Source organism: Chelonia mydas, chromosome 20 (genome assembly GCF_015237465.2).
Source record: "Chelonia mydas isolate rCheMyd1 chromosome 20, rCheMyd1.pri.v2, whole genome shotgun sequence".
Taxonomy (NCBI): domain Eukaryota; kingdom Metazoa; phylum Chordata; order Testudines; family Cheloniidae; genus Chelonia; species Chelonia mydas.
The window spans coordinates 2,158,395-2,260,905 of record NC_051260.2 but is presented as its reverse complement, the minus strand read 5'-3'; the positions used below and the strand labels follow the sequence as shown (position 1 = coordinate 2,260,905).

The following is a 102,511-nucleotide window of genomic DNA, read 5'->3' as shown; positions in this document are numbered from 1 at the left end:
GGGCAGTTGAGCAGGGCCAGCCGCAATATAGACACACCCGCAAGGGCCAGGCCAGTGTCTGACCCAGAGTGACCTTCCAGAGATGGAGCCGAATTCAGAAGTGGGGAGGAAGTCGCTGTTGTTCCATTCACGTCAAGGGGGTTGTATGAGTTTGGAGTCTAGAATGCGGAATTGGTCCTGGTAACAGCACGGGAACTCGTCTCGAAGGAGAGCGCTCTGGGGAGGCGAGGTGAGGCCTTTCCAGGTACCACCTGCCTCTGGCTCAGCTACACGCAGAACGACATTCCCAGGACCTCAGCTGGAATCCCAGGGGACTCCATCGGGGAGAAAGGTTCATCTCCCAGAGCCTCCCTCCCCTCTGGGGCTCCTGTTCCGATTCTAGCTCCCTGCTTTCAGCAGAGGTCAGAGATGCACCCTGGTCTGGTCTGGTCTCTATTCAGAGCCGCTCCGGGAACGGAGACCTGTTTCGCGGGTGTGGAATGGAGCGGGAAGGGAAGAGGATGGAATTCACACTAGTCTGGCTCAGCGACCCTCCAGGCTGAGAGGGCTGGCGGGATCTAGTCTGAATATCCAGGCCCTGGTGAACCGGTGTCCATATTACAGATATACCCCTTGCAGTTGGACCCCTGCTGGCAACCTGAGAAGAGAGGCTGAAGACTGATGAGGCCGTGGTGACCAAATTTCCCTCTTCGCCCTAGAGATGGCCCTGCATGGCTGGGTTGGACTGAGCAGTAAAGCAATTAGGCCCTGTTCTCATTTACTCTCCAGCCCCTTTAAGATGCTCTGACAGCGTCAAGAGATCTTAAAATAGGCAGAAATGCCCACCACCCCGATAATTGCTCCGGCCTTAAAGGACCTCCAGCTTGTGGAGAGATGGCATAAAGGTTCTGGAGCTGCCCCTGCTCCTAGCGGAGGGGGTGGATTGGGGCATGGTTGGAGAATGCAGTTACAGCTATTCTCGAATACCCAGAGGCCACAAGGATCAGTGGGATGTAGAGCACTAGTTAGAGCAGCCCCAAGGCTGCTGTAACTTACACTGTGTGCCAGTTAGGACTCTGCAGGACCCCACAATACCAGGAGCTCATAAGGGAGTTATAGGCTCTCTCCCACAAACCTCCTTCCTCTTCAGGAATGAAGTAACAGAATCAGCTGCTGTGAATCAGGCTGTACCGGTTATCGGGACTCACGTCCAGGGCCATCAATCTGGCATCTTTCCCCAGCATGTTGCCTTTCTCAGGTTCAGCTGTTTCAATTCCTTCCTCCCCCAAAGATGGTCCTCTCCCCTTCCCCCTTTTAAATTGTAGCTGTAACAGACACAGCCCCCGTCTTTCCCTGGCAGCCTCAAATCAACAACAAAATAGAAATACGGCTGTGAGCAAGGTTACTCGAGTGCCATTCAAGGCAGACATTAATTGTTTGTCATGACGTCTCCGTATCTGTGAGCTATTATGGTGCAGCTCTTAGGCTGGCAAGCAGCAAGGCTGGGGTAACAATAACCAAGGCACAATGAGAAAGAAGTGACAAAGGATTCTTTGCTTTTCAACTTGGCAACTGTTCGTTCCAATGTGCGTATGCATGCAGACGCGCTCCCTTTCTGCTCTCACGGGGAAGTGTCTGAACCCGGGGCTTGTCATGCAGGGGAACTGACCAACAGAACCAGAGCAGAACAATGATTCCCAAATAATTCCGCCCACTAGTCAGTTTCCCTGCGGACAAGTCCTTAGCGGAGCTGGTTGGAACAGTGTCCATGGAATGGTTTCTCATGGAAACACGCTGTTTCGAAGCTGAAACATTTGCAGAGCTGGATCATTTTGATCGGAAGGCTTCTGAGGTCCACTCATCAGTCGCTTCCAAAGAGAGACCCCTGAACTGAAAACCCAAACGTCTCGATCCAAAGAAGGGTATTTTGAGGCAATTCCATTTAGCAGGGGAAGGGGGGAGGGAGGGACTTTTGAAAGGTTTTGGTTTCGCTCCAACACAAAATGAAAAAAAATTAAACCCTCAGAACTTCTCACAAACTGGAATCATCATTCTCCAGCCAGCTTTAGTCTTGTAACTAAGACACTGTGCTGGGGACTCTGCCAGCCTTGGGCAAGCCAGAGTCTCTCTGTGCCTCATTATCCCTGTTACAGACGGGGGAAACCATTTCCCTCTGGCACGGTGGGTTGGGAGGATTGTGCCATGTTTGTGAGGTGTTCCTGAGGATGGGGAGATCTTTGGGCTCCAGAAGTCATGACGTTTGACCAGGAAGAGGCCTGGGGCATTAAATTACTCATGTTTATTTATAACAGACCTTCAGCCATTACAGTACAAAACTTACAGTAGTATATCTCCATTACACAAATATTTACTTACAATATATTACAGATACAAAAAGCTTTTGCGGTAAGAGTTCTGTTGAAAAGCGAGTCTAACCTCACAAAAAAGGGAAAAAAACCTGAAGACAACAGCAAATCCATTAACGATATACAAATGAAAAGTCATTAGAAAGGAAGGAGGAGTTGTTGGCGCTGGAAGAGGGTTGGGGTATTGCACATCATATTTTTTGTTGTTCATACATCTGATTAAAAATATATATATATATATATTTACACAAGTAAAGCGACCTGGAGTTTTACAAAATTCCTACATTTGTTTTAGACTCTTTTTACAGGTAAAAGAAAAAAGATGCGGAAAAAAAGGTGTTTATAAAGTTCAGAACTTCCCTTTCCCTTTGTTTAAAAAACACCCCCCCCCCCCCCGAATATTGTGTTGGTTTTACCTTTTGAAGAGGGAAATGGGAGGCATGGGGGCGGCGGTTGTGGGGCTCTTCATACTTATTCACAGTCTACTGGGGATAACAGTCAGGTTGAGCTTAACTGAATTTCGTACTAAATCAACAATAGGACAGTGCAGCGGTTGTGGTCCGAAAGTGACTATAAAACGGACATTTTCATTTAGCTCCTTGGCTGTCAGGAAAGCTGAGCAGATCTGATCTGGGCAAAGGAGCTTTTACTTCTGTGAGCCCTGCAGGAGCCAACTGAGCACCCGAAGGGTGATTATGTCCTGCCATGTGCATCAACGGTCAGCAGCGCTGGTCCACCTGTGGACTTTAGAGGCTGGAGGTAGAACTAAGCCAGCCGGTTTTTCAGACTGAGTGGGAGATGGTTGGTGGCACAGAAGTTGCCTTTGCAAGTCAAAAGGTGGATTTTTCAAAGTGAATCGGAAAGAGCACACAGAGTAGCAATAATGTCACTTTTACAAGTCTGCTTTTCAGACCACAACCGTGCTTTAAAAATCCCCCAAATGGCAGCCAACCCGGGCACCGGCTTTCCATGATGGAGTTTACCAAATGACAGTCAGAAAAGGAGACCCACGTCTCGCTTTCCGCTTCGTTTCCAGTTTTGCTCAGAGAAGACCGCTTTACATGATGTTTGTTTCCTTCTCTCTCTGCCGGCTCAGCTGCAGACAAGCGGCAGGGAAAGTGCATCATTTCCGCGTGAGAACTGACAGTTTGGGCCTCCGTTGGAGAACACTTCTCAAAAATTGCACACAATCGATCCATTTTGCCTTTTATTGCTACCTTGTGGAAAACCAGCAGTTCCTTGCCAATTTAACAAGTGCTATCCCTAACATCCAGAAAGTCTTAAAGGCATAGCACAGCCCTGTGTAAATTGCCGCAAGGGGCCTGCCTGGTTTTCGTATTCATGGCGTACCTAGATGGAGATTTCTGCAGTCAGATCATACGGCAAGAGAAATTATTTCTGAGCATATTTATGAAAAGGGATTGAACTCCAGATCCTGGTATTTTGAGGACTGGACCAGTGCTGAAAAAGAACTGCTAAGGCAGTGACTTTGAAAAGGTTGGCTCTCTAATCACTAGGCCTAGAACTGAATGCTCTGAAGTAACGGAATCACGTCATTCTGATTAACATCTTGCTTCTCACTTCAGTTCTGTTCAAAGCAGATGCTAGCCCAAGAACCACTAGAGTTTAAAACCCCCATCGGCAGCTCAGGAATCCCACCTCTTGAGAGGTATAAAGTATGAGGTCAACATGTTCAAACGAGGATGACATCAGCCTCCTAAATCTACACGTCAGCGCCTGAATAAGTAGCTTTATGTTCAAAGGTGCTAGCATCTACAGATCTCTTGGTCTTCAACAGCAGCTGTGGGTGCTCTCCAATTCCAAATAAAAGAAATACAAAAATAATCAGACCACTTATTTTAGAAGCTTAAGGATTGGGGTTTTCACAGATGCTTGAGGAAATGAAGTGCCCAATTCCCAGTGAAAGTCAATGAGAATTGGGTGCCTTTTGAAAAATCCCAGTCCAAATGTGGAGGTCAGTGCTCAATTTTAGGCAAAATTTTAGTCTCAATCTAACTTTGGTCACTCTCCAGAATGACTGATACAATCAGGCTTTATTTCGCACTTCAGCTGGAAGATGGTAATCAGAATGCTAGGATTTTATGGTCTGTTTTCTTGTGGTCTGCCAGGGCTCAATATGCTTTGGTGGAAACTAGTACAAAATGCTTTCTGAGCCACCAGCACTAGCTCTGGAGAAGAGACCAGAAAGGAATAAGTGAGTTTGCACCACAACGGTTATATTTATAAACTGGAAAGGGGAGGGGGGGGTGGAGAATGTCTTCTAGGGAACTTTCCTAACCTCCTCGAATGAATTCGAAACATCGCATCAGACATGACAGGCCCTTCTGCCCAAGCCGGTCTGTGCCGTCAACGGGCTTCTGCAAACAAAAACGGCTCCGCGGTTTCGTTTCACATCTGGATACACAAACACCGTCAACAGAAATGCAAGAAGAAGAAAATAAAGAGCAACGAGAGTTGCAACTTGTGAGGTGGTTCTGTTTGTTTTAGTAGAAAAAGAACAAGCCTTTGGTTTAAACCTCAAGGGAGCAGTTTGTTGGGCTGCTGTTGAGTGATTATTTTTATGCATCGTGGGCCTTGGTATAAAGCAGGGTTCCCTCCTCTCACGCCCCTAAGTTATGGCCACTGGAACACAGTCAGGCTCTGGGGTCCCCCCCACGCCGCGACTCATCTGTTTCCGATGGGCAGCGTTATCCAAGACAGAGCAGTGGGGTTAATCGACACTGTGGCCTACTGACCAATTTATGGCAGGGAAGGGGAATGCACAGTCCCCTACCCCTTTTGTGCACTGTGGCCTGGTGTAACTCTTACGCCTCTTCCAAGTGCAAGTACCATCAGGATCCCAGTTGCAGGGGAGGTGGAGGTTTTTTTCCCTATAAAAATAAAATCGTGGGTGCTGCATGTTTCTCTGCCTCCTCTCTGGAGCAGGTGAAAGCCCGGCCATTGGCTACCAACCGCCCATCATTGCATCCCTCCCGCTCTTTGTCCGTAGACTGAACGGACTGTTTTCAAATCCCTCTCACGGGGATCACAGCTAGTTCTAGGATTCTGGGGACCTCCCCCTCATTATTTTGGGGCTCTCCGCTGCCATGATTTCCTGCTCATCCTCTTACTCTGGGACGCGACAGCAGAACCCACAGTCCCACAGATCCTGCTGGTTTTGCACGTCCCAGAAGCTAGCAGTCACCTTTCCCCATTTCTTGGATGTTTCCCTACAGTAACTGAGCAAGATCCTGGACAATTCCCTCGCTCAGGAGGCTTGAGCACGTACCAGTAGTTAGCAGCCTGCTGGAGCAGACGCAACTCTCAACAGAAGCCACTTCTCTGATGCAGCAAATCAATCTCCCCCCCCCCCCCCAACACTTAACATCACTCTAAAGACACAATCTGCCTACGCACAAGTGCTAGAGACACAACTTCCACATCCCTCTGCTGTGCCACGCAGCATCACAACTACTTGTGGACAAAACAACCCCAAACCAACTCAAGAACAAGCTTTCGCATTGAAAGTGCAGCTCTTTAGGGCCTATGCAACTGACCCAATTCCTCTGTGCAAATAAGAGCCAGATACGCACTCCCTGGGAAGCTACGGAATCAGATGGCAAAGTGCCCAACGGCGACCCCTGGGGAAAGCTGCCGAAAAGGAAGAAACTTCAACCACGCAGCACAGAATGAAGCGACGGGATTAGGGTTCCTAGGGGCTGACCCGTTTAGCGACCGACCTTCCTTCCCTGGATACTGTCCCCAGCCTGTCCCTGACAACAGTTCACTAGGTGACACCACCAAAGTCCTCCTGGGATCAGGTCCAGGTCTCCAGTGCTCAGCAGACGGAGGGGTCATTGCTATGCTTGCTAAAGGAAGCAAAGTGCTTTGGGGGAGCGGGAGTCAGTGACAGGTGCCCAATCCAGGACGGAGGCCTACACCTGTTTCGTACTCACACTTACAAGGCTATTCAAGACACAGGTGTGACAAGGAGGAAGTAATTCAGCCAGTTTCTCCTCAGCTCTCCGGGAGTGGAGTGGGCTGAACACGCCAGCAGATCCCAGCAGGGGAGAACAAAGCCGCCACTCAAAGACGCTTGCTATCCTCCCGGCTAACGTACTTTCATCTCATCACAGGCACAGCTGGATCCCACCCAGACCGTCCAAGTCTTTACCCTCCTACCTCTGATCTGAGACCGAGTTTGTACTTAAAAGCCACGAGCGTCGCAGCCCTGCAAACGTCCTGCTCAGCTCCACCTTCCTTCAAACAGGTGGCACTGTGACGGCTGCCTACAGGAGACTTCACCACAAAGCTGTCAAACAGCCACCTTGGGGACAGAGGGATCTCGGGGGCACTATTCTGCGTTCCAGGCAGTTTCATGCCACAGAGATACCACCCATTAAAGCTTGGGGCACGGTCACCCTACGGACACCCCTTGTGGCTAGCTCGTGGCTTTCCTGGCCAGGGGAGTTCTCTTGACTTTAGCACTGACTCTGAGATTCTTGTCACCCGACAGTGGCCAGGGCTGAAACTGAAAAGAGTCAGAAGGAAGGGGCGGGGGCGAGAGGCTTAAACCGTAAGACGCGTGTGCGTGTTACGTCGACGTGTGCTTGAGGTTTACGTGCTCCTCTCGGCAGAGAGAGAAGTAGATCAAGTCTCTGACAAAAATTCAAAGAGCTTTAGGGAGAGAGTTATAAAGAAATAAAAAGCTTAATAAATAACTAAGGGAGGACCAGGAAAAGCACAAAGAATGTAAAAAATCCGTTAACAATATTTAAATAACTCCGTTTATAAAAAGGCAAATCGTTAAGAGCTCCCCTCGTGATTTTTTTTTTAAATATTTTGTAGCCAAAGTCAGTGCAAAGGAGTATAAAAGAAAAACAGGTCCATGCCCAATGGGAGGGGGCGGAGCTAGAGCCAGGGGGAGGAGTCATGGGGAGATCAGGGCGAAGGGGCAGGATTGAGTTAGCCTACACTTTGTGCTCGCCCCGCACTATATGGGAGGAGAATTCGTACCGATCCTGGCTGTGGTAGCCACAGATGTTGCACTCGAAAGGGTCTCTGAAGCCATGGCAGCCCATGTGGATGGTGAACATCACGTGGTCCAGGAAGAGGATCCGACAGTGCTCGCACTTGAAGGCTTTCACCTGCTCCCCCTCCTCGTTCACCACACGCAGGATGTCTTTGGCTGAGCTGGGTGTTGCTCGGGCAGCGGGGGTGCCCTCCTGCAGCTTGGGGTCCTCTTTGGCATAGGCTGGGCTCTGCCGACTGCTGGTGCAGTTCCCCACCGGCAGCTGCGAGGTCCTCTCTTCGTGGTTGCTCTCAGTGTCTGTGGAATCCTGGCAGCCGTTGCTGGGTGACACGCCCTGGTCGCGCCCCCGGTACACAATCTGCGCCCCCTCAGGAATGTCCTCGTGGCCTTCAGCGGCTTCTCGGCTCCCCGGGATTTCCAGCCGGCCCGGGATGGGCTGGATCTGGGTGTAGACGGAGCTGATCACAGGTGTGATCTCCGAGATGCAGTTTGTGGAGGGGAGGCGGAGGGGGCGCAGGTGCTCGGCCCCCACAAACGACAGCGAGCTGCCGTAACTGGGGTCGATGGGGTGGTGGGCGGCCACCAGCTCCACATCCTTCTCAAAGCTGGAGTTCACATCGAAGGGGAGGTCGGAGAGGTTGAATCGCATCTGCTTCTCCCCTGGGGGCAAGGAGCAAGGGGTCAGAACCCAGGGCAAGCCCCACACGCTCCGCAGAGGGTCTTCGTCTAGAGACGAGCTCCGCTTTGCACGGCTCAGCCTGTGATCCCTTCACACTGCAACCCACGCGGGCCTGGGCCTTGGCAGCGACTAGTGCTCCTCCCTCTGGATCAGTACCAACCCTACTGCCCCAGGATGGGGCCGGGGGAGCTGCGTGTGGAGGGGTGGCTCAGCAGGGGGTGCTCTCCCCTTTTACAGTAGGATCAGCACACACGCTGACTGCAGTGTCTTGGCATGGTCCAGTGCTGCTGGGGGCACAGGCTTCCCAGTGAAGGTCCCTGGTCAGCCCTTGGAATTACACCCCCTCCTCCCAAATGCCCCCGGCGGTTTCGAATGGAGGAACGGTTCTACGCTGCCCCCTTCAGAATACCGCTGTGGTCCCAGTGCAGAACAGGTGCCATGCTCCCCCACCCCCGAGGGGGCTGCATTTTGGGGGGAGGGGGGCGGAAGGATCCTTGTCTGTACAGGACTTTGGGCTCCTGCAGGATGAAAGGCGCTGGGTAAGGTCAGTGGCATTTGTACGTACAGGGCCGTAGCTCATTCAGAGGGGGCCCCGTAGAAGCGGTCAGTTCCTACACGTAGGGCCAAGGAACTGCTGCCAACCCACCCTCACCTCTCCCTCTGCTCTTCCCGGGAAGCAAAGGGGAGCCCCTTACCCACAAATTTCTGAGGTGTGGAGCGTTTCCGTTTGGTGAGGCTGTTCGCCAGCCGGTCGATAAACGTCGGCCGATCGGACGAGGGGTGAAGCAGAGAATCCGGCACCATCTCCAGGTCTCGCATCTCATCGCCTGCCAAGACAAGGGAAACCCACTCAGCCAATACCCGATGCGGGAGGGGTGAACAGGACCGGGGAGGTCGCTTCCACTCCCCAAGCTGAAGGCAGGGCAGGTGAAGAGTGGGGCACACGGTCACACCTCTCCTTTTATCCACTGCCTCTGGCTCAGTCTGCAAGCCAAATGATTACCTACTTCTTTCACGGACCAGTCCTCCGACGGCACCACCGGCCACCCCACCACACGCTCCTTTGCCTGAGCAGCCCGCCCCGCTTGGCCGTGGCTGTGCGGCACCGTAACCGCTCTGGGGAAGGGACTCTCTCCCCGTCGGTGCTTTAAGCAGCCCCGGCAGCAACGGTGCTAGAGAAGGGCTTTGTGGCAGGAGAGGCGTCTCCACCCCTGCCGGCAATCTGTCTCTCTCACCGCTGCTGGCGAGGGTGCTTTTGCCATTGCTACTCGGGGGCTGAGATGAGCCAGTTAAAGCGTTACTTACTGACTATCGCCCTCACCTGACTGGCATGGCACTTGGTTCTACAACTCCCCCCTTGCCCGCAGGGAGACCCACTCCCAAGCAGGGCTTTCTGGGCGAAGAGCCAGAGCCCTGCTACTGCCAGCCGAGTGTACGTGGACAGTGCTCCGACAGCACGGGTGGCTGCAGGCTGTTGGGGAAGAAAGGGCATGTGCTGCTCCTCAACTTGCCTTCCCTGCCTGGCCTCCCCAGAGTGCCGGGTCCCAATTTGGCATCTGACTGACACTTGGTGTTGTGTTTAATTTGGATTGTAAAGGCCTCAGCAGAGCCCTGCCCTTCCCGTGGCTGTGAAGTACCACCTATGTCTCTGGCAGCCTAGAAACAATAACGATGGTGCGGAAAATTGGAACTACAAAGAGGCTGATAGAATCTCAGACAAACTGGCCTTTTAGCTAACATTCAGTGCAGCATCAGATCTGCCCTCTCTCCAGGGGATTACCCTGCCCTGGCTGGGGAGAGCCATGGAGCAGGTCCTGGAGGTCTGCAAAAAGAAAGCTTCACCATAAGCTGGCTGCCCCCCTTCGACAGCCCGTCAGCCAGGTTAGACTTTGCTAGCAGGGCGGGTCTTTATGATCTTTAGGGTTGATTTTTCCTTTGAACCAAGGTGCAGATGTTGAAACTAGCCCGCTCTTACGAGCTGAGCACAAGTTTCAGTTCCACAGAGCTGACGAAGATGCACAGAAAAGCGTGTGAGATACACACCCACAATGCCAGGCCTGTCCCGTGGGGCAGGTTGGCGTACGGGGAACTGGTGTGCAAAGGAACATGGGCACAGATTCCATTTTGGCCCAACGTGGTCTGGATGCAGAATGATCTCCTGACCACGGAGGTGCCATTCTGGGAACTGGAGGTGCTTTACATGCTGCTGGAGGTTGTTAGATTTCAGAGCACAGTTAGTTTGGTGTGGATCAGTTTGGAGATTTTCCATTCGTTCGCAAGACTCCTGCTTTGTAAGGTTCAATTCTTTGCTTACTGAGCATCTGCTGTAACAGAGCCCAGGAACGGCCAAACTGGGTCAGAGCAATGGTCTGTCTAGCCCAGCGTCCTGTCTTCCAACAGTGGCCAATGCCAGGTGCCTCAGAGGGAATGAGCAGACCAGGGTAATCATCGAGTGATCCATCCCCTGACGCAAAGAGAGGCTAGAGCATGGTTATGCATAGTAAAGTTCTGTTTGTTACTGGGAAATGCTTTAAGGTGTTTTCTCCTAATAGAATTATTTATAAAAGGATGTAAGGTTATGCTCCAAACGATCAACTTCACCAAACGACAGGCTCTGGGCAAGGGGATGTTCATAACGAGGGAATACTTTGCACTTACTTGGGCTGCAATATTAAGAATTTGTGCACACATAGCCCCGTCTATCCCAGGGTCTCCAGAGCATTTTGATTTAAATAAACCTCAATTAATTACGCCCTCCCGCTTCCAAGAGCCATTATCCCATTTCACCAGTGGAGAAAAAGAAATGGGAGGTGACGTGTCCCAGTGGTTCCTAATCTAGAGCCAGCCGTGGAGCTGGGAACAGAACCCCGGAGTCCACACTGCCCATTTTCTACTCTAACCGCTAGGCCACATGCCCTTCTGCAGCCAGGAAGAGAAGCGAGAGGTGCTGACTCTCTCCCCTGCTCTAAGCACGAGACGTCCCAGCCGGGGTCCGGGACTCGCCAGCCACCGGACGACGTACTGACCTGGCTGGCCGGCCAGCGGCCGCGGCTCCGTGTTCAGACTCTGCAGATAGCTGTGGCAGCGCTCCTTGTGCTCCTCCAGCGTGCCCTGTTGCTTGTAGCTCCGGCCGCAGTAGTTGCATTTGTAGGGCTTGCCGACTGTGGGGGAGGAGACTGGAAAAAATGAAAAAACAGATCCGGGCCATCAAAACAGACGTGACACAGAAACCCAGGTGTTACCCGGAAGCCGTCACAGCTACGTGCGGGCCAGCCGCGTGCTGCAGCAACTCAGACGGGTTAAGGGCGTACCACGGCTGGGCCCGAGGCAGACAGACGCAGAGCGGGCGGATTTGCCGAGGAGTGGAGACTGCTGTGCCAGGCCACTGAGCAATCGAAGCACCTCTTGGCGTTTGACGCCACGGCACGTCTGAGCTGGGCACCGAATCGGTCAGGCCCTTCCTGCAGACTCCAAACGGACCCTTCACATATTCCTCCTCCTCTACATTTTAGTCCGTAACAGCTTTTATAAAATAACTCTACGAAGTTTATCCAATGCACCAGTTAGTGTCTCACGTATGTGTCAGATTTAAAATGATGCTGTTTTGAACCAAGAGCTGATGAGATGTTTCCTCCAAAATAAACGAACACGCCAGTATGCCTGGCCTAGCCCTCGTAGGAGGCAGGCAAGCTCGATCCCTTCTTTACAGATCAGGTCCAACACAGCTAAGATGTCTCACTGAAGACTGCAGCAATCCAAGAAGAGTCAGGACCTCGAACCCAGGCCACACACCTGGCTCTAAGCATTGGGCGAACGGCCTTTCCAGAGCCAGGATCAGAACCCAGGAGTCCTGCCCCCCAAGCTCCTGATCTAACCAGGCTCTTTCACATCATCCCAAACACAATGTTACTGAATATGTTGCAGTGGCTCTCACTTCCCTTTGTTGAAGGTTTCTCTCCTCCCAAGCAGTCTTCACCCAGCAACAAGGCGTCAGACGCTCCTGGATTTTGAAAGGGGAGGGGAAGGTTTGAGCTTGTGGAGTGCTGATTCAGGACACCAGCCTCCTCTGACCCGCCCTTTACTGGTGCACGCTTTGTTCTCTAACAGCTGCCCAGCCACACTGTCCTGCCCCTCTCGCATAAGTGTAGCTGGTCTGCAGGATTGGACCCTGGAAGCCAGGGCAATATTTAAAAATGCTGCTGGAGCCCTGCTGGAAATCCCCAATGCTTCGTTACATCTCTCAGCACACCCGCGCCGGGCCTGCTGCAGCTCACTGCAGAACGGTCGGCCGTTTTTGACTGGTGACTGATTGCTGCCGAGAGCCTGTGGGCTCCAAAAGCACTGGTAAGAGAAGTGCTTAGGGATGGGTCCAGGGCAACACTCTCACCTCTGCTAATTTTCCCATTGATGGCTGATGGTTATCTCAGGTTTGGCACTCGGTTCTGCTCCATGAGGGTCGACAGACACAGCAGAGCCACTAAACGTTTTGGGCCACACTAGCCGGGCATACGGCAGGTTGCACTGATGAATTAGTATGGAACTTTTAGCTGAGTACTTCAAGAGGCAGACAGATTTGCAGATATAATCGTGACAGCCATCCTAGATACCCCAACCCCTGAGCAGCTGTTGCAGTCTGTGCTGAGGACGGGGAAGCACTTTTGCATTGTTTTAAGACAACTTGCTGTATTATGATGAATCCTGGTGCCGGGGAGCAGGCAAGGATGGAGCTGCGTTTTGCTAGGCACTGTACAAACAGAGCAGGGGATGGTTCTTGCCCGGAAGAACTTCGTCGACACAGGCAGGACAAAGGGGGATATAAACCCAAGCAGAGCAATCCATGGGATGGCGGCAAACGTCACATGAGCTCCATTTGGGGAGGGGGCGTTCGGCAGGCAGGGATACGCTCAATGGAACGAAAAGGGAAGGGAGAAGGGGGCAGCTCGTGGGAGGAGAGGGGAAGATGGGCCAGAGGTGGAGTTTGTGGACGTGAATCCTGCAGGCGAATGTAATACGCCTTCTGCGACTCATTCACTCTTAGCAGCAACGCTCACAATCTTTTATCTCCATACGCGTGGGGCACGGGCCCCGAGCTGCTCGTTCCTCTCAGCCGAGAGATCGCAAGTGTTTGATGTCAGAGGAGTCTGGAAGCTGCCCAGATCCTGCACTGCTGGTGTAGTGGCCACAGAAGCTATTTATTATGTCCCGCCAGAGGATGATTTTGGCCCCCTACTGCCCGGGAGGGAGCAGCTCCGCAAAGAGCAGGCCTCACCAGGCTGACATGTCTTTTCCTACGAAGACGTTCTAGGGAGCGTGGAACTTCCCTGAAACCCTTCAAAGGCCTTTTACACGAGTTCTAGGTAAGCGGTAACCATCACAACGCTCGACACGCCTGACAAGCCCTGTGCTCTGAAGCAGAGGGGCTGAGCGTACCACCACGGCAGCTAACGGTACTTTGGACCAGACGCCCACTAAGCATGTTAGTGACAAGCTGCCTCCCTGGGTCATAGGTGAAAAAAACCCAAAGGCCCCGAGGTTTTGCAGCAAGTCAGCAGCGGAGCTAGGAACAGAACTCGGGAGGCCTGACTCCCAGGCCTCCTGCTCTAACCACTAAGCCATGCTTTGACCTTTGCCGAACGCTCGGCAGGAAAGGGAAGCCGGTTCCCGAGACGAGGGGGCGCAAACAGGGCACCGCGAAGGAACTGGAATGTGCCATTACCGCCGATGGTGAGATGCACCACAGGGAAGAGTGTGGTCTGATGGGTACAGCGAGGGGCTGCAAGTAAGGATTCCTGGGTTCCCTTTTAGACTGGAGCTAGAGTAGTATTCTGCTTTGCAGTCGACTTCTCTGAAATTGTGAAGTGCGCGCGGGGGCGGCGGGGGGATTCCTAGGTTTTTAGCCAACTACCAGAGTAATATTCGGATACCGGCCCCATTTGCGAGACTCAAACACCTTGCCAGAGTTCTCTGAACCATTCAGAGGAAGTGCCTGCGTGGAACGAAACTGTCATTCATCAGATATGGTGGCACCTGCGTCACGAACGCACCACCTTGGGGTCTGAGGCTCCGGTGGAGTTTTTCCCTCACTGAAACCGCCATGCTCAGACCTGCCCGAACCAGACTTATTGAGTCACGTTACAAAAAACGGTTATTTGTTTTGCAACGTGTGGTTTAACCTTTAACTACTCTGATTTTTCAAGAAAAAAATGCTTGCCCCCCATCCGCTCACGCAGCTTTACTATGTCAAGTTTTGCACTCTCATAAAAATCACTTCCTATATATAAAGCTTCTTTCACTGGAGGACCTCAAGGGTGCTTCGCACACCTTAGGTAAGCCTCAAGCTTCTGGGACCAGGGCCAGTATGGTTACCCCCACCTTACAGAAGGTGGAAACTGAAGCACAGAGCTAGGAAGTGAGGTCAGAGAGTCAGTCAGTAACCACATCCTAGGTCAGCACTTGGTAAATTTAAAAATTCTAGCCAGAGACCTGAGCTCATCTCAGGCCCTTCCCCACTCCTTATGAAATACTCCACACTGCAGACAGGGCCCCAGGACGTGAGTTACTAGTCAAATCTTTCTCACCTTCAGTTGCATGTTAGTTCCAAGGTGCCTAGGTGGGCAAGAACGAAAATTTAGACAGAACAGAAAAGCTGATCCCCTTGTGGGAGTTTATTGCTGTGGAAGTCAACTACATTCGAACTGCGTTCGTGACGCAGACGCCACTGACTCTGATGAGCGACACATTCATTCCACCCATGCACTTCCTATGAATGGTTCAGAGAACTCTGGCAAAGCGTTTCAGATTCTAGTAACTGAGGCCAGAATCAGGGTATTACTCTGTTAGCTGGCAAAAAACACAGGACCCCAAGCTCCGCCCACCCACACCTCCACTTCACAATCTCAGAGTAGAAGCCTGCAAAGCAGTCTACAATGTAATGTAATTGTAACTAAATTATAAAATTTGCAGATGACACCACACTGGGAGGGCTGCATGCATTTTGGAGGACAGGTTTAAAATTCAAAATGGCCTTGACAGATTGGAGAATTGGTCTGAATTCAACAAGACGCAATTCAATAGAGACAAGTGTCAAGGACTTCAATTTGGAAGGAAAAATCAAATGCACAAACTACAAATGGGGGAATGACTAGCTAGGTGGTCGGGCTGCTGAAAAGGATCTGAGGGCTCTAGTGGACCAGGAACTGAATAGGAGTCAACAAGGCAATGGACTTGCAAAAGAGGCTAATATGATTCTGGGGTGTTTTAACAGGAGTGCTGTATGTAAGCCACAGGAGCTAACTGTCCTGCTCTGCTCAGTACTCGTGAGGTCCCAGCTGCCTCCAGTTCTGGGCACCGCACTTTAGGAAAGATGTTGACAAACTAGAAAGAGTCGAGAGGAGAGCAACAAAAACCTCTACCAAAAACCTGCCCTGAGGAAAGGTTACAAATCCCGGGCAGGTTTAGTCTGGAGAACAGACGACTGAAAGGGGACCTGAGAACAGCCTTCCAATACATGAATGGCTGTTACAAAGAGGACGGGGATCGATTGTTCTGCAAGTCCATTGAAGGCAGGACAAGCAATGGGCTTAATCTGCAGCTAGGGAGACATCAGGAAAACCTTTCTAACTCTAAGGGGAGTTAAACTCTGGAATAGGTTTCCATTGTCGGAAGCTTTTAAAAGCAAGTTGGACAAACACCTGGCGGGGCTGGTCTAGGTTTACCTGGTCCTGCCACAGTGCAGAGACTGGACTTGCTGACCGCTCTAGGTCCCTGCCAGCCCCGCATTTCTACGATTCGACACTTGAAATGGAGAAAGGTACGAGTCACACACAGGACACTGCAGGAAATGCCTGGCTTTGGATTCTAATAGAGGGAAGTTATGTGCAACTGTCGGGCTCAGTCCCTTTCCAGGAAGGCAGGACAGCCCCCTTTCTGTGGCTGAGAAATCCACACACTGACGAGACTTTTTCTTAATAATTAGGTGTTCTAAAGATTCATGTTGTTTCTAAACCAGACCAGGGCCTGTCCTATTTCCATGCCTGATACAAGAAGAACTAAGGCTCTAAGGGACTCTTCCTGTGCCACGAGTGCAGCCCTGCAACTGCACCAGCTGGCCTCTGAAGCACAGGAAGGAGACCTGGGTTTGAATCCTGCCTTCACGACAAGAACGTCACGAGGGACTCTGCTACTGCCAATCTGTTTGCCGTGGAAAGTGCATGGGTGGCAGGACAAAACCCTAACATCAATGGATAGTCTCAGGGGAGACATGAAGTGGCCACCCTCTCCAACTTGAATGGCTGATCTGTCTAGCATCTAACTGGGGATGTTTGGCGAGTCTTTGCTTAGGAGGAGGCACGGCCTAGAACAGGGATGGACCCTTTGCCTTGCTTCTATCTGCATGTTGCCAGAGAACAGCCAGGGCAACCGGCTCCTTTTCACACGCGTCATGTTCACGTTAAGGAGAAGAGATGAGAGCCTTGATTATTATGTAATTGTCCACTAGGGGATTCCCTGAACCAAGTGGCCCTGGCCACTGCTGGAGACAGGGTACCAGTTTAAACAAGGACCACAGGTCTGCTCCTGTATGGCAATTCCTGTGCTCCACTCTCTTGCCAAAATACTGCACTTACTGACCCTTTCTGAAGCTGCTTGTTAGCAGCCCCCCCTCAGGGACAACAGAGAGACCTGCGCGGGCTGCGACACACACACAGAGCAAGTGTCAAAGCACTTTGTTCTGCTATTTTTAAGTCTCATTTTGTAACTCTTCCCCTGTTCGGAAATAAACAGCACCAGACAAGATGGAACTCAGCTGGTGCTGAGCTTGGCAGGTACCTCCCAGCCTGCTCCCTAGCAGATCGAGCGGAGCCGTCATTACTAGCTGTCGCCATGAACAACCAGGAGAAGCTGGGGCTGGAAGGGAAGGCAACAGCTGATGTTGATTGCTGTAGACTGAAGGCCTCTTCAGGATGATGAAGGCGTCAAGGCAAACAGGCCGCAGCTCAGCCAGCCCTGGCACTGTACAGCAGTCTGGGTGCAGAGAAGAGAGCTCTTGCTGCTGCCTGGCTTTTCTCAACCTCCAAATGAGCCTGGATAAACCAGACAGGCTCTTTGCTCCCTCTGGAATGAGGCTCATTAAGGGTTCTGCTCCCAGCCATTGACTTATTTTATTTTTATTTAATTTTTTTGGCGGGGACGGTCTGGGGGAAAGGATCTTCTTGTTACTGGCTCCCTGTTATCCCTGCAGCTGTAAGCCACTAATCTCACTTGGTGCTGGTGGGTGAAACCGACCAAGAACAGCGTCAAGATGGTCAGAAAAGAATCGTTACAATAGAAACGTCCGCCACATTCAGTCCAGTGTTTCACCAGCAAGTCGACTTCATTTTGCTCAGTTACAGTTTACGCAGAGACACCAGAGTCTGTTCCCTGCCCTGCAGAAACATCCAGAGATGCAACAGGCTCAAACCCACTAACTTGCTGTAAAACCCACCACAGACAGAGCACGGAAATGCAGCCAGTCATGGGTTAATCAGAGATCCGTCCCTGGGCGGGGGTTCCTGCTCTGGGGTTGCTGGTGCCTCACGTTTCTCAGATGTCCCTTTGGCATCTTCAGGCAAGTCACCAATGGAACCTGACAGGTTCCCAAAAGATGGGGAGACAAAGCCCCCAGCCCCAGTGAAAGGAAAGCTTGGGGGCTGCAACATGAGGCCCCTGGCGTGGGGATGTTAAGATAATCAGGGCTCTCCATCAAGGCCACGGAAGGGAAAGAGCTCTGTGGCAGCTCAGTAAAGGACCCCAGGCAAGACCCCGATCAGAAAAGTTCCTGCAGAGGTTGCTTTTTGCACCCCCCTTGAAGAGAAAAGAAGAGAAAAGAGAAGGAAGCTGGCACACAAGACTCCTGTTTCCCTTTAGCACTCAAAAGGTTAAATGGGAGAGAGTCACAGATGGCTTCAAACACCTGTGTGAACTTTAAAACCCCACAGACACTCCTGCACACAAGTCAAGGGAAAATGAGCGGAGCTCAGAGGGAGCTGGTATCTTTCACTCCCACCCCACGCCCTCTCAGCCAGCTGTTACATCATGGAACCAAAGGGGAAAAGCCCCATCTCAAATGCCACATTGAAAAGGACACTGTCAAAACACCAGCAGAAAACCCCAGCGGCTTGTTTCCACTGGATAGGGCCAGCCCAGCACCTGCAGCTGGTAGGAGCCAGAGCGAGGACGCCAGCATGAACAACATGAAGGCAATCCCGGGGGCTCTCCTCTGCAATCTGGAGGTGCGGCCCCCAGACAGAAACCACTTTGTTTTCAGTCCGTTCAGGGAAGTTCCCAGACTCTTGGCAAGACACCAGCGGGGCTCCCACTGCACCAAACTCACCGGCTCAGCGGACTGAGGCAGAGACACAAAGTGACTCACTCAAAGCCATGGAGCCAGTTGGGAAGACAGGCCGACACAAGAGGAAGGCTGGGCCAGCGGTTCAAGCGCCAGCCTGGGACACGGGTTCAAGTCCCTGTGTGATCATGGGCGAGGCTCTTACTCTCTCTGGATCTCAGTTCCCCTCTGTGAACAACAGCACTTCCCTCCCTCGCAGCAGGGAGGTGGTGTGGAGAGATACACTGATCACTGGGAGGTGCTCGGACACTCTGGTGATGGGGGAGCAGACTAGGCTAGATGGAACCCAGGAGTCCTGCCCCCCGAGCTACCCACCTGAGTGTGTGCGGAGGTGGCCGGTGAGCGCGTCTCTCCGGCGGCAGGCGTAGTTGCAGAAGGGACATTTGAAGGGCTTCTCGCCAGAGTGCAGTTTGATGTGCCGCAGGAGGTTCCCCTTCTGGGTGAAGGAGGCTCCGCACTGGTTGCAGTGGAACGGTCTCTCTCCTGAAACGCAAGCCGCTCGTGAGACACCTGCCCCTGCAGGGCGGGTTACGAAAACCTTCATGTTTGCCCTGAAATGTCATGCTGGGTGAGGGGGGTCAGACTGACAGCCTGGCAGGGAACACATCCCGCCCCCCCCCAGCCCCTCTATGCGGGAGCACTGTTAAGTGCCCACAGCCCATTCAGTCCTTAGCGTCTCTGCCCCGACCGCTCACCCGTGTGGCTCCGTTTGTGCACCATCAGCACGTTGGGGCCGATACACACCATCCCGCAGATGTCACATTTCAGCTTGCCGTTGGGTAGCCGGATGCCGCCAGGAGAGTGAGGCTCCTGCCCTGTGCCATCACAGTACCCCAGGGGCTCAGAGAGGGAGTCCTCCACAATCACGCTGTCCTCTTTCTCGATGAGGCGGTCGTCCTGTGACAGCAGCCTGCTGGCTTCTTCATCACTGTACATTTCCACCTTGATAGAGTTTGCTGCAGGGGGATGGGAGGGACAATACATAAATATACAGTGAATGGAACATACTCAATAGGCCGTTTAAAACAACTAATATCACTGACATTCTGTGTGTCATGGCAAAGAAAACAGGGAAGAAAGTTAAATGATTTGCTTGGCAGTAACACAACTGGTTAAGGGTGCATAAGGACACTGCTCCCCATGATACTGCCTGGATTGCTCCAATTTCCACAGGAAAAGTCAGCAACCTCCCATCGCAGGACATTAAAGAAACGATGGCTCATGGGAGCCAAGAATCATGAGACAACAAGTAGAAACACAACAGGAAAGTGGCCAAATGGAACAAGAAACTTCTCTGTTTTCGATAGTCAGGGCTGGCAAGTGGCGCCGAGAGACCACTGCCGGGTTGAGACGGGTCACTCGAGAAGAAGCGGAAGACTATGGGTTCCGAGAGCAGTCACCGGGCAAGACACCACGTCTGAGCGCTGGCAGTGGAATGAGACCTTTGCTGGGCAGCCGCAGGGCAGAGCCAGCAAAATCCCATCACCGCAGAACATTTGCATGAGAATGAAGGGATGGCGTGTGTCATTTAAACTTGTATGGCACACGATCCATCACATAGTTAAAAGTAGGAAAAGGGAGCAAGGCCATGCACCGAGCGCCTGAAGCCAAACGCTCCACTTTCCCACTAGGGACGGCCAAGCTGTCAGAGCAGGCCTTGAAATGCACGTGTCCAGCACGGGACATTCGCTCCTCATGTCGTGCTTTGCGTCAATGTCATACTCGCAAGGGAACTCCGCAATTCAAGTGGCAATTCCCTGAAAGTTGACAAGAGTGTGAGCAGCCACACGACACTAACATGAACAACGAAAGGGAACACGGATGCAGACATACCCAGTGGGGGTACTAGGTAGCTACAATGGTAGATGCTCTGCAATAGGGCCCTGGGTTACTAAAAAGGTCTTGGAACAATCCAGAGCCTCTGGAAAAAAGGCGCGTTGTGGTAAGCCGGGGAAAGACACATGAATGGTGCGGGCCATTACGGGGGAGAGGTCTACAAACGGTGGCTGGCCAGACTGGCTACGGGCTAGTGAAATACACTTTCAGAACCAGGAGGGAGAAGGGCTGGGGCCATGGAAAGGGATCCTGCTGCATGAGAGCACTTCTGGAAGTGGGGCTACACTGTACACCCCTGCCCCTCACCCTGAGGGAATGAGGAGGAGAGTACCGGCCACAGAGGTTTATGGGGACAGTTAGCCGTACTGATCTGCCTGGCTCTTTGATGCTGCCAAGGTAATCTATACAGCACGGTTTGGGAGGTTTCTAACTGACACCGCACCGTGTACCTGATCTCCAGGGCATTTCCCAGCCCCCCCGGTTGCAAGCTGCGTCTGTGCACGCCTCTCCTGGTTGCTACCTTTCTTCGCTTCTCCAGCATCACAGGCCGAGACTGGAAATCGGAACGGCGGTGCCAGCCGTGACCTACATTCCCAGCTATTCTAATGATCTGTGGAATGCCACAGATCAAACAGTCCTTCAGAAGACACAAGGCAACTGGACAGCGATAGCTCCCTGCTTATTCTGTTGAGAGCAAGGTAGAGCCTGGTGGGCAGAGGAAGGCCTGGGTCTCCCTGTCCCCAGCCTGCTCCTTCCCGAACAGTTTCTGAGCATTTCTCTCCAGATCTTTGGTGCTTTCAGGCCATCCTGGGACAGGTAGTTTTCAGAGTGCCTGAGGAGACAGAAGAGAGCACCCCAGCTCATCAACGCTAGTCACACCCTTAACAAGACACAGCGTCTCCATCTGGGTGTCGTTAGCCTCACGTGAAGTGTGTTTCACCTGGAGAGGAAGGTCTGTGCATGACTTAGTTTAGAAGTTTCCTGCTGGTTTAAGCCATCCCCATCAGCCAAGAACTAGAGGGAATTCCCTCCGGGGATTCCTGATGCTGCTCTTTAGACAGCAAGAGCTGCTGCTTTGTAATGGAGCTCCCCCCAAGCCGTTTTCCTAGCGCTCCTGCAAGGGCTGGGGTGGGCCAGTGAGAGACAGGGAACTGAACAGGTCACCCCCGTGGGAGGGAAGACCACCACTAAGCCACATAGAATTTTAACTGCCTTCTTTCAGATATCAGAGTCCTATTTCTTCCATTTAATGTACCAGATGTGGCTGTTCCTAACCTCTCAGCATGCCAGGAAATTGACAGGTCTGAAGGTCAGATTACAAACAGAGGGGCTTTTCTCCCGCTTGGAGGGTAACTGATGTTTGGATTCCCTCACAGAGCCTGTGTTGCCTTCTGGAGATGGGTGTGAGGGCTGGATGGGGAACTAGTCACCATGAACTCCAGAGGGCTGATCCCAGGTTTGATGCGGACACCACCCCATAGAGCAATGCAAGCCATGTCCTTGTGCAACAGGGACAATTCTTACCTATTGCCTGGGGGGTTCAGTTAACGTGTGCAACATACTTTGAAGAGCTCGGCATGGATTTAGTGCTGTGATTCAACAAAAGAGGACAGTGATTTGACTATCAACCCGTCAATGGGATTAGAGCCTTAATAATGAACCAATTTTTGGATTTGGGGCAGGGCACGCACTTTCCTTCAGGGTGCATTGGCTGGGATGCTGCAGGTTTCCACTGCCCTTCAGTGCGGCAGGTGAGATGGCTGTTAGGTGACCTCCTGGGACCACAGGCTCAGCACTGACATTCTTCAGCAACCTCACTTCCCACATGCTGGAGATAAGTGAATCCAAACTGCAGTCTGAAAGTGACTGGTACCTACTGCCTTCCCAGTGAGTGGGTAGCTCACAACCAGGACACGTTGTAGGGCTCGGTCGCCTGCACTCTGTGGCCCAAGTGCAAGCAAGGCAGCTGCTTGGACTGTGCGGAGAAGGATGGTGAATGCTACGTTCCCTCTGCACATCTCTGGTGTCTTTCACCTAAGGATCTCCAAGTGATATACAAGGCCCGCTTTCACAGATGTGGGAAATGGAGGAATGAAGAGTGGAAGGGGCTCATTTGAGGTTGCTTTAGGTCAGTGGCTGCGCTGGACTCTGGCTTTCCAGTCCCCGCTGTAGCTAACAGACAACGCTGTTTCCCAAAAATTTCTTGGAAAGAGGAACAAAGCTTCTGCTCGGACTTGGGCAATAGCAAATTGCCTGGCACGCCACTGGTCAAGCCTGCTGCTGGAAGTTGGCTGGGATCAACTCTAAGGCTGAAACGCTTTCTTGGGGGAAAAGCACAAAGTTCAAAAAACACCACATTCCACTGGGTGCATCCTGGAGACACAGCATGACTGGACGCCTCTGTGCACAAACACGAAGTGAAAAGCTCCTCTCCCTTGGCAGGAGCTGCCCGGATACGTGGATGTTTGCTGCACTTTGATTTTTTCTATCCCCACCCTGAGGACTGTTATTTTCTTTCTGGGCAGAGGGAGGCTGACTATTGTTCTGCCATTCTCCTTTCAGAACCAATGCGGAGTCCGGTCTCGCTGGAGCGCGATTCTCTGCTGGCAAAGCAGGTTATATAATATTCCCACTCCTCTGGGGCACAATGCTCGCTGGATGAACCAGCTGTGAAGTCAAGTCAGATCAGGAGCAATACCATCACCAGCATCCCTCTGTTAAAGGGGAAGAGAGCTCTCTTTTTCTTTAGGTCGGTCCATGGGTTGGATTCTCTCTGCTTATGCCCAAGTGAAAAGTTGAGCGTCTCTCTGGGTTTTCCTGCCTGAGACCTAAAATCTGATTCTTTGAGGGGGCCTTCTAAACATTTTTACAGAACAAGAGCCACATGCAAAATAATAGCAGAGAAAAGGGAACAGACTAGGGCTAATTCACCCTCGTGCAACCTTACTGCTTTGGGTCTAACTTGTCCTAGAACCCTTAGGGCAGCCTCCAGATCCAAGCATCTGGGAGCTAAGGGAAGCACGTGGTGAAAGTGGATGAACTATGCAGCAATTTCTCTTTTATGGAAAGGAAATTTTGAGCTTACAGGAGAGAGAGGAGAGATCAGAGCGAACGATGTTACCCGTTCAGTTTCAGTTTGGGGGAGGACTGAACTCAGGGCTTGCAAGCAGACCAGGAATCAGTTCTCGGTTCTCTTGCTTTAATGCTATTTTATTAAAGGGATAACGGTGCTGTACGAGCTGTAGGGAGACTCGGCCCCTGCCCCGGAAGCCTGTGATGTAAATAGCATGTTTACAATTGAAGCCTACATCAGCCTTCCTAAGTTCCACTTGTCCTAGGGTCATGCCATTTTTGACATGCAAGTGACACATTACATTTCTCAGCAATCACTGCAGTGAAGGGTGGGCGAGTAGATGGAGGATTTTGGGGGCAATTCTGAAATCAGACCTGCCTATTTTACTGATGTGGGCTCTGAAATGTATTTTAAAAAGCAGCTTAATTCATCTTTGGACCGTGGAGAAAGATTTCAGTTGCAATGCAGAGATGGAGCTGAAATGTTTCACCTTACAAACTTTCAATCGGAAGGGCGTCCAAACCCCATTGCTCCTTCCCACCCCAGCCTGGCTCATCACTCATCCTAGCCACACTCACATCATGGGAAAGTCCAACAAAGCAGCAGCTTGACACAGACAAGCCTTTAACGGGCCACGCCAATGCGACTCCAGGCTGTGACGTTAAAGTTCCACGAAGGAGGGGGAGAACGTTTCCAGAGTGTGCTGGAACTGGATCGACTTGACGACACCTGCAATCTCAGGTGATCAGAGGTTGCAAATCATCGGTCATGGCTGGCGTTAAGACGGCATACGCCTTCGATTTTCAGTGGAATGCAGCAGGCTCGTTCCGTCTCCTAGGCTCGAGGTTAAGATTTAATGTTCTCCAGCCCTACCAACATATGTCAGTGCCACTTGAGAGCTGCTCTTCCTAACCTTACTGCTTTGCCCATCCCTTCACCAACCTGGCACTGCATGCCCCTGGACTTCCAGATATCTTGCTCAGCCAGCTGGGCTAGGAGGGAGCCCTACGCAAGGCTCCAGATGCACAGGAGCTGTGTCCAGAGTCATGTTCTCGTGCCGAGGTCTGGTCTCAGACAGTGCAAGCTCTTTTAGCCACTTGTCTGGAGAGGGGCGCATGCGTCGGTCTCGAGCTGGAGAGGTCCGTTTCAACACGCTTAGCAGCTTTCAGAACCCTACCATCGCCCCAGAACAATCCCGCTCCTGCTAACACACACTCCCAGCTGCAACACGGCTCTAGACACACAGCGCCCGCTCTCCGCTGGATGCGAACACAGAGAGCCCCATCACCACCAACTCCACGCCGGCCCCAGCTCCCTTTGAGAGGGTAACAGGGAGGTGGCCCTGTTCCATTTCCCATGCATTGGACCTGGTGGTTGCAATGAGCACTTCGTTACTATGCAGCCCCTGGGGTTTATTCTCCCCCCACCCCGAGCAAACTCCTCTCCTGTTAACAGAGGCAGGAGCACGCAACTGTTTTGGTTCTGGGCCAAACAAACAAATGAAGCTTATCTGGGGAGTATGGAATTTAGCAGGGCAAGGTTACGCACAGGTGACTTTAAATCTCAAGGCAGAGAGGCCTGTAGCTCAGGTAAGTAACCCCATTGCGGCTATGAACACAAGAACTGAAGTCAGAATTTATCCTCTTCAGTTTGAAGAGTCAAATTCTAAAGGAAACTCATTGCACCAAACTTCCTGGTTGGCCTATCAGAGAGCCCAGCCTCAATCCGGAGGAGCCGGCTGCATCTGGCGAGGGGGACGTTGTACTCACCACTCAGGGAGCGGCTCGGGGAGGAGTGCTGGCTGTTTGGGGTGCTCACCGTGGGTCCCACGATCGCCGAGCTGAACTCCTTCTCCAGAGAGGAATCCCCACTACCTTTGGGAATAAGAAGCAGGGAACACAGATGAGATGTGGCTGCTCCTGCCAGCTTTAAGATCGGTTTCAGTCAGTGAAATCATCTCCCTCATAACCAAAGCCCCGGAGCCCAGGAAAGAGGCTCCGGCTGGCTTTCAGGCACCTCTCGTTTCGTTGTCAGAAGACAAACACCAGCGTGCTGCTCACAGCAAGACAAACCCTTCCTTACCGGGAGAGGTGTGTGTGTGTGGGGAGAATACGGTGGCCACGGACCTAGGTACATTCCAGGTGCCATGCAAACTGGGTTCTATTTTGCAGTGAAGTGGTTAGTGGACAGACAACCCCAGCAAACTTGAAAGGATCCATATATCTATGTGCAAGGACGACCACCAGGCTGCAGCGGAAAGGTGGATCAAAGGTGTATTGGCCCCCTGGCTACGCAGGCGTTTGGACTGCTCCCACGGGATCCCCTTTGCCAGTACAACAGGGCAGCAGTCAGATGGGCTGAAGCTCTCCCCAAGTGGAGGTCTATTTTCTGTAGCCCAACGGGGATTGTGAGCCAGCACATGACGCACGATGGTTTGCAACCACCAACTGGGGGTGGACATTTCCCACAACAAGGTGGCTGTCAAAAAATCAGCCCTGGGAGGCCAGGGTTAATTCAATCCAGCAGGGTAGATTCAGCTCTTCACCCTCCTGTGATTAATGATGCACAGCACGGCTTCTTGCTTGGACAAACCCTTACGGGCCAACAGCCTACCTGCTGCAAACAGACACGCAAGAACCTTTGGGGCAGCTCACACGTGCGGCGCACGAGTGAATGTCCCCTCCCCACCGCTGTTGCATGCTGGCTGCTGCTCTGCACCCTAGAAGTGGCTGCGTCTCAGTGGTGTGGCATGAACAGGGTTGGCGAGGAGCTTTGGGATGAAGAAGGCTGTAGCAGTGTGAACTTTTAATGCAGATGGTAAAACTGTTTCCAATAGCTGCATCTGGATAAACCCGTGTCCCGACACACGCAGCGTTGAGCTCACCCCGTTGTCTGACGGGGCGGAGGGAATGCTGCATCAGGAGGCCAAGCCGGCAAGGGGAGTCATTTACCATAAATGCTCTGAAGTGATGTGGTGGGCTGCAAACCACCACTCGGCCACCGCGCTGAGCTGGGACTCCCCAGGCAGCTTTCTGCCCCCTCTAGCCCCACCCTGGAGCAATATTTTAAGAGAGATTTTCTGTTCCCCTGAGTTGGAGTGCTTGAGATCCCCCAGATCCTCTCCCCCATGCTTTGACTGGCTCAGTAAGATGTTGCTGGAAAGTTTGAGTCATGCTAATAACAACGCGCATCACCAGCAGAAGCCACACACCACGGATAATGGATATTAGCTCTGAATTAGGACAGGTTAACAAGACAAATTCAGACAAACACACACAACACTAAGAAACCCAGTGATGCAGCAGGGTTCACAGAGCGATTTAACGGACCCGAAGAGCTGGACCCAGCATCGGCTCAGTCCCTGCCAGCATGAGTTAGGTGTTACGGTTGGACTAGATGCACGGAGCGTACGTTCTACGGCCGGAAAGCCTCTCCGAAAAGACACTTTGGGGAGGGGGGAACAGGGGTACCCTGATCTCTGTTAAAGACACTTAGCACCTCTGATTATGAACCATGCTCTGTTCCCACAGCCCTGCCAGCGTTTGCCTTTTTATCATTCTTCCTTGGTCAGACGCCCGTGGTAGCATTTCAAATGGTCAAGTGTTTCCCTCTCCCCCCCAACATTGCTTGAGCTCCATCTAAAGATATTTCTTCTGCACAGCATGTTAAAGAACCCGCACCCCCTTTCTCCTCCCCACCTCCAATGACACCAAATGTGGAGAGACACAGAAATGGCACGGAGTTATCCCCTCAGCCCTCCCATTTCACTTACATTATTCTACCTTGCTGAAGATACCCTGGAGTGTTCTCACAGCCAACTCCTTGGAAACAGCACTGGAATACAGGCTGTGTGTGCATGTCTGCATGGCAGTGGTAGGGTGAACTCAGCCACTCACCTTCCAGGAAGAGCAGATTCCTGGAAGTGAGAGAAACGGCCGTCATTTTACAGTCAAGCGGCACAGTTAGCAGGAATTCAGGGCTGCGGCATCCCCTTTTGCAGAGAGGCACGCTCGCCACCCCCCCCGGCTGCTCGGCGCACGTGTCCGAAAATAGCACAGCCAGTCAGAGGGCAAGGCTGGGCCATCCCTTTAACAAGCCAGTTAAGGGAAAAAGGTGCTAACCCTGGAGCCCCGTCTCCATGGGAAATGGCTGCAAGGCACCCAGCACGCACAGAGCATTGTCCAAACCCAGACAAGAGGGACTGAATGCTGCAGAGGGGGGAATACACCTCACACTGTGAAGCTACAGATCTGCCATCACGGACCTTGCAATCCACGGACACGCCACGCAACTGGGCAAAGTACCGTGAAATACAACGGGTGGGGGGCGGGAGGGAGTGTTTTCCTAGTACACATAACCCATGACTAGGCCTCTAACAAGCAGCAGCCACCCTCCAAGCATTCAGTTAAGGACAGAACATTGGGGTAGCCCTGCCAGTTGTTGTAATGGGTTTTGAGGGGAGGGTGTCTTTAAATCTTAGTCATGGATTGAAGATGGGTGGGGAAATATTTAACGCAATCCAGACCCTGGCAAGCGACCGGTGTCCTGGGGAGCTCCAAGACAGCCAAGTGCCCCCTCCTCCAAGAGGACTTTAACCCTTTCCTTCTACCTGCAAACTGCCCTGATTAAGTCACCTGCACCTATCAAAGCGGCCCAGGAACTCACAATGGAAATAGCAGGTTTCCTTTCAATACACACACAAAGAAGAACTGCAGCTTTGTCCCACTCCTTTGACCTACTTTTTGGAGGGACTAGTGTATGGCTTCTGATCGTCTCTTCAGAGTTTTTGACTCAAATAATTCCTCCAGCTTTAAGACTTCAGGCAGAGTAAGGCAACACTTCACTAACTAAATGTGTGCATAAGTCTTGCACACAACACAAAATAACAATTTGCTCGTCTATAGCACCTGTTGTCCAAAGTAATTAAACCTCACTTAGCCGCTGTATGCTATTATCCCCATTTCACAGATGGGGAAACTGAGGCAAAGAGAGACCGAAAGCAACTACTTTCACCCAGACGACAATCAGCGGCAAACTTGGGAACAGAACCCAGGAGTCCTTGCTCCCATGCCCCCAGCCTCACACACACACACTTCTCTGCTTCCGGCAAACACCTCAGGCAAAAGGCGAGGCAAACAGACGGTGTTAGTAGGTAGCAAGGACCCCACTGTCCCAGTGTCAGAGGGCACATGTGTTTGATGGTAACATGACAGCAAAGTCCTAATCACAGAGAATGGCTCTTACTTTCTTTTTAAAAACCATGGAGAGAGTGTTCTCTCTCTACACAACCCGAGGATTTGTTGCCTCAGGGAACTCATATGCCATATGTGTTGTTTACTGCCTCCGTGACTGGTAGTAACTGAGTCATTACCAGAGCTGATCAAAAACTGTATTTTAAATTTTCCCACAAAAAGGTCCCATTTTCTTAAAAAACATTTTCAGGTTTTCAGTTTTCCAAGGAAAGCCTGAAAATCTGACAAAATCAGAAATTCCCAAGTGAAAGTTTCCCTTTAATTACAGAGCCGGTTTTTGTGGAAGAGAGTTTTGGCACAAGTTTTAGTTTTGTTTTTTTCTTTTTGAACCAACTCTAGTCATTCCTGACCCTTGGCTAGTCAAGACCCGAATCAAATGATTGGGTGGCTCGTGGTCTGGTTCCTAGCAGAGAGGTAAACGCTGAGAACATCACACGGATCCCCCTTGCAGACTGTCTAAACTGTGAGGTCAAAGATCGAATGGGCCATGGAGAGTAAATTCCCCCACTCCCCAAAGGGGGGCCTTCAGGGCAGGGCTTGGTCTATGCTGTAGCTGAGCACGATATACTCGTTTTGGGGTTAGAGGACTTCAGTCTCCAGCACGATCCACCAGGCACTTCTCATTGGCACTAAACTCACTTTAAAAAGACACTTTCTGATGAAGCCACCGCTCCACGCGCCACTCACCATGTTGCGGGCTTGCACTCTGGGCCAAATTTAGATGTGGTGTAAGCAGGTGCAACTCCACTGGCTTCCACTGGGCCTGACTTTCGCCCCCTACCAATGTGGTATCAAAGCATCAGTAAGAATGGAAGGTGGAGCCCGATCCCCTGGATCATTAGTTCCCATTTTCTTGGCGAAAGGGTTCCTGCTAGGTATGCCAGTGTGTTTAGTCCCTTGCCCACATCCCTTCGCAGCCTGGGATGATAAGCAGCTTCTGAATTCCTTCTGGTCACACTTCCCTCTTGCACCAGGTGGCTACAGGGCAAGTATGTGTAGGACATCCTTGACAAAAAGCGAACACTGACCTGGACAGCTTTGCTACCCCACAGGGAAGAGGAGAATTTGACTGTGTGACTCCAATTCTTCTCCCCTCCTTGATCAGTCCCTTTGCTACTTTATTCCTTGACAAGCTGCCAGCAGCTGCTTGCAATTCGGAGTTCCCGCATCCTAAGCTCGAGCAGGATTCAAATTACATCAACGGAGCTGCTCTCTTTTCATTTCAAGCATTCTTACGGAACTACAGCATCTCCATGGAGTTCAGGGGCAAACAGCAACCTGCTGCAAAGGCGGCGGGGAGGGGCCAGGCTCACCAGAAAATTCCCAAAGAAAAGGAAAGCAACAGCTTGCAAGACAATGCAAACCTTGGAGCAGAGTGCACCCAGGCATGGTCAAACTCGGCTGCTGCAAAGCAGGGAGACGCAGCTCTGCCAAGTGGGAAACTGAACTAACCTAGCAAAGCAGCCACTTCCAGCCAGTGCCCACCCTCGTTCCATACGAGCCGCTGGCCTCTCCTCACAGAAGCGTTTTGTGACTTAACAAGGGGGCATCCTGGCGGCCAGAACCGAGGGCTTTACGGCGACCCAGACCCAGTCAGCAAAGCACTGACAGAAACCAACAATCCAGCCACCAGCGCTCATCCTCCAGGGACCAGAGGAAGCTTCTTTTCTTAAAAACAAAACAAAAAACCAACGACCGACTCAGGCTCGTTGGGTTCTGTCAGTCAGGGAGGGCAGGACTCTGATGCAAACAGACACTGTTCAAGTTTCCTTGCCCAGCTCCGTCAGTGCATCCCAATCCCGGCCGGTGGCAGTACCCCTGTTTAACAGCCCCGGCTCTGCCCCAGAGCTCTATTAATGCACTTCACTTCCCACCTTCACCCCTGGGAGTCCAGGTCTTTTGGTCACTGCCCATGCAGCTCTATCTGCTTATCACCTTCATCTACAATCTGAATTCAGGGAAGCTCTATGGCCTGTGCTATGCAAGAGGTCAGACAGACGCCTTCAGTGCTCCATTCTGATTTTATAATTGATAAATCTACCCCAAACCTTATCCTTATCCAAGGCTTTCCTTGAGCAGAGACTGAATTTCAAACTGAAAGATGATATGGACGCACATCCACTAGAGAACTGCAGGGCCCCACCAAGCTAGCATTCACTTCTCACCTACAAAGACTAGGCACCAGGTTTCCAGCAGCAACCCTCTAGTCTCTGAAACCCACTGGCACTCCTGAGCCCATATCTCGAGGTGTTCACAAGTCACTGATGGCCTGACACTATCATTCTGACCCACTCTCTCCACCCACACCCAAAAGGGCCTTCATGTTGCCAACAGATCGTAACAATCAATCAACAACAAAGAGGTGAACTCACCGCATGCACACACCTCGCAATATTTCATGGCTCCAGATTTAATCTTAACACTCTCTAACAAACAATAGCACGCTGTCTGGCAGGACAGATATTTCAGAGACGCCATGGGGGTCTTAAACATCACACGTGATTGCAAGTTTACCATTGTGTATTCGTGTGCAGAAGAATGGAGTCTAACAGGAGAGACTAAAATATCCATCCTATAAACATAAGCGGGGTACCAAACACCTTTGACTATCTAGTATTGCAGATAAAGCGAGATGTCACTGGAAAGACACTTTTCCTTCTGTTTGCAGCGAGGGCCGAGATCTGACCTGTGGTCTGGAGGACCCGAGGTACTAATGATCACCATGATCATGGAGAGGGAGGGAGAGACAATATGGTTACACCCCAGCAGGGAAGAGAAATTTTATTTGAGCTATAGAGACGCGGGGTCTAAACATCAAATCATATGCAACTGAATCAACTGACTGAATACAACAACAGGTCATTTATGAATGCCTGGAACATGCTGGAGATTAATGTCCTTGGGAAATGTCTGTACTAACGCTCTAGGAGGAATTATGAAGACTCACTAATAGTATCTTTTAAAACGTGTGGCTGAAGAAGAGAGGAGACAGCTCCCCCCAAGACGGGGAGGTAGGGGAGGCAGCTGTGTACTAGTCTCTAGGCTCAGCAACCCCCACCCCCTTGGGTTGAAGGTCTGTGGGAACTGGACTAGAGAGAGGGGAAGAGAGCCCCGAAGATCTTTCACTTGGGGAGACAAGGGAAGCTAGCCTGTTGCTCTTCTGTGACAAGGTCTTGGCCTTGATATGATCAGCCATTTTGAGTTATCTTGCTGGGAGCACATGGTAAGGATTTTACCTTGAACCCAGACAGTAGCTTGGTAAATGAAGTCTTAGCCATTGGAAGCATGATTTGTTGTGTGTTACTTGGAATCCTTTCTACCTTTATTCCCTTGAACTCACTTAATTCATGCTCTTTTGTTAATAAAATGGTTTATTTTTACTATAGACCAAGCGAGTGCTGTGTTGAACTGGAAGTGAGTATCAACTCCAGTTAAAGTGATGAGCTGGTGGGATGGGACTCTTCACAAGAGCAAATCAACCTTATTATTTCCCCGAGCTGGCCAGGAGAGGGCTGGCGTCAAGGCATACGGTTTTGGGGAAACTCGGGAAGGGGGGTGCGTTGGGGTCATCTCAGTGGTTGTAACCCAGGCTGGTGGAAGCCAGAATGGGGCTATATTCAGGCTGTTGAACCATGGCTGTCTAAGCACAGACACTCAGGATGTGATCTGCATGCTTCTTGCTGACTGTGAGCTGGACGTTAATCTCCAGCAGGCTGAGAACTACAGTATCAAGGCCTTGTAAGGCACCCAGGGTTGCATAGCAAGTGGTGAGACAACCTCTCACTGGCCTGGATTTGCACCCTGAACAGACTGGACCATCACACACGAGTAACCAAGTGTTTAAAATCTGGTATAATCAATTTATAATTTATCCTGGCAAACTAAATTCTAACTCAGTTTCTAAAACTGTCCTTATTGACAGTGGACGTATCTGTTGCTGAGAAGGGGAATGCCAACAACTTGTGTTAATACTTTTCAGATATTAGTATTAACAAGATACGCTAGATAACATGAAAACAATCCATATCACCACCATAAATTATGTGCCTTATGGTAGAGCTGTGGAGCAAAGCAACACACCGGCATTAGACTCCCATACAGGTAACTGCTGAGCATCAGAAAATGGCCTTTTGAAATACAGACATCCAAAATATCGGACAACAGCAAAACAAGTGACATACCAGATATGTAGGAGCGTCCATTGCAGTCTTCTATATCCATCTTTAAGGTACTTTGCTGAAAGAGAAAGCAGGGGTCTATCAGCAAGTCTCTGGAAATGCAGGGCTGGAATCTCTTCCCAGACACAACCTCTTTAGTAAAAGGGCCCATCAACCTCTGATAGTGGATGAATTACTTACCCAGCCTTGATTTATAAATGCCAGCTTGCAGCACTGACTTTGACACAGTGGAACAAGCTAAAACTTTGATTTGATCCCCGCTTTGGAACTAAATTTTCATTGCCCACTAAAGAGCTACTTTCCAGGCACCGAGAAACAACTTTCTATTGGAAAGCAAAAACTGGTTTTAAGCTGTAGCTATTATACAGTGGTCAATGCAATGAAGGGTTGGCAGTTTGCAGTACATAGCATCCAACTAACAAGCAATGATTCCCAACAAACAAAGCGAATACAGTGTGTTTTCATCTGAGCCTCTGCCTTCAGCTCTCTGCCGTCACAGTTCTGCAGCAGTTACATGGGAGTCTGTTTTTCAAATGGCATTAGTTCTTATAAGTCAGACTTGTAACACTGGAAGTGGTGTAAGACGGGAGGGAAAAGCAGCTGTCAATTCTCCTGGAGCATCTGACAAGGCAAGACCTGATACAAACTTCACTGGTCCAGAAGGACAAGTGCCCACAGGCCGCTGCTAATTAATTTGAAACCTCAAGTGGTGAGATATGATAGCAGTTGTACATACAATTCATTTAATCCACCTGAGTCTTTGCTGCCATGCCCCATTTCAACAGGGGACTTCTCTATTGAAAACCGATGCTGGTATAAATGGGGTGGCAGCAGGTACATGAAGTCTGGAGTGGGAGAAGTGTTTAACTGAAGCATTCAGCTTCATTTTGTCAATGAAAGAAGATGCTTCTTTGGGCAATGAGACTGAAAACTAGCACACAACGTGCCACTGAGCAGCCTGGCAACAGCCATTCCAAAGATCACGCTCGAATAAAAGCAAAATCTGCCTTCTATTTTGCTTCTTGATGCCCTGCAGAGATAATGAACATTTTATACATCCAAATGGCTTTTTGTCAATTACATTGGTTGTTTAAAAAACAAAATGAGGACAGCCTCAAAAAACACAAGTTTGGCTGTTTAGAATTCAGGCTGTAATTGGCAGTTGGTACGTTCAGAAACTAAGAGAATTTGCTGCAGAGAACAATTAAAAGTGATCATTTGCAGAATGTGAACACAAAGGGGAAAAGACCAATAGAATTAACTTTTTTCCTCCCTTTTTTAATGATCAAATGTTACTTAAAGCCAGTGCAAACTGCTTTTTTTTCTTTTTTCTTTTTTTAACAAAAAGGTCAGAAAATCTGAGTTACCCCCTTCTGATCATTCCCATTTTAGAGAGGATTTTTTTTTAAACCAAAGGAACTCAAATCATAGAATATCAGGTTTGGAAAGGACCTCAGGAGGTCATCTAGTCCAAACCCCTGCTCAAAGCAGGACCAGTCCCAATTTTTGCCCCAGATCCCGAAATGGCCCCCTCAAGGATTGAACTCACAGGCCAATGCTCAAACCCCTGAGCTATCCCTCCCCACACAATAAATGGTGTTAATGTTACCAATTTTATAACCAAACTGCTAGCAGCATAGAGGAGATCAGTACAGAAATAGACAGGGCAACCAGGAAGACAAGATGGCTTAGTGGCTTGAGCAATGGACTGGGACTCATGAAAGCTTGGGTCTAGTCCCAGCTTGGGCCAGGTCACTCTGTATCTCATCTGCAAAGCAAGGACAAGTTTACTGACCACCTTTGTAAAGTATGTTCAGATTCCTGGATGAAAAGTAGGACATATTTATTTATTTCATTAATTTACTAATCGCTTTCTATTAAGCCACCAGCTCTAATTACTCATTTTTAAATGAAGTTTAGGTCTTGCCAATCCCCACTGTGTCGAAAAGCATCCATAAAAACAAGCTGGCTTTGACGACACAGAGCCTTTCGCTCCTGGGTCACCAGTTTAAAGTCAGGCCAGGTCAGCAGTGGTGGTGGTTTCCGTTGGAGAGCTATTTGTCAGTCTGTCTTTCTCCTGTGAGCTGGTGGGTCTCCGCTCAGTTCCAGTAACGCAAGTATCCCCACTACAAATACTAAAATGGGCTCTGCTGCTGGTAAGAAACTGCCCTCTCAGTCCTAAAGGTGGTATGGAATCTCTAAAGCAAAGAAACCTTGATGGTGGGAGTGTGGGGGAGTTTATGTGGCTGCTTGCTCCTATTACATAGATAAACAAGAGGACTCGGTCCCCGATGCGTCACTCACATTTTCACAGTTAATCATGCTAAATAAACTGACCCAAAAAAAAAAAAAAAAATCATGCAGAGAGGCTCTCTTCTTTTACTGTCATCCCAGTTTTAAAACAACTGGAGACAACAGGTCCTTGCGCTACCTGCTACTCAAAACGCTAGATTTGCCAGTTATCCAGTTCCAAGGGCTGAATTACACAGGAAAAGCTTCCTACCCACAGTGGCGATTAACTTTACGAGATGAAAATAATGTAGATTGAAATATATATTTCAACCCCAGGTTATACAGTAACTGCCTCCTGCATTTTTATTTTTGTTGAATCCATAATTTTGCTGTTTAATGTTACACACACACACTTGGGGATTTGCCTGGCTCCATACAAAGGGCACACGACACGCTAATAAAAATAATGGTTATTTAGTGCACTCCCTCCCCTTTCCCTGTACTCTGCAGAAGCCATTGAAAACACTCAATTAAAAACAAAACAAAAAGCACCACAACAAAATGCGAAGGGATTATCTTAAAATCTTTTGAAAGATGAGTGTTTATTGATGTTTAAAAGTGGATTATTTGGTATGAAGTGGGTCCATTTCTCAGGTTTCCCCAATTGATTTTATTGCTTAATAAACCAGGTGCCCATTTCAAATCATGTTCTGTTGACGCCAACTTGAACTAACACGGCCCCATCTATTGCCATAAGACCCTTAATGACAAAGCAGAGTTTGCTTTGGCTCTGTAACGCCACACGCAGGACAAGCCAAACCGGACTTACTCTTGCAGCCAGCATGTTCGTTGCTTTTCTACCGACTTGGTGCTCACCAGAGCCCCATCACTTGAACACACAAGCAGTGCAAGCTTCCCTGTACGCCCCCAATATGCCTCAGCCCCGTCCTAGAGGGAGCTCTGGGCCCCATTCAATCCTTGGCATCTTGGCCAACGCGAAGAACAATTTCAATTTTTGTTTTCAACTGTGCGCAGGGGCTGGCAAGGAACAGGACCGAGATCGACTCATTTCACACAAGCGAAGTAATCGGAAAGTAATGCTGCGAGCGCTGCCGAGCTGGAGGCCCAGGTCCGCAGCCATGACTCCTTATTCACACCAGCAGCCCCAGTCGAGTCAATGAGTCTGGGCCCAGCATCGAGGAAGCGAGGCTCAGATGCCATCTCTGTATTTTAAAAGAGGAGAAGAGAACTGGGAACTCCTTACAGCAGTTGGCCAAGCCAGGTGCAGAGCAGCAGGAATTTTTACTTTTGAAGACTGGCTACATCTGGTAAATAAGGCACTATTCATCTAAACCCACTAGCAATGACTGGCCTTCAGGACCCTCAGCTGAACAAAGAGTTTTGTTGATTTTTTTTTCTGAGACATTTTTACACACACACACACTCCCATCTGCACTGATTAGACCCTAGATCTCAAAGTCAGCAATGTCCGGTGATCGAAAACAATCCCGGGTTTAAAGAAACTGATTGCTTCAAAGGATGAATTTTACATTTTGGTGACACGCGCTGGGTCTGGAAGGAATCCGATTATAAAGGAAGATCAAATGGTTACGTTCTCAGGTTTGCGCTCAATTGCCAATTAGCAATTGCTTGATGGGAGTGCGCTTGTATTTACAACACTACCTTTGTCCCAAAGCCTTTTACAAATGCTGAATGATCAGCCCCTATGAAATACAGCTGCCTCCAGAATGGTCTGCACAATTGAAAGGGAAGGGGCTATTTAGATCACTGGAGGATCCCCTATTCTTAAGAAAAGTGTCCCATGGGATCTTTGATGTCCACACAGAAAAGTCATGACCCTCCTTGGTTTATAAGGTCGTGTGTGAAAGATCCAGAGCAAAATGCACAAAACAGTTTATCTCCTTGGAAAGGGTAGAGTCCATGCTTCTGGAGATTTGACCCTGCAGCAACAGGGACATGAAACATGTCAAACTTCACACTTTGACCATTGAGTCATCCCATCTCACGCTGCTACTGTGGCAGAGAGCAGGCCAATACCTACCCTGTCCTCCTAGCTTTCAGACATGATTGTCAGGTTGAGCATTAGGAACTTAAATGCACTAAAATGAGAGCAGAGTGGCTTTAGAACTGCTTGAAGTTCTCATCCCCTCTGAAATAAGGACTTTTTCCCTAGTGACAAGACTCAGGGGAAAAAACCTTAGAAATAGCCCAATTAAAAGCAAAATCTCCAATCTCACTGTGATGCAGTTTGTAAATGTCCTTTGCACTGAGAGAGGCTTTTGAGAAAAGCTAGGCCTGGAATGCCTTATGGAGGGGGGAAAAGGGCTGCATCACAATGTATTTAGTAGTTATTTGGATTATGAAAGAATTCTAGAGATAGAAAAGTCCTGTTACGTCACACCTAGTCCATCTGTCCCCAGACTTCTGTCTACTTCCAAGCATCTCAAACCATGAGGATTCCATCAGTCCCTTGAGACACAATTCTACAGTCCTATTGTTCTCACTGGAAGACAACCTAAATTTTTCTTCTCTTAATTTCATCCCATTACTCTGGTAATACCCTAAGTACTGTGAAATAGTGCTCTGCATTTTAAATATCCCAACGTCAGCCGTGGAACACTTTTCAGATTCCTGATGCCATAATTGCAAGAGCGAGAACACTAAATTCCAACCAAATTATACCGAGGCATCTGCATTATTACAAGCAGGATCACAATGAACATTAACCCCTAATGAGAAGAAGCCTCTCAGGCCGCACAAGTCTTTGAACCACCGCCTTCCCCGGGCCGTGAGGCTCGCGGAGAGCGCTAGGTACCTGGCTCCTGGGTGAAGGAAACACGGGACGTGGGGTGGAGTTTTCGGGGGACGTTGCGTTGGGGTCGGGGAAGCGGGTCGGCTGTGGGGGTGCTGGCTCCTGGGTCCCGAGGGGAGACGGGCCTGCCCCGCGTGGCTGTCTGTGGCGGCACGGCTGCCCGCGGGGTCCCGGCCCCCTCCCCTTTCCCGGGTCACGGCGGTGCCCGGGACCAGGGCGCGGTCAGGGCGTGGGAGGGCGAGACTCGCCAGGAGGAAGCGTGTGCAGGGCAACGGAAAGTCAGGGAGAGAGAGAAGGAGGAGCGGGCGGCACGCACGCGTGACGGTGGAAGATAAGGGAGGGTTCGTTCGTGAGGGCGCCCAGGATCGGAACCCCCCCCTCTATCTCCTCCGTCCGGATCCTACAGCAGGGTTATGGAAAGCCTGGCCACAATGATTAAAATTCTTCAGGTCCTCACGAGAGCCCAACACTCCAAGTTGATCTGCATGTGAATCGTCTCCCTGGAGAGAACGTACATTTTATTTTTGTGCTCGCCATGATTCACTGTTTAAGATGCACAAATTGGACTCTTTGTGCCGTTCAAGCTGTGCGCTGGGATAAACAGGAGCCTCCCTAGGGAACGGCTGAAATGAACACCCTCACATTTTAATGGCATGAAAACAATTAACCGACAAAAGCAACGCAACAGATCGCAAGGAGTGATGAAAACTTCCAGCTTCAATGAATCCACTAATCAAGGCAAAAGCAACAGCTTGGGCTTTTCAACTCAGAACCAAACTTGCCACCACCAGCTTCAGAGTGTTATGCATTTATTTTTCCCTCCACTAAGGGTGCAAAGAAAACAAGATACTCACAGGGTCGATGGTGCTAAAACGTACTCGCTTCATCCTCTCCTTCAAGGAGACGGATCTTGTCTAGATTGAGAATCTTTCAGTGACCTTTAGGGTTAGCATGCCTCCGCTTATTATGCTGAAAGAGCTGGGGAAATACGTTATAATTGCGTGAGTTTAGGGCCCCCATTCTGCACAGGGGGTGGAGAGCTAAGATGATATTGCAAGATGTATACTTAGCTTCCAATCATTTACAGAGTTGGACGTGACCTTAAAATGGCCCTATTAATGCTGAAAGATCCCAAATTGCAGCCAAAATCCATCTTTTCTCTCCTGCCTGTAACCTCTGAATTTCTATGCCGCCTCTTCAGCTGTTATTGCACTTTGTTTTGGGACATAGCTGGTATGAGAAATACAATATCAAATAAAGTTGTAATGCAAAAAGAGGCAGGAGGGCCATGTTTTAAAAAAGCAACAGAATAAACTTTCAAACAGCCGGTAACATACACTGGATAAAATACTCTGATTTTTCAGTCAAGCCCATGTAGGGTCTGTACCTGATGGAATATGTTTGAGAACTTATGTATTTTCCTTCACAGGCAAGAGAGAAGACATTAACACTTAACACTTTTTGTTCACGAAAAAGGAAACATACAAATCAAAACACCTTCAAGCCAAACTGCGTTCATCAAATAGAAAGCTGCATTTTTTGTGGTTGAAGACATTTCTCCTCTCCTGTTATAAACATTCCCTAGACAAAGTCCTCTTCAAATAAGGACATTTTAAATTTAATTTTTATGTTACCATTAATCCAAACTGCGTGGCAGAAGTGAGATTTCAAGCTGCTTTTAAATCTGTGTAGCTAATAACTGTCCAATACGGTTTCTGAATTAAGAACGTAAGAATGGCCAGACAGGTTCAGACCAATGGCCCATCTAGCCCAGTGTCCTGTCTTCTGACAGCGGCTGCTGCCAGATGTGTTAGAGGGAATGAACAGAACAGAGCAATCTGAGTGATCCATCCCCTGTTGTTCAGTCCCAGCTTCTGGCAGCCAGAGGTATAGGGACACTCAGAGCATGGGTTGCATCCCCGACTATCTTGGGAAATAGCCATTGATGGACCTATCCTCCATGAACTTATCTAATTCTTTTTTGAACCCAGTCACACTTCTGGCCTTCACAACAACCCCTGGCAAGGAGTTCCACAGGTTGACTCTGCGTTGTGTGAAGAAATGCTTCCTTATATTTGTTTTAAACTTGCTACTTATTAATTTCAGCAGGTGACCTGTGGTTTTTATGTTAGGTGTGTGGGGTAAATAACACTTCCTTAGTCACTTTTACCACACCATGCTTTTACAGATCTCTCATTTCCCACCTTACTAGTCTCTTTCCAACCTGAACAGTCCCAGTCTTACTAATATCTCCTCAGACAGAAGCTGTTCCAGACTCTTAATCACTTTTGTTGTCCTTCTCTGTACTTTTTCCAATTCTAATATGCCTTTTGAGATGGAGCGGCCAGCACTGCAGGCAGTATTCAAGCTGTGGGCATCCCATGGATTTATATAGTGGCATTATGATGTTTTCTGTCTTATTATCTATCCTGTTCCTATGGTGACCAGACGTCCTGATAAAATTGGGACTGTCCCGATTTTTAGGTCTTTGTCCAGCGTCCCAAGCGACGTCCCGATATTTTGGCTTTGGCCGTGGCGTGGTTTGGTTTTTTTTGCGCTTCCCTCATGTGTCCCAATATTTTCTCCGTTTCATCTGGTCACCCTACCTGTTCCTAACATTGTTAGCTTTTTGAAATGCCACTGCACACTGATCAGATGTTTTCAGAGCACTATCCATGACTCCAACCTCTCTTTCTTGAGTGGTAACAGCTAATTAAGACACCATTATTTTTTATGTATAGTTGGGATTATGTTTTCCAATGTGCATTATTTTCCATTTATCAACGTTGAATTTCATCTGCCATTTTCTTGCCTAGTTACAGAGTTTTGTGAGATCCCTTTGTAACTCTTTTTAGTCAGCTTTAGACTTAACTATCTTGAGTAGTTTTGTACCGTCTGCAAACTTTGCCACCTCACTGTTCACCCACTGTTCCAAATCATTTATGAATATGTTGACCAGCACTGGTTCTAGTACAGATCTTTGGGGAACCCCACTATTTACCTCTCTATGCTGTGAAAACAGATAATTTATTCCTATCCTTTGTTTTCTAGCTTTTAACCAGTTACTGATCCATGAGAGGACCTTCCCTCTTATCCCACGACTGCTCACTTTGTTTAAGAGCCTTTGGTGAGGAACCTTGGCAAAGGCTTTCTGAAAGTCCAAGTACACTACATCCACTCAGTTACCATGTTTGTTGGCCCCCTACAAGAATTCTAATAGATTGGTGAGGCAAGATTTCCCTTCACAAAAGCCATGCTGACTCTTCCTCAACAAATGGGCTTACTGGTGTGTAACTGTCAAGATTGCCTCTGGAGCCTTTTTTAAAGATTGGTGTTATATTAGCCGTCTTCCAATCCTCTGGTACAAAGGCCAATTTAAGCTATAAGTTACATACCACAGTTAGTAGTTCTGCAATTTCATATCTGAGTTCCTTCAGAACTCTTGGGTGAATCCCGTTTGCTCCTGGTGACCTATTACTGTTTATCAGTTTGTTCCAAAACCTCCTCTACTGACATCTCAATCCGGGACAGGTCCTCAGATTTGTCATTCTAAAAATAATGGCTCGGGTGTGAGGATCTCCCTCACAACCTCCGCAGTGAAGACTGATGCAAAGAATTCATTTAGTTTCTCCACAATGGCCTTGTCTTCCTTGAGTGCTCCTTTAGCACCTCGATCATCCAGCGACCCCACTGATTGTTTGGAAGGCTTCCTGCTTCCGACATACTTAAAAAAAATAAATGTTAGTTTTTGTGTCTTTTGCTAGCTGCTCTTCAAATTCCTTTTTGGTCTCCCTGATTATACTTTTACACTTGATTTACCAGAGTTTATGCTCCTGTTCTAATTTTATTTTCCTTTTGCAATAGGAATTTGGTTTATTTTCTCCATCACCAAAAATGTTTTATATTAAGAATCAGCCATAAAAACGGAAAGCTAAGCAATTAAGAAGAGGAAGATTTGTTGGTTTATTTTTCAGCCAGACTTATTCCAAACATTGTTTTTCTACGCATCTATTTAACTCCAACATCTGATGCACTCTTGGGACAAAAGCTGTGTGTGAAAGATTCAAACTGGCACTTCAACTGAGTGCTGAGAAAGTTCCCTCAACAATTTTCTAGTCCTGCAGGAACCTTCCATCAAAAACAAGACAGACAAGACTTGATATTGCTGACAGTTAAAAAACCAAACAAAAACCTTACATTTTATCATCACAAGGAAGCAATACGTAAACAAAATACAAAAAAAAAAAAGAAACTTTTTATTCCTTTGCGGGTCAGCTTTATATTATTAAACTTTCTTCAGGAACTTGGTTTCATAAGGAAGCATTGTCAGAACTTTGAAATACATCCTTGCTGCCTTCCTACAACACAAGACATCAGCGAGATGGCATAGGCTAGCAGTCCGAGCACCAGGTCTGGCAGTCAAGAACTTCAGAGTTCCACGCCCAACCACCACTGACACAGGGAAGTAAATTTCATCTCCTGGGTTTCAGTTTCCCCATCTGGAAAATACAGGCGAAGATCCTTGTAACATCAGTTGTGAGTATTAGCTAATGTTCGTACAGCACTTTGAGATCTAAAGCCAAAGGCCAGGAATTGAGATAACAATGATCAGTAGACAAGCAAGTGCTTAATAAGCGACATCACTTCAAAGATTTGCAGAACCTCTCTCTGCTTGGACTTTTCTATGGTGGTTTTACCAATTAGAAGAATGCTTTGAAAACTGAAGACAATTTATTTTACTAGGGTGACGGGATATAATTGAAATAGTTTCAGTCCTGACACGAAGCTAATCAGGAACAGACAGAGACATTCCCAATCCTGAAAACATGCCCATGGAAAACATGCCAAGAGCAAACACTGCAACATAGGCTACCTTTCTCCTTCCAACATAGGGCTGTTCAGGAAGAACACAGGGAGGCCTCACAAACTGACTGCAGTGTCAGTTCAACAAGTGAATCATTCAAACAAGGGAAAGCAAATGTCTAAAAGCAAACTCTTCAGAACATCTTCATTCTTCTAATGACTTGGTCAGCCATGGAGTGATTGACAGAGGATAAACTTACCCAAGAGGTCTGTGCACATTGGCAGCTCCAGCCAAAGTACTAATGGTGGGAGTGCTAATGTACACAGAATCCAGAAGAGGACTATGGTCTGAGGCAGCATGGCCTAGGAGGACAAAGCACTGAACCCTATTCCCAGCTCCACCACTGGGCAAGTCACCTTAACTCTGTGCCTCAGTTTCCCCATCCTACAGATAATGATACTGACCTCCTTAGTAAAGCACTTCGAGACTTATGGATTAGAAGCCCCTACACAAGTGCGGGTAGTAGTGGTATTTATACAAGCATCACATCACCAGTTGAACTGCAGCTGTGGGACGTGTGAAGAAATAGATCTAGGGCAGACGCAGCCATAATTAGCATCTCTGCTAGGGTAAGAATTAATAAGAGCCATAAACGCCCCTGTATTTTCTTTTTCCAACCCATTGTTTCCATCACCAGCAGTTTATTTTCCAGCACGAGGACTTTTTTCCACCTTTGCTACAGGCAGACGCTCATCGGATGAACCATTTTTTTTTTTTATTTTTGGGTCACTGGAAGCATTTCAAAAAACAAGCTCGGCGTAAAGGATTTAAAAAAAAAGTTTGTTTTTAATCAAACTGCCAATGATTTAAATGCCAAGGAAGCGGCTTTCCCAGCTCCGCGTACGTACTCACACGCTGCCGCGGCTAGCTGCAATTATCTGCTAGAGCAGAACTGGAGAACGCCCTTCGCAGCCGAGTGATTTGGACAAATTAGCAAGTAAATAGACAAAATCAAAACACAGCGCTAGCCCATCGGGATGTTGTCTTTGTCCCTTAAATAATGAAAACTCAACTGCAATGGATAAAATTAATGCTTTGTAATAGCTTAGTAAACAGCCTGCAGTATAACTGGAAAAATGAATTCAATGTAATACTAGACCAAAAGGCAGCGTCTACCTGTGCATTGTTTCTGAATTGGGAAGGGACCACTGATGCTCTTGGGCGTTTATTATGAAGCATGCTGTCTAATGAGGTGTTACTGGGCAAATTTAATGTAATAATAAGGTGTTAAGCTGCAGCCTTTTTAAGTTACTGCTTTAAGAATGGGAGAAAGAAATGTGATCTAGAAATAAATCTAACTCATCCACTTGACAGAAAATTACTACATCAGAACGGCCATTCTGGGTCAGACCAATGGTCCATCTAGCCCAGTCTCTTGTCTTCCAACAGTGGCCACTGCCAGAAGCTTCAGAGGGAATGAACAGAACAGGGCAATTTCAAGTGATCCACCCCCTCCTTTATCCAGTCCCAGTTTCTAGCAGCAGTGGTTTAAGGATATCTGGAGGATGCGGATGTGTCCCTGGCCATCTTGGCTAATAGCCATTGATGGACCTTCCTCCAGGAACTTACCTAATTGTTTTTTTGGACCCACTTATACTTTTGGCCCTCACAACACCCTCTGGCAACGAGTTCCACGGTTTGGTTGTGCGCTGTGTGAAGCAGAACTTTATTTTGTTTGTTTTAAACCTGCTGCCTATTAATTTAATCTGGTGACCCCTAATTCTTGTGTGATGTGAAGGGGTAAAAAACACTTCCCTATTCACTTTTTCTGTGCCATTCATGATTTTACAGACCTCTATCATATCCCCTTTAGCCATCTCTTTTCTAAGAAAAACAGTCCCCGTCTTTTTAATCTTTCCTCAGATGGAAGCTGTCCTATACCCTTAATCATTTTCAATGCCCTTCTCTGCACCTTTTCCAATTCTAATGTATCTTGCAGATGAAGCGACCAGAACTGCACACAGTATTCTAGGTGTGGCCATACCATGGATTTATAATAGTGACATCATGAGATTTTCTGTCTTATTATCTATCCCTTTCCTAGTGGTTCCTAACATCGGGAGCTCTTTTGACTGCGGCTGCACATTAGGCAGATGTTTTCAGGGAAGTACCAACGACACACTCCCAAAAGAGATCTTAGAGGCAACAGCTAATTCTGACTACATCATTTTGTACGTATAGTTGGAATTATTTTTTTCCCCCAACGTGCATTTGCACTTATCAGCATTGAATTTCCTCGGCCAGTCACCCAGTTTAGTGAGATCCCTTTGTCGTAGGGACTTATCCTAATAAACAGGTCCCCTTTACTGCTCTGGTCAACTCATCACCACCTTTTTCTTACACTTTGCAGCATCCTAAGCTATAAGGATAAGTTGGATATTTTCCCCTCTAAGAACATCAGTGGACAAGCACACTTAACACCAAGCATCTCTTTAAAAAACTCCCTTGTTAGAGTCCCCTAGTCTAAAGGCTACGTAAATATGAGTAAAATTCTGTCCCTTCCATGAAGATAATGCTTGAAAAATCAGAGTGGGGGGTTGTGTGTGTGTGTGTGTGTGTGCAAGTGATACGATAAACCACTTTAGAGATCTAAATCCATTTCCTTTGGGCAACACCCAAAATTAGGTCCAACCTAGTGGCTTTATATAAAATATGAACTGTTACAAGAACTCTATTTGACTGAAGCAAATGTGCTTTATTTTTTTTTTAGGGTTACATTATTGGAAAGAGTCTCCCAGAGATGTAACTTTCTAATAATGCTAATAGGAGGCCTATGCGTACGTTTCCCACGTAGCAATACACTTTTTATTTAAAGGCCATGGATAGAGGCATAACAAAATAGTAAGTTCAACTACTGCTCCTAAACACAGATTAAAAAACTTGTAAAACTAAGTTTGAATTCAAAGCATAACAAGAAGGACCGCCTCTTACCGTGGTTTTGAACAGCATCTAGGTCCTTGCTGAGTTCTCGGGACACTACCACAATTTGAACAAACAACAACCATAATCATGGGCTGCTGTGCTCAAAACTATAAGAGGTAGCATGAAATGCAAGAAGCTTCTTTTATTTCTAAGGGAATGAAGGAAAACCCGACCTCCTCGGCATTTGCCTAGACGGATTCACAGACAAATGGAAAGTCAGTCCCACTCCCACCCACCACCCTAGAGTGACAGCGATCTGTACAAATAAAGGCGTACTGCACTTTTGAACACCAATATTTTGAGATCCAACATGAGGCAGTACAGAAACACAAAGTACTTGACTAACATTAACTGTACCAATGCCAGACACACACAAGCTTTCAACTGAATTGATCCACTGCAAACAGAATAAATAAACCTCACATGCTCTCTCTCCCCCCGCATTGGCACTTTCTACCTCTTCCCCCTCTGGTGACCTCACATAACCCCATCTCCGTCCCACAGGATGGGAGACCAAAACCTAATATCTGTGGTCCTATAATTCCGTTACCAGAGTACAAGCTGCTGCTGTATAAATTTCCCAAAGGAATTAAGGCTTTTGGGGAATCAAGTTAACTACTAGGCCAAGCTGCCTCCCACTCTAAACAGTGACCTTTCACTAGGTCTCCAAGCTCAGCCTTTGCAAGCTGGGGGACATGACTCACTGAGGTCTCTGAGGTTTCATGGAGTCCCTGAAAGTGAAAGTTAAGACGAAGCCCAAAATCATTATCCCATCTGCGCTGGGTCTCTCACTAAATGCACAAGACAAGTTCTAAGTGAGGACAATACTTACCCTTCTCCTCCCGATACCTCTGCAGCCTTGATCAACAACTCAGCAATAACCGTGCCCTGGTCTTCACCAAGCAAAAAGGGGAGTGATCGTACCACGCGCTAGCTAACATGAGGTGAAATCCTAGGGAAGACAAGGCATGCTCGTTTTCACATTCTAGTTTCCTAGCGTGTACCTCAACCTGCTAACACACGTGAAAACTACAGACTGCCTTGTCTTTAGTGGTAAGAACACACCTTGAATCCTAGTCTGAAAACACTCCAAAGCTTTGCCTAGATAACGTTGCCTTTGGCACTTCTGTACGCCAAACGTACCGTTTCAGAGGAGCAGACGCAGGGCATGAGGAATGGACTGCTTCCTGCACTAACACAGCACCACTTATCTGAGGACCTTGAGACACTTTACAAATATTATGATTAAAGCGTTACATTTTCTTAACCTTCCTCAAGATATTCCCCCACCTTACTAATAGGGAAACTGAGGCATGGAGACATGATCTGACTTGCCAAAAAGCACACATCGAGTCAGTGGCAGAGCTAGAAACACAGCAAGGGACTCCTGCCCTGTGCTTTGGTCACAGGACCAGCCCTCCCTCTGGGGGTAGCTGAACCACAGGTAAGAAATATCATTGCTTCTAGCACACAGGTTCCAGGACTGGCCGCTTCTAAGCCTGGTCAGCTCACTCGAGAGTTCAAAAGCCCCACAACCAGACAGAGGAGTACACAGAAGAGGCAGCTACGTTTATCCTCAAGCTGCCAACGACAGCTTGTGGTGCAAGAACGTCTCGCTGCAAAGCTGCTGCTGCTGCTGTCTCTTCATGCGCCTTACCCCTGCCACACTAGGAAATTTGGTTCTTTCTTCCTTAAGCCTCCACGGCCCCTACCTATGCTGAGGTACTGCGTGTGGATAGAAAAGAATTAATACAGCCCTCCCCTGTGATTGCCGGAGAACCCAAGCCTAGCCTCTGTGGAAATGCACACGGACTGCATCGACAACCAGGGCTGATAAGGGGCAATTGTACTGGGGCCCTGAGCTCAGGGCTGCCCCCCAAAACATCTGTCACCTCTGCATAAATAAAGTGAAATGGGAGTGGGTGGGGCCCTACTGAATGTGTCATACCGGGCCTGCAACTTTCTGAACGGCACCTGTGGACAATGCCTTGTGCCAGCGAGGAATGCTTTTGTGGAGGGTTTATGTGTGCTGTAGTGAGGCAATACTCCTCATGTAGGAAGGAAGCTTAGATTTTGCTTGGATCTAAGTCGTCTTCAGTTATGAGGCAAATAACATACATCATTGGTCGGGTGCCATTCAGCAGGTGGCACTCTGCACAATACCTCCTCCTGAGGTACCGAACATCAGGTGATAAAGAAAGGATGGTCCACTGGCTAGGTCTGTACAGCGCCTAGCACAACAGAGCCTGGTCCATGACTAGGACTCCTATGCATGATGGTAATACAAATAAAGTAATCACAGTAATGCTAGCGTGGGACACCTGTGTTCAGTTCCCTGCTCCACCACTGACTCCTTGAATGACCTTGGTCAAGTCACTTAGGCTCGTTGTGGCTCAGCTCCCCATCTGTAAAATGAGGATAGCAGCACTTCCCCCCCTCAGGGGGGTTTGAGGCGGGTAAAGACATTCAAGATTATGAGTAAATCTTCCAAATACCCCAACAAATGGAACTGTTAGTGCAGAGATAAAGCTGAGCAAGGAAATCATCATCTAAGCCAGACACCAACCTGACAGTTTCACGCTTCTCAGATGAAAAGTGCTAAGTATTATCCAACAGCAGCCTTAACCTTAACTCCGCCATCTTGTGCGTGTGCATTACAAGACGGTATTCCATTTCACCATCACACCTGCTGTAAGTAATACAGTGTGCACACGGCTGCATCTGCCGGGCTAGGAAAAGGGTAAGTTACTTTGCCCAACCAAAAAGTAATTCCTCCAAGAATGTAAGATGATCAGACAAATCAACCTACAAGACACTGAACTGAAGCAGGGAAGCAAAGCAATTTTATGGAAATCCAACAAGATTCACTGTCCCTGAAGGACTAGAAATAAGCAACTTTCGTTGCATTTCTAAAAACGTGAAACCCTTCACTCTTCCCACACACCCACAGGGTGCCTGGTATCACCATGCGCCAACGAAACTGTAAAGTTAAGTTTACTTTTTCTTCTAGAGGAATATCATTTCAAACTACAGGGCCATGTGAGAGCTGGGAGTGGCCAGTGTAAAGGGAGAAGGGTAACAAGGCTGGAAGTGGGGGTGGGGGAAACGGAGAGCATTTCTTTCCTCTTTTCCAAAAGTAACTACAAGTAAAACCCTAGGAGGCAACGATTTATTGTGGATTCTTTAGTCTGATCCCTGTAGAGGGAAGGGTGTAACCCCCTCCCCTCCCCAGTTCCCTAAAGCTACCAAGCTTGCAAGGCAGTATATGGAGAGGTACGGAGAAGGAAAAGTAGACGGACTCAGGTATGTCCCCGGTCTATCCCCTCTTACACCAGTGCTCCCCCCTTTAAAACATGAAGAAAAGGGGCTTCAAAAAGGAAGTCTGGGTCTCCTGAGCAACAGGGAAACACTCCCCAATTCTTCCCCCTCCCCAGTCCCAAAAGTTCCCCTATCAGCCCTCCACCCTCAGCCAGCTGCACCACACTACCCTAGCCTCCTCCTCTCAGCCATCCCCTCCCACCCAGAGTGATGCCTCTGTACCCACCTCGCCTCCCCCCACCCACCCCAGATGCCTCCCTTAGCTCCCCTCCACTCCTGGACAGCTGCCCCTGCGCCCAACCCTTCTGCCAACCCCCTCCCCACAGCCTACCCCCACCCCTTCTCAGACCTCCCAACCCCGCTCCCCACAGCCTACCCCACCCCTTCCCAATGACCCTGCCCATGGCCTACCCCTCCTCCTCTATCCCCGCCCCACAGCCCAGCCCCCCTCCCCATACCCTACCCCCTCCCACTCTATCCCCTCCCCACGGCCCACCCCCTCCCCTTCCCAATGACCCTGCCCATGGCCTACCCCTCCTCCTCTATCCCCGCCCCACAGCCCAGCCCCCCTCCCCACAGCCTACCCCCTCCCACTCTATCCCCTCCTCACGGCCCAGCCCCTCCCACTCTATCCCCTCCCCACGGCCCACCCCCTCCCCTTCCCAATGACCCTGCCCATGGCCTACCCCTCCTCCTCTATCCCCGCCCCACAGCCCAGCCCCCCTCCCCACAGCCTACCCCCTCCCACTCTATCCCCTCCCCACGGCCTACCCCCTCCCCTTCCCAATGACCCTCCCCACGGCCCAGCCCCTCCTCCTCCTCTATGCCCTCCCCACCCATCACCTCTCCATAGCCAGCCCTTCCCCACAGCCCACCCCCCTCTACCCCTCCCCACAGCCCACCCCCTCCCCTTCTCAGACCCACCAACCCCCCTCCCCACTGACCCCCCCCACCGCTGCACAGCCACCCCCGCCCTTTCCCACTGACCCTCCTCCAGGCCCCCCAGCCAGGCTGCCCCGCCCCCTTCTCACCTGAGGGGGGGCTGCGGGGAGGGGCCCCCCGGCCCGGCCGCTGCGGGGTGGGGACTGGGGGGCTCAGCGGCTCCGCAGCGGCGGCTCCATCGGCGGCGGCTTCACCTGAGGAGGGACCGGGCCCCCCTCCCCGCCCCGAGCCACTTCCGGTCCCACTGCCAGGAGACAGGCGGGGGCAACCGCGCGCCGAGCGCATCGAGCTGGCAGGGAGCAACCGAGAGCATCGTTCCGGGGGGGGGGCCGTTGGCAGCAGCCGAGCGCCGAATGAATCGAGCGAGCAGGGAGCCACTGGGCGCCGAGCCCTCGGGAGCCAGGGAAGCAGGCGAGTGCCGAGAGCATCGAGCCAGGGAGAAGCCTCCGGGCAGCGGCGAAGCGCGTCGATAGCCAGGTTGCCGCAGGAGCAGCCGAGAGCATCGATTGGGGGAGCAGGCCGGCGTCGAGAGCATCGATGGGCAGGGCTGGCCCCGCAGGCCACAGCTGGCGGCGGGGCGGGGTGGAGGGCATGGGAGATAATCGATTAATAGTGATCGATCAGCGGTATTGGCAACGATCGATAATCGATCCTGAATTAACTCCCCCTCAACGGGACTGTCATTATTTATTTGGATTACCAAATGATTTCCAAAGCGACGGCTGATCAAATCCATCGATAATCGATAATCCTCTGATTAATGATCGATAATCAGCTGATAATCACTCCACCCTAACCCTCGGGGAAATAACAGGACAACAGCTTGGCAGTAAGTCACAATTAATCAATAAGGTGTTCAATACAATTCATCCACATAAATAACTGACCAATAATCGATCACCAGAAACCGAGCTCGTCAATTAGAGTCCAGTGCGAACAGTTATAAAATCAGCAGAACCCGGTGAAGAGGTAACATTCATGACCCATTAGTGCAGAACTATTTCCCAGTTGATTCATTTGCCTAAAGGCATTACCCATTAATGACCAGCAAACTGATGATTAAGCTCATTCCTTACGAACGAAGGTGCAGTGTGTGTGTGTCCCTGCCTATTCACCCCCAGGCTCTCATGGCCTCCCAGCGCTACCATGCGCTTCCTCTGCTTCCCGCCTGTTTCTGTGAGTACTTGCTAGCTGCCTGCCTTTTCAGTGCAGGACCCCAAACAACTGGAGGACTTGCCGCTCCAGCAACGAGCTCTGCTTTTACACACAGCTCACTGCAGGATTGGGACCGGAGTCGGTTTCATTCTGGTCCTGGCCCTTTTCAAGAGCAAAGCTGCCTGAAGTCAACGGGAGCTGTCGACACTCGGCACCTCTGAAATCAGGTCTCAAGTTGGGTTCCCAAAATCACTGGCCATTTTGAACGTTTGGCTGCAAAATCCCATCCTGAGGGTAGGGTTATTACTGACCTGCACTTAGCAGAATTAATTTCATTACAGAAAATAAAGACAAGAAATAGGGATGATGGGCCAGATTCGCTCCTGCCACAAGGAGGTGCAATTTCAGGCTTCAGTTGGGAGCTACACCTGCTTACGCTGCATAGACCGTCAGGTCTTTTGTTGTGTGTTTGTACAGCACCTCACACGGCGGGGCCATGACTGGGGCTCTGACTGCACTACAAGTTATACATAATGATCATCATCAGAACTCTTACCAAAGCTCAAACGGCGACTCTCCCTGGGCCGCTTCCTCTCGCTGCTTCTCCCCCTCTTCAGGCTCTGTCTGGGCAGTCCAAGTCTGAAGTTCCGTTTGAAGCCTGAGGCATTGTCTGAAGGATGCAATCAATTCCCTGCATACGCTAATTCTGATCTCTTTGGAGTTGGGAATTTTTGACCAAATTAGCTAATTCAATCGTTTTATCCAATATGCAAATGGCGCAGAGCCTCAGAGCTGACTCAGAGTCAAATGACCTTTTGCTCCCAGAATTTCCCTTTGATCCAGACATGAGCCACTTCAAATCTTTGCTGGCTCGCTGCATGAAATCTGATGTGTTTTGCTAAATGTGCCATAAAGTGAGGGGCCCCTCTGTTGGCTACATCATGTTATTTCACGGCCCCTGCTATTTACACAGTGATCGCTGCTTTCTTGGTGAATGATGCTCTGTCAGTTACCCCAGGGGTCAGGTTTGATTCCTAGGTAGCCGGGCTTATCTGCATTTCACCCTAAGCAACCTGGGGCCCTTCATCACTTGAAGTACGTTGGTAACTCAGTAGGTGGCAGTCTTCCCTTGGAGCCAGCACTGAGGGCTGGATCCTCAGGCATTTAGGCACCTAATTCCCATTGAAATCCAATGGGGGCAGATGGTCAGTGCTGGCTGATGTCAATGGGAGTTAGGCACTTTGAGGATCTGGGTCCAAATCAATGCACCAGAGATGGATGACAAAGACCCCATGACACAGTCTGTATCCGCCTCAGTGCCCTGGCCCTGTTCTGGCCCTGATCATAATAGTCTGTTTCCTTTTGTCATTTCAGTTGCGTACAATGTTCCTCTTCATTTCCCCACCTGGAATCACTGCTGCCTTGTCACGTGCTGTTCTACAGCTGCCACGTTCCACCCCAGAGGTGGCTGCATTTCAGTGGCAGGTAGAGAGGCTGGAAAGTGTTAGAGAAGTAAGGTAACATTTGTTTTTAACAGGACCATGGAAAGGCTGCAGGGATGGCACATCTTCCTACTGCAGAGCAGGTTTCCACGGCTCCCGGCCTCCCCTGACTATTCAAATAGGCAGTGGCCTCAGGTTTAGCTCCCTGCCCTTTGATTTAAATGCCCTGTGAACCCCCCACTCACACAGCACGTACCAATGAATCCATTAGCCACGAATCACTGTCACTGGCTCAGGGCCAGGCTGAGTAGCCCATTTCTTGGGTGGTTGTTTACAGGCCCGATCTAAAGCCTGTGGAAGTGAGTTCCACTGACTCCAAGGGAGGTTAGCTCAGATCCACTATGCCTGCCACTTGTGTTATAGGGGAATCTAGATGCCTCGGCTGCAACTGGACCTCGCTGTGCCAGGTGCTGCATAAACATGGGGGCAGGCTCTCTCCACTAGGGCCTGCTGCCTCCCAACACACTCTGCTCTGCCTGGGAGAGGACAAGCCCCCGGGCGCGGGAGTGCCGCATTCCCTCCCCCTCCACGCACTCGCCCAAGGGTGGGGGTTGGAGTGTAAGGGGGCTGAGGGCCAGGCGGATCTGGGGTGTTTTCTTGGAGAGCCCCCAAGCCCTTGGGGGGCCACTCGGTGCAGGGACACCAGGGCTGTAGGCTCAGTGCCTGGAGAGCGGGCGATGCAGAGACAGCTGCAGGGCACGGCCAGCTTTCGCCACAGGGCAAATCTGCAGCCCTGGCGGGGAAAAAACAATCTGGAGCCGTTAAATCAGAACCAAACTGGAGCTTTTATTAGGGAAATTCAGCTAGAAGAATAGGTTTTCCCCCAAAGTTCAAGGAGCCAGGCCTGGAGCCTCCTTGCGATGGGACTGACCCTCCCCAGGGCTTCCACTCCCCCTTTGAGGTTAGAGTTGGGGAGGGGGCTGCTGAGAGGACACGTCATCACTACAGGTGTCACCCCCCATCCCCATAGGGCAGGGGTTTCAAGCTCCCAGAGCCTCACCCCAATTTGAGGAGGGGGAATCTCCCTCCCCCCCCAGTCTCCCCCCCCCCCCGACCCCACATTCTCTCCCATTACAGCCTTTTTCAGGAGCTGTTTCCAGTTTGGTGGTGGGGGAGCAGTTCCCAGAAGCAGCTCCTGGGCTTTTGCTACCTCGTCCCTTCTAAACCAGGCCCACCAAGCTTAGCCTTCCCCTTCCTGAATGGGTGGGCGCCAGGCTGGGGCAGGTGGGCGCCAGGCCGGGGCAGGTGGGCACGCGTATCCTGGAGGGGTGAGGTTCCAGAACCAACCCACAACCACTTCTTTGGCCCACCCCGACCCCATGTCTGCGGGCTCCTGGCGAGTCCACAGCACACCCCTGGCGGGCTCCTTCCCGCCTGACTCAGGGCTGGTTTGGTGGCTTAGCCAAAGGGAGCTGGGGGGGGGGGGGTGCCTACCAACCGCTCCTGCCTTTCAACACAACTGGTCTGCGAGTGGCCCTGTGTCCACTACCCTCCCCAAGGGCCGCTACGCGCCAACGTGGGCCCATCTCTTCCCATCGCAGGCCAGACACAGCTTCCCCGACGGTGCCCTTATTCCCTCTGTGGGGGCCTAGCCAGCGCTGTGTATTCCCACCCCACCTCCACTGGGGCTCGGGGCCCTGTAATTGCTCTGCATCAGCTGTCCACTAGACATGCTGGTCGGACCGTCCCAGCCACGTGAAATCCAGAATCTGAACAGCCACCCCGGCGGCTGCACCAGGAGGGATTGGGGAGAGCGGGCAGGGCTCTGTTCTCCCTTCCCTGCACAGGCGCCAACTCCGTTCTGCCCCGGGGTCCGCTATTGATGGGGGTCGTACAAGGTGCAGAAGGAACCGAGCTGGGGGAGTTCATGGGCCTAGCAGTGAGAAACCCAGGACGTTGGCTCAGAAGCTGAGATTGCTTGAATCTTTGAAAGACACACAGCCGCGGGCAGACACACACGCCAGCGCCCCTCCCCCACCCCCCACCCCCCTGTGCTCTCTCTGCCACTGCTTCTCACCCTACGACACGTCACCACAAGCCAATGCTCCACGGACCCTACGCGGCCTCAGCCCACGAGCCAGGGAGGTTGATTACAATGCACGTGGCTCCTGCTGCTGAGTACATAACAGTCAGGCCCGCAGGGCAGGACGCAGCCAGTCCCACCCGCCCCGAGCAACGCGCCCAGCACGGCGGTATCTGGGCATGGCTCAGAGACCAGCAGGGAGTTAGAGACAGACACTGGGGGACAGGCTCCCCAGGAGCCCGGCGTTCCAGGGCGGAGTGGGAAGAGCATAAACTTCTCCTGCACCAGCAGCTTCCTTCAGGTCTGCCGGGGGGAAGGAGCCCCACTCCCCCAAACCACCTGCAGTTCCCATGCTATGTAACAACCAGCCTTCAAAGCTCCCGTCCCCTTGGATCCTGTAATCCCCGAGGCAGCGTCCCCACACCCCGCAGCAGAGAGGCCCTGGGTCTCAACCCCCCGCAGCTTTCAGCGCCAAACTCACAAGCCCTTACACCTTAGCAGGGAGCAAGCTGTGGCAGGGGCAGGTGCCAGACGCCAGGTGGAGCCATGCCCACAATGATGCCAGTGGGACTGTGACGGGGGCTGAGTGAGAAGCACTTGATCAGCCCCTGCCACTCCAGCCCCAATCAAGGGGAATGGATTGGGGCTGGCTGGATAGCCCTGCACTAGCCAGGGCTAGAAAGGCTGGGAGGAGGCCAGAGGGAGTGGGGAAGAGAAAGGCCAGGCACAGAGGGAGCTGGGAGCTTTCTGGCCTGTTGCTGGCCAGGCCTGCACCTGACAAAGTTGGCTGTGAACGCCCCCCCCCGTAGGTGGAAAGTGGTGGTGGGAAAACCACTGTAAATAAAGGAGACTGGTGCTGCATCAAGCGAAGGCGCTCCTGACTGACGGGAGAGGGCAACGGGCCGAAAGCAGAGGGGCCCAGCGTCCAGGACCGATCTCTCAGGGAGACGGGTTTAAAGACGGCTGCTTTCCCTGGAGGCCGTCCAGACATTGCAGCCTCGTGTCAGGGCAAAGGAGAGACAAGCGGCCCCAAGAGCTGATGAGCCAGTTCTGGGGATGGGTGGGGGGTCCCCACTTTCTGCTTTGATTAGACCTGAGCCCATGGAAATTCTGAGATTTTGACAGGTGTTTCCATCCCAACTCGGACCAAAAAGTTGAAATATAAAAAAAATTAAAAATCATGGAATGGAAAGTTCCGAAACATCTCAACTTGGAAACATTAAGCCATTGCCTTTCGCTACTGGGCCACGTCCCACCCCAGGGCCTCAAGGGAGGGGTAGTCTGGGTGCCTTGTGCCCCATTCTCTTCTATGGGACAAGCTCCCCAGATGGACTACACCTCCCATGATGCACCATGGTAGTTCAACCAGGGGCTGACCGTGGTGCATATCTTGGGAGGTGTCCATAAGAACAGCCGTACTAGGTCAGATCAATGGTCCGTCTAGCCCAGTCTCCTGTCTTCCAACTGTGGCCAATGCCAGGTGCCTCAGGGAATGAACAGGGCAGGGCACTTAGTGTGTGATCCTTCCCCGGTCATCCAGTCCCAACTTCTGGCAGTCAGAGGCTTAGGGACACGCAGAGCCCAGGGTTGCATCCCTGAGCATCTTGGCTAATAGCCAGTGATGGACCTGTCCTCCATGAACTTCTCTAGTTCTTTTTTGAACCCAGTTATACTTTGGCCTTCACCCCATCCCCTGGCAAGGAGTTCCACAGGTGACTGTGCGGTGTGTAAAGAAATGCTTCCTCACGTTTGTTTTTAAACCTGGTGCCTGTTCATTTCATTAAGTGACTCTGGTTCCTGTGTCAGGGGAAGGGGTAAAGAACACTTTCACCACACCAGGCACGATTTTATAGCCCTGTCATATCCCTCCACGGTCTAAACAGAACGGTCCCCGTCTTCTTAATCTCTCCTCCGCTGAAAGCTGTTCCCTCCCGCTAATCACTTGTGGTGCCCTTCTCTGCGCTTTTCCTAATACATCTGTTTTTGAGATGGGGCACCCAGGACTGCACACAGTATTCCAGGTGGGGACCTACCCTGCATTTATATGGTGGCTGTCACGGAGTGTGGGGGAGTCCAGGCCCTGCACCCCTCTTCCTGGGATTCACTGAGACTCTCAGCTAGCCAGTAAAACAGAAGGTTTATTGGACAACAGGAACACAGTCCAAAACAGAGGTTGTGGGTAGCCCCAGGACCCCTCAGTCAAGTCCTTCTGGGGGAATAGGGAGCTTAGACCCCAGCCCTGGGGTTCCCTGTGTTCCTCCACCCAGCACCAAACTGAAACTAAACCCACCGAGCAGGTTCCCTGCTGCAGCCTCCATCCACATTCCCGGGCAGAGGTGTTACCTCCACCTCCCCCTCCCGGCTCAGGTTACAGGTTCTCAGGTCTCCCATCCCCAGGGCACATTCCCAGGTCAACACTCCCCCCTCCCTGCTGAGTCACATCGTCACAGTGGCATTATATTTTCTGTCATTATCTATCCCCTTTCCTAATGTTCTGTTCGCTTTTCTGATGGCCGCTGCGCATGGAGTGGATGTTTTCAGAGAACTCTCCACAATGGCGCCAAGATCTCCTTCTTGAGCGGTAACAGCTAATTTAGACCCATCGCTGCACATGTGTCGTTGGGATGATGTTTTCCAGTGTGCATGACTTTGCATTTCTCAGCATTGAATTTCATCTGCCATTTTCTTGCCTAGGTCATGCCACCCAGTTCTGTGAGATCCCTTTGTAGCTCTTCGCCGTCTGCTTTGGACTTAACTCTCGAGTCATTGTGTATCATCTGCAAACTTTGCCACCTCACTGTTTATGCCCTTTTCCAGATCATTTTATGAATACGTTGAACAGCTCTGGTTCTAGTACAGATCCCTGGGACCCTGCTAGTTACCTCTCTCCACTGTCATTACTGTGTGCGAGGCCTTCAGGAGTCAGTGACCCGTAGGACTGCCCACGGTGAAAGCTGCAAGGAAGCCCTGGCATGAAGACTGAAGTGCTCAACTTGTTTTTTGGAACGTACGGACAATGTACGAAGCAGGGAAGCTAGCTCAGGTCCCAGCAGAGATGAGACACTACAGCTTACAGCTCCTGGGGGTCAGCAAGAGCAGATGGACGAGATCAGGAAGATGAACAACAGCCTTGGGAGAAACTTTGCCGTTTTCTGGATGGGATGATAGACAACACCATGAGGGTGTGGCCATCCTTTTGAAGAAGGGAGTGGAGCATTCCCTGCTTGAGTGGAAATCCATCAGCAGCAGACTTATGAGAGCCAGACAAAGGGAAACATAATAATATCACCCTGATTCGGTGCTAGACTCCAACAAATGACTGTGATGAAGAAGTAAAGGATAAATTCTACCTTACACTCCAGGCAGAGTTAGAGAGAGTACCACACCACGACCTAACTATCGTCATGGGAGACGTGAATGCCAAGGTCGGTAAGGACAACACAAACAATGACAGAGCAATGGGAAGACATGGGTGTGGCACTATGAATGAAAACAGAGGGAGGCTTGTTGATTTCTGGAATATGAATGACCTAGTGTCACGGAGTCCCCGGGCGATGCTCTGGAACTGCTCCCCATGAAGCCAGTCAGGACTCTGGGGCAGTCGCCTTTCTGTGAGCAGCCTGTCTTCAGGACACACAGCTCACCCATCTTCCACCTTCCTGGGTCTGACCTCGGAGCATTCAGCATCCTCTGCCCCTCCGTGCGCTTCCCCCAGCGAGTCCGCTCAGACAGGGCTCCTGGGGAAGCCAGAGGGTCCTGCACCCCAACTTCGCAGTCAGACTTGACTCTCAGCCAGCCAGTAAAACAGAGGTTTATTAGATGACAGGAACATGGTCTAAAACAGAGCTTGCAGGTGCAGAGAACAGGACCCCTCAGCTGGGTCCATTTTGGGGGGCAGTGAGCCAGACAACCACGTCTGCCCTTCACTCCATGTCCCAGCCAGCCCCAAACTGAAAAGTCCCTCCAGCCCTTCCTCCTCTGGGCTTTGTTCCTTTCCCGGGCCAGGAGGTCACCTGATTCCTTTGTTCTCCAACCCTTTAGCTCTCACCTTGCAGGGCGGAAGAGCTCAGGCCATCAGTTGCCAGGAAACAGGGTGTTGGCCATTCTGTGTGTCCAGACTCCTGCACACACCTGCCCTCTAGGGCTCTGCAATGATCATACACCCTTACCCCACCCCCTAGATACTTAAGAACTTCATAGGGGAACCGAGTCACCCCCACACTATTCAGAGGAAACATTAAGAACTTTCCCACTTCGTCACATCTAGTCAGCGGCGGAACCCTATTTCAACATCGTGAACTTCACAAGCTGACATGGTGTTCTCCAGATGGCAGAGATAAGAACCAGATTGACCATATCATGATCAATGGCAAATGACAACACTCACTGACATATGTGGAAGGGGGGCAGATGTTGGCAGCAACCACCACCTTGTGACAGCCTCCATCAAGCTAAAACTGAGACGTGTGGGGCCACCAAACAAGGGCCATAGACGTTATGATGTTGACAAGCTAAAGTCCCCTGAAATACAGAAAGCCTTCGCTCTGCAGTTAAAGAACAGGTTTCAAGCACTTGCAGACCTTGATGAAGAGAAGGGGAATGCAGATGAGGAGATCAACAAGTGGGACAAAGTAACAACAATTTATAAACAGAGCAGTGAAGCCTGTCTAGGCTACAGGCGGAAGAGTGGATTACACCCAGCATGTGGAACGCCATAGAAACCAGACGAGCCCTGAAGAAAAGTTTTAGACAAAAAATCCTTGAAGCTAAAGGACAAATACCACGAGCCGTAAAGCAAGGCCCACTGGAAGGTCAGACGCCTTGCGAGAGCGGACAAACGGCAGGATATTGATGATCTGGCAACACAAGCAGAGGATGCAGCTGCTCGTGGTGAACAAGGAACCGTCTACAAAATCACGCAGCTTATCGGTGGTAAACGGCAGACACCACCAAACACTCCTCAGGAACAAACAAGGACACCTATTGACAACTGAAAAAGAACAAGAAATGTGCTGGACGGAGCAATTCAAAGAATTGCTGAACAGGGAGCCACCGAAAGAGGAAGCAAACATCCAGGAGGCAGAAGAAGATCTTGATATCAACACAGACGACACCCCACTAACGAAGAGATCATTCACACCATCAAATCCTTAAGAAATGGGAAAGCTCCTGGCACGGATAACTTGAATGCAGAATTGTTCAAGGTAAATCCTAAATTAGCAGCATCTATCCTGGCCCCTCTATTTCCATCAGTCTGGGAAAGGGAAAAGGTGCCAGATGAGTGGCCCGATGGGGTTATAGTGGAGATACCAAAGAAAGGAACTCTCGGCGATTGTAATAACTGGTGTGGTATCACACTTCTCTCTGTGCCAAGCAAAGTATTGTGTAAGATCATAGCCCAGCGTATATCAGAGGCAGTTGATGGCGTTCTCAGAAAAGAGCAGGCTGGGTTTCGGAAAGGGCGTGGCTGCACAGACCAGAGCTTCACTCTACGAAACAGAGCAGAGCGGTGCTTAGCATGGCAACGGCAACTCGACATACTGTAGGGAGCCAGGGTGGCTCCCCTCTGAACCAGAGGGTGAAGAGCCACCCTCTGAGCCTGAGTGGGTGGGGCCAGGCCAAGGTCCCGCCAGTCCCCGGAAGGGGAAGGGTGGGACGGGAAGTACAAAGGGCAGGGCCCTCTGCCCAGCGAGGAGAGCACCAGGGAGGGAGACAGACGCAGGCTGCCGGCTGCTCCCTCGCGATCCTGCTGCCGACCCCGGCGAAGCCCTGGGCAAGGAGGAGCCTGACCGGGGGGAAGGCCTGTGGCAACCCGGGCTGCCGGCCGCTGAGTACCCAGAGGACCTGGAGGGGCCTGACGGCAGCCCGGGCCAGCGTGAGTCCGAGACCGAGGGGGAGCAGGAGTGGCCCGCAGCAGATTATCCGGAGGAGATGGAGGGACCGGAGTGGCCCGCAGCGGATTATCCGGAGGAGATGGAGGGACCGGAGCGCCCCGCCTGAGAGACCGGGTAGGAAGTAGCCCAGGGGCCAAACTGCACCGTGGGGTGGGTGTGTTTGGTCAGCGGGCGCGGACGGCCCCGCTGACCCAGCGGCGGGACCTTCGCCTCCCGCCCTGTCAGGGCCCTGGGCTGGAACGCAGTGGAGTTGGGGGGGCCTGCGTTCCCCTACCCCGGCGCTCCCCCGCCTGAGGGGCGCGCCCCTGCCTCGGGCCGGCGCCCCCCGGCCTGAGGGGCACGCCCCTGCCTCGGGCCGGCGCCCCCCGGCCTGAGGGGCACGCCCCTGCCTCGGGCCGGCGCCCCCCGGCCTGAGGGGCGCGCCCCTGCCTCTTGCCCCTGCCTGAGGGGCGCGCCCCTGCCTCGGGCCCCTGCCTGAGGGGCGCGCTCCTGCCTCGGGCCGGCGCACCTTCCCCGCTAATTCCCCAACGCCCGGGAGGTGTGGCCGAGGCCTGCCACGGAGACCATAGCTCGGAGGAGCGACCGACACCTGTCACAATACATTTCACAGACTTTGAGAAGGCTTTTGACAGCCTTCACAGGGCTAGCCTCTGGCGCAGCCTGCGGGCGCCTGGAATTCCTCTCCCTATAATCAACGTCATCAGAAGCTTCTATTCCAATTGTACATGCAGCGTTGATCACAGCGAGCTCAGTTTTGAAGTCGAAACAGGAGTATGTCCGGGTGTGTCACGTCTGCCATCCCATTCAGCATGGCCGTCGACTGGGTGAGGCGGTGCACAGCAGAAGTCATGCCACGAGGCGTTAAATGGACACTGTTCTCATCCCTTGAAGACCTGGACTTCGCAGATGATCTCGCTCTCCTATCACATACCCAACACCATATACAAGAAAAAACAACTCGACTCAACGCATTCAGCCAGCAAATTGGACTGAAAATCAACCGCAATAAGAGAGAGATCATGACCTTTAATATTGCCTCACCATCCCCAGTGCAGATCGAGGGTCATGTTCTCACCAATGTAGAAATATTCACATACTTGGGCAGCACCATCAGCCCGGACGGTGGAACAAGCCAGGACATCCGGAACAAAAAATCAATAAAGCCAGGAACACCTTCACGGGGCTTAAATACAGTCTGGAAATTATCAAGATACAACAGCAAAACCAAACTCAAGATTTATCAGAGCTGCGTACTGTCAACACTACTCTGTAGTGCAGAAAGTTGGGAATGAGAAAGTCGGACACTGTCTTCATTCCACACAACCGGCCTCAGAAAAATCCTCTGTATCTTTTGGCCTAGAACAATCTCACACCAAGATCTATTGACACTGTGCAGCCAAGAGGATCTGAGCCCCATCACTGCCAGGAGGCGTTGGAGATGGATCGGTCACGTGATTCCATCCCCAGAGTAGCAATGAGACGGACACCTGAAGGCAAGCGAAAACAAGGCCGCCCGAAAACAACCTGGCGAAGAGCTGTGGAAGCCAAGTTGAAAACCTGGGGCAGAGCTGGGGAACCATTGAGAGACTTGCCAGAAGCAGACAGGAGCGGAGGAGGTTCGTCGCTGCCCTGAACACCAGAGGAGTAATAAGAACACGATGATGATAAGTGTCAAAACTGACCATTTATTCCTAACCTTTGTTTAACCTGTTTCTGACCTGCGAGAGGACCTTCCCTCTTATCCCGTGACTCCTTACTTTGCTTAAGACCCAGTAGTGAGGGACTTTGGCAAAGGCCTTCTGAAAATTCAAGTACGCTGGGTCAACACATTTGTTGACCCCCTCAAAGAATTCTAGTAAATTGGTGAGGCATGATTTCCCTTTACCAAACCGCGTTCATCTTGCTCTCTGGTCATTCTGTTCTTTACGATAGTTTCAACCAGTTTGCCAGGTACTGATGTTCGACTTACCGGCCTGTAATTGCCAGGATCACTGCTGGAGCCTTTTTAAAAAGATCCGCATCACATTAGCTCTCCTCCAGGCGTCTGGTCCAGAGGCTGACTTCAGCGATCGGACACATACCCTGGTTAGTAGTTCTGAGGCAGCTGGGCCACAGAGAATGGGGGACGAGGCACCAAAATCACAACCCCCAGGAGGCAGTGCTCATGTGGGTGGGATTAATGCGGAACTAACCTGCAACGAACCATTTCAGTAGAGCTTGACAAACCAGACAGGTCACAGTCAGGTCTGCCTCAGAGTAAAGATTTTATTTAAACATTTTCTCAACAGAAAAAAACCTGAAATTTTCCTGGGGAAAAGTTTCACTTTGGGGAAGCCACACATCCTGGTGGAGAATTCCTGGCCAGCATACAGCTTATGGCTTTTAACATATCTGCAGACTGACCACCCGAGGGAGCCACTGACCACAGCACAGGGGGACATTTATGTAGCATCTTCCTAGTGGGGGATCAGAGGAAAGTCCCCTCACCTGCCTCTCGATCCCAGCCCCTGAGGCAGATGGCACCAGCAGAGCCAGGCTGGGCAGATTGGCTGTGGTGGTTTGATCCGTTTAGAAATTGGATCATTCCCTGGCCCAGGACATGAGCTCGTCAGACTCATGCTCAGCTCCTGCTGCGAGGAGAACACAGAGCAGGCGCCCCGGACTTCCACCCCCGGAGTTTTAACCTCAGCCTGACCCCAGGAATGGTCAACCCTGGAAAGCCTTGGTGGGCAGCCAGCTGGCCTGTAAATTAACAAGACGAATCCATAACCCAGCACAATCTTTATGGCCGCCTGCATCTGACACTTCCCATGGCTGTACAGCCATCACACTTTGGCATGGCCTATAACAGCGCCAGGGATGGGACAGGAAGAGCCGAGGTGTTCGCCCCGCGCTGCGGGGGGAGCCCAGCGACGAGGAAGGGCCCAGGCTGAGACGCAGTGGATAGGTCGGCGAACAGGCCAGCGACGTGGCAGGAGGGCGCTGGGCCATGCTGGGGCAGCGCCAGGGGGCAGAGGATGAAGAGGCTCTGAACCAGAAGGCACAGGCTGGCACGGAGGGGGCCCAGAGCACTAAGGGCAGCTGGAGAGAAGGGGACGGTGGCCAGCGGGGAAAGGAGGGGGGGGTTGATTTTACGCTGGGTTAATGGGGGGACGTGGGCAGGAATAACAGCACTAGCGGGAGAACTGGGCGCTGCCGTCCTGGCCCAGGCCTGGAACAGCTTTCTCCCCCTGCTCCTGCCAGCCTGCCCCAGCCTGCTCCGGGGGCCACTGATGGGGATAACCACCATCCCCGCAGCCCGGTCCAGGCCGGGGCTCCCCGTCAGGGCTGCCAGCAGAGGGGCCGCGTGGGGCCAGCTGGAATGGTATTTCAGTGCCAAGGACCCACTCCCCTGTCCTTGTGGGAACTAGGCTGAGATCCACCAAACTCATCTCACAAAGGGCCGCAGCCCCTGGCTTCCTAGCCCACTCTGTCCCTCCTGCCTCCTCCCTGAGGGTCACTGCTCAGCTCTGCCTGCCCATCAGACCCCTCCAGAGAGAGGATTGTTCCTAGGCCAGGCCCCCGGGAAGGGAGCCCTGGAGAGGTGAGGGGGCAGGGGAGAGCTGCCCCTGAATCGGCCTCTCCAAGCTCCCCCTGGGGCTGGGTGGATCCGTTTCAGGGACTCCCTCCCTGACTCGGCCACCCATCTCTATCCATCCGGAGAGAGAGGGCGCTGGGGGCGGGGCTGCACATCTCCCCTGTGCTTCTCCCCCCGTTAATCCTCAGCCACGGTGACGCGGACGTGGTGCCAGGCGTTGCTCAGCACCCCCCGCAGGTTCCAGATGGGCTCCACCGTGTCGGGCTGCACGTTGTAGCTGGTGTCCACGGCCTTGCAGACGATGTCCAGCTCCGTGCAGTCGGGGGGGACGGGGGCCGTGAGCCGCCACAGGCGCCACGCCCAGGCCCGGCCCGGCCGCTGCTCCTCGCCCATCAGCTCGGCCACGTGCCACGTCCGGCCGCCATCCAGCGAGACGTCCACGCGGACCACGCCGCGCCCGCCCCCGCTCCAGGCGTAGCCCTTGACCGTCAGCTCCCTGGGTGGGACGGTGGCGCCTGGCGCGGGGTCCGTGATGGCCGACTGGACGGGCAGCTCCTGGATGGCGGGGGCCGTGGTGAAATCCACCGTGTCCCAGTCCACGGCGGGCGAGAACCCCTTGTAGTCATTCTGCTGCCAGTGGCTCGGGCTCTCCTCCCGGCTCACAGAGACCCGGCCCAGCCACTTGACGTTGCGGGCGCCCACCACGCCCGGCACCACCACCCGCAGCGGGTAGCCGTGGTCCTGCGGCAGCTCCTCGCCGTTCATCTCGTAGGCCAGCAGCACCTCGGCCCCGCGGCCCATGGCCGTACGGTAGGGGATGGAGGCGCCGTAGGCCGCCCCGCTCAGGTCCTTATCCAGGCCCTCGAAGCAGACGTGACGCTCCCCGGCCTCCTCGTCCTCCTCCGTGTAACCGGCGTGCGCCAGGACGTCCCGGAGCCGGACGCCGCCCCAGCGGGCCGTGCTGATGGCCGCCACGCCCCACTCCAGCCCCTTCACCTGCCGGACGCGGCTCATCTCCGAGCGGCGGTTCCCGGCGCACTGCAGGGTGACCGTCACCTCATGCTTGGGAAACTGGCGCTTGAGCTCTGGCAGCGAGAACACCAGCACCCGGCCCCCCGGCCCCTCCACCTCCAGCCGATAGCGGGCGGGGTCCACGGCCGGCACCGGCAGGTGGTTGCGCTTGAAGAAGAGCTGGTTAGGCGTCAGGTAGTTCTCGGTCAGCAGCTCAGCCGGCGGCTCCGCGTTGAAGGGCTTGAGGCTGTTGACTTTGAGGGCAGGGTGCCGAGGGGGGTCCCCGGAGTAGGGGTCCCCCTGGGCGGGCTGGCTCGGCTCCTCGGGGCTCAGCTCCCCCACCTTGTAGCCCCGCAGGATCTCCAGCACGTGCTCCTGGCCATGCACGGCGTACATGGCCCAGAACGGCTCCAGGGCGCCCCCCGCTGCCAGCAGGATCTTGCTCTTGCCCCCCGGGTGCAGCTCCACGAAGTCGGTGATGTCAAAGACCTCGCTTCCGTAGGTCACCCAGACCCGTTCGGCCAGGCTGCAGTGCCGCCCCACCTCCTGGCGGGTGAACACGGGGTACGGCGCCCCGGGCGCGGCCACAGCGTTCGGCTCGGCCTCTGATGCCTGCGGAGAGATGGGCTCACGAGTGTGGCCGCCGACATCCACCACAGGCCTCTGAGGGCCTGGCCCCTCACCCGCCTCGGGGGAATGGGACTCAGAGGGGGAAGGGACGCACCGCAGGCTACGCAGCACATCAGGGGCAGAACTGGGAGTGGAACTAGGAGTCCTGGCTCCCAGCTCTAACCACTGGATCCCATGCCCCTCCCAGAGCCAGAGACAGAACCCAGGAGTCCTGGCTCCCAGCTCTAACCACTGGATCCCACGCCCCTCCCAGAGCCAGAGACAGAACCCAGGAGTCCTGGCTCCCAGCTCTAACCACTGGATCCCACGCCCCAGGAGTCCTGGCTCCCAGCTCTAACCACTGGATCCCATGCCCCTCCCAGAGCCAGAGACAGAACCCAGGAGTCCTGGTTCCCAGCCCTCCCACTGTAACCACTAGACCATGCCTCCTTCCCCACCTTTGTGCCCTGAGGCAGAGAGCTGAGCACCAGTACCCACTGCCTCCCCACCTGCTGCTTCCGTGCCTCCCCCCAGCACAGGCCCCTCCCACTCCACGGAGGCTCCGGGGAGCCACCGACCCCATGACGCTGGTCCCAGCTCCTTCCTCACCTGCCTGCGGTGATCTCCATAGGCCAGGCCGGCGCCCAGGCCCAGCAGAGCCCCCACGGCCATGACCTTCCGTCTCTGGCTGCCGTTGCCAGCTCTCCAGGTGTCATAAGCGCGGGAGGGCATCCAGGCAGCGCAGACTTGGGGGTGGGACCCCCAGGCCACAGCTGCCAATCTGTGGGAGAAACCAGGACTTCAGTGAGGGCAAAAATCCCTCAGCAACCTCCCTGGGATCTACAGGACACCCAGGGTGCAAGCCCATCACCGATCCTGCTTGCTTGCCAACTATCCCAAACCTACCGGCTGTGCAGCAGGGGTTGCTCTCTGTACAGGGCTGACCCCACTGTGGCACTAGGGGGTGCTGTGCTGAGGGGAGCAGGGTGGGGCTCAGCAAGGGGTGCTCTCCCCCTTCCCCACGTTTCTGGCCCACTTCCAACCCAGCTAATTACATTCTGCCTCTCTAAAATAATACCTGCCAGACCTGGGAGTCCTGTTCGCCTTTGCTAGGCGACCATTGCTGTGCGGCTGTTAAGCAGCTGCCGCTTGCCACCCCAGAGGTGGCTGCATTTCAGCCTCCAGCCACCGGGCTCCCTCTGGCGTGAGCTGTTCCTTTGAGAGCCGCTTTCGACAGCTGGTCCATGGACTCCTTCCCAGTCCAGAACCCGGTGGAACATTAACCCAGTGTTCCTCCCCCACAGGTCTGACAAAATTACCAGCCATAGAGCCATACCAGATAAAACACTCCTGCTCTCTGGCTCGGGCTCCCCTGGGGCTGAGAACTGTCTGCAGGGGGACCGCAGAGATTAGATTAGAACCCAGATCTGATTAAAGCCCCTGGGTGATTTTGCAAAATCCTGGCAAGGTGTCAAAGCGGCAGCTGCCCTAAAGAGAATCCCAAAGGAAATTCACTCCAGTTCCCTCCCCTGCTTTTCCCTTTGTGATCCTAGGGGCTGCAGGTCAGGACTGAGGTTCACCAGCGGAGCTGCAGGGGAGCCCAGGGCTGCGCTAGCAGGGGCTGTGCTTGCAGAGGGAGGGGCCTGGCAGGGCTGGGGGGGAGCCCAGAGCTGGAATAGCAGGGGGCTGGGGAGCGAGGGGCACCGGCAGAGCTGTGGGAGGCAGGGAACTGGGCTAGCAGGGGGCTTCAGGGCAGGATCGAGGTTCACCAGCGGAGCGATGTTGGGGGGCCCAGGGCTGGAGCAGCAGGGGAGCTGTAATGCCTCTCATACCTAGGCATTCTCTGGAGGCCCCAGGGTCCTCTCATGATGGGTCTGAGCAGCAGCATCTCTGCTGGACCTGTGCAGGGAGCGAAAGAACAAGAGATAAATGACCTCGCCTGCAACCCACGAACCCCCGAGACGCCCAAACAAGCAAGGCAGGAACAGTCCTGGGGGGGACGACGACGAGGGGGACGACACACGCAGCAGCTTCCTCCTCCCAGGGCAGGTATCCCAGATCCCACAGCAATGAGCACACCTCCGCTGGGGGGGTCCCAGCTCAAACCGGAGACCAGCCGCCAGGATCCATGTCCGAGTCACAGTTCCCAGATCAGTCAGCAAAGGGATCGGGGCAGGACGCGGCTGGCTTGGCCGATCCTCCCGCCCCCACCGGAGAAGCTGTCCGCAAAGCCGAACCGCCATTCAGGAAGGCGGGACATTGAGCCAGCGGCTGGAATGGGCAGCCGAGCCCTGCTCCAGCTTGGCAGAGTTCCTGGCTTCGGCCCTGCCAGCGCCAGCCTCTCAGGCCGTGTTTCCCTGGAGCGTTCAGGCCTCGTTTTCCCGGAGGGATTCCCCAGCAGGATCTCTTCCTTCCATTCTAAACCCCCAGGGTAGGGGCCACAGCACAGCCCAGATCAACTGCGTGTCCGGATTTAAACCCCCCCCAGCCCCTAACCTCGTGTTCAAACAGCTCCCAGGGGGCGAACGCACGGGATCTTTGTTGGGATGAGGCAGGTGGACACGTCAACACCCAGTTCTGGGCATCCGGCACCACGGGATTCAGCTGACTTAGGAACCTGCCCAAACTCCTGGATGCAGCCGCCCCGGCCCATTGGGATCTAATCACTGAGATTTCTTTGCATCGGATCTACGAACTGAAAGAGAAACCGGGCAGCAGCCGGGTGCTTGGGTCGGCCAGAGTCAGAGAAAGCTTGGCCCGCAGGGAAAATAACCGCTAGAGAGTCACCAAATGCAAATCAGCTCCCAGGACGTGGGGGCCAGGCTGCCCCAGGCTGGGGGAGGAGGGAACAGGAGCACAGGGGAATTTGGACCAGATCAGCCCAGAAAGAACGTCTTACTCCATCTGCCCCAGGCCACACACAGTCACCCCCTCCCAGAACCATCCCCACAAACACACCTACCCCCATCAGCCAGCTGGGGGGTGTTTCTGCCACCTCCTGCAGCCCCCCCAAACACTTGGGGACCAGGCTCCCCATACAACTGGGCACTGCACATGGAGAAAGAAGGGGAGGCCCAACATGGGGTGTAAATCCCTATCCAGACCCTGCCAGGGGGAGCCCAGAACAGGTGGGAGAGGGGAACAATGTGCGGACTCTGCCCCCAAATGCTCCTTAGCGCCCACCGGGCAAGGAGCAATGTACGGCCAGAGCACCATGGAGTCCCAGAACACCGCCCCCAGCCAGTCCCCCCCACAGAGCGCCCTGCCCCCCAGGGCAACCCCCCACGCACCCCACAGAGCGCCCTGTCCCCAGGCAGCCCCCCACGCACCCCACAGAGCGCCCTGCCCCCCAGGGCAACCCCCCACGCACCCCACAGAGCGCCCTGCCCCCCAGGGCAACCCCCCACGCACCCTACAGCCCCCAGGGCACCCCCCACTGCAACCCTCCATGCACCCCACAGAGCGCCCTGCCCCCAGGGCAACCCCCCACAGAACACCCTGCCCCCAATGCAACCCTCCATACACCCCACTGCCCCCAGGGCACCCTCCACTGCAACCCTCCATACACCCCACAGGGCACCCCCCACTGCAACCCTCCATGCACCCCACAGAGCGCCCTGCCCCCAGGGCAACCCTCCATACACCCCACAGCCCCCAGGGCAGCCCCCCCCCCAGAACCCTCCACGCGCCCCCAGCGCACCCCCGTCACCCACCTATGACCACGGCGCGCGGGGGAAGAAACGTCACCGCGCCCCGTAACCAGCTTCCTGCCCTGAGCCTGCGCCTTTAAGGCCGGGGACGGGCGTGTCCTCGGGGAGTGACGTCAGGGGCGGAGCCGAACCCCGCCCCCTGGGGCGGGGAAGCGGCGATTTAAAGGGCCAGAGGCCGCGCGCAGCCGCTGGGGGAGCAGAAGGGGAGGCAGCCGCGGGGGGCGGGGCCTGCCCCAGGAGCAGCACGTGCCTGCTGGTTCCCACGCAGGAGGCGAGGGCGGGCTCCAGCCCTGGGGCCAGTCGCCCTGATCCCCGGCGCCCGGGGGTGACGTGGCTGCAGTGAGGGAGGGTGGGATTTGGGGGTGCAGGGGGGCTCGTCAGGGCACCTGCAAACTCACCCGGGACCCCTCCCCACAGCTCATTGGGGCACCAGGGCAAAACCCAGGCGCCAGGTACAGCGATTTACGGGGTAAGGCCCGGCCCGGCCGCGCTAGGACCAGGGTGCAGCTCTGGCTCCCAGCCCGGGCTGGGGCAGTGCCGTAAATTACACACGGTTCCTCGCCCCTGGCCGCAGCCCGGGGCTCATGGCTACAGGAGGGAGCGGAGGCCAAAGTACGGGGGGTACCATCTTTCCACCACGAAATACACAGCCACTTACCTTAACCTACAGCCTAATCCGCCCACCGCTCCCAGCCCCGGGGGCTGCTCGTGACTGTGAATTGAACGCAGGAGTTTGCCCTGGGCTAAGGTCCTGGGCCACCACTCCAACAGCCCCAAGGAACTCACAGCCCCTGCCCCTGCCCTGGAGGGGGGCCGGGGGGTTCGGTCACAGGCATAGAGCTTGTAGAAAGGCTCTACAGTAGCCCTGGCTGCTAAGCGGCAGACCAAGGGAGGAAGAGTGGGCTCCACCCTATAGCTGTTCTGCATGTCCCAGCTCGGTACGTTAGAGCAGCCCTGAGACTGCTCTAACTTCCACTGGGAACCAGCCCAGTCCCCGTACAGCTCCAGACCAGAAGTGCAAAGGTGGCAAAAATCTACCCTTGTCCCCCGGTCCCAAGCGCAAAACCAGAGTAAGTGAGACTCCGTCCCGCGATCCTGAATTCGCTCCAGAGCAAGCCGAGGTGAGGGGTGGCACTGGAGGGAGCTAGGTCTGCGGCCCTCTGCAGCCTTAGCAGAGGTGGGGTGTGGGGAGGGGAGGGGTGCTCGTTAGTGCCAGTTGTAGGGACACATTTTGCTGCGTAGACACAACCCCTGGAAACCAGAGACAGACCCACTCGGATACGAAACAGGAGCAAATTCTGGCAAGCGCCCCCAGCAGCTGACTTTGAACCCATGACCTTTCAGTGCAAGACTCCATCAGCCATCTCTCCCAGGGCCATACCCCTGCCAGCCCAATTCACACCCAGGAACCCACTCGGAAGCTGGCAAGGGGCAGCAATTCCCCCTCTCAGACCCAGCCGTACGTGTGTGGAGGGGTGCAGCTACCCTACAACCAGACAGCTCGTGCCCTGGGAACCTCCCCCGCGGGCCCACACACCAAGGCAGCTCAGCCCTCCCTATGAATGGCTTCTGCAGCCAGAGGAAAGTCTTAATCCATGGGGAAGTGGGGGGAAGCAGGTAGCTGCATAGGGCCAGCAACAGGCCATTGAGCAGAACTAGCCTTCTGCGGATCCCTCACCCTGCCCAAGATCTAGGCAGGGCCCAGCCTTGGCCAGCACACACTGCCCAAGATAACGTTTATCTGCGGACCAGCACGGCTGACAGCTGGGAAGGAGCACCTCCCCCCTGTTCTCCAAACTCCCCCGCCCCTGGCACACGCAGGAAGAGAAGAGCAGCAAGGTGCCACCTTGCCCAGTTTGTCAAATGCCAAGTGTACCACACCTCAGCCCCTTCTGAGGGGGCAGACCGGGGCCTATGCTCATTACCACGCTGGGGAGCGTGCACAAAGCCATTGCACCTCCCCCTGCCCCCTCCCCACGCTGGGACCGCAAACACTTGGCCTGGAACCAGCCCCTCCCTCCTGGCATCAGCCTCGGGAGAGCCAGCCAGGCAGAAGTGTTCATGATGAACAGGGGAGAGGTGCTCTGCCCTCAGGTAGCGCCAGGGGCTTGCCCCACAGTGCATCTCAGCCCCTGCCCAGGACGAGCTGTCAGGGTTCCTTCCCCACTCTGGGGTACAGATGTGGGGACCTGCCTGCAAGACCCCCTAAGCTTATTTTTACCCGCTTAGCTGAAAAACTTTCCCAAGGCACAAATTCCACCTTGCCCTTGAACAGTACGCTGCCACCACCAAGTGATTTAGACAAAGAATCAGGGAAAGGACCACTTGGAGTTCCTGTTCCCCCAAAATATCCCCCCAAGCCCCTTCACCCCCTTTCCTGGGGAAGCTGGAGAATAATATCCTAACCAATTGGTTACAAAGTGAACACAGACCCAAACCCCTGGATCTTTGGACACTGAAAAGAAAAAAAAAAAAAAAAGAAAAAAAAATCAATCCATTCTTAAAAGAAGAATTTTATTTAAAAACAAAAAACAAAAAAAAGAAAAGAAAAAGGTAAAAATCCCCTCTGTAAAGTCAGGTTGGAAGAGAACTTTACAGGGTAACAAAAGATGCACAAAACACAGAGGAACCCCTCCGAGCCTTAGCTTCAAAGTTACAACAAAACAGGGATAAACCTCCCTCCAGCAAAGGGAAAATTCACAAGCTGTGAAAACAAAGATAAACTAATCTCCCTTGCCTTGCTGTACTTACAATTTCTGTAATAGGAGAGACTGGCTCAGAAGGGTTTGGAGGACATGGACTGATGTCCAGTCCCGCTTAATCCCAAGAGCGAACACACACAGAAACACAGAACCCAAACCAAAGCCTCTCCCCGCCCCCATGCAGCCAACCAAAGCTCATGCTCCAATACGCCTGTTCGTCTCTAAGGTGCCACAGGACTCGTGTCTCCGAGGAGCAGCCGTGTTGGTCTGTATCCGTAAAAAGAACAGGAGGACTTGCGGCGCCTGAGAGACTAACCCATTTATTTGGGCATAACCTCACTTCATCAGATGCTCATGAAAGCTTATGCTCAAATAAATGGGTTAGTCTCTAAGGTGCCGCAAGTCCTCCTGTTCTTCTTACAGGACTCTTGGCCGCTTTTCCAGATCCGGGCTAACACGGCTCCCCTCTGATGCAGATTTGAAAGTATCTTTTGTCCGCATTGGTTCCTTTGGTCAGGTGCCAACCAGGTTATTTGAGCTTCTGAACCCCTTGCAGGTAAAGAGGAATTTTATGCTACCCTTAGCTGTCTATTTATGACACGAGCCCTTAAGGCCAGTGCTTAGGCTGCCAGGCAGGAGGCCACTTGGTACGAATCACGCCCAGTAGGAACTGGGCTGAACCAGCCTCAGGCCAGCCCATGGACACACAGGACTTCCCCCCGCTTCCGACCTGGACTCGCCCCAGCCGCAGAGAAATCACAGTCTCCCTCGCCTTCGCCTAGGACCCAACCTGACCCCTCCTGTCACTTGTTGATTTAACTCTGCACCTGTGGATGGTGACATCAGCCCAGCTTTTAGCAGGAAGGGGCAGAGAGGCAGCCCCGCTGTGCCGTGCATTCACACTCCCGGCTCCTGCTGGCCACCCTCAGGGAAGAGGCGTTAGGAACAGAGACTGCTAGAGCCGAGGAAAGAGGCTGCTCAGGCCACTTGACCACCTGGAGCCTGAAGCAGCTGGTGCCCATCAGACAGACACCCAGTCCCATCCACTTGGGCCTTCAACTTGCGTCTCTCAGCTCCCGAGAAGCACGTCCGTAGCCCGACCTGGCTGCAGGCTAGAGGTGGTTTCCTGCCAGTCACGCCCCCTCAGTGGGGGCATCAGGTGGCCTGACTCAAACCCCTGGTCTATCACCCCCCAGAGGGGGGCAACCCACCTGTGCTCGCTGGGCATGGTGGGAGTCTGCCCCAGCCCAGGAATTCACATCAAAGCAAGTGCAGGTGGGTGCTGGGGAGCTGGGCTCAGGCTGGCCCTGTTTGGGAGCGGGGGGGAGGGGGGGGCATGTGACACTCAACCCCCTCCAACAGGCACCTTGATAAATCCGGTGACACCCCTAAGCTGGTGCCAGGCCAGGCCCTGCCAGTCATGAGCTTTGGCTTACAGGCTGCTCAACTGCACCCTCTGCTGACCAGCCAGGCAAAGGACAAGCCTAAGCCCCCAACTACGGCCTTGTGCTCCAGGCACCCTCCTCCTGAGAGGGCTGGGAGAGAGAGCAGCTCTGCAAGAGCTGTAGGGGATCTGCACCCCGCTGTGCTCAGTACCCCAGGATCAGAGCCCGGCCTGGGCTGGGGGAGCTGGGCGCACAGGCCTTCGGGGTACCCAGGATCATTCCGGTTTGCCTCAATGGCTGGTCACGAGCACAGACCCTGCGGGCGTGAAGGGGAGGTCCAGCACAGGTGAGTTAAAATCTCAGCTGTTCCCCCACTTTGGTCCCTGGGGTCTGTGGATGGGGCTGAGAGGCAGTAGATTTTCACAAGTCTACTGCCCGGCTGGCTGCGGGTTCAGAAACAATTCCTTTGCTCCCCGATCTGACCCCACAGGAGCCAGGAGGGGAGCAGGTTCTCTCCGTGATGGAGAAGCCAACCCTCCATACCCCCCCAGCTAGCTCCAGACACAATAAAACAGCAGCTTCATTTAATACACGGATTTTTTTCTGACATTAAATACATTGGTAAATCAGCCGTTAAATTCTGTTACCATGATTGTTATTTTAAATGCGATGTAGGAGCTCTCTCAAAGCAAAAACAACTGATCAGAAAAAAAAAAAAAAAAGGCAAGCGGGATTAGGGGGGCAGGAGGGGGGGTTTCAAAAGCTGCAGTGCCCCAATTTGGTCCAGGGATTTAGCCAGAAAACACACACTCCCGTAAGAGGGTTATGGACACTGGGGAACGTAGAGGACTCTGGACACAGGCTCTGTGCGTTCCAGCTTTGCCGGCAGGGTGGATGCTGCACGAAGAGCACTGGCTGTCGGACAGGTAAGCAGAGTCTTTCCACCGAGCAGAGTCTTTCCAGCAAGGACAAAGCCCCCCGTGTACGTTAGAAGTGCAGCCTGAAATCTCCAACAACGCCCTTGTGTTAGTGGCAGGGGGAAGTTACGTGTCATGTCACTGCAGGGACTGGAGGAGAAAAGAACCGAATACCCACGAGGCCATGCCACGCTTCAGCCCTCCCGAAGGTCTCCTGGCCGCAAGAAAGGGCCCCCCACGCACAGCATCACATCAGCGAGGGGTGATGGTAAAGGCTAGCTCAGCCTCCCAGCCACTTCCTAATCGATCGCCCATGCGGCCTGGGCTGGGCCTGGTGCTGGTGCTTCCCCTGCTTCAACTCCGCTTGACTAGACAATACGAAATGAGAGGAGGACAGGAGCCTGCTTCCTGCAAGATGCTGGGGCTCCAGTTTGGCTAGTGCTGGGGGAGGGCATCACCTCTCCCCCTTGGAGAGAACCCCCTTCAAAGCTACCCCCCGCACACACACACCCCCAATAAACACACAGGGCGACATCCTCATCTCAGCCTGGGAACCCTGAGCAAGGCACGAGCTCCCTCGCAGGCTCTCCCCGGGGCAGCCAGTGCAGCAGCCGTGCGGAGGGGCCGGCCGATTCTCAGCATTCGACTGAGCCGGCAGACGGGGCCAGGACTGAAAGCACTGGGGGCAGTTTATCCAGAGAACAGGTGCAGGGGGATGTGCAAGATTCCCTTTGCCCCTGCTCTGGGAGACTCCCACAAGAGGCAAAGCTAAGCCTCTGGCCCTGTCAGCCTCCAAGGCACCAAAGGAAAGCCGCCAGCTAGCGCCCGCAGTAACGGTGCGTCAAGGATCCTCGGCACACCCACAGGCGACTCAGGGCAGCTCGGAGCCAGAGGCAAGAGACTCCGTGCCCTGGTTTCCCCCTGTAGCTGGGCAGGGCACCAGGACCGTTTTGCTGTCCGGTTTGGAACCTGCTACAGTACATTAAGCCCCAGGGAAGACTGTCCGAACAGGCAACCCCTGTAACAGGAGGTTCCCGCTATGAGCAGCTCCATCATTAACAAAGCTACGGGGGTGCTGCTCTGATGCCCTGGGATCAGCTGTTCCAGGACTACCCCGGGGGCTTCCCATACAGCCCAACAGAACCAAGCGCTATTTACAGCCAAAATAAAACACGCGGCTACTTTGCACGTGAGAGCTTGTATTTCCAAGGGGCCCTCAGCGGTGGAGCGGACTTTGTGACATTACACAGACAGGGAGTGTGTGCAGCCAGGCTGGGGGCCTGTGACCTGCCAATGTAACCAGCTGGGGCAGGTGTGGGTGTGAGGCGCGACAGACCCTCCCTGGGAGCAGTGACACCCCTCTCCTCAGCGCCCGGAGAGGAGGCAGACTGGACTGTGCTTTGATGCCAGGAGAACCTGCAGAGGGAAACTGACAGGCAGCTCCAGGTAACCAGCGTGTTCCCCTTCCATGGGGAGGAGCTGAGCCCTCGCCAGTGTCCCAGAGGGAGGAGGAGACTCTCCTTGCATCATCCGCCCTCCCCACCTCACCCAAGTTCCAGCCCATGCTAGAAAGGCAAGGGAGCGGATCCACACATGCTGAGCTGGACAGGGGTACAGGGAAGGGGAAGTACACAGCTGCCATTCCCAGGACCAGGAAGGCAGGTCCTCTGCCTTTGCATGGCCTCATCTTCTCTAACACCAACTCCCAGCCCCATGTCCCTCCTGGAGCTCCCTAGGTTTGCTGCTCAGCACGTTCACCACCCCACCCCCTCCTACAGACAAAGAGGGGACACCCCTGCTCTGGGACTATTTTATGACCCCCCCATTCTGAAGTGATCCTTGCTAGTCACTTGGGACTGAAGTGTAACAGACAAAGCGAGCCCAGTTTCCCTGCACATAGCGTGGAGCTCTGCAGCTTACACAACACAGGAGCGGACTGGAGCCCAGAGAATAAAACCTTTGGTGGGTCCCTCTTAGCAGAGGGAGCAGCAGAAATCAGTGCGGTGACCCCCCCCCCCCCCACCGGAGCCCTCCAGCTAGCTTAAACTGAACGTGGCCCAAGACAAGATTAGCTCAACTGGACAGACTGGAGATTAAAGTGCAAACCAGAGAATTTGCGCGGCTGGTGATGGGGGAAGAATAAACCAACAGCTCCGAGAGGCCAGGAGCTCTTGAGGGGCGTATCACTGCAAGATACTGGGCGCAGCGGAAACTTTGGGGTTTTACACCCCCACCCAAGTCAGTATTAATGATACCATCTGCCACACAGCTGTAGAATCCATCCACCAGCTGACACTGGGTGCACTGGCCTGGCGTTACCAAGATCAGGGGGATTACGGGAATGTAGTTCATGATTCTATTCATGCTGCTGAGACTCCGCAGCACGGAAGAGTCATTGTCTGTGTTCGCTTCACAGCGATCCATGCTAGCCAGCAGGAGGCCTGATTCTGGAGCACAGGATTCCACCCCTCACTTCCCCCCGTTCCCCACCACTTCCGCTCCCTTGCCGGAAAGGCCACCCAGGAAGAAATTAAGGACACTGCAGCTTCCCCCCATCCCCCAAACATTGAAACAGATGAAAAAACAGGAGAAAAATTAAAGAGAAAACCCACAAGACACCCTCAGAAACAGCGTTTTCTGTAGGTCCCCATTCAACTTATTCTTCATGAAATAAACCTACAAGGGTTAAGTTTCCACCTCCTTTGGGCCCCTCCCCCCAGCATTAAATAAAGGGGGGACGGGTAGAAGAGGACAGGTGTTACAGGACCGAGAACACAGAGGGGGTGCGGGGAGGGAGGAATCAATCAGAATTAGGTAGCCATTTGCACCTGTAATACAAAGCGAAGAGTTTGGTTTTGGAAGTTAGGTCCCCGGTCGATCTAGTTCCACGGTCACTGGAGTCGGGGACAGGCGGCTGGCGGTGGCTCTGAAGCATTAAAAAGTGCAGTTAGAGGCATCAGGAGGGATTCGGTTCAGACGGGTGTCGGTGCGCCGGTGTTAGGGGAGGTGAAGTGTGGTGGGCGGGGGTGGGAATGGAGGTTGTATCTTAGCTCTTCCTCTCGCGTCGGCCTCTGGCGCGAAAGCCACCCTTCAGTTGCTACAACACTGGCTCTTGTTCTGCTGGCTCTGCTCGTGGAGGTCCACGCCTCGGCTCCTTCCCGCCACGCCACTCGTGCTCTGGGGCTCGCTCTTTGGCAGCTTCTTGGCTGGAGGGGGGGAGAGGGGAGAGTGAGCGAGGCCGACGGAGGGGAGCAGTAACAGCAACCGCTCCCCTCCCAGCCCCTTGGGCCACAACAACGCCGCTGACCACCTTCTGCCCGGGCCGGTTCTCAGATGGCCCATTTCTGAGACTCCGGTCTGGATTTCAGAGCCACCTCCCAGCTGCCCCCAGCACCACTCTGCTCTCGGGGGAACCCGGCTCCTGTCCTGCTGCGTCCCCCACGGCCCTCCAGAGCGAGCCAGCACCAGGAGAGCTGGCTGGAGTCGCTCCCGCTCCCCTCAAAGCTCACGCGCAGGTCCTGCTGCACAACCGACCATTACTGGCTCCACCCAGGCCAGAAGGAGCCAGCCGAGCTCCCAGGCCTTTAGTGGACGCGGAGATTTGGAAACGTCCCAGGCGATGCAGATTCTGCACAAGTGGCAGCTCCCAGGGCTTTTGTTTGCCCAGGTGGATTTGAAGGCACTAAAGACGAAGGTGCTAAGAAAATCAGAAATGAGGCAGCCCTGGAGATGCGAGAAGGAGCCACGGTTTCAGCCGGCTCCGTGACCAAGCAGGGATGTGGAAGCTGTCTGAGGGCAAAGACCCAGCAGCGTAATCCGTAACTGCAAAGGCTAGCCTGGCACTTCCCCAAGGGAGATCTTTGTCCCTGGTCCCCTCCGAGTCTTCCAAGGCTAATGCTGCTTCAGCATGGAACCTCCACGTTGACCCCGCACCAGAGCCTGACGACAAATCACAGCTTGCTTCCCTACTGAATATTCAGCGGTAAGCTCCTCCCCCCCAGAAATGCCTCAGGAATCATGTTATGTCCTGGAGCAGGACAGGAAGGGGGGATCCCCATGGGGCTCCAGCCCTCCACACTGGCTGCATGAATCAGCGTCTGTACAGAGTTCAGGTGGGAACTGCCTCCCGCAGCCACCTGGTGCAGAGCTCTCAACACAGAAGCCTGGTGGATCTGCAGCAGGCCAGGGGCACCTTCGGCCTGTCTACTGCCCTGGGGCAGATGCCATGCAGCACCCACACCTTACCGATTGCCAGGAAGAGATCGTTAACATTCATCGCTGTCTTGGCCGACGTCTCCATGAACAATAGGCTGTTGTCATCTGCGTAGGCTTGTGCCTCCTGTAACAGATATAAGTACCACTGTTCCGGGGGGTTCCTGCCTGAAGGGCGTGGGAAGGGTGAGTGGCGGCCAGACCCACCGACGAGGCCCTTTTACAGGCACTGACAGTCCCGCCTCTACAGAAGAGGCCAAGATCCTCTGCTATGCAGCCAAGCCAGCAGCTCCAGAGATGGACCATTAACCACAATGGACTGGAGGCGGGAAGCAGCAAACGCTGCTCTATCAGAGGCTTTGAGAGGCTGCTGCAGAGACTACGCTGCTCAGCGCTTTGCAGGGGCTCGGCTGTGCTGACAGGCCTAGCCAGCTGCCCTTTGAGCAGTGGGAATGGATTCCCGCCAGCGAGACGGGAGCAGTGATCCACCTCGCAGGGCAGGGTGGAGAACGCCCCGTGCCGCTCAGAGGGGCTGCTGACACGGCAAGGATTGTTTACTGTGGGCAGAGACGCTGCTGCAGACACCCCCGCTCCTGTGCGGATTAGATTTCCCCTTCCTAGTGCAGCCACCACACTCAGATTCTCACTGCCACTGGGAGTACCTGACAGCATGTGCCCAACGGACCCAAAAGCTGCCTGCTGGCCAGCCCCTGGCCAGAGCAGAGACTCCCAGGCTGCTGCAGCTAGATGCCAAGAGGCTTTCAAAGGCCAGGGGCAGAACTCGGGGGGCTGGGAAGCCTTAGCCAAGTCCACAAACCCCAGCTACTCACTTCATATTCTACCATGCGCTTGTTGGCGAGATCAGCCTTGTTGCCCGCTAAGGCTATGACGATGCTGGGGCTGGCTTGCCGCTGCAGCTCTTTCACCCATGTCTTCGCTCGGGCAAACGTTTCCTGGAAGAGAAAGGCGAGAGAGGACAGCGTAAAGTCAGTGACCTGCCAGACTCTGGGCGGTGAGCAGCCAAGCTAGAAACAGAACCCAGGTTTCCCAGCTCCTTGCCTTAACCCTGAGACCATCCTTCCTCCTAGAGTGGGACAATTCCGTGCCCCCCCTATTCCCCCCGGCACCAGGAAAGCTAAGGGAGAACTCCAAATGTACCTGGTTGGTGATGTCATAGACCACAATGGCAGCTTGTGCCCCCCGGTAGTACATTGGGGCCAGACTGTGATATCTCTCCTGGCCAGCTGTGTCCCAGATCTCAAACTTGACTGTGGTGTCATCCAGGCAGACGGACTGTGTGAGAAACGCCGCTGTTGAGAGGAAAGGAGACAGTGGTACCAGTAGCACTCAGCCCGTTGCGCTGGGTTCTGTGCATACCGCAAGAGAGGCCCTATCCTGGAGAGCTGTCAATCTAAGTAGATTGACAGGCAAAGCCCAAGAGGGGAAGTGACTCACCCAAGGGGACACAGCAGGTCGTTGGCAAAGCCAGGTCTCCTGACTCCGAATCTAGGACCTTGGAGCATGCTGCTCTCTAGGCATCGTTCACACAGGAACAGGTTAATCATTTCAAGTTTGGACACTAACATTCACCCCCTATTGCTGAAACCCAGCTGCTGTGAGCCAGCTGCACGCTTATGCGGAGATCAAAGAGACGGCTCACATGGCATCTGCAATCGAGAACCAGTCCTGTGTTCAGGAAGGAGCAGGGGGTTTGTGGCTGCATTAAGGAGTTTGACAGACACTAGTGTCTCCCGATCCGTCATACGTGGGGGATACAAACAGGAACAGTGTCTGTGCCCAGGCAGGTTGGCACATCCCAATGCTGTCGTGCGGGACGCAACACAAGCCAGAGCAGGATACTGTGACCTACATTTTCAAGAGGGACTAGCAATCATGTTAAAAGGGGCTTGGTTTTCAGAGGAGCACAGCACCCTTTGGTGTTAAGTTGGGAGCCCTAGCGCCTTTCGAAGACACAAGCCTTCAGGAGCCTGGTTCCATTCCCCGTAGCTCTTGGGGCCAGAGTATTGGTGACATGCAGCGCCCCCCTCCCCCTCAATAAAAAGGGTTTCCACGTGACTGTCAAACCTAACTGACCCTTAAGTCCCCCTTGCAAAGGGAGGGAAACAGACACACCGGGGTGGTGTTTGCCCGCAGCAGAGCCCAGGAGTCCTGGCTCCCAGTTCCACACGTAAACTGATGTCTATGGATTTGTCTGGCCACGTGAGCGCACTATCGGTCCCCCCAAGCTAGGGCGGAGACAGGCTGAGAGAAGGCAAAAAACACATTAAAAAGGCTCTATAGGAGCCAAGACTGAGCACGCAGGTGGCGAGCAACCCGGGTGTCAAACCACCGCTGGGCCCCGAAGGAGTCAGGAACACGTCTCCAGGGGGATTCACCCCGCGATCACTCAGTGCTTCCTCAGCCCTCCCCTACTGCAAGTCTCCAAGCTCGCAATGAAAGGTGGGTCAGGGTGGTCCCCACTTTACAGAGGGGGTAGTGACGCACGCACACAAACAGAACTCAGGTCTCAACTCCTGCTTCAGTTCTCTAGCCATTGGCCAACACTGGCTCACTGCCCATTATACAGACATGCCACCTATTAATCCAAGATGCATTGTGCTATCTTGTCTCAGCCGTGGTCTGAGAATTGGCCGTACTATCTTCACACGCACTATGGGATTCTTTCAGGTGCGTCAGCAAGTCACAGCTACATCCTTGTACATACAGAGAGGCTGCAGGCAGTTCTGGAAGGAGCATGGATTCATTAGGCCAACTAGCACTGTGCCTCGCCCTGCTACTCACTTGGGCCCCTCTGAAGACACGACAGGCCTTGGGCTGCTCACAGTGATAAGGCAGGGTCTGCAATGGCCAACCAAGGGCAGCTGGGCCCTAATCAGGTGGGGAGCGAGGGAAGCCAGGAGCTCCAGAGGACTGTGGGGAAGTCTGCATCTACCCCCCCGATACACACCCCCACGCTCTCGCACAGCACTTACCCCCGATGGTGCTCTCCTGGTATTCGTGGAACTGACCCTTGACGAAGCGCAGCACCAGACTGGACTTCCCCACCGCGGACTCGCCCAGCAGCACTAGCTTAAACTGACAGATTTTACTAGCTTGGGACTGACCATTCGGCCTGGCAGCTCCTCTGCTGGTCATGGCCTGGATTCCGGTCACAGCCTGCGCCCCAGCGGATCGGAGAACCTTCGTGCCACTGACCAGCTCTTGGCTTGGTTCTGAGCCAAGGAACAGTATCCTAGAGGCTCAACTCTCCTGAAACACAAGAGGGAGAGACGAATTAGCACATGGCACAGATACAACACTACAGAGTTTGAAGGGCTCCGAGTTTTTTGGTCTCGGACGTTAACTCCGTTGGATTTATGGATCAGTAACCGCCTTGCATACCACACACCAGGGTGAGCAAGGAATAGAATCCGGGAGTCCGACTTGCCTACTGCACCTACTAGGACACGCTCCCTTTCCTGCCAAGAGCTCCGATTCTCCCATACATTAAGGTAGAGAGATGCCCGAGCCTCACTGGCAGGTAAGCTTTAAAAAAGGAGCAAGCTGACAAGCAGAAATCGGGCCAAGGAGGGAAAGAAAAAGCCGGATCCTTACAACTGAGTGAGTGAGTCAGCAATCCTAGCAGATGTCTCACTTGCATTCCTGGAGACGTAGCAAACAGCTCCTGGATAGGAACGCGCATTGCACCAGGTGGTACCAAGGGCCAGGGCAGAGCCTCTGACCTGTTCTAGGAAGGGGCAGGAGGATTCAAGAACTCTGTTATCCCCAACAAGCTCAGGCCCCATTTGCAGCCTGAATGCATCTGTTCTGTTTACTGCAAATGGCCTGAAATTCCACATCTGCTCATCTCCCCTCCCTGCCCCGGCTCCCTGGGGGCAGGACGGAGGGACTGACCTATTTCATCGCTGCCCTTCTGAAGGGAAATTCCTAAGTGAGGGACAGTCGAGTCAATTTTTGTTTATGTATTTTGAGATCCCCACTCACATGAGCAGTACAGGCACACTGCCACCACACAAGGGCTATGGGTAGACCACACTTCCTGCCCAGTTAACCACCCCGCCAAATTTTAAAGCCTTCCCTGTGAAAAAGCTCAGTTACCAGCTCTTGCAGCAGAGTGAAACTGATGCAATCCTGGTCAGTTTCAGATAGCCACTACCCATGGCCAAAAGAAGTTCTCCCCCAACCCAGGCAATGGGTGAAAAGACCGTACTGCTGGGAGTTCTCAAGAAGACGACGTGGTGAGACAGAAGGCTGTCTACACCCAGAGTTGTGCTGGTTTAACTTAAACCAGTCTAACCCCGTTTAGTTAGACCACTGCCAGAGGCTGTGTGAACAACTGACTGCAGTTTATGTGAAGTCAACTAGGAACAGGTTTAAACAAGATCTAAATAAGCCGCTCTGAAACCTGAAGCATCCAAAAGGTGTGCACTAGTTTGGCAAAAGTGGTACGTGTACAGTCAACAACAGAGGATCCTATTTCAAGTGGTGGGTGGAGGGGGGTTAACCAGGTAGGGATATAACTGGAATAGATTTTAATTGAAATAGGACACAATCTGCATCACAGAGGTGTGAACTACAGACTCTTGTTTTGGTTCCAGTTTGTGTGTAGCCAACACCTCGGGTCTGCCAGTGGCTGAGCGTGTGTGTCCCTAAGAAGAAAAGGAGGACGTGTGGCACCTTAGAGACTAGATGCCACAAGTCCTCCTTTTCTTTTTGCGAATACAGACTAACACGGCTGCGACTCTGAAGTATGTCTCTAAGGTCTCTCAGGACTTCAGCCACGTCTACACTACCCGCCGGATAGTGATCCATCTATCGGGGATCGATTTATCGTGTCTAGTGTAGACGTGATAAATTGATCCCCGATCGCTCTGCCGTCGACTCTGGAACACCCACAGCAAGAGGCGGAAGTGGAGTTGACAGGGAGGCGCGGCCGTCGATCCCGCGCCGCAAGGACGTGAAGTAAGTGATTCTAAGTCGATCTAAGATACGTCGACTTCAGCTACGAGAATAGCGTAGCTGAAGTTGACGTATCTTAGATCAATCCCCCTCCCCCCGGCAGCGTAGACCAGGCCTTCAGCTAAATCCTTTGTGCAATGCACGAGGAGACTGCGAGAAAGGGTTCCTTCGATCTGATGTGAAATGCATTTTAAGACCTCAAAACACATGCATGCTAGCGATGCTTCTTTATTAGAATCCCCTTAGAAAACAACGGATGCTGACCTGCGTTAATTCAAATAGCTCTACATCTGCGTTAGGACATTAGTAACTGCCAAAAAGATATCGGGAGCAATGGAAGAAAACGGCATTAAACTTCAGAGTCTGTTTATTTCACCATTTAACTGATTAAATTGTGAGGCACAGCTTAGCCCTTTATTCCAGTGGATTCTCACCCCCAGCGATGAGTCGGGGGAATTTAGCAAAGCACATGGCGGTTGGTTTGCCTACCTACTCTCCGAAGCCCATTTCTGGATTCCATAGCCAGCACTGGTGACCTTCGAGCTAAGGACAGACGGGTTTCTCAAATGCAGGCAACTGGGCCAAGATTTTTCCAGAAGTCCTGATTGTGGCTATCAAATCTGAGACACCTTCAAGAGACCTGAATCAGAGGCTGTGCGCTCAGGTCCCCTTGAATCCTCTTAAATCAGACACCCAAAAAATCACTAGCCATTTTTCAGTGTCTCAGGCCTTTCCTTCTGAGCTCAAACCCTAAAGGAAGGGCTTCCAGGCCTTGAGGTGAGAGATCGGATCCAAGACTGATGTGTTATAGGGCAGACCCTGGAGCAAAGATTTGTTAGCATTAACATGGCCAAGTATACAAGAAAACAAGGGTCATCTGAAGACTTATCAGCGAGCAGCCAGGAAAAGCCTGGCCATTTCCCGTTCCCCATCTGCTTTGAGACAAGCAGACTAAAGGCCAAAACCTGACAGGAAATGCTCACTGTAACCGCTGTGATTTGTACAAATAGAAGGCTGGGCAGCCCAATACTTCCCAGTCCCACCAAGGAAGAGGGACAGTCACCATTTTATTGTTCAAAAAGCAAGAATCCAAGGACAACGGGAAAAGGTTTCAAAGCCCATAATGGCCAAAGCTGTCTGGTAGCAACCCAAGTACTGCACGTCCAGCTTTCCTGGAGCTGAGCTGGCTAAAGACAGGGAAACGCTTCCTTCCGCTTCGAGGACCTTGTTTTGTTAAATATGTGAGAGAGGAATGATTAAGCAATGACCTCGTCAGCATCCTATGAGAGTTTCCTGGGGAGAGTCCTGCGTGATTCTGGGGAAGCTGGCACAAGCCAGAGTGTTCCGATGCTTAGAAGCCACTCTCTGCTTTGCGGCACCGGGGCAGAGCTTCAAATTAGGCCAGACACAGATAGGGAGAGTTAGATACAGAGGGAGCAATATGACGGTTAAGCAACTACAATTAGGGCCAGAGATGAAAGTCCTCAGCGCCTCCCATCGCGAGCCGATCTCTTTCGGAAGTTCGGCCCTTGGAAGAATAAGAATACTGGGCTTCTCCAACTGAAGACATTCCTATTGCTTGTCCCAGAGGGTGAATTGCTGGTCACCCCACCCTCTCTCTCAACCTGCCAATCACTGGATAGTTACAACACTTTGTATGCTGGCTTCAGCAAGTCACAAGAGGCTAAACACGAAGGACATTTCAGAGCAACAGCCAGGATTTGACAACAGTACCACCTCACTGCAAAGCCAGTCACCACAGACCCTTAAAGGCGACCTGCAAAGGTGGTTTGTTTGGGTTTTTTAAAACAGCTTTGCCTTTGAAGGCTTCCGCAGAAATCAGGAACCTTGTCTGACCTTCCCTCTATGCTGGAGGTCCGAGCTCTCGCACCTTAATTGTTCAGTCTGAACAAAAGTGTTCTCTCCCCTGAGCAGGTGTTCAGTATTGGGGAGCAGGTGAGAAGATGCTGTAACCATTCTGACAAATCTCTTCTCCGCAACTGCTGCAGCTTCTGCTTCCTGGTGATGTGCTCATTTCATTTGTTCCCCAAGTCACCACAGGTTTCCAGGGGGGGTGGACAGGAAAGTAACAAAGACACTTTTCAGATTCTTCTACAGCATAAAGATGCGGACACAAGCCAAGTTACCCACATCCTCACTGCAGCTCAGGTCACCTAAGTGCCTAATAAATTGGTACCAGATAAAATGGTCATCTCTCAACAATTCTCTGCACTCAGACAGGGCCTTCCAAGCCAAGGATCTCAAAGCACCTTACAAACCTAGCTGAATTAAGCCTTCCCATACCCCAGGGAGTAGCACCCCCATTTCAGGGAGGAGGAAGGGAAAGCTTGCCACGGCCATAAAGCGACTCTGGCAGAGCCGTGTGTCAGGCATAAGAACATTCAACCTGCATGCTATTTCGCACAAGAGCTCCTAAGAGCTTCTTCTGTTACTTGGGTTTCCCTCCCACGACAAGACCAAGCTTCTTCATGGTGTTTGAAAGTGAGGTGTGCACACTCATGCGTAAACACGTCACAAGAGCAGACAAACCAACACAGCTCCTCGAGGTTCCCAGAAAAGTCAAATCCTCTTGTACTGCTGGTGTCCAGAGACCAGCGATTGGCATGGAGATGGGACGCTGAATACAAGTGCTACAGCCACTCTTTAGACTCAGCTCTTAGGAGCAGGGACTGTCTACTCTGTGCCCAACTGTGAGGTCCTGTTCTTGGATGGTCCCTAGCCACCGCTGTAACACACATTACTACGATCCCAAGAAAGCTCCAGGAACTCAGCCCGAACGCGATCAGAGTAGTTGATCCAGCCGTCCACTCATATTCGCTAAACACAGAGCTCCATCGCAACAGAAGCTTCCACCAATATCAAGAATGAATTTAACTCAAAGAAATTAAATCGGAAGAGCCCTCCTCTGAAGCAAGGGGGCGCCTACAGATCAGGGGTTCTCACCCCCCCCCCCAATGCTATAAAAACCTCCCTGGCCCAGCTGTGCCACCACATCTGTTTTTCTGCATATAAAAGCCAGGAGGACAATTGTCTGGAGCCCCACACCAGAAGAGACACGGCAGAGCTATGTTGCTCAGGCTTCACCCAGGACTGGGGCTGAAGCTGGTGTGGTTCGGGACCCCAGGGTGCAGTCCCACGTGGCAGGACTTTGGCTTTCCGGCCTGGGCCCTAGTGAGTCTAATGCCAGTCATGCTTGGCAGACCCCCTGAAACCTGGTCACACACCCCAAGGGGGCCCCAGACCCCTGGCTGAGAACCACTGCTATAGATTATATAGATACTTTTCTTTAAAAGGCTACTGTCCAAATTTGGCTCTCTTTCATTGACTACCTGAAATAACTAGAATGAGGTATCCGACCCCTAGCAGGTCAAAGCCCTCAGTCCATTAGCTCTTCAGATCTTTCAGTAAATCCGTGTAACCTGCCGTAGCATCCTCTGGACATTTTCAGAGTAATTTTATATCTGCGTTAATATTAAACATCTGTTGGAACCACAATTACCGTCCAGAAAGTTTTTTTACCAACCAAAGCAAAACATTTCCAGAAAGCATCCAACAGCTAGACCAGAAATTGAGGACCCCCTTGGAGCCCCATTTTACTCTGCATCAGTGACATACACATCACAACCCTTAGCTTGCACAAGTTACAATAAAGGTGTTTTAACAACAGGCAGCTGACAAGCTTCAGCCTGGCAGCCGACAAGTCACGCTGTGCTCGGACATCTCCACTGCCAACATTAGAGATTCAGGAGTCAGTTTGGCTGACCATTTCATTACCCTGAGAAGCAGAGCAGGGCTCAACAGCTGGCTCTGATGCACTGAGCAAGTTCAGGGTGAAAGAACTGGGAAAGAGATCCGCACAGCCCGTTCCTTACCGATTCCCTGCCCCCTACTACCGGCACTGAAAGGACGAATACGTGGCGTAGGGAGCTAGCTAGATATCCACCCTTGGATCAGATCATCCCCAGTTTCACTGCACTGGACTTCAGTGGGGCTGCGGCAGGGATGAATGCGATCCATTGCAATTCAGTCATTAAGAGTGTTAATAGCAGAACTTTGTTTCAGGGAAAGGCCTGTTCAGGAGATACCCCCAGGAGTTGAAGTTGCAACAGCCTGTCTGGGTTAACTGCTTTCCTGTTGCCAATGTTACTTTTCCTATGTCTTAATCACATACAACATAAGCCACTGCCATCAAAACCACACGCATGGGTTAAATCTGCCATCAGCCCTCTCTCCCCACCCCGCTTTATTACCTAGCCAGACAGTGAAGAGGATGCAACGAACTGGATCCTACCCTGACCACCCCGTATTTGAAAGCCTGAAATGCAGGAGTTACAGATCCGACCCCGGTGCACACCCAAGTAGTGTGGAACCCCATTCCCTTCAGTGGGCATTCTGCCGGGGCAAGGGCTGCAGGATCGGGTTCCTCACAGGAATGAGAAGATGAGAGCATATTACAAGGGAGCCACTGCTCTGGACTCTCTGAGATGTTTTGAGACTCTTTGAGCATTGGACTGGGTTCCCTAGGGAGGTGGTAGAATCTCCTTTCTTAGAGGTTTTTAAGGCCTGGCTTGACAAAGCCCTGGCTGGGATGATTTAGTTGCTTTGAGCAGGGGGTTGGACTAGATGACCTCCTCAGGTCCCTTCCAACCCTGATATTCTATGTTCCTGAAGAGCCCTGGTGACACACCGTCAGATACAGGATAACAGGAGCACAGCCTGATACAGCTCCCAGCGAGCTTGTTCCGTTTATTAATAAGGTTGCAATGGATCCACCATTTTCCCCATCCAGGTATGAGACTTCTCAACAGGGGCCCAGGCATACCCACTGTTCAGACAAGAGACATCTACCTACACAGCCTTTCTAGTCTTCAAAGTGCTTTACACACTAGTTTATCCTCAGCATCCACAGGAAAGAGACAAGAATCCTCCCCTCCAGTTTACTGTTGAGAACTAAGCCCAGAGCCACTTGCAACAGGTGATGGAGGGTCTTGTCTACATGGGGGTTTGAAACTAAGAGTCCTGTGTCATAGCCGCCATTAAAACGCGGACATTCCTGCCTCTGGTTCTTTCCTCAATACGTATCCTGGATCCTGAACTACGCTGCAGTCCGGCCACCTCTACCCAGCTCGGTTCCAATTACAGTCACCAAACAAAGCTTGAAGAGTCACCCGCTGGGATAATTAGCACCTCTGTCTCCAGGGTATTTACGTGTGAAGTCACTCCACACCACTGACCATTAAAGAGGTAATGCTCATTGACTCACAATATGGATATCCGGTGGATCAAGGGCCACCAGTCTTCTTTCTACTAGACAGATTAGGAATATCCGGTACAACAACTGCAGTCACCCAGGAATGCCCTGCTGTCCCCAAATTAATGCGACACTCACACAGAACTTGAGGAGCCGCAGAGACAGGACCCAGCCTCTCCTGCTCCAAAACATACGTCCATTTCAGTTGAGGGGGGAAAAAGTAGAATCTCCCTTAGCAATACAAGGCCTATCTAACACAGGTGAGCAGTTTTGATTCCATCCAGTGGAAGGAAGCGATACATGGATGGAATTAACCAGCACAATATAGCAACTCTGTTCAATTAAAGCTTGTTTTCAGCCGGCATTGGGCGATGTAGTGATCTGCGGAAGGATCAACTAGAATTTTGGAAGACTTAATAAAACTTTGCACCCAGGGCAAGCATTAGCTCTCCAGACATCAGTTGAGCGTTTGCATGGTAAGCTTTCATGGCATTGCTGGAAGACTAAGGGACACCGGGTTATTAAGCACGCCCACAACAAAGCTGTCACTTGTCTCTATGACCCTGCCAGAGTCTGTCTGATTATCCTTCGATCGCAACCACTTGTTGCAAGTGTAAAATAAAACAGGGATTTACTGTCAGACACAGGCAGGCGGAAAGAGGGGTGAGCATGTTGCCCGCAGCATGGAAAGCTCTTGTGCTGAGCTTATAGTAAACTTTGGAAATTAGACACACAAGAAGCACCTGGAAGGCAGGGTTCCCCCCCCAAGATAGGCCAGGATATTCCCTGCCATGCTCCCCCATGCATCTGAACAGAGGCAATAATGGTCCCACAAGTTGACTCTAGCAAGAGCATGTATTGATATAAATACAAGGAGGGACTTGAGAGTTAGCTCTCCTTGCCACACTGGTCTGGCCACTAACATTGCTAAAGGGCTAATAACAACACAGCCACGTTCTAGGCAAGCATGGGGAGGTGATCAGCAGTCACATGGCATGTTTAATAGATCCTGACACCCAAAGGAGGTTAAAAGTCACTTCCCCTCTATGTACCCTCCATTTCCCCACTCACACAGTGAAGCTGTGGCAAAGCTGGCAGGGGCACCCAGGAGTCCAAGCTCCCAGTCCCTTGCTCTAGCTATTAACAATGCAGCGTCTCTTCCTTTCCCTCCATAAGAAGTTAGGAAAGTTCATATGGGTGCTAGGCCAGTCATCAAACATTAATAAGCAGGGAGGAAAGCATTGCATATGTGAAGCCACTTAAAGAACACAGAAAATATTTCTGAGATTGAGTTGAAGACTAGGGGAAAAGTCAGGGTAGGGTTCGAGAGAGTACAACACAGCTGCGACCCTTAAGGATTTCAGCACTGGGAGGAGTGAACCCGCTTAACCATTGTGAGAGCAGGAGATCCGCTTCCTCCCCTCCATCACGCTTAGAGGAAGTTGTTCACATCACTGCTTTATTACTCTGTAAGCAAGGAGAATGAAAATGGTTGGGCCAATGGCAAGGAATAATGGGACAAGATTAAGGGGAGGCAAGCTCAGCCCGAATGTCAGGAAAAGCTTCCCAAGAGCAGAGATCTGCTAAAGGATGAAATAGTTCTCAGGGTAAGCCCACACTGCAATTTAAGACCAGGGTTTGAACTCAGGCTCAAGCCTAACCCCCCTTCTGTCTACACACAAATGGTGCTAACCCGGGGTCCCAGGATCCCACAGGGGCAGAGGGTCCAAGGCTGAGTCAAGCCCAGACCCAGGGTTCAAGCCCTATTGCTTTGCAGTGTAGATGCAGCCCCGCCCCACTGGACTTGTGCTCTGAGGGTATGTCTACGCTGATACTAAAACCCACAGCACTGAGCCTCAAAGCCCAGGTCAGCTGACTCAGGTTCCTGGGCTAAAAACTGCAGTGTAGACATTCAGGCTGGAGCTGAGACCATCCTCTCATGCCATGGATATTTTATCAAAATGTAGATGTACCATGGGAGTCCACCAGAAGTATTCCACAATCCCATGGGCTGACTTTCTTGTCCTCTGGACAGTCAAGTTTTCCACACTGCACCACAAAAAAAAGGGCTAGAGCAGCCACACTTTGGGAGGGTGCTAGGAAGTCTGAGATACAGGTGGTTGAACGTGGGCCTGCAAGATGAAATGTAGACACTGGAGTCCCAGCATTCTACAGTTCCTAACCTGGAGTTAAAAATGCATGTAGACGCTCAAACCTTAGGTTAACAATCCCAGGGTCTGCTAATTCGAGTTCTACTAGCCCTGGACTGACATTGCAGTGTAGACATATCCCCAGAGAGAACTGGTGAAAGCACCATTATTGCAGGAGATTTAAAACTAGACCGGATACAAGAGACAAGACTGTAGGTAGCAATTACACACTAATATAGCGGGGACTGGATGATCTACGAGGCCTCCCCAATCTCTGAACTTCCATGATTCACTTCCTCCTTTCCTTAATTGACATGCAAATAATAAAGTATCCGATTCAACATAGAAAATTTAACACGAGCTGACAGCACTGCGGCCATCCCAGAAGGGAAAAGAACTAACCTAAATACCACGAGCCCTTGAGGCACTAGTGCCCTGAAAATAAACATTCCAGCACATATTGCATTCTAACGTGCCCATCACTGTAGCCTCTACTTATGTTTGGAGACAGCCATAGGATTCCAGCTGAGAGACTAACCCATATTCCCAGGTAGAGTCTGGCAATCAGCCCCCGGTAGGAACGACCCGTGAGACAAACCTGATAATTGATGGTACACCAGGTTATCCCATCTTCCCAGCTGCCCCTATTTAGAAGGCAGAGTCCCTTTTTGCTCTCTCCAATAAAAGAAATATTTATCACTTTTCCACTTTGTCCCTCTGGGAAGATCTCCTGTTCCAATGCATTTTTAATGGAGTTAAATTGGAAGACAAAGATTAGAAGCACCTCAGGGCTGTGGGAGTCTATCCATGAATTTCTAATATGCCCGTCTTCATACTATCCAGGAGCTAACAACAAGGATTAGTGGAACCACCAGCAGTGCCCAGCCAGGAGCACGTTGGAGGCTGAATCGACAGACCAGCCCTAGATGTTAATTATACACTAGGTGGTTCCACTTGCACAGGTCTGCTCACAAGAACAGAAACGCAATGAGGTGGTGTTTTCCAACCCCAGGTGTCCCTACTGTTAACAGGTATAAGCTGCTGGTGTGTTTGGTGGGCTGACCAGGAGCAGGAGGAGGGAGAGGGGCGAGCATCTGTGCTGTATTGTCCCTCACTATGGAAAAGGCACATTAGTAACCTGGGCAGGTGTGAGGACCAAGAATGAACTCAGGCCCCAGCACTGGGGACAGGTGCATTCGGGCCTCGAGCGAAGCGGTGTGCAAAGGGGGACGGGGAAACAGAAAGGAGTCTCTGTACCCTCACCTAGGCAGACAGAGCACAACTGGGGGGGTGGGGGGGCAGAGCAGGCCCAAAGAGCTTGCTGGGACCTCAAGAACCCCAAATTCTGGGGCGGGGGCACGGGGTGGCGGGGGGGGGGGGGGATACACAGCCCCTTTGCCATCCTACAGGAAGACACACCCTGATCTCCCCTCCCCGCAATGGGGCAGCCCTACCTGCTGCCAAGCCCCATCCATCCCACTACCCTGGGCCCCCCCGAGTCCTTCGCTACCCCCAGAGAGACCCAAGTCTCCCCCCTTCCTTCCAGCCTGCCCAGCCCCTCCCCCCAGGGCAGCCACCCCCAGCCCAGCCCCGGGCTCCGCCCCCTGCCCCCCAGACTCCGCCCCCTGCCCCCCCCCCCAGGGCTCAGGGTCCCAGACACCAGCCCAGCCCCTCCCCACGGGCCGGGCCCCCCCGCGCCCAGCCCCCAACCACCCGAGGGGCCCCCCCGGGGTCCGGCCCCTCCCAACTCTTCCCTCCGCCCCCTAGGCCCCCACCCGGGGCCCCGGCCGCGCCCCGCCCCCGCTCCCCGGTACCTGAGGCGGCTCCGGCTCCGGCTCCCCCCGTCTCGGCCCCTAAAGTGTCGAACACACAAACAGCTGCTCTCAACCAAACCTGCCGCTGGTGGGCGGGGTTAAGCGGCGGCCGCGCCAATCCGTGCCGGGCACCTGGCGAGCGGACCCGCCCCTGCCAGCCGTCTCGCCCAATTGCCGCTCCGGAAAACGCATCGCCGGGCCCCCCAATTCGATTCACCAATAAGAGCTCAGAAGTGGCCGGACGGGCGCAAAATTTGGCCAATGACAACTGGGACAGCATGGGGGTAACAGACCAATAAAATGGAAAAACGTCATGACAGGGTGGATCTTATGTTAACTGACGGACTCTGAAGCCAATGAAACAGCAGTTGTTCCGGGGGCTGCAGCAACAACAAATAAGGTGACCTAAAGGGGCGGGACCCTCGAGCTCCGCTGTCCAATCAGAATCAGGAATTCTGTCCCCTCTTTCCAATCACAGGGCAGACAGCCTCCAGCTTTACCAATCTGAGACCAGAACGCGATGATTGACAAGCGACCGAAGGCGTCTCACCCTCCCTATTCTGTCCAAGCAAAGGACGGCCCGCCTCCCCGCTGGCCAATCAGAGACGGGCCGGGGAATAATTGGCAGGGTGGGGCTGAGAAGGGAGGTGTGAGCACGGAGGCCTCTGGGAATCTGACCTTTGACCTTGCCATGAACCTCTCCCCAATTAGCTTAATTGAGCTAAAAATAGACGATGGTTCGGGGCCCAGAGAGCAGGGGGCGGGGCCAGGCACCAGGAGCCCAAGGGGGCCAGGGAGGATGGAGCCCAGGGGGTTGGGCCCAGGGACAGGGGAGGGGCCTGAGGTGTGGGGCCCAGATAAGGGAGGGGCCTAAGATTAGGGGTGGGGCCTAAGGCCACGGCAGCCCAGGCAGGTAGCCCGGGGTGAGGGACCGCGGGGTCTAGGCACCAGGAGTCCGACGACCCAGGGCAGGGCCTAGGTTCAGGCACCAAGGGCTGGGATAGGGCAGGGGCCACGTCGCCAGCAGCCAGCCAGGCCCGAGGGGGCACGTTGCCCCTGTGGGGCACCGGGCCCTGTCCAGACACAAGGCTAAAAGGGTGTTGCTGTGACCCAGGAAAGGGCCTGAGCCTGTCTTGCCAGCCTCCTGCTTATCGATATTACCAGAGTTGCAGGCCCGGGTCAGCAGCTGCATAAACACCAAAAAGCTGGCCCCTGCCTCCAAGAGCTCACAACCCTTCAGCAAAAATGGCAGCTGCTATTCCAGAAAGGTTGCAAAAGGAAGGAGGGTCGTAGGTGGGGACTGAGGGGCATCTATAGGGGTGGGTAGGGAGCCCAGGGCTGGCATAGCAGGGGGCCTGCCCCTTGTAACATTGCCAGAGCTAATGGGAGCTTCGTCCAACATCCGTACACCTACCGTAAGGCAGAGTTGTTAGACTATTGCCCTCAGCACTAAAATCACTCCGCTTTTTAAAAAGGAAAAACAATTGACAAGGCCGCAGGGAAGAACTTTCACTTTCACAGATAAACTTAATGGACCCTAGTTCAGCTGTGCATGTCACTGGTACTATTCTGCTTATGCTCTGTCAGCTGTTATCTCTCATCTTGCATTGTAAACTCTTTGGGGCAGGGGCTGTCTGCAGCACCGAGCACAATGGGGGCCTGGCCCATGACGAGGAGCTCTTAAGCGCAGAGCCTCAAAGGTATTGGAATGGCTAACTCCCATTGAAATCGGTGCCTAATGCCCACTTAAATACCTTTGTGGATGTGGGCCTGGGTGACTGGCCCAAGGTCTGTAGCAGAGCTGAGAATAGAACCTGTTTCTAAGTGACCTACCCACTGGACAGGACTTCCTCTCTCATCTAATAGAAGATATTTTCCTCTGTAGCTATCCCCTTTGGAGAAAAAAAACAAAACAAAACACATTCATGACTCAAGTTAAAACTAAGAATATTTTTAATGATTTATAAACCAACCCCATAATATTTTTAACATTTGGTAAGAAACAACAGTCTACAAAGAATCAAGGACGACAAATATATTCTAGGGTTTGATTTTTAAAAATATTCACTTACAAAAACTCCACGGTGCTTGTCTAACAAACTTTATACAAATCCAGAGCTCTGCTTTAAAACTAACATGGCCTTATAAATATTTCCCTATTTGGTCCAGTCCAAAAAAATATATATTCATGCTCACAGATATTGTGTCATATAGCTATTAACCCCATCTGCATCTCTCCTTCCCTCTGTTTTCATCACAAATTGGCAGCAGCATTGTTTTGGGGGAATATCTGAGGCTCAGCTTCCCCTCCCTCCTCAAACTGGTTTCCATCAGGCACTTTATGTTGCTGTCCTAACCCTACATTTTTCTTTAGGCAACCGAGTTGAGAAAAAAAGCTAGTCCGCTGTGGAAGGACATGAGACCCAACCCTTCTGCTCTAAAGAAACTCAAGATACAAGAGATCAAAATAGCTGTGATAGGAACAGAACCATTCCGACTTTTAACCCTCACCTGGAAAAGGCCCATGTGGCTTATGAGCTAAATTCACAGCTTCCCTTAATTCCTCTCCTTGAATATTAATTTGTACCTCAAATACTTTTGTAAACAACCCTTAAATATAAAATGCTTTACTATAAAATACACTAAGTCTGTGTTTAAATATTCTATTCATCTATTGTCAACTGTTCAATTTTGGTTTAGATGTGATTCCCCCCCCCCCCCCCCCCCCCCCCATCCCTTCTTTAAGCAGGCCCCAAGAGTCTGGAGGTGGGCAGGTGACAGCAGCCCACCGTCCACACCATGGGATGTTCCAGACTTTTACAAATGGGGCTGTTTGTAGGGAAACAGTACCAGCTCATCTGAAACCGATCATGTTATTCTGGTGGAGAGCTGCCCTTAGCAGTAGCTGCTACCTCAGTGATCTCTATCGTAGCCTTCCACTCTATCCAAACACCCCATCTGCACTGCACTTAAAAGGAAGCAGCTGCTGAGGGCTAGGTGATGGGGGATACTTTCGAACAGGGTGTCACCCTTCCCCACCCTCCAGGACAATCTAAGTGGACAACTACTCCAACCAGGACTCAGTAGCACCCCCTAACGCCTTGAGCTGCCCCTGCTCCCCTAGAGAACGCGGCTGGGGAAGCCCACAGGAAAGGAGGGAGAATTAAAACAGGTGCACATGCCCGTTTCACAGGCCAGACTCTCAGCTAGTGTAAGTACGCAGCGCTCTGCTGAAGGCAGTGGAGATATGCTGTCCACACCCGCTGGGGATCTGGCCCCAGGTGCCAGAGCCAACCTTTCCACGAGCTGAAGCGCGTCTGGCATGGGAAGTCCTAAGCCAAAAGAAAAGTGACAAGGAGTCCCACCCCCGGTGGGAGACAGCCCTCCAGAGCGTGTGGGGAACAGCCCGGCTGGTGGAGGGCACCAGCTCTAGTGAGGTGTATGTCAGATTCTGGGATCAGATCTGTACCTGGCATAAACTGCCATAGCACCATTGACAAATCAGTGGAACCACCCTGATCGAGGCCCACCGAGGATCTGTCCCCTTGCATCGCACTTGGCCATAGGCAGCACCACAGAACGAGTGGCCAACGATGCGGCGGGGGCAGAATCTTTCGGAGGAGACTGCAGCACTGTCAGGCCAGGGGCTCCTTTTGGGGACAAAGCCCTTTGCTTTCAAAGCCCTTCAGGGAGCAGAGAATAGGGGGGCATCTTGCAGGAGGGCCACGAGAAGAGCCGGCTGCAACAATCGCTTTCAGCTGCCGGGTTCCCGTTCCACCATGCTGTGCAGGGTGAAGCTTTTAGAGCAAACCCCCTCCTGTGGGTGCAGATTCTCCCTGGAGCGGATGAGGAACCTGCTTCCCTGCAGAAGCGACGTGCATCAGGTCGCACCTGGTGAGATGTTCCCGCGGGGGGGCAGGATGCCAGCGTAGGACGTGCGAGGGTCTTGGGCCCTGTCGGTCAAAATGCTTCTGCCCATGGGACACTAAGGTGGGGGGGATGCTAAGTGAGCAGAGTCCCTGATTAGGGTGAGATCCTGCCAGGGGAGCCGAGCGGGCCCAACACGCTGCAGGATCAGCCCTTACAACACATGTTGCCTGAGCGGTTGGGGACGTGTGCCACTCCTGTGGGCCCCCCCCAATGCAAAGAGCCGCTGGGGATTCGGTCAGCCAATCTGCAGGGTCCAATTTGCAGCAGGAACAGGAGTCGCCAGGAGCACCAGCTGCAGTTCGAGTCTCTAGTGCAGCAGACTCGAGGGTGCTGGACGAGAAGCAGGCGGCAGGTGGGTGAGCGAGTTCACCGGGGCCAGCTGAGCGTATCCAGTTTGAACCAATCTCGATGGTAGGAGGGGATGGTTCCCCAGCCAGACCCTCCCTGCCTTCCACCCATCGAGGAGGCATGGGGGCTCCAGGAGGGCTCACCCTGTGTTGGAGCAGGAATTCGGGGGGCTCCGGAGGATGTGAGACATCACTGAAGAGTCTCAGATGGGGGCATGCCGAGGGAGGTGAAAGGAGAAGGGGCTCAACCAGGGCGGCTGGTGAGGGATGCTCCCAGCTGCAGCGAGCAAGGTCCCATTGCTGGTGCTGGAATCCAAGCCCTCCAGGGAGGGTCAAAGCCACAGACTAGGAGCTCCAGCCAGGGCAATGGGGGCCGGGCTGCCACCCTCTCCGTTCGGGAGGCTAAGTGCAAGTCCGCTGGGGCGGGATGAGTCACAGGACCCCCGGGGCAGGTCCAGCCCCAGGAGACAGATCCAGATACAGGCATAGGCCAGACAGAGCCAGAGGGGGGACAGCAGAGTCCTGGCTGGGCTGGCCCCCTCCCCGAAACCACTTCACAAGCGCAGGTGAGGGACGGCCTTGGTGACGTCCCGGAAGAAGGGGTGGTTCAGTGCTGACTTGGCCGAAATCCGCTTGTTGGGGTCGTAGTGCAGCATTTGCTGGGTAGGAGAGGGGTGGGTGGTTATTGTGGGTGGGGGGAACTGAGGGGGGGATGGGTCTGGCGGTAACCCCGTCATTCCCATGGCAACTTTCATCATGAAGCAGCAAGGTGGGTCACACCCAAGGCCGTAGCGCAGCTGTCTCTGGGGTGGAACGTGGTCGTTGTTCCACCACCACGGACAGGGAATGAGATGGAATCTCAAACCCTGGCAACATCTCCAGGGGGAATTTAGGGAGACGATGTGATGGACTCTGGTCCAGAGGCCAGGGCTAACACCTCTCGCAGCAGGAGGGCTTAGCGGTTACAGCAGAGGACTCCTGGGTTCTAGTTCCAGCTCTGGGATAGGAGCAGCTACAGCATGGGGACCTGGGGTCTATTCCTGGTTCTGCTGCTGATTGCATGGCCAGGACAAGTCACTTCCCCCCTGTGTCTCAGGCTGCCCCATTGTGGGGCAGGGAGGGACACACACGACACAGTGGGGGCGGCTGCTTGCTGTCCATGTAGCACCACTGGAGGGCTAAGAAGCTTGGCTACGGCTGCATGGCAAGCGGCTTCCAGTCCCCAGATCCAGCCCTGCACTCTCCCAAGAAACCTTGTTCCTCTCCCCCCGCCTGCCCCCAAGGTACCGGGTCAATCCTGGAGCCGCCCCAGCTACTCACAGCCAAGAGCTTCCTCCCCTCCTCGTCCAGAGGGGGCACCACCTTGCTGAAGTCCTGTCTGGCCCATTTGGGGAAGCTGGGCTTGTAATCGGGCATGGAAGTGACCCCTGGCCACACGGCCTCGTCCGGAGTGCCCAGCGTCCGGAAGATGCGGAAGAGCTGGTCAATTTCCGAGTCTCCAGGGAACAGGGCTCGCCTGGTGATCTGGACAGCAGGAGAGGGGTCAAGTGAGGTCCCAGCACAGCCCCACCTCCCAGTGGCTCAAAGCTACGAGAGGGGCTTTCCCACCCTCCTCTCTCCCCAAGGGAGGGATCTGAGGGCCAGGGATGCTTTGGCCACACACCAATTACTGTGTTCAGCACAGGGGGAAGTTAATGGCCTGCGTGGACCATTTCACGCTCCCCTCTGGCCTTAAACCCTACGAATCGTCCCCTCGCTCTACAGCCTCGTGACTGACCCTCCCACTGCAGCAAAGCCTCTACCCAGCGGGGGTGGGGGTGACCTGGGCACGAAGGTTTATGGCCAGCTGGCTCCCATGGGAAACAGCCCGCTCTGTGGTCGGCTCCCCACTCGCCCGCCCCATGATGCGGACGCCGGCCCACGTGTTCCACATGACACACCTCTTTGTACCCTCACTGCCAGCACAACCCCTTCCCCCAGGCGGGGGAAATGCCGGGGCAGGGCAACCCCCCGAGAAACGCAACAGAGCCCTTTTATTTCCCGCTTCCCGTTCGGCAGGTCAGCACCCCTCTCCGGGGACGGGGCGACGTCACTGAGCGCATCCGAGCGCTGCCCCCGGGCAGAGGAAGAGAGGCAGAGGCTGCTCATCTGACACCATCAGCAGCTCTGGCAGCGTGCGTGGGGTGGGGGGGCCTTGATCAGAGCCGGCCAGGCTGGGATCTGCCCCATAGCACTCTCAATGCAGCCTCTCACGCCTGGGGGAAACTAACATCAGGCCAGACAGCGAAACCTGCTGCCCCCGCTGGCGGCTGGGTGCAAGCAGCAGGACAGTGCAACTAACTCACGCTCCTTCCCCCAGCATGTGACAGGACGAGCTAGGAACAGAGAGGAGCAGGGTGAAGCCCCCCCCCCATCTCACAGACACACACGACTTTCAGCAGGGGCAGGATCAGGCCCCCAGCATGGGGGTTGTGCTCGTTTCGCTCCCCCCACTGCACTTCCTGACCTCCAGGACGAGAAAAACCACGTGCCAGGGGGCGGGGGGCACGTACCATCCTCAGCAAAGATGCAGCCAGGCTCCAGATATCCACAGCCGTCGAGTAGTACTTGCAGCCAAGCAAGATTTCAGGGGCCCGGTACCAGAGAGTCACCACCTGGCGAAGTGGGGTGTGGGGGGGGGAATCCTTGTTAATCATGACAGGGACGTCTCTCACCGTTTCCGCTCCAAGGACCCCAGAGAGCTTTACACACCATAGGCCCCCTGGGAAACGTCGTAATCCCCATTTTGAAGAAGGGGAAACTGAGGCACAGAAAGGGAAACTCACCCAAGGGGGAGACAAGCAAATTTTGGGGGAGCTGAGAATAGAACCCATAGAGTCCGAGCTCCCGGCCTTGTGGGGGTGACCGTTACACACTCCTCTCCCTAGTAGGACTCTGGCCCAGGAATCGAGGCAGTAGGGGCGGTGTGACGCCCTGGATCTGGTAGCCTGGAGTAGGCACAGGGGACGCAGGCCGGATCTCTCCCACCCGCTAGGGGCTGGTGGTGGCATGACAGCCTCGGAGGAGTCCGCAGGAGGATGGGTGCCAGGTTCAGCCCTTACAAGAAGGTTAAGCAATGGGGGAGCCTACATGGGCCAGTCCTGTCACTTCCGCACTGCAGGGGGCGGGATCAGCTGGCCATGCTCAGCTGGAGCCGGGGGTCCTGGGGCAGGGAGGACAGGGATACTCAGCCCGTCAGCGGGCACCTACCCAGGTGAGGTGGCCCCATCTCACTGCCTAGCCCCTGGATCCCACCTCCCAGCAGAGTCCCAGCAGGAGCCAGACAGCTGGAGGAGGGGGGAGCCCGGCCGGACGCAACCATCGTGGGTGTAGGTTCGCACCGGCACGACGCCGAATGCCCGTGCCAGCCCGAAGTCCGCCAGGCTTGATGGCTCCCTCGGCATTGATGAGGCAGGTTCTGGGGCATTGAGGTCGCGGTGTAGCACCCGGTGGGAATGGCAGAAGGCCAGGCCCTGCAGCAGCTGGAACAGGTAACTCTGCACGGGGGCAGACAGGCCTGGGGGTCAGAGGGGACCTCAGCTCGCAGGTCAGGTCAGGGGAGGAGAGGACGCCAGGGAAGGGGCTGAGCAGCACACCGGCCGGCCGGTTACCTTGATGAGGGGCAGAGGGATGCCGCTGATGGAGGACGAGTCCATGAACTTCTTCAGGTCCTGGTGCAGGAACTCGAAGACCAGGTAGAGCTTGTTCTCCGTGTGGATCACGTCCAGCAGCCTGAGAGCGCAGGGAGAGGAACGAGGAGACGTCACCGCTCCTGCCCCGGAGGAGGCCCTTGCAGGAGGGGTGAGGGCGTTCGCTCACCGTGTCCCAGGCCCGGCTTGGCCTCTACCGAGGCTGCCAGCGATGGCAGCGGGCAGCACCCGGCGTGACGAGCTTGTGGGGCACGCATCCCGCTGGGGAGCCGGGCAGCCGACCAACCACGATGGGGGCCACAGCTCTGGTCCGCCCACTGCCCCAGGGGATCAGGGGCTCTGGATCCCAGTAGCTCGGCGACCGTGCGGTGCCACCCGGCAGGGGACTTCATTAAACCCACTCCGGCCCAGCCCCCCCCCCCCGCCAATTACTTCATTAACTCACTCCGCCCCCCCCCACACTTACTTGACGATGTTGGAGTGGTTCAGCTCCTTGAGCAGGGAGATCTCCCGGATGGCGGTGCTGGGGACGCCCTCCGTCTCTCTGCAGGGGGAGGGACGCCATGGGGAGCCTGGAGACACGCAGGAGGTCTGGGGCTCCATTCAACCCCAGCCCAACAATAGTGCTTTGGTGTCACCAATATCACTTCTGCCAGGCGGCCTAAGAACTCCAGCCCCCCCAGCCCAGCGCCCCCCAGCCCAGCCCACACAGGCTCCAGCCTCGTGCAGCAGCAGCAGCCCTAAAACCCTTCGCATGGATGCACCACCATGGAAATGCAGCCCCCTCCCCGCACCCCTAACCCAAGGGCTCTCCTGGCTTCTCCACGATCCAGGACGGACCCAGCCCCCCTAGGATGCACCTCGCCCCCGGCATTCATGCCAAGTGCCAGCCCCCCCCCCCCGCCTTCCGCCCCCCGGGCACCCCAGCCCCAGATGGAGGAACCGGGCGCAGCCCCCCGGAAGCCAGCCCTGCCTCGGACCCCTTCTCTGCCGGGGCTGCGGCCCCAAGGTGCAACACGCCTCGCCCCCGGGGGTGGGCTCCTGCAGAAGCCCCCCGAGCCCTCGAGGCGAGGAGTCTGCCCGGCCCAGTCTCCTCGTGCCCCCCAACAAAGAGACACAGCCCCCGCTGACCCCCAAACCTCGAGCTACAGGAGGGGCCCCAGAGCCGGAGACGGGGGGGTCCCCGGGGGGGGACTCACGTATCCAGGCGGATTTTCTTCAGCGCCACCACCTCGCCGGTGGCTTTGTTCTTGGCCTTGTAGACCACCCCGTAGGTGCCCTCGCCGATCTTCTCCACCTTCTGGAAGTTCTCCATGGGGCCCGGCGGCCGGGGCGGGGCCCGGCGGCCGGGGCCGGGGCCGGGGCCGGGGCCGGGCCCGGCGCCCGCCCGCCCCGGGGAGGGCTCCAGGGGTGGGAGCCGGGGCTCGGGCCCGGAGATCGCGGCCCCTGGGGCGGCGGCGGCGGCGGCCGGGACAGAACGTTCCGCACCCCCCGGCGGTTACAAACCCCCCCAACTGGCAACAATGTAGCGCCGCCCCCCGCCCGGCCGCTTCCCGCGTTCCACTCGCCCCGCCCACCCCGCCGCGCCATTGGCTGGCGCCTGGGAGGGGGGCGCTGGGAGCGACGCGGGAGGCTCCTTAAAGGGGCAGGCGCCGAGGAAGCGGCTGCGCTCTCCCCCCCCCGGTCTAGGGTGGCGGGATGGGCCAGACCCGGAGCTGCGCTTAGATCCTAGGTGACATTCC

General features: G+C 53.1%; 3 protein-coding genes and 2 long non-coding RNA genes across 29 annotated transcripts; 1 reads left to right on the top strand and 4 right to left on the bottom strand.

Annotated features, from left to right (window-relative positions):
- Positions 1 to 2,263: 2,263 nt before the first annotated feature.
- Positions 2,264 to 73,727, bottom strand: IKZF4 (IKAROS family zinc finger 4). 25 transcript variants are annotated; one of them, XM_043532576.1, is made up of 12 exons: positions 69,375 to 69,503; positions 68,158 to 68,356; positions 67,494 to 67,560; positions 66,735 to 67,050; positions 66,271 to 66,446; positions 32,783 to 32,837; positions 25,119 to 25,223; positions 19,136 to 19,396; positions 18,756 to 18,923; positions 11,083 to 11,232; positions 8,752 to 8,883; positions 2,264 to 8,037 (listed from the first exon to the last, which is right to left on the bottom strand). In XM_043532576.1, exons 5-12 carry the CDS (start codon positions 66,391 to 66,393, stop codon positions 7,316 to 7,318), a joined length of 1,716 nt encoding a protein of 571 aa, XP_043388511.1. In that variant the 5' UTR covers positions 66,394 to 66,446; positions 66,735 to 67,050; positions 67,494 to 67,560; positions 68,158 to 68,356; positions 69,375 to 69,503; the 3' UTR covers positions 2,264 to 7,315. The 25 variants fall into 25 exon arrangements, with proteins under 25 accessions (XP_043388511.1, XP_043388512.1, XP_043388506.1 ...); XM_043532577.1 differs by lacking the exons at positions 68,158 to 68,356; positions 69,375 to 69,503 and adding an exon at positions 73,285 to 73,727; XM_043532571.1 differs by lacking the exon at positions 66,735 to 67,050 and having other exon boundaries at positions 66,271 to 66,442; positions 68,143 to 68,356.
- Positions 41,784 to 45,831, bottom strand: LOC119564317. Its single transcript, XR_005223127.1, has 2 exons — positions 45,640 to 45,831; positions 41,784 to 42,343 (listed from the first exon to the last, which is right to left on the bottom strand). It is a non-coding gene; the product is annotated as an uncharacterized LOC119564317 (long non-coding RNA).
- LOC119564318 lies at positions 60,335 to 62,141 on the top strand. The gene is made up of 2 exons (XR_005223128.2): positions 60,335 to 60,578; positions 61,196 to 62,141. It is a non-coding gene; the product is annotated as an uncharacterized LOC119564318 (long non-coding RNA).
- A 298-nt stretch (positions 73,728 to 74,025) lies between the features above and the next one.
- Positions 74,026 to 92,994, bottom strand: RAB5B (RAB5B, member RAS oncogene family). The gene is made up of 6 exons (XM_037883846.2): positions 92,804 to 92,994; positions 81,581 to 81,857; positions 79,746 to 79,897; positions 79,418 to 79,540; positions 78,621 to 78,714; positions 74,026 to 77,581 (listed from the first exon to the last, which is right to left on the bottom strand). Exons 2-6 carry the CDS (start codon positions 81,741 to 81,743, stop codon positions 77,466 to 77,468), a joined length of 648 nt encoding a protein of 215 aa, XP_037739774.1. The 5' UTR covers positions 81,744 to 81,857; positions 92,804 to 92,994; the 3' UTR covers positions 74,026 to 77,465.
- Positions 92,995 to 94,733: 1,739 nt separating this feature from the next.
- Positions 94,734 to 102,303, bottom strand: CDK2 (cyclin dependent kinase 2). Its single transcript, XM_043532569.1, is given in 9 exon segments — positions 94,734 to 97,739; positions 98,401 to 98,604; positions 99,633 to 99,736; positions 100,442 to 100,502; positions 100,504 to 100,542; positions 100,545 to 100,616; positions 100,731 to 100,851; positions 101,236 to 101,313; positions 101,969 to 102,303. Coding segments are annotated over 9 exon segments (900 nt in total). The 5' UTR covers positions 102,085 to 102,303; the 3' UTR covers positions 94,734 to 97,634.
- Positions 102,304 to 102,511: the final 208 nt, after the last annotated feature.

What these genes read in the sequence shown, in the direction of transcription:
- RAB5B (XM_037883846.2), bottom strand. Translation starts at nt 81,743, where the DNA reads ATGACCAGCAGAGGAGCTGCCAGGCCGAATGGTCAGTCCCAAGCTAGT. An exon ending in CCAGGAGAGCACCATCGGGG is followed by an intron (nt 79,898 to 81,580) that starts GTAAGTGCTGTG and finishes TCCTCTCAACAG; the next exon opens with CGGCGTTTCTCACACAGTCC. An exon ending in AGCGCATGGTAGAATATGAA is followed by an intron (nt 78,715 to 79,417) that starts GTGAGTAGCTGG and finishes TATCTGTTACAG; the next exon opens with GAGGCACAAGCCTACGCAGA.
- IKZF4 (XM_037884192.2), bottom strand. Translation starts at nt 68,717, where the DNA reads ATGTGCAGTGCCCAGTTGTATGGGGAGCCTGGTCCCCAAGTGTTTGGG. An exon ending in GCACAAACGGAGCCACACGG is followed by an intron (nt 18,924 to 19,135) that starts GTGAGCGGTCGG and finishes CTTGCGTTTCAG; the next exon opens with GAGAGAGACCGTTCCACTGC. An exon ending in CCACCTCCGCACACACTCAG is followed by an intron (nt 11,233 to 18,755) that starts GTGGGTAGCTCG and finishes CATTTTTTCCAG; the next exon opens with TCTCCTCCCCCACAGTCGGC.